This window comes from Vitis riparia, chromosome 19 (genome assembly GCF_004353265.1).
Source record: "Vitis riparia cultivar Riparia Gloire de Montpellier isolate 1030 chromosome 19, EGFV_Vit.rip_1.0, whole genome shotgun sequence".
NCBI lineage: Eukaryota > Viridiplantae > Streptophyta > Magnoliopsida > Vitales > Vitaceae > Vitis > Vitis riparia.
In genome coordinates, this window is record NC_048449.1 from 24,265,731 (window position 1) to 24,409,909 (window position 144,179).

At 34.3% G+C, this 144,179-nt stretch overlaps 7 protein-coding genes and 1 long non-coding RNA gene across 18 annotated transcripts; 5 read left to right on the forward strand and 3 right to left on the reverse strand.

The window, feature by feature from the left end:
* Positions 1 to 10,947: 10,947 nt before the first annotated feature.
* On the forward strand, positions 10,948 to 23,905 carry LOC117908455. Its single transcript, XR_004650197.1, has 4 exons — positions 10,948 to 11,060; positions 14,316 to 14,367; positions 22,868 to 23,380; positions 23,497 to 23,905. It is a non-coding gene; the product is annotated as an uncharacterized LOC117908455 (long non-coding RNA).
* Positions 23,906 to 29,050: 5,145 nt separating this feature from the next.
* On the forward strand, positions 29,051 to 60,651 carry LOC117908865 (ATP-dependent zinc metalloprotease FTSH 12, chloroplastic). Its single transcript, XM_034822661.1, has 19 exons — positions 29,051 to 29,565; positions 34,960 to 35,144; positions 35,496 to 35,719; positions 36,568 to 36,845; positions 38,670 to 38,747; positions 38,836 to 39,078; positions 39,162 to 39,302; positions 39,421 to 39,588; positions 40,321 to 40,433; positions 41,295 to 41,511; positions 54,449 to 54,520; positions 55,071 to 55,190; positions 55,280 to 55,396; positions 55,490 to 55,666; positions 56,687 to 56,806; positions 56,916 to 56,990; positions 57,436 to 57,543; positions 59,183 to 59,263; positions 60,162 to 60,651. Exons 1-19 carry the CDS (start codon positions 29,125 to 29,127, stop codon positions 60,237 to 60,239), a joined length of 3,036 nt encoding a protein of 1,011 aa, XP_034678552.1. The 5' UTR covers positions 29,051 to 29,124; the 3' UTR covers positions 60,240 to 60,651.
* A 631-nt stretch (positions 60,652 to 61,282) lies between these two features.
* LOC117909399 (peroxisomal 2,4-dienoyl-CoA reductase) lies at positions 61,283 to 67,424 on the reverse strand. Its single transcript, XM_034823434.1, has 5 exons — positions 67,178 to 67,424; positions 65,354 to 65,513; positions 63,292 to 63,461; positions 62,991 to 63,213; positions 61,283 to 61,761 (listed from the first exon to the last, which is right to left on the reverse strand). Exons 1-5 carry the CDS (start codon positions 67,361 to 67,363, stop codon positions 61,607 to 61,609), a joined length of 894 nt encoding a protein of 297 aa, XP_034679325.1. The 5' UTR covers positions 67,364 to 67,424; the 3' UTR covers positions 61,283 to 61,606.
* Positions 67,425 to 67,780: 356 nt separating this feature from the next.
* LOC117909624 (DEAD-box ATP-dependent RNA helicase 36) lies at positions 67,781 to 80,730 on the forward strand. Of its 2 annotated transcripts, XM_034823701.1 has the most exons (6): positions 67,782 to 68,542; positions 71,241 to 71,563; positions 71,861 to 72,064; positions 72,150 to 72,231; positions 78,061 to 78,159; positions 80,206 to 80,730. In XM_034823701.1, the coding sequence occupies exons 1-6, from the start codon at positions 67,949 to 67,951 to the stop codon at positions 80,365 to 80,367; spliced, it is 1,464 nt and encodes a 487-aa protein (XP_034679592.1). In that variant the 5' UTR covers positions 67,782 to 67,948; the 3' UTR covers positions 80,368 to 80,730. The 2 variants fall into 2 exon arrangements, with proteins under 2 accessions (XP_034679593.1, XP_034679592.1); XM_034823702.1 differs by lacking the exon at positions 78,061 to 78,159 and having other exon boundaries at positions 67,781 to 68,542.
* Positions 80,731 to 81,050: 320 nt separating this feature from the next.
* On the reverse strand, positions 81,051 to 89,553 carry LOC117909625 (nuclear transcription factor Y subunit C-2). 7 transcript variants are annotated; one of them, XM_034823704.1, is made up of 4 exons: positions 89,448 to 89,544; positions 84,178 to 84,265; positions 83,666 to 83,750; positions 81,051 to 82,283 (listed from the first exon to the last, which is right to left on the reverse strand). In XM_034823704.1, exon 4 carries the CDS (start codon positions 82,226 to 82,228, stop codon positions 81,422 to 81,424), a length of 807 nt encoding a protein of 268 aa, XP_034679595.1. In that variant the 5' UTR covers positions 82,229 to 82,283; positions 83,666 to 83,750; positions 84,178 to 84,265; positions 89,448 to 89,544; the 3' UTR covers positions 81,051 to 81,421. The 7 variants fall into 7 exon arrangements, with proteins under 7 accessions (XP_034679595.1, XP_034679596.1, XP_034679597.1 ...); XM_034823705.1 differs by lacking the exon at positions 83,666 to 83,750; XM_034823706.1 differs by lacking the exons at positions 83,666 to 83,750; positions 84,178 to 84,265 and adding an exon at positions 88,126 to 88,199 and having other exon boundaries at positions 89,448 to 89,523.
* Positions 89,554 to 98,940: 9,387 nt separating this feature from the next.
* On the forward strand, positions 98,941 to 100,745 carry LOC117908742 (GRAS family protein RAM1-like). Its single transcript, XM_034822435.1, has one exon. It carries the CDS (start codon positions 98,941 to 98,943, stop codon positions 100,531 to 100,533), a length of 1,593 nt encoding a protein of 530 aa, XP_034678326.1. The 3' UTR covers positions 100,534 to 100,745.
* Positions 100,746 to 101,575: 830 nt separating this feature from the next.
* LOC117908836 lies at positions 101,576 to 112,677 on the reverse strand. 2 transcript variants are annotated; one of them, XM_034822617.1, is made up of 9 exons: positions 112,412 to 112,677; positions 105,908 to 108,907; positions 105,729 to 105,809; positions 104,715 to 104,867; positions 104,312 to 104,475; positions 103,559 to 103,706; positions 103,262 to 103,384; positions 102,815 to 102,902; positions 101,576 to 102,002 (listed from the first exon to the last, which is right to left on the reverse strand). In XM_034822617.1, the coding sequence occupies exons 2-9, from the start codon at positions 108,581 to 108,583 to the stop codon at positions 101,812 to 101,814; spliced, it is 3,624 nt and encodes a 1,207-aa protein (XP_034678508.1). In that variant the 5' UTR covers positions 108,584 to 108,907; positions 112,412 to 112,677; the 3' UTR covers positions 101,576 to 101,811. The 2 variants fall into 2 exon arrangements, with proteins under 2 accessions (XP_034678508.1, XP_034678507.1); XM_034822616.1 differs by having other exon boundaries at positions 105,908 to 108,928.
* Positions 112,678 to 115,664: 2,987 nt separating this feature from the next.
* LOC117908574 (pentatricopeptide repeat-containing protein At1g20230-like) lies at positions 115,665 to 120,439 on the forward strand. Of its 3 annotated transcripts, XM_034822222.1 has the most exons (4): positions 115,665 to 115,755; positions 115,968 to 118,307; positions 119,008 to 119,181; positions 120,089 to 120,439. In XM_034822222.1, exon 2 carries the CDS (start codon positions 116,156 to 116,158, stop codon positions 118,217 to 118,219), a length of 2,064 nt encoding a protein of 687 aa, XP_034678113.1. In that variant the 5' UTR covers positions 115,665 to 115,755; positions 115,968 to 116,155; the 3' UTR covers positions 118,220 to 118,307; positions 119,008 to 119,181; positions 120,089 to 120,439. The 3 variants fall into 3 exon arrangements, with proteins under 3 accessions (XP_034678113.1, XP_034678112.1, XP_034678114.1); XM_034822221.1 differs by having other exon boundaries at positions 115,714 to 118,307; XM_034822223.1 differs by lacking the exon at positions 119,008 to 119,181 and having other exon boundaries at positions 115,714 to 118,307.
* Positions 120,440 to 144,179: the final 23,740 nt, after the last annotated feature.

Genomic DNA, 144,179 nt, shown 5'->3' on the forward strand with positions numbered 1-144,179 from the left:
AATGTCATAAAACTATTTTTGAAAATTGTTAAAAAAAATGGAAAAGAAATAAATCAATTTTTAAAAAGGTTCTAAAGATGGCCAACATTTCGTGTTATCGGAGTTTTGGGTCAAAATGGCTCATGTGTTAAAAAAAAAATTATATCTAACCACTTTATGAAACTTATGTTCAAACTTACCTTTTTTATGCTACATAGAAGTCATGTCATACAAATATTTTTTTAAAAAAAAATTATTTAAAGCCTCAATTAGCAACTGAAGTTTCATTTTTGAATTGAAACCGCAATTGTCAATTGAGACTTTAGTTTTTGAATTAAAGCTACATTTATCAATTGAGACTTCATTTTTTAATTGAAGCATCAATTGACAACTGAGACTTCATTTTTGAATTAAAACCTTAATTGTCAACTGAGACTTTAATTAATTTTTTTTTTAACTTTAAAATTTAATTAAAAACTATTAAATTATAGTTTATTAGTGAAATTAGAAATATATATTTTAATAATAAATTATTTATATTTAAGCTTAAGAATCTAGTATTCTTTCAACAAACATATATGGATAGATAGAAGATATTATAAATAAATAATATTAAAATAATAATTTATATAATATATAAATAAGATATAAAATTGTGTAATTTATTAATTTAAGATATTTAATTTGTTATTTTTTTAAGATATTAATTTATCTTTATTATGTCAAATTTATCTATAGGTTCTCTCCTTGTGGAGGCATATGGGGTTATATATGTTTTTTTTTTTCTAGCATATAAATGTTTAGTTGGTATTTTTTGCGACTTTGATGAAACTACTAAAAATTATATTTTGTAGTAGACTTTTTCTAACTAATTTTGTCAAAAAAAATCTATATATAGAAACTTAAGAGTATACTATTATTTCAATAAATATAATTTTTTCATAATACAAATAAATTAATATCTTAAAAACAAAAAATTAAATATCTTAAATTATAAAATTTTATATTTTATTTGTATGTCATATAATTTTATTATTTTAAGATTATTAATTTTATTGATAAATAAAATATTCATTTATATTTATTGAAGTAATACTAGATTTTTAAGTTTAAATATAAATAATTTATTATTAAAATATATTTTTTAATTTTAATAATAAGTTGTAATTTAATAGTTTTTAATTAAATTTAAAAGTAATATATATATTAACTGAAGTCTCAGTTAGCAACTATGGCTTAGAAGTAGACTTCAAAAATAAAGTCTCAATTGTCAATTGAGATTTTCATAAAAATTTTGAAAAAAATATGTATTTCTATGACATGACTCCTACGTGGTATCAAAAAAACTAATTTGAACATAAGTTTCATAAAGTAGTTAGATGTAATATTTTTTAATATATGGGCCATTTTGACCCAAAATTCGTCTTATTGTTTTTCTCAACAAATTTGCTTTCAAAAATAATTATATTTAATTCTTTTAAGTTAAAATAGAAGTCCTAACATGATTTAGTTGTATCTTGAGAAGGAAAGTTCGAAATCACTATGTGTAATTTTCAATTATGGAAGTTATTTCTTTCGTCTCTATAAATTAAATATTTCTAAATACAGCTTTATAAATTTAAAAATTAAATTACTTTTGAAATTTGCGAAGCCCAACACCGACTCAAACAGTCAAACCGAACTAAATTCATCATGGAGTGAAAAGTGAAGTGAGTTTGTTCCAGTTCGATAGTTCAAAAATTGGACCGGCCCAATCTCAGCCCACTATCAACCGACTCAACTCATCCCAGTTGTATACCCCCTTTAGGGTTTGCTTGCAGAAGGGCTGCCAATCTGAGTTCACTGACAAGCATTCGGTATTTCCTTCGCCAAATGCTGCGTTTCGTTCGATCTCTGGATTTAAGGCAATCCTCCTATCTTTATTCCCTATTCAATCAATCAACTTCTATATTTGACATAATCGTTTGGATGCTGAGTAAATAACGAGAAAATGAAAGAAAGTTTTGATTTGCAAATTTTCCGTCATCTAGGGCTTTACCTAGATCTCATATGACTCTTGGCTCAATTGATTTGAGTTTTCAAATTTTTAATTATTTTCTGTTTGTTTGTTTCGGATTTTTGGTAACACAAAAAGTAAGAGGAAAAACATAGTAATCAAAATTTTGTTTTCTTTTTTGGTTCTTCATTTTCTTGGTTCCCAAACACAGTCGGATTTCTTGCTTTATAACTCGGGAATGCTATTGCCAGGGTTTCTCTTTGGAAGAAGCTATAGTTTGGTAGACAAAGAAAATGTGAAAAAAAGTATTAATTTTGAATGGTAAAATTTTGGGAATATATTTTGTTTGACGTACAAGAACATTTTTATGATTTTTGGAGATAAGTGATAACATCATTGTGTTAAAACTCTGGGTACCTTGAGGACTAAATATTTATTCTTTCTTTTTCTTTATTTTTTAAATCTAGGTTTGCTCCTTACAAGTGAGAAGTACTATGGCATGAGTGGAGTCGGAAAAAACAACAGGTATGAATAATTATATATTTTTTAGTGTATTTAGTGGAATAATACTCTATAAATTCATATATTGCATACATTATGGTTAGTATTAGTAATAGTAATTAGGTAATAAAATCTAAATTGATATGCACATTTGGCAGATGAACCATAAATTTGTTTGTAGTTGTTCAAACTCTTTTGGTGTTTTGTAATCAAAGTAACTCATGATGGGTACCATTGAATTCTTTGGTCGAATTTCCCAAATATAAGGCTAATTCTTGAATTCTTGATTAGCATGCTATTGCATATGGTGTTAATTAGCCTTTATTGTATTTGGTGGTCTCCTTTTACCATATCTTGGTTTCCACCATAACTTACCTATAGGCTAAATTATCTATAAGTTCAAAGAACAAATGAAATTCAAACTAAACTATCTGTGTAGAATATGATTTTGTGATGGGAGTTGTTTATTTTAGTAGGATAAGTTAATTGAAAGCTATTATCTCCTTAATATGGACATATAGATCATCTTGCACACTTGGTTGATTTAAGGCATGCATCTTCTCATATGAATGTCAATCTAAGTAAAATTTTCTAATTTTCTTAGTGAAAACTTTCTAATTTTCTTTTGGAAACTTTCTGATTTTCTTTTAAATGGGATAAAATCCCAACTTGATCCATGAATAAACTTGCCCTCAACTCATGGATGTCGGTTTAAGTAAAAACTTTATGATTTTCTTAGTAAAAGCTTTCCGATTTTCTTTTGAAAATTTTCTAATTCTCTTTTGAATGGGATAAAATTGCAACTTGAACCATGAATAGACTTGTCTTCATCTTATGGTTGTCTCCTCCATATTAGGTTAGTTAGGCATAGTTTGATGCATTTCTTGTTTTCAATTTTGACTCCTTGATGTTGGTTTACTTAGGCATTTAGTTTTGAAAAAGAGAAAATGATAGTAACTCATATATAAAATGTAAGAACTCTTTGAGAATTACCTTAAAATAATAATGACTCTTAGAAATGATTTTTCCCATATGTTCAACCAGAGGTGTAATGACAATATGGATGGCCTAAACAAAATCATCACTCATAAATCACATCTTGCTTCTTCATCTAACTCAACACTTACATTTAATGCAAATGTTGTGCAAATTGATGAGAGATCTCAACCGTAATTGACATGGTAAACTCTTTAAATTCTTGTTATTCTATAATAACATTTTATTTTTATACTACCATATATAATATATTCCTATCTAATTAATCAATTTTTTTTTTTATGCAACAAACAAGTTTTTGGAACAAAGCATCAATTTCCTTTGAAAATCTACATCAAAAGTTTTGGTACATGGCTTGCAATAAATGCAATAAAAGCATCAATGCTGAATTTGAATAATCATTTACTTGCATCTATTTGCAAACATCACGATGTTATTGCTGTGCCAAGGTTATAAGTCTCACTCATTTTTATATTTTATTAAACAATGAGTAACATTGTTATAAATTACTTAACAAACTCTTTATTATTGAATATTCTAATGTTTTTACTAATTTGGAATTACTTATTATTAATATAGGTGTTGTTCGAAGTTAACCTCTTCGATAACTCTTGATTATTGATTGCAACTCTATTTGGAAAAAAATGTAGAGAGATTTTTATTATGTTCTACAAAAGACTTGATGGAACATATTTCTAATGTAATACTTAATTTTGTTTTTAATTTTTACTTCTTATTATCTATAAAAATTAACATTTAACATTTTATATTCATTTTTTTTTATGACAGAATGGGATTGATAATATAAAAAGTTTAGCTACATTATGTAATGAACAAATCTTTTTGCTCTATCTAAAAAGCTCTAAATCTCAATTTTGTAAAAACATGTTAAGCAGATTCAATATTATTTAATTTCATGTACACATGAAAACAATTGCTCAAGCTATAAACATAGCTAACTAATTGTTGAGTCTCTATTGTGAAACAATGTAAGTCTCTTTTGTGGAACAATGATAGAAAAAAACTATATCCAACATTTTTGTACATATATGTTTTCTAATAGGACTAACTAATATAGTTTGCATGTATATATCTATGCATATTCCTAAAGCAAACTACAATTTGTTTATACTTTTTGCCAAATAATGATCACTTCTATTGCCTTATCGAGGAAATAAATAATTTCATTATTTCTAAATGTTAATAACTTCTAATAACTTGGATAACCCTTCTTAAAACCTTTTCAACTACGTTCACATGAATCCATAAAATTCATGAGCATCCAATTTTTGTTAGATTGTTTTCTTAACCCTTATGAGTTTTTTGTTTTTATTTTTATTTATTTATTTCTCTTCTTTAAGTTTAGTTTGTTTTTCAACATTTATTTCAGATGGCTCGTGATAAAAGGAAAGTTGTTGTTCAAAGTGACGATGAGACTAGGCATTCCCCGAGGCAAAAGTGTGTCCGACCTCTTGTCCAAAGTCGAAGTGGTGTAGTGATTAGTGAGCCTACCGAGAGGCATGTCACTCGTCAAGCCAAGCATGTAGAGACCAGGACGAAGGCTCATTTTGATCACCCAACCACTAAGAAGACTGAAGTCATGCATGTAGAGGCTAGGACAAAGGCCCGTTTTGATCGCTCAACCACTCCTAAGACCACGGGCAGCTTCCCCTACTCCGAGCCCAACATATTCTCCATTTCTAGGAGTTTGGGATGATGCCCCTAGGGTGGACCTATCTCGCCAGGAGTTTGGTCAAGAGTTCTTTTATGACATAAAGGCATTTAGTACTTATGAGCCCACTGCACAATGCATGCGTCTCCTCGACCCGATATTATTTTCTTGCATTAATGGATCATCCCCCATATTTTTATGTCGCTAGTGTACGAGAGTTCTTCTCTACTCTCGAGGATTGGAGAGGGGGGTATCGAAAGCTCCATTTTTCTACCAGAGGACGAGCTTATATTATTTCCACTGAGACCGTTGTTGTAGCCTTTGGTTTACCATCATCCACTTCTCCTAAAGCCCAATTTGTACCTCAGTCACGACCAACTTTTCCGAGGATTGCACGTATACTAGCACCTCGGGGTGCCCATTGTCGTTCAACCATCACTCGCCTTGAGATGCCACAGATCTTATGGTTTGTGGATTAGGTCATTAAGACTAACATTTTTCCATTTGGACACTCTATATAGTGCTCTGGTTTAGTTTTATGGGGGTTATATCACACGTACACAAGCGAGTGGTGGAGTCCAGCTTAACTCATCATGGATACCATCATTTATTTTTTTCAGAAGGTCAAGGAAAAACAGTTAGCTTCAGCTCAAAGCTATCTCATTCTTTTGCCTCGGTTGCTCTCATATTACTTGCTTCGCCGTGGACACCAGTTACTTGATTCTAATCGTCGTATGGCTTCTCACTTATGTTATCAATTAGTGGGTTTGAGCGATTCATTCAGGGTCATAGTTGACTACTTTTGGCACTAGATGAAAGAGAGCTTTGCATGCTATTCCACTTCCATCTACTACAAAGAGCCCGCTCCCGTCTACTCCTACTTTTGACACGAGCTTACCAGTGCTTCCTATTCTTCTTCCACCACCTCTTTCAAGTGCCCCAAAGCCCGCTATTCCTATTTCTACACCAATAGTACCAGTCTCCGATCTTCCTAGACCTTCACAGCCTTAGGTTGTTGATGCTACCCCAAGTACCTTATTGATCATGGCTCGTCTAGACACACTTTAGGAGTTATTTATGTCCATGGACTTCTGCATTGATGCTCACCTAAGTAAGATGGAGATTCAGATGGATGACCTCACTTTTTCTGTACAATAACTCACTTCCTTGGTTACTCCATCTAGATTTGACGGACCATGCCATATTACACTCCTTTAAGTATATTTTTTTTGAGTGAATCATGGTACATTTAGGGTCTAACACATTGTCTTTATTTTGACTTTATTGATTGATTGGGTTGTGAGGTGAGGGTGTTGTTGTTTGTGTAACCGTCCCCTTTTTGGCCTTGTATGCATCATGTATGCTTTAAGCACTTTTAATACAATTGATTTTACATATAAAAAAATAAAAAATAAAAATCAGTGAACATAGAATAAAAAAAAATGAAGAGAAGTTTCCAAGGTTCAAATCTGTGTTATGGCAAAGAGTTCAATAAAAATATATTTCCTTACATTGGTCTATCCCTTCATTCTCAAATTGTTTAAAATATGCAAGTGTTTTCCATTAAAAAAAAAAAAGGGAAAGAAACCTATGTAGAGAATTATACTTTAGAGTTAGGAGAAAAATTTTGTCAACTAAATTGACTACCAAAATTAGATTGAGTTATGAAGTTACGAGAAGGCTAACCATTGAAAGGTGAAATAAGAATCAATGGAAGGCCAAGATAGTCTCTTATTGATTTATGCCTTTGAGCAAACCCATAATTTATGTGATTTATTTCTAATGTAAAATCAGATATATGCTTGGGGCTAAGGTAATCCTTCATCGTCTTGTGAAGTGGTGCAGGCTTAAGCTAGCATTGATGTAATCAGGAATGGCAATGGGGCGGGTTCGGGACGGGTCGCCCCCATCCCAACCCCGCCCCGTTTAGCAAAACCAATTCCCATCCCCGTCCCGTTTAGTTTTTTTTTTTTTTTTTTTTTTTTTTTTTAAATTACTTTAAAAAATTTTAATTACATTAAAATAAATATATTTTATAAATAATAAAATTATTATATTTTTTATAATTTATTTTATTAAAATTTTTTATTATTATCTATATATTAAAAATAGTAAAATTAAATTTTAAATTAAATTAATTTTAAAATTAAATTAAATTAAATTTTAAAATTAATTTTATATGTAAATGGGACGGTGGCAGGGCGGGATGGGGCAATACCCGAACCCGCCTCGAGTTTAAAAAAAAAATCCCATACCCGTCCCAAACCGATTTAATAAATTTTAACCCCGTCCCATTAGGGGCGGGGCGGGGCGGGCACCCGAAAAAACCTGCCCCGTTGCCATCCCTAGATGTAATAACTATTGTTTAGGCATTTTAGTGTAGATTCAAATTTTGGACTTCAACAAAAATCTCAACACAAAATACATGTAATCCAATGAAATAAAATAAAATAAAATAAATAAATAAATAATTTAACCTAATGGAATACAATTCATGTTCTAAATTAAAAACAACTGAACATCGTCAATCCCCCAAAGAAAAAAGTCACTTTCTTGACTACAAATCTCTATTATAATTAAAATATTAAAGTCCAAATATATGATAACTTTGGCCAAGAAAAACTAGAAATAGAGTTACTATAGCTTTGTAATATTTTGGATCGTCGTCCATAATCAACTCTAATGTGTTTAGTTGTTTTTATATTAGAATGATTAATTATTTAATACTTTAATGAAACCCTACTTTAAATAAATAAGAATAAAATATGGATAGAGATTTCCTAAAATAAACCTAGTTAAACTAAAGAGTAATTATTGATTTTTAATTCAATTAACAAGTTGGGGAGTTCCACAATTCAACCTTAAGTGAAACAAGGGCATATATTTTAATTAATCTTATAGTATTTAGAGTGCATGGTTAAATGAGATCTATCGAAGTTCCACATCTCAAAGTTATCTGTTTTAATATTTTATTCCATTTTGTCTTACTTAATAAATAAATGAATATAAAATTTTGGTTTAGGTATAAGATTTTAGGTTTTACTACTCTATGTAAATTTACCTTAGGGAAGATAACAATGATAAAATCCCTAGATCGAGAATTACCAAGAAGCTCTAGTATTAAAGAATGTGTAATTGTACTAATATCTACAATTGTACTAATAATGCAATTGATAACTATGTATTGCATCAAACTAATTTTGAAGGGTATTTTGATCTCAATACTAATATCTTAACCTTTCATTTATTACATTATTATCCAATTTCACCAATTATTTCCTTTCAAATCTAATACTAAGTTTTCATGTGATTGTTAAGGAGAAGGATGTAAGTGATTGAAGCAAAAATATGCGCCTTAATCAAAGATGAAAATATCAGTAATTGTAGATATATCGGTAATTTAATTTTATAGATATGTCGGATATGTAGAAGATATGTTGACAGATATTTTGACCCAAAATATCATGATTAAAAATTAATAAAAATTCTAAAAATATTATAAAAAAAAAAACTATATAAGAAGTAAAAATAGACATTTTAAAATTATTTTTTAAAAAATATAAATTTTATAAGTATACATTTATTATTAAGTTACACTATATTATTTTATAACAATACTATGATAACATGTTTAATTTTAAAATATATTTAATATTAATATTATGATCCATTTTAATTTAAATGTATTTAATGATATCAAATAAATAAGAAAATATGTATAATTTGTTTAATATTTATATTTTTATATTTAATATATATATAGACTATATAAAATAAAAAAAAGGAAAATTATGTTTTTATATTTTTGGTAATAAATTAAATCAAATGTAAAAATAAAATAATGAGAATTAATTTACTTAATAAAATAATCTTTAGTATTCTTATATATACATTTTGGTGCATTTTTTTTCTTTTTATCAGAGAGCAAATGGTTGCTACAAATTCAACTTGACCAGCAACCCACATTGACCAGATTGAAACAAGCCAAAAAATTGGCAAAAAAATATGAAAATATCAATGTATAAAAAAAAAACAAAAAAATCGGGTCATCGATATATCCATTTGAAATTCATATCTACACATCGTGATACTAGATTTATAGACAATTAATTACAATGACAAATTATTGTACATATTTTACCTCCAACCACCTACATCCCCTGCATTACTTAACAATGGCAAATTACAATTACCCTCAATTTGTATAGGCAGTTCCCATCCAAGAACCTCAACACACACATTATAGTTTGTATTATGATAGCACCAGGGGGGAAAATGGATTCTCTCGTGTATTAAAATCATTCAGATTATTGCTGCATTTCCCAAACACTTGACCATGACAAATGAATAAAAACCCTCAACATTTATGTTTAGTCCTCATGCTTGTAACACATTTTGGTCTATTCTATGGTCATGAAGGTGGATTCTCCTATGTACTAGACTCCCCCACAATATGTTTCGAGCCCCCATATTATGCCTATGTCCCCGCATTACTTAACAGAGTCAAATCTTTAAATTATTTGATTGTTTTGTGGTCATAAGTTTCTAATGTTTCATATAATTTTTAAAGAATCCATAAAGGATGCATTGACCGGAAATGATCATGTTTCAATCTTCTCAATTGAATCCTTGTGATTATAAATTTTTATCTTTTCATGAGCTGTTTGTCATCTTTTATTCCCAAAATACCTTGTGAAAACTAAAAACCTAAAAATTATTTAGAAAAAAAAACTTTTCAACCCAACATCCCAAGTCATTACAATTTGTGGTGTAATCTTCAATCTCCTCAATTCAAAATCTATGAATTATTTGACTCTTTTGTGGTTATAAATTCTATCCATTTGATATGATTTTTAAAAAATCTTTAAAGGATGCATTTTACCATTGAAAGCTATATTTCAATCTTTCTCAATTAAATCTACAAATTATTTGATTATTTTTTTATTATAAATTCCTATTGAGGAAAAGTACGAGTTTACTTGTTCAACATACCAATAAATCACATTTGAAATCGTAGGAGCCATGATTAAGAATTTGACTCAAATCATCTTAAAAGTTAAAAGTTACACTTGTTTTTCAAATATTGTTTTTATTATTTGAGAAAATCATTCAAATCAAGCTTAACTAATATGAAAAATAGAAATATTTACTATTATTGAAAAATATAAAGCTCATATTTGAAAATTTTATCCAAATAACCTTTAAATTTACGTATTTTTAACATTTAAAATACTATTAAACAAAAATTTAATTTGAAAATAATGATCATATATTCAAAATGATTAATTCCATTCACTTCTATGAGGTTTGAGCTAAATATATTGAGTTATCGGTAATTGAAATTTCATCAAATACCTTTTATATATTTCTTAAATGAAATCTCAAATTCTTGTTATCTGAGCTATTTAAACCAAATCCTAAAAAAATGTGAGTAAAATCTATTTATGTTCAAAATTGAAGATGCGAATAAAGAGAATACATAAAGACTAAAATGAAAATATTAGTCCAATAAATAAATAATTTAATTTAATTGTATAAATTTGATAGAATATAAATCTAAATCATTTTGGGTATACTTAATTAATTAAATAAAAACTATATAAATTTAAAAAATCAAATTACTTTTGAAATCCAAAACCCTACTTCAACCGAATTAAATTCATCATGGATTGAAAACCATCAAAAGTGGAAGTGGGCTTGTTGCAAAAATTTGATTGAGCCGGCTTACAGCCCAATAATTCATAAATTGGACCGGCCCAGTCTCAGCCCTTTATATCACCCGACTCAACTCACCCCCTCATCGTATGCCCTTTTAGGGTTTGCTTGCGATGAAGAAGCGCCGCCGATCTGATTTCTCACAAAAGCATTCAGATTCCTTCCCCAAATGCTACGTTTCGGTAGATCTCTCAGTATTGGGTACTCTTCCTATCTTTATCCCCAATTCAATCAATCAATTTCTAGTTTCGATGTAATCGTTTGGATGCTGAGAAAATAACGAGAAAATGAAAGAAAGTTTTTGAATCGTTAAATTTTCATCATCTAGGGCTTCACCTAGATCTCACATGACCTTGGCCTAGCTGATTTGAGTTGTTTAATTTTTAATTTGTTTTTTCTGTTTGTTTGTTTTGATTTCTGGTAACAAAGAAATTGCTGAGAGATAACATAGTAATCAATTTTTTTATTTTATTTTATTTATACTTTGTTCTTCATTTTCTAGTTAACCAAACACAGAGTCGGATTTCCTGCTTATTTGAATCGAGTTTCTTCCCTTTTTTTTTTTAACCTCTATTTGAATACTTTCATATTCAAAATATCTTTTCGACTCCATTTCTTAACTATGCTGAGCAACCAACCTAATAGGAATGGATCATGTTTCTGGTATTTTCCTTAGGTTGAAATGATTTAGTCTCTATGTTTTGTCAATTAAAATACCCAAATTGTAATGTTGTTTCTCATTGGATCTTTGATAAATATATTTTCTTTGATGTATGAGAACATTTTTATGAATTGTGGAGACGAGCAGTGGTCTCCAATGGGCGGGGCGGGCTGTAAATAGGAGGCCCGCGACCCAGCTCGGGTCGGGCCTATGGGCCCGTTGACTGGTCAACGGGCGGGGCCATGCTAAAATGCTAGGCCCGGCTGGCGCGCGGGCCGGGCTGGCGGATTTTTTGAATTAAGCCAAAATGGCTTTCAAAAAGCCAAGGGAAGGGAGAGGGGGGATTCGAACCCCTCCCTCATGTTTAAACTTTAAGCTTCTAACCAACTAAATTACATTCTTTTTATGTTTATTAATTAAGTTAGTTATTTATATATATATATATATATATATATAAATAAAGTATATTATTTAAAAAAAAAAAAATTAAAGGCTCCAACGGTCATGTGACCGTTGGAGCTTAGCTCCAACCCATGTGACCGTTAGAGCTAAGCCTCCAACGGTCACATGACCAATTATTTTGAATTTTGAATTTTTTTTAACCTTCCTATAAATACATTTTCTTCCTTTTCATTTTTTCATCAAATACTCTCTATTTCTCTCACATTCTACAATATTTCAAATTCTTTTATTTTTCCCTCAAATTATATAATATTGTTGGTGGTGCAAAATAAGCATTGGTGGCTCCAAGAGTTTAAATTTGCTAGGAATTTCTACCTCGGTTCTCTAATTGAGTAACATACTTCACCTCTACTACTTTATTTTTTTGTTACATTTTTTTTTATATTTATTACTTTATTATTTTTGGCATAATATTTTATCAATAATTATAATATGACAAGTGCTTCTTCATCTAGTTCATGTGATGAAATATCATCAAACAAAAAATTTACTTCAAATATATGAAAATTTTTTGATAGAATAGAAATGATTTTAGAAAAAAAAAAAAAAAGCAAAATGTAAAATGTAAAATTTGTAATAAATTTCTTACTAGTGGCTCAAATGCAGACATAAGTCATTTAAAAAAACATTATGAAAATTGTAAAACTAAAAATAATGTGGATATTAGAAATTATATGCAATTAGGTAAAAATGAAAGTGGAAATTTAAAAACATTTTCTTACGATGAATCTAACTGTCATGAAAAAATGATTGATTATATGATAAGAGCAGAACAACCTTTTAACATGATGGAAATTCATAATTTTGCAGGAACAATTCAACAAGGTATTAATTCTCAATTTAAATGTTGGTCTGGAAATACAGTTAAAAGAGATATTATGAAAAAAATTTATACACAAAAAAAAATTAAAATTTTTTTTTTTGCAAATTTTGAAGGAAATATTTGTTTAACATATGATATTTGAACATCTTTAACTCACACATGTTAAACAAGTATTTCCTTCAAAATTTGCAAAAAAAAATTTTTTTAATTTCTTTTTGTGTATAAATTTTTTTCATAATATCTCTTTTAACTGTATTTCCAGACCAACCTTTAAATTGAGGATTAATACCTCGTTGAATTGTTCCTGCAAAATCATGAGTTTTCATCATGTTGAAAGGTTGTTCTGCTCTTTTATTATATAATCAATCATTTCTTCACGACAGTTAGATTCATCGTAAGAAAATGTTTTTAAATTTCCACTTTCATTTTTACCTAATTGCATATAATTTCTAATATCTACATTATTTTTAGTTTTACAATTTTCATGATGTCTTTTTAAATGACTTGTGCCTGCATTTGAGCCACCAATAAGAAATTTATTACAAATTTTACATTTTGCTTTTATTTTTTTTTTATTATTTTCTAAAATTATTTTTATTCTATCAAAAAAATTTCATATATTTAAAGTAAATTTTTTGTTTGATGATATTTTATCACATGGACTAGATGAAGAAGCACTTGTCATATTATAATTATTGATAAAATATTATGCCAAAAATAATAAAGTAATAAATATAAAAAAAAAATATAGTAGCGGTGAAGTATGTTACTCAATTAGAGAACCGATACAGAAATTCCTAGCAAATTTAAACTCTTGGAGCCACCAATGCTTGTTTTGTACCACCAACAATATTGTATAATTCGAGGGAAAAATAAAAGAATTTGAAATATTATAGAATGAGAGAGAATTTGATGAAAAAATGAAAAAGAAAAAAATGTATTTATAGGAAGGTTAAAAAAAAAAATTCAAAATTCAAAATAATTGGCCATGTGACCGTTGGAGGCTTAGCTCCAACGGTCACATGGGCTGGAGTGACCGTTGGAACCTTTAATTTTTTTTTTAAAATAATATACTTTATTTTTATATATATATAACTAACTCAATTAATAAACATAAAAAGAATGTAATTTAACTGGTTAGAAGCTTAAAGTTTAAACATGAGGGGAGGGGTTCGAATCCCCCCCTCTTCCTTCCTTTGACTTTTTTGAAAGCCATTTTGGCTTAATTCAAAAAGTTCGCCGGCCCGGCCCGCCCGCCAGCCCGCGGGCTCATAGGTCCGGCCTAGCATTTTAGCATGGCCCGGCCCGTTGACTAGTCAACGGGCCCATAGGCCCAGCCCGAGCTAGGCCGCGGGCCTCCTATTTACGACCCAGCTTGGCCCGCCCGTTGGAGACCCCTGATAGCATCATTGTGTTGAAATATTAAGTGATGGCATGTGGCTGGACTTCTCGATATTGTAATTGAAATTAAATATTTATCCTTCTTTTTTCTTTATATTTTTCAATTTAGGTTTGCTTCTTACGAGTGAGAAGTACCATGGCATGAGTGGAGTCGGAAAAAGGTATGAATAATTGTACGTCTTTTACTGTATTAAGTGGAATAATGCTTTATAAGTTCATATAATATATTTTTGTTTGGGAGACATTATATTCCACATTAGCAATAGTAATATACACATTTGGCAAATGTATCATAAATTTGTTTTGTAGTTTTCAAACTTTTTTTTTCCCTCTTATTTTTAGTTTTTCAAAGGAATTATTGCTAGGTATCATTGATTTCTTTGGCCTAATTTCCCAAATATAAGGCTAATTCTTGAAGTCTTGATTAACATGCTACTACTTATGGACATTATTAGCCTTTATTATATTTGGTTTCCTTTTGCCATATTTTGTTATTACCATAAGTCTAGTTATTTATAATCTAAAGAGCAAATGAAATTTGACTAGTTTTGAACTTGAAATTGTCCATGTTGAATATTTTCTCTTAATCTCTGATGTTCGGGTGATAAACCTTGAATGGGATGGCGAGGATAATGGTTAAGAACATTTTCTAATTTTTGCTTGGAAAGCAATTGAACAAAAAACAAAAAAGGAGAAAAGGGAGGGAAATGGAGAATGGTAAGATATATTGACTTTGGAAAATTAAATGAAATTCATTTCTCATCCATTTCAAACTTGGCCTATTATTGTCAAAAATTAAAAGGAAAAGTGTTGTAAGTTATAGTAATGCTAGCACATGTGTTCTTAGGTGTCTACTTTCGACCTCAAGATTCAACCATTTTTTTTTTAATGGGACCATGGTCATCTTTGGCTCTTAATCTTTTTCTCTAATTGGAAAGGGAACTTCATAAGCTGAGCAGTGGCAATTTGCTGATGACCCAAAGAATATGATTTTATGTTGGGAGTTGTTTGTTTTAGTTGGATAAGCTAAACGAAAGTTGTTGTCTCCTTAATATGGACATATAGACTATCTTACACACTTGGTTGATTTAGGGCATTCCCTCCCCTTATAGATTCACAATGTTAGTAAAAACTTTCTGATTGTCTTTTGAAAAATTGCTAATCTTGTTTTGAAAAGTTTCTAATTTTCTTTTGAATTGAATAAAACTCCAACTTGATCCATGAATAAACTTGATCTCATCTTAGGCATCATTTGACGCATTTCTTGTTTTTAGTTGTGACCAATTTGCCTTTTCATGTTAAATTGGCCCATTTATTTAACTGTATCAAACTAACCCATTTATTTAGTCATGTCAAAATGACCTATTTACTAAATCATGTGAAAACAATTTGTTTACTCAATCACATCAAAACGACCCATTTATATAATTGCTTCAAAATAATCCATTTACTTAATATTGTTAATTATCCGATTACTTAATCATGTCAAAATGATTCATTTACTTGATCATGTCAAAATAATCCGTATACTTGATCATGTCAAAATGACCCATTTACCTGATCATGTCAAAATGACCTCTTTACTTAAATCATGTTAAAAAGATCCATTTAGTTATTTGTGTCTAAATGATCCATTTATTATCAAATCCATTTAGGACCAATTTAACCCATATAAATTTAGTAATTTTATATATTTAAAAATTATCAATATTTATTTATTTATTTATTTATTGCTAGTTTTTGTTTATCTAGAAGACTTCCCTCGAAGTCTTTACTTATAAAAAAAAATTAAATAAATAAAGGCATCGGGATACTAACTTCCCTTCCCGATGGCTCTAATACTAATATGTTTCTCATAGCCCTTGGAAATCAAGTCAACAGAGTTGAGGAGATTATTGAAACTCAAGATCACCTTAAGAAGCCTTTTGTTAAGAATGATAATAAGCATTTGTTTAAGCCTTTTGAATTATCTAAGAAATTCCAGGAAAATCCTCAAATTGATCAAGCTTTCATTGATAGAATAAGCCAAAAGGTTAAAGATAATCTTGTTATCCCTGAAACACCTCAAACTTTTGCTATCCATGAAACACCTCTACCTTCCCATAGGAGAATCCTTTTGGTTAAAAGGAATATTAGTCCAAAAGCAAAAGATAATGGACTAATTAGGTTAACCAAAGAACCTTCTATCCAAAACCCTTTTAAGGATCATAGTGATAAACAAGAGATTATCCTTAAAACCCTGACTATTAAAGATCTTCAAGAAGAAATAGGGCAGTATAAGAAGGATATTAAGAACCTAAGACAACCTACAAGCTCATAATTCCCTATCCCTCATGATTATATCAACAGGGCAGGTTTTAACCACAGTAGTCCTAAAAAGGAAGACTTTGAAGAAGTTCTTGAATCTTCACAAGACAATAGTGATAAGATAAATGCATACTTAAATACTATTAGTAAAGTTATCTTCCAAAGGTGGGAAGTCTCCCTTACTATAGTAATTAAGAATAAATTTATTCTTAATATTATTGCTATAATTGATTCAGGAGCAACTTTGAATTGTCTACAAGAAGGTCTTGTACCTACCCAACTTTATGAGAAAACCAGGCAAGCCCTTTTTGGTGTTAATGGTAAAAAGCTTATTATCAAGTACAAGCTTTCGAATGCCCATATTTGTAACCAAGGCATTTGCATTAAGCAAACCTTCATTCTTGTTAAAGATCTCAAGGAGAAAGCTCTCCTTGGAGTCCCTTTCTTAAGCTCCATCTTTCCCATGAGGGTAGATGATCAAGGTATAAGAACTAAGCTTTTAGATAAGGAAATTCTGTTTGAATTTGCCAATCCACCTGGAGAAAGAAGTATAAACACCATAAAAGGTCAGGTGATTAAGGCTAAACAAAATCATGTTAATCTCTTAAAGCAAGAGATTGCTTTGGTTAGAACAGAAGATCAATTGAAGGTTAAGAAAACTCAAGATACCATAGAAAATTTTAAGAATAAAATTATTAAGGAAGTGTGTTCTAACATTCCTAATGCTTTTTGGCACAGGAAGCAGCATGAGGTAGAATTACCTTATGAGCTTGATTTTAGTGAGAAAAATATTCCCACTAAAGCAAGACCAATCCAAATGAACAAGGATTTGTTAAACTATTGTGAAAAAGAAATCCAGGATCTCATAAATAAGAAGTTTATAAGGAAGTCTAAATCCCCTTGGAGTTGTTCAACCTTTTATGTTTAGAAACAAGCTGAACTAGAAAGAGGAACACCTAGACTAGTCATCAACTATAAGCCACTCAATGATGTTTTAAGATGGATCAGATATCCTATCCCAAATAAAAAAGACCTCCTTCAAAGATTGGTGAAGTCCAAAGTTTTCTCTAAGTTTGACATGAAATCAGGATTTTGGCAAATCCAGATTGCGGAAAAAGATAAGTACAAAACAGCCTTTGTGGTCCCATTTGGTCATTATGAGTGGAATGTAATGCCCTTTGGCCTTAAGCATGCACCTTCTGAGTTTCAAAACATAATGAATGAAATCTTTAACCAGTTTTTTGATTTCATTATTGTTTACATTGATGATGTTTTGATTTACTCAGATTCTGTTGAACAACATTGGAAACATCTCAATAAGTTTGTTGAGACTGTTAAAAGCAATGGTTTAAGCTTGTCAGCCACTAAGATTAACCTCTTTCAAACTAAAGTAAGATTCCTAGGTCATCATATTCACCAAGGAACATTCACTCCCATTCAAAGATCAATTGAGTTTGCTGATAAGTTCCCTGATGAGATTAAGGATAAGAAACAATTGCAATGTTTCTTAGGAAGCCTTAATTATGTGTCAGATTTCATACAAGATTTAAGCCAATTATGTGCCCCTTTAAGACAAAGACTTAAGAAAAATCCAGTTCCTTGGAATGAGGATCATACCAAGATTGTCAAGATAGTCAAATCTAGAGTTAAGACCTTATCGTGTCTTGCCCTAGCTGATACTACAGCCTTTAAAATTGTTGAGACTGATGCCTCAGATATAGGATATGGTGGTATTCTTAAACAGAAAATCGACACTCAAGAAAAGTTGGTTAGGTATACTTCAGGAACTTGGAATAATGCCCAACTCAACTATAGCACCATTAAAAAAGAAATTTTAAACATTGTTTTATGCATTTCAAAATTTCAAGATGATCTTTTAAATTAAGAATTTTTATTAAGAGTTGATTGTTTATCGGCAAAATCAGTCTTACAAAAAGATGTTAAAAATATAGCTTCTAAGCATATTTTTGCTAGATGGCAAGCCATTTTAAGCAATTTTGATTTTCAAATTGAATATATTAAAGGAGAAAATAACTCAATTCCTGATTTCTTAACTCGTGAATTTTTGCAGGATTCACAAGATCATGGTTCCCAAAAAGCAATCCTTTAAGAAATCATCATCTTACATGAAACCTCATTCAGTCTTATCAGAAAAATTCAAACCTTTGTATTATGATTTTGCTTCGGGATCTCAAGGATCTACTTCTGATTCTATTCCTCCAGTTCTTAAGCATCCTTCCTCCCCTGTTGTGGAAGAAGGAAATATTTTTGGTTCTCTACCTTTGGTGGAAGAACCCATCCCCTTAGATTTCTACTTTTGATACTAACCCCTTATCTGTTCATAAGAGTATTTGTGATTTGCGGGCTAGGTGCAGGACCCTTGAAAAAAGGCTAGAAATAGCTAAACTTCCTAAAGAAGATATAAGCCAAGCCCCTTTTTCCCCACTGGAAATTGGTGAGAAAAAACCATTCACCCCACTGGTGAATGAGAAATTAAGTAAGGAAGAGCAGGAGTGCATTATCTTTAGAATGCTTCACCGTAGGAATGAGATCATGTCCACTCTTAAGCCAGATGATATTTATCAGCTAATTTGTGAAAAAGCCAAGTCCAGTGCAGAAGAAAAGCAAGTTTTTATTTCGGCTTATCTTCAGGATCTGCACATTTATCTTTCAGCCATTCCTGGTCTCAGTGTTCCAGGATTAAATTCAACTAAGGAAATGGAATTTGATGGCTCAAAACTTTGCAGAAGTTGTACTGAACCGCTTCTTCATCAACATGACAACAAGCAAACTTGCAACTGCAATAGAAATTTCACTATCAACAGAGCTTGCATTGATCTGCAGTATTACTAGCCAATTAACCTTGTTTTCAAAGGAGAAGTTTTAATCCTAACTACTGAATTGCTTCTTGATTATGGATTGGTTTACCAACTTATCTCTCTGATCCAAGTCAAGCTAGCAATTTTGGCAGAAAGGTTAACCTAAGCTTAACCCAAGGTTTTAAGCTAAACAAGAAGTTTGCTGACGCCATTTTTATTAGCAAAGCTCCTGAATGGATTTCTAGAGGCAACATTCTTCCAACCCAACACTATGTTAATCTTCATTACCAGAATAGAAGACCTACTCTTCTGTCCAGTCCCTTAGTTCAAACCGATATTTGCGCAGAGCCAATTATTAAGCAAATCAAGCATTGGAGAGCCAGAGTCATCAACAGAGACTTTGAAGCCTACCCAAAAAACATGGGGCATCTCATTGCTGCGGATTCCCTACATCAGATATTTTGCAGTAAAAAGATTGACCATTTACCGTTCAAATTCATTATTCAAGATACTCAGCTCCTGCGGATTCCTAATTCATTTCAGCCGAAAGCAAGATTCTGGGTCAAAAGTCAAAAGTGCTACAGTTCCCTTTTTACTGTTCACTATTCAAGCACTATTCAAGCACGGGTCTACTGTTCATTATTACTATTCAAGATTCCTTTTTGCCTATTTAAGGAGGCTCGATCCTCATTTGTAAGCACGCATAATTTTAATAGACACCCAAGAGAAGGTCATATGTAATGAAAACAGGAATTATGTCATGATTCAAAACAAAGAAGAGGAGTTAGAAAATACAAAAGATATCCAACAAGAAATTTAAAGAGAAGGAACCAAAAAACTTGTTAGTTCATAATAAGCTTAAAACCAGCCATGATAGGCGGTACAAGAATGAAAAACATAAGATTAAAAACAAAGCTTAATTAAAACCATCCATATAGGAGGTACAAGAACATAAAATGAAATAAAAACAAAACTTAATTAAAAACCATCCATGTAGGAGGTAATCAAAACATATTTATATTATACATAAGGAGAAATATCTTACAATAGACAAGGGTAGGAAAGCTTGAAGAAAGCTTGAAAGCTTGAAGGGCTTACATGATGAGAGAGAAAGAAGAGAGAAGGGAGAGCATAAGCTTGGGAGAGGTTTCAGATCTAAAATTATGCGTGCTTACAAATGAGGACCGAGCCTCCTTAAATAGGCAAAAAGGAATCTTGAATAGTAATAATGAACAGTAGACCCATGCTTGAATAGTGAACAGTAAAGAGGGAACTGTAGCACTTTTGACTTTTGATCCGGAATCTTGCTTTCGGCTAAAATGACTGCTGATCAATTAATCAGGGAGGAATATATTCTGAGCGATGATCCATTAGGAGCTGAGTATCTTGAATAGTGAATTTGAACGGTAAATGGTCAATCTTTTTACTGCAAAACATCTGATGTAGGGAATCCGCAGCAATGAGATGCCCCATGTTTTTTGGGTAGGCTTCAAAGTCTCTGTTGATGACTCTGGCTCTCCAATGCTTGATTTGCTTAATAATTGGCTCTGCGCAAATATCGGTTTGAACTAAGGGACTGGACAGAAGAGTAGGTCTTCTATTCTGGTAATGAAGATTAACATAGTGTTGGGTTGGAAGAATGTTGCCTCTAGAAATCCATTCAGGAGCTTTGCTAATAAAAATGACGTCAACAAACTTCTTGTTTAGCTTAAAACCTTGGGTTAAGCTTAGGTTAACCTTTCTGCCAAAATTGCTAGCTTGACTTGGATCAGAAGAGATAAGTTGGTAAACCAATCCATAATCTAGAAGCAATTCAGGAGTTAGGATTAAAACTTCTCCTTTGAAAGCAAGGTTAATTGGCTGGTAATACTGCAGATCAATGCAGGCTCTGTTGATAGTGAAATTTCTATTGCAGTTGCAAGTTTGTTTGTTGTCATGTTGATGAAGAAGCGGTTTAGTACAATTTCTGCAAAGTTTTGAGCCATCAAATTCCATTTCCTTAGTTAAATTTAATCCTGGAACACTGAGACCAGGAATGGCTGAAAGATAAATGTGCAGATCCTGAAGATAAGCCGAAATAAAAACTTGCTTTTCTTCTGCACTGGACTTGGCTTTTTCACAAATTAGCTGATAAATATCATCTGGCTTAAGAGTGGACAGGATCTCATTCCTACGGTGAAGCATTCTAAAGATAATGCACCCCTGCTCTTCCTTACTTAATTTCTCATTCACCAGTGGGGTGAATGGTTTTTTCTCACCAATTTTCAGTGGGGAAAAAGGGGCTTGGCTTATATCTTCTTTAGGAAGTTTAGCTATTTCTAGCCTTTTTTCAAGGGTTCTGCACCTAGCCTGCAAATCACAAATACTCTTATGAACAGATAAGGAGTTAATATCAAATGCAATGAAAACCTAGCTCTATTTAAATATTTAATTTTTTTAATTATAAATATCATGTTATTTAAAAGATCAAATAAATAATTAGGTAAGATTTTATATATTTCATTATAAAAATTAAAATTATTTTATAATTAAAACATTAAACAAGCGTAGAATTAAATTTTAATTTATTTTTATATCATAAATATGTTGGAATCAGGTTAAAAGGGTTACAATCATCTTAATAGGTTGAACAAGTTAAAATCGTGTTAATAGGCTAGAATCGTGTTAGTTGGTTATTTGTGTCAATTCTTACATAGGTCAATTTAACTCATTCATTAAATGGGTGGTGTCATGTTACAATCGGGTTGGGTTCACGTCAAGTCATCTTGATATGATTATAAAACGAGTTGCATTGATGTTGAGCAAATTGTCATTACTCATTCATTAAACAAGTCGTGCTTATGTCAAGTCATTTTGATATTATTGTTAAACGATGTGTATTTAGGTTGAGCAAATTTTCATTATTTCTTATAAAAATACAAACTCGACACAACACCACCTATTGCCACCACTAACCAAAAACGTGATAGAATATGTTATTCTACCTCTTAACCTATCCCATGATATATGTATGTAGTGGATCAAAGATATATCTCTAGTTTCAAAAAAGTAATACAAGAAAAAAAAAAAAAGGTAAGGAAAATTATTGGAGAATACAAAAGAGATCAAATATAATTAAAATTAATTAAAAACTTAAATAGTTTCAAATTATTTAATATTTATATAGAACAATAAGTGAAATAAATTCAAAGTAGCAACATAAAAAAATTGTTAATTTTAAATTTATTTTTTATTTTCCCTTAAGTTTTCCCTCGAGAATCAAGCATAGCCTACTCTTTAATTTATTTTTTTTTAGATTTTTTTTCTCAAAATTTTAAAGGATAAATGTTAAAAAAAATTACAGTGTGGTAAAATATTGGAAGGAAAAAAGTGGTATTAACCTAATTATACAAAGAGACTTGACCTAGCAATTGAGTTTTTTTGCATTTGGCAATTTGCTACTTATGCTTGAGAAAGTTACCTTGAAAGCCACTAGACTTTGATTAACTAATGCAGTGATTGGGCTAATTCCATAATTGTCCTTATTGAATTTCAGATGGAAGAGTCTAGTTTTACCCAGCTTGCAGCTTCAAAAATGTGCATCCGAATTCAGTTGATCCCAATGAAGAACACAGTCCTCCATATTACAACTTGGATTAACCAAATTAATGATATGGAATAGATTTTACAATTTCATTGGTGTTCACCCTTACTGCAACAACCTAATCTGAAAGGTAACGCGCCTTTACAGATTATAGTAAGGATTTGAATGAATATATGGAAAATGGGGTTGGAGCAGATAAGGTGATGCTGAGGATGACAAATTTGGAGAAAGAAACAACATTACACCAAGTAGTGTAATATCATCATCTCCAAGGAATGAAGTTTGTTATCGAAGAAGACCCCGAATTTACCTATGGTGCTAATGATACGAGGTTGATTCTTCTTTACATGGTTGCCGAGAGGAAGTTTGAAGACATTAAATATGATCATTTACTTGCATTTCACCAACTTAGTGTTATCATGGGTAGAACGGCCTTGCATGATACCATAGTTTTCAATGATAAAGGTAATATATATGTGATTTTTTTTTTTTTTAACTTGAAATCCTCATATGACCAGATGTCTTAGTATTGTAATCAAAATTAAATATTTATCCTCCATTTTTTATATTTTTTAATATAGGTTTGCTTCCTACACGTGAGAAATATCATGGCATAAGTGGAGTCGGAAAAAGGTATGAATAATGTATTTACTATATTAAGTGAAATAATGTTTTATAAAGTTCTATAATGTATTTGTGTTTAGTAGACATTATGTTTAATATTAGCAATAGTAATAATATTAAAATTTGAGTTTGTACGCACGTTTGGTTGATGAACCATAAATTTGCTTTGTAGTGGTTCAAACTCTTTTGGTGTTTTGTAGAAATTTTTTTCTTAATCTTTGATGTGTGATAAACCTTGAATGGGGATAAGAATGTAAATAAGATCATACTTTAGAAGAAATAAATCAAAATCCCAGCGTAAGGTTTTGGTTTCCATAACAAATGATCTTTTTATTCCTTTTTTAATTTGAAAAAAAATGAACCCTACACATTAATGAATTGAAATGAAATTGATTTCTCACTCGTTTCAAACTTTGCCTAAAAGTTATATTTCTAATCTTATTGTCGAGATGAAAAGGAAAAGTGTCAGAAGAAGTTATAGTGATGTTGGACCCTTAGATTCAGCCTCTCTCTCTCTCTCTTTTATTTTATTTTTTCTTTTTTTATGGGATCATGGCCATCTTTGGCTCTTAAATCTTAGTTGCGAATTGGCAAGAGAATATTTGTTGATGACCCAAAGAATATGAATGTAGTTGTTTATTTTAGGTATGGTAAAAGCTAAATGAAATTTGTTCCCTCCTTTTGAGATAGAGAATAACTAGGGTATTCTTTGAATGCATTTGACAGTAATTTTAAAGGAAGTATTTCTAGTTTTTTTTAATATTTAAATGATAAAAATTTTCAAGTATTAGAAAGATTGTTTTTTTATAAATGGGATAAAATATCCAACTTGATCCATGAATAAACTTGCCTTCATCTTGAGATTTGTCTTCTCTTTTTTTCTTTTTTCAAAACAAAAAAGAAAATGATAGAGAATGTAAAATGCTAAAATGATATTGGCTTTTAAAAAATTAAGGTATTAAAAAAATTAATTTATACTACCTTAAAATGCCATCTTCATTTTGTTAATATTTTTACTACCTTAAAATTTAGAATACTTAAAAATTATTTTTAAATATAAGTTTATAATTTTATATAAGAGTAAGTATATTTTATATAGAAATTATTATGAAAAGATGAAGAATATCTAAACCAAGTTTTGAAATATTTTAATCCATTTCAAGTATTCTTCTTGTTCATTACTTGAAAATACACTATGTTTCAATATTTAAATCTAAAGAATTTAAATTTGACAAAAAAAAAATTATATTGAAAGACCTGACCTAAAAATATTTTTTTTTTATTATTGTTTTAGATAGTTTAGTTGTTTGTAATTTCAAGACAACTTTTATATTTTTATTACATAAATTATTATATCTTATATAAAAGTTAGTGCTATTTTTATTTCTACAAAAAATTTAAAATATCCAAATCAGCACTTAGTTTTAATTTTATAAATTTTGAATTTTAATCCAATTTATTTGAGTTTTGTATATAGAACGTTTGGTAAGCAAAACCCATGACAGAATGATTCCATATTTTAAATTAATTAACTTGATATAATCCATTATTTTAAATCTAAAAAATAATTTCATAAAATGATAAATAGCCATGTTTTCTAAATTTATAAAACTTATCCATGATTTTTTTAAATGAATATTAGATGGTGGAATTTAAATTTAAAAATGGAAAATTTGTGAAGAAAATAAATAAAATAAAGTAATTTTCAAAATTTTAAGAATTAAGAATTGCTTGATCAAGCAAACTCGGTATGTTCAAATAATTAGCCGCCCTGAGCAAATCATATAGAATTGCTTGATCCAAGGCCACGAACATTTCTCATCCTGTTCTCTCAAATCAACGACAACTTTCTCATCTTCTTCATTCAGTTCCTTTGCATGCTTGCTGCAGTAGCTCACAGTTTTAGCCAGAGTTTTTCCATTCACTTCTAATACCGGAATGACCATATTCTCATCTGTCACAACCTCAACCATATGCTTGATAGTTTGGATTGAACGGCCACCGCCTTTGCCACCACAGAGACCTTGCCATCCGAGCTTCTAAGAAAAATGGTGTAGCAGGAAGGAAACGTGAATTTTTTTATAACTAAGGTTTTCTATTTATAATAGATTTTTTTGTTGAGGAAACTGTCCTTATTATATTTCTAAATTAAGAGTGCGTTGGACTTAAAATATTTTTAATGAAAATGTTTTATCTGAAGTGTTTTTTGGAAAATTACAAGTGTTTTTTGAGAAAATGGTGATTTTTCATCAAGTAAGTTTTTCAAATTTTTAAAAGTGTTTTGCTAAATTTAGTCATTCATTTAATGGGTGTTTGATAAACCAAATTAATAACTTAAAATGATTTAATAACTTAATTTAAGTTATTAAGTAAATTAAGTATATTTGATAAAAATAACTTAATTGTATGATTTAAAGTTAAAAACAATTTTAACTAATAAATAAAAATAATTAACTTATTTTTAAGTTTACATCTTTTACCTTCATTTATCCTAATTATCTTAATAATTCCTTTTGCTATTTTACGACTTTCATTATTACTTTACCTCGTTTACTATAATTATAATTTATAAGGATAAATATATTAATTTAATGATTTAGAATAAATTTTAAATCAACAATTTCAATATAATTTAACTTAAAATCAACTTAAATAATTAAGTAATAAGTATTAAATTTTACCAAATGCCTTTTTTGATGCTTTTCCAAAAACAATTTTATATTAAAAGTGTTTCCTAAAATCACTACCAAATGGACTCTTAAGTGTTTCTAGTATTTTTAAGTTAACACTTAAATTTTTTTATCTTTCAAGTATTAAAAGTATTATAAACAATTCTTAAAATAACTGCCAAACGCACTTTAAGTACGGTTTATTTTATAAAGGATTCTAATGATGATTGTCTATTTTTAAAAATATTTCTAAAATGTTTATTAATAATTTATATTACTTTTCTATTATTTAGAGAATAGTTAGATAAAAAAATGAGAAAGGCATTTATCTTTTCTTTTATTTTTAGAAACCAAAATCAAATTTAAAAATGGGAAAAATATTAGGAATCTTTATGAAATTTAAAGATATAATTCAAAATATTTTTATTTTATTTTGAAACTTACCTTAAAAATATAATAGTTTTTTTAAAAACAATTGAGGATTTAAAAAAAATTATTACTTCAATTTAAAAAAAAAAAATAGATGTGTTTTTTTAGAAAAATAAGGTAAGTTCATGCCTTTTAGGGAAAGAAAAAGGGAAAATAGGGAAAATTAGTAAAAAAATAGTTTAATTTTTTTTAAAAAAAATTGTATTTCACATGAGAAAAATATCTGGATTAGGAATCATGGATTAATGACATGCATTTCCTCAAAATTTATTTTTAAATTTTTTTCTTAAAAAAGGAAGATTAGTAAAAATTAGTATAAATATTTAAAAAAAAAAAAATTGTATTTCACATGAGGAAATTTCCTGGAACATGAATCCAAGGATTGGTGCAACTCTCTTTGTAAAAAATATTTAGTTTCTAAAAAAATTTAAATTAAATTTCATAATAAAAAATTATTAAAAATAGGGAAATTTAGTGAAAATTAGTTTAAATGTTTTAAAAAAATGGATTCATCAGGGGAAAAATAACTATAACATTAATTCATGGTTCTTAAAATTATATGAAACAAAATTTTTTTCAAATTAATAATATTAAATAACATAAAACATAAAAAATTGGACAATAGCATTTGGGTTAGAGTATGTTATAAACTTATAATTGGATGACAATCAAGCCATGTATAACATAGCATAATTAGAAATAATGACATGACATCATTCTAAATCTTGTCAAGGCATCGGAGTTGAAAGCTAATTAGCATGGTTTGTGATATCATGGTACGAGTCTTGGTACATGTCATGACATGAATAATGACATGCCTCATGTATCATGGTAGGAGCTCTAACATCATGACACGAGTTGTGACACGATACTAAAATTATTATACAACATATAAAAAAATAGGATCAAGATATTGAAATGACATGTGAAATTTTTCCTTAAAAGATTATATTATTTTTGAAAAATAGAAAACCTTAATTTTAAGTTATATCTTAAAAAATATTTCAAAATTTTCAAATTTTGATTGATTAATTAATAAAAAGGAGAATTAATAATTTAATTTTCTATATTTAATGTTCTTTTTTATTTAAAACCTTTACAAATCAATTGATCAATTCAAAATATAAAATAAAAATTTTTATTTAGAAAAAAAATGATTTAGAGGATTCAATTTCCATAGTATAATCTTTAATAAAATTGAAGAAATTAACACTTAGCACTCTTTTATTTCTCAGTTTTTATTTATTTTATCGAATTAATGGTAAATAATTAAATATAATATTTAGATTTAGAAAATTTGGATCTTATTTTTATTTTTATTCGAAAATGTAGATGTTAGAATATTTTTTTTTCTATTTGGTTCTAATGGAAAAAATATATATGGAAAAACAAATAAAATATTCAAAATTTATTTATTTCATATTTGGATTTAAAAAATTTGAAGGAGATCATTGGGAAAGAAAATGGAAAGGAAATATAAAAACAAACAAAAAGTGAACATTTAAACTTCATTAATTTCTTTGTTTTCTCATTTATATAAAAATAAATAAATAAATAAATAAATAAAGATTTAAAAACTGCATGCATTTTATAATTATTCTCATTAAATTTCCTTTTCCATTTTTATGCTTTGTATCAAAATCAAATGAGAGGATTTTGCTTCCTTCACCTCCCACCCAACCCCTTTCCCTTGGTCTCTTTGGAGTGGAAAGCAAATGAGCCACCCCAAGCAATCCTATTTCATTTAAATCAATTTCCATCTTGCTAAATAAAAAACCTTAAAACGAGATAGGTTCGATGTATAGGAAATTCTCACATCCATCCTACCCAATTTAAATTTAATTTTTTCTAATTTATTTTTCTTACTTTAAAAATATTAAGTTCTATTAAAAATAAAAGCAATTTATAACTAAATAAATATTATACATATTTATAATTTATTTTTATGAAAAATACTATATATATATATTAAAAAAATCAATTAAAATAAATTTTTATCATTGGGAGACGTAAGGATTGTTTCAACTTAAAAAATTTTAAAATTGATTTATTGATTTGAATTTTTGATTTCTTGTCTCTTAGCTAATAAAACTCAACCAATCCAATATTCTAAGACTTCTATATCTTATTTATAATTATTATTTAATATTTATTATATATTAAAATTAATTTTTAATGCATTCATTTATGTTTTGGTTTTAAATTTTTAATATATATTTTGAACTTCAAAATCAAATTAATTTTAATTACTTTTAAAAGAAAATTATAATCTAAATAAATTCACCTTTGATAAGTTTGGTTTGGTTGTTTATTATTATTATTTTCAAAAGCATGAACAATTTTTTTTCTTTGCCAAACGGCATTTATGCAAGTACAATATACGATGATATAAAGATAAACCCAAAACCCCTTGGAAGCTCATGGCGATTCTCATAGCCTCCGAAACAGGCAGCAGCTGAGACTGAGAAAAACCCAATCCTCTGTGCAATGGACCTCTCAATCCCTCACACGACACCATACCCATTTCACCTTTCTTCTTCGAAGCCACTGTTATTTAATCAAAACTCCTCAAATCTCATTCTCTTCAAGCCACTCTCTTTACCTTCTTCTAATCGCAGAAGATCGCGTCAGTACCACAAAAGACCAGTTTTTGTTGCTGCTTCGTCTGCAAACCCAAGTGGGCCAAATGGGTTTTCTTGGCTCGGTCTGGCTTATTCGATTCAGCGTGGGTCAGAGCGGTTCTGGGTGCAATTTGGGGGTCTGGTGAAGAGGGAAACTGGGTTTGACTTGGAAGATGCTAATTCGAAGGTGAACGAGTTTGTGGGCCGAGTTCGTGGTGCGGGGAAGAGAGGTGAGGATGGGTTGGATCGGTTTAGGACTGAGTTGCTTCCAGAGTTTGTGAATTGGAATCGGTGGGAGCGTTGGAAGGTACTGTTATCATGTATTTCATCCCCTGTTTGGTTGTTCAGAAAGTTTGGGAAAAGTAAAACAAGAAATGTGGTCTAGTCGTCTTAAGCTCTGTTTGATTGCGGAGAAAACAGAGGAAAATGAAAATTTTGAACTGTATATGTTCTGTTTATGGAAAAAAGAGAGTATATTTTTCACTTTCTTTTTCCCCTTCTTATATAGCAACCAAATGGACACGATTTGCTGTTTTTTTAAGCTTCTTTTGATTATTCATTTGATTTTCCAATGAAAATGACATGCTTTTCCTTTAAGAATTTGAAGGCATAAAACTTATCATCCTCATGATTTTGCCCTGCAGGAGGGAAATTGAATCCTCCTAGTGTAATAATAAATACCTCCTCCCAGTTCTAATTAATATCCAAAGGGATTTCACCAGTCTGTTAGGTTGATGCCAACCAATGAAGCCTATGCAGAGTCATCAGTATGTGTAACGGTTAATACTGCTATTCGTGCTGGTGACCTTCTGATGATGAATTGAAATACGACTACATTGTATGCAAGTGAGGGTTTTTTAGAGTATGTGTATTTTGGATAAAAGGTTCTTTTTGGATAGTGCAGGCTTAATTCCCACAATATTGTTTTTGCCTTGTGGATAGAAGCTTCTTTAGATTGTCCATCTCTTCGACACCATTAGACAGGTGAACTGAGGTTTTAACCAAGCTTTCATTGAATATGCTCAAGAAAAAAATGAAGTTTTCTTTGTGCACATGGTAGGAAAATCACTAAGGAAGTTTTGAGAGGATTATCGAGTAGAGTTAAGAGGGGTGCCTGATTGATGGCTTTTTTGGATGATTGGAAGCATCCAAGGCTCTCCATTTACAGTTTTCAGATAATGTACCTTTTCTGTGACGCCCTGTTATGATCAAGTTAGGTTTTCATTATCACATGATGTATTCTTAGAGGTTTTGGAGCAGTATGGGGTGTCAGAATAGATCTAGGCAAGTCTTGAGCTAATTTCTGGTGAGTGATGTGCATAATTTGGTTTTGGCAGGAAACTTTGGCTGTAAGGATGAAAACCTTATTTGTCTCTGGTTAAACTTTGGTGCCACATTTAAGTCAAAAATCAGTTTAGGAACCATACTATTGTCAAAAGAAGATAAAATGGTTCTATTAAGGAGTTCATGGACCAACTTTCCTGCATAAAATGGTTCTTCTCCTTTTCCTCATTGTAATTTTAGTAATGGGAAAAAGGGAGAAAAATTTCGCTGTGAGATTTCTCATGGTAGGAAAACTGTAGGAGTTCAAGGATCATTTGTTTGGTTGGTCCAGGCTAGTGAGCTTAGGGAAGGTGGGGATCTTGAAATCAGGTTCATCAGTTCCTGGAATGTAGCACTTTCACTTAAGAGGTTGTGGTGATGTTGTAGAACAGAAGAGGTGGTGAAATGTTATCGTAATGAGAACATTACCAATAAAAATGGGTGTGTGTCATGACATACAATTGTGGTCCATAGAAAGCAAGTATTAAATCTAGTTCTCCAATTAATAAAGGAGTTTCATTGGTGGTTTCGGAATGGTGGTTTCTTATGATATTTTTGGATAATGTATGATACAGCTGAACTCCCATTATGACTGGAACCTGTCCTGGTGAATGATTATTATTACTACTTTTTTTCGATAGGCAATGAAAGTGAATATATTAATTGTGCCTCAAGACAGGCACAACAAAATATACATGATGTATATAATATAGGCCAAAAGGCAAAACAAGAACAGAGAAAACAAAAAACAAGCTCCTTCTCCTTATTTCAACCACTGCCAATCTACAAAGCCTATCATGAATATTGATTGATGGTCTGTGTATAGCTAGCTTAACCCATTCCAAAAAGGTCATGATCATGGGTGGCAGTGGACAAGGAATATTAGTGAATGACTATGGATGGCCATTTTTCATATGATATCTCAAGACAACTTATACCTGTCATGAAGTTGGCAGGCTTTGCTTGGTCCCAATTTTGTTAATATCATAATTGTGCACCATGAGAACCTGGTTAGTAAGCACCCTGTGTTGGGTTTAAGGCACATCCCAGTTTACTTGTTTTGAGTCTTTTGACCCACTTAACAACTGTGTGTGTTAAGTTGTTTACCACATGAATGCTTATGACTGTTTTAAGCCTTTGACTTTGGATTTTATGTAAATGTTTGTAAAAATTGAGAATAATACAATTGTATATTCAATCGTGTATATTTTACATAATCGGGTCCCTATTTAACATATACACAGAGAGCAAAATATGGAAATATAAAAATCAAACCAAACATTTAGCCTAAATATTAGATCTAATTGGGGCATCAATCTTCTACCACAATATCCTCCAAATCACCCCTCAAATCATACGGGATTTCCACAATGTTACCTGAGAAGAGTTACTGCAAGAATTAAATCACAATACATATATAGGTTGATAGCTTATACAAGTTATTTGAGACTACTCATGTTGTTTAGTTGTGCATCCAACTATGAGCTATTTATTTAACAGGTTGTTAGTGATTTGCATTCAGATAGGCACTTTTTTTCCCCTATAGCTGTCTCTCCAAATGACATAAGGATGAGAATTGTTTCTTTTTAATTTTTTTTTTTTTTTTTGATTTCCTACTCTTGTAGCAAGTAGCTTCCGATTCAATTAATATCATGCTCAATAGGTGCCTGACTCTCCCTTCCCTTATTGTAGCCACTGTAGTCTCTGTGCAATCTTCATTGCCATCATTCCATCTTACATGCTTCAATGCTGCTGTCCTTCTTACAATATTCACCTCTTGCTCTCTCTCTCTCTCTCTCTGCTTTCATTTTGCAAAGCTTTGGGTCAATTGTCAAAAACCCATTTTGAGATCAGCTTTGTTTGTTTGGCTTTGTTTTCGCTTGTTTCAGTTTTTGTTGTAAGATTGGGTTGACTGGGCTTACATTAGAGTCTGAAAAATGAGTTTGTTTTTATGTTAATAGAGTGAAAGATTGATTTTTTTTTTCTTCCCCTTTTTGAGATTGGGTTAATCAGATTACAATATTGGAGTCTAAGATAGAGGTTTTTGTTTAGATATCTCTCTTTGTTAATTAGAGTCAAGGATTGACTTCTTTTGTTTGAGAGAAAATGAGATCATAGCTGTTTTAATCTTCTTTGGTGAAGAAAATGGAACAATAAAAGTTTTCTGAATTTAAGTATTTCATTGTTGAGAACTTATGAAAAATTGAGAGCTTGTGAAAAAAATAATTAATGGAAAAAAGAACAGTAGTATAAACTCAAAATTTTTTCATTTTCTTTCATATATTGGAAAAGAACACAAAGGTTTCATTTGTTTGGTTGACTGACTGTCCTAACCTGCCTTATGTTGACCTGGGGATAAGAATATGGTTTTGCCACACCGGGGTTTTACTTGGAAATGGGTTAGATGAGTCACTTTAGGGGGCAGGGCCAGGAAAGGCATGGCCCATCCCAAATCTGCCCCATTGCTATCCCTACATGACAAGAACGTGTAGTGTAGGCCATGTGGTTGCATTCATTCTTAAAAACCTTTAGAATTGGATGACCCCAGGGTATAGTTCAGCAGCAATGCCCTTTGGCAATGAACCAAAGGTTTTGAGTTTGAAGGTCCACAGTATTTAAGTGGTACGGTGTAGAGGGGTCGTCTATATGGCCTGGGTTTTGTTCCACCTGTAGTTGGATTACCCGCCTCACTATCAGGAAAGGAAAAAAAAAAGAACAAGAATTGGATATTGGAAAATTTGGAGATGTTCCTGGGAAGTTTTTGTGGTTTGTAATTGGGCCTAATGCATGAAAATTATAATAGCTTGGTGTGGGATTACTCTAGAATTATTACACTAAAGTTCTCTCCATTGTTGGAAGGCATCCTCAAGCTAACTACTAGCAATAGCCATGCTACTTTTAGGGCTCCTAAAGTTCTTGAATTGCTCTATTCCTAAGCTATTACATGAAGCCATCTAGGATCCACAATTCTTTTATTGTAAATACCTCCCTAAGCAAGATGGTAGCTCCTCTCCTAAAGCTATTGCTCCTAAAGCACTAGCCAGAGCTAAAAGCAAAAGCAAATCTAGTAGCCTGCCACTGCTATCTCTTCCTATATGGCATAGCTTCCAAATAGCCCAAAAGCTATTGTCCTTTAGAGCTTCCACCCACTCTATGGTGAATCAAAGGACCTATTAGAACAGCTAAGGTAGTAGCCTTAGAGTTAGCTGGTAGCAGCTAGGAATTGAGCTTTCAAGCTTATTCTTTTGGTTTCATTCAGCTGTAGCTGATCTGGATTAAAAGCCTGTAGCAACTTGGAGCACATTCAATTGAACTCGCTAAGGGAGCTGTCTTACCCAACAATGTTACAGGATCTCAACATTGGCCAATGAGGAGATTAGGCAGCAGTTGAAATTGCTGCTTGAAAAGGGTCATGGTTGGACCAGTACTTCCTCTTGTGCCTTGCCCCGATCTCTAAATGGTCTTGGTGCCAAAGAACGCTGGGACCTACATTTAGCAGTGCAGTGCCTAGTTGACATTCATGCATTGCATGGTTACAGGGACCTTTGGTACTGGGTTTTATGAGCGTGGCCTTCTCTATATATGGCTTTACACTTGCAGATACTTTAAGAGCCTAGTTTTTTGTATTCTTTGTGCACCTTTTACATGGATTCTTTTAGATGTAATGAATCAGCTTAAGTTTTGCTTTCAGAAAAGAAAAACAAAAGGAAAGAAGGAAAAAGGAAGTGCTCTGTTAGATGCAGACATGCAAACAACCATGAAAGGGCTAAACATATGCTAGGCAGGGTAATGGATGACAGGTTTATATGTAGGCAAAACTAAGAAAATTAAATGAACTGTCATGCTGTATGGGACAAAAACTCATCCTTTTGAAATGATTAATATAAATCTATTGAAAAAATGTATTTGTGCTGACAAAACTCTGCATTTTGTCCGTTTCTCTAAATTTTAAGCAGACTTTTGTGCTTTTTTATTTTTATGTTATATGGAAAAGGGCAGGGGGTGGGGTGGGTTATAATGTGGTTTCCTTTTAAATCGTGCTTGCTCTGGATCTTGTTATTCCTTATCTTTTCTATAATTAATATTGTTATTTCATAATCATTGTGTGAATGAATTCTACTTTAGACTTAATCCCTACTTACAGATATGCCTGTATCTTCTGTTAGTGTTAGGTTAATGATCATGTTTTGTGTACTGTCCTCTTCCCATGCCCTTTTTGGCCTATATATTGTCCTGTGGGGGCGCCTTCAATTTGAAAAGCTCATACACACAATTTAATTAAATGCTTTACTGAGTTGACTTTAGCTGTTCCTTAGTCATTCCTTATGCATCTTTTATTGATAAGCTGAAGAACAATGTAGTTGTTTGTTGTTTTCAGGATCTCAAGAATTGGGAAGCTAAACGAATTGGCGCCCTGATTCTCTATACATTTGTTGTGATAATATCTTTTCGAGGTATATATTTGGCATTTCAAGCCCCTCGTCTAGATCGTCAAAGAAAAGAGGTCACAGAGGCTTATATGGAGGCACTGATTCCTGAGCCATCTCCAAGTAATATTAGAAAGTATGTGTTCTCTCATTCCATCTGCGAATACAAATCTACAATGATATTCATATGGCATAACAAGGTGTTAACATCAAATTTTTATTTGAAACATTTGAGAGTGCAGTTCTCATTTCAATATATGATCAATCTACAGTGATAAACCATTAATTATCTTATAGCATATCAAGGTGTTAATATTTGGTTTGTACATGAGGTGTTTGGTTTTGGGGTTGCATTGATATTGTTTTTTCCTCTTTTTCTTCTTTTCTTTGGCTCACTTTTATTTTCTTGTGGTCGAAAGATGGCTCATCCTTCTTCGTATACTCTCTATTCTATTGTGGATAATATTTCCTTTTTCTTATATTGCAGGTTTAAAAAGGGCATGTGGAGGAAGACAATACCTAAAGGTCTGAAAATGAAGAAATTCATTGAAAGACCTGATGGAACCTTAATTCATGATAGTTCTTATGTTGGGGAAGATGCATGGAGTGATGATCCAGAGCCTCAGGACAATGTGAATCAAATTATTGACAGTAATGTAAAATTAAATGCAGAAGTAAAGAAAGAACTGAAGGAGGACTTGGGCATTTCAGGTTGGTTTATCTCTTTCTCTTTCTCTGGGCATATATAAGTTTTTACCCATGACAAAGAACTTTTTAACTTTTTAATGGGGCCTATGTTTTTTAAGCTTTATATCCTTTTATGCTTGCCTCTCCTGCCAAAATCAATCTGATTTGAGTTTAAGAGCTGCCTAATCCATAAAACACTCTAGATTGGAGGTTTTCCTCAATGATGTCTTTCTGGATTGGACTGCTATTGATTTATGATCAATAATTTCATACTTGGGATTTGGTATGCATGACATGAAAGGGAAGGATGGAGCATTGTGAAACATGGTACCAGCAAAAAATTTCTGGACTTTTTCTTGCTATCTTAAATTTTAAACACTTACAGATTCCTAGGACATGTGTGTTTGGCAGATTTTTCTCATATATAAACTACATCTGATCTTTGTGAAATTTGTTCTCCAAGTAATAAAGACCTTCATTTCCCTGGTATTGGCAAAAATGTGAAGTTATTTGTAACTGACATGATGTAAAAAATAAACTGATCGGTCTAGTAAATTGATTGTTTCTTTGGGATAACGTAATTATTATTGGATTTTTTTTCACATCTCTAATTAGAACTTCCTTCAATTGAGCAAGAGATAGGAAGAAGAAATAAAGAAAATACAAAATAGTGTTGTGATTCATTCCCCAAGGGGGTAGCTTTGGAGTACATGGCTTTTCAGGGCCTTGTCCAACTGCTGCTTTGATTGAATACAACGTAACTGTAAGCTGTTCCAGAAATATTATACTGTTGTAAAATTAAGTTAATTCTATAATAATATTGTATATATTGTTTAACTCCTTATGACTATCTTTTCATGTTTCCTTGATAGGTAAAGATCAACAAAATAGTGGAACATGGCGTGAAAGGCTTAATACATGGAAGGAAATTCTCAAGAAGGATAAGTTAAAGGAGGATTTAGAATCCTTAAATGCCAAATATGCAGTTGAATTTGACATGAAAGAAGTGGAAAACAGCCTTCGCAAGGATGTGGTAGAAAAGGTACCAGAGTCAAATGGGACTAGAGCACTGTGGATTTCCAAGAGATGGTGGCGCTATCGTCCTAAACTTCCCTATACTTACTTTCTTCAGAAACTTGATAGCTCTGAGGTAAAATTGTTCTTCTCCATTCCCATCCATATATTTTCTCTCTTCATGAGTAGTCACTAATGTGTTGTTGCTTGGTCTTCCAAGAATTTCCAGCCCTTTTAATGGTCCCACTGGGTTCAGAATTTACCATATTTAGCTTTCCTTAGTTTCTAAATGGTAGTGCATGTTGCGCTCTGGTATTCAAAGGGCATGTGACGATCTAATTAAGCCAATGTGAAATTTCTTATTTTTGCACAGCTCCACAACTTTATTTTTTTTTTATAGGTAAGCAAAAGATGCATTAAAAGTGCCAAGAAGAGCGCACCAAAGTACACAGGACATATGCAATGATTACTTGGAGATGGCTAAAAAATAAAGGGATAACAAAAAACTACTCCCTCCCTTAGTGAGAACCCAATGAATCAATAAAGTCACATAAGGACATAGGGTCTATAGCTATGTACAACTTGGTCCAAGAAAACAAGTTACAAAAGAACAAGTTTTTTAGTCTTAGGACAGAGAGCTCCTTGTTTTCAAACGATCTTTTATTTCTCTCATTCCAAATTATCCAAAAAAGACATAAAGGAGTTACCCCCCACACTTTTTTCCATTTTCTTCTAACACAGGGTTCATTCCAGCCTAACAAAGTCTCTCTTACTGAGAAAGACAACACTCAACAAGCACTGAAGAGAGAGAACAAAAGCTGCCACAAAGCCATTGCTATACCACAATGAAGCAAGATATGGTCAATTGACTCCTCTTGAATAAGGCAAAGGAAGCATCTGTTAGCCAGGGACCACTCTCTCCTTTGTAGGCAATCTAAAGTCAAAACTTTACCCCACGAAGCCTTCCAAGTAAAGAAACTTGCCCGAGTTGGAACCCAAGAGTTCCAAACAACAGCCTTTGGGAAAGGGGTAGAACTCCCAGGCTCTGGACAGGCATAAAGGGACTTCATAGAGAAGGAACTACTCTTTGTATCCAGCCATAAAACCCTTATCTTCTACTCCCCCATTCACCTTCTTATCCTGAAGCCTCAAAAGAAAACGCTCCACAGCATCAATCTCCCAATCGTTTAGGTTCCTAGAGAAACTAGGAGTCCAACAACCACTAAAATTAGATTGATTCCACAGATCTGCCACCCACGCCTCCTTTAAGCTAGCTAAGGCAAATAAGGAGGGGAAAAAAGTGCACATCGGCATCAGCTCATCACCACACCACCTATTTGCCCAAAACTCAACTCTCCTTTGAGTTCTTCATGTTTCATTGATCAGATATTTTTAGATGTGAAATTCATTCACACATTCTTTTTGCAAATGGGTGACTGCATGTTTTGCTCAGGTATTGTAGTATGTGCATAAAGATCAAATTAACCTATTGTAAAACTTTTATCTTAAACTTCTCAATAATTTCACGTGGAATTCTCGTTTTCCAAACTCATCTTTAGATCTGATATTCCATTTGTCCATTATCTTAAACTTCTCAATAACTTTATGTGGAACTCTTGTTTGCCAAACTCATCTTTGGATTTGATACTCCAACTGTCCATTTCATGCTTATGTGTCCCCTTGATCAGATATTGGCAGGTATTCAGTCCAAAAAATTCACATTTCTTTCATAAAAAATTAAAACCAAACCATGATTTAAATCATGGGTGGACAGGTCTTTATCCCTGATCAACTTGATTTATGGCATGTATGATAGGATGACTGGTAGGCTTTAGGAAATGTACACCTGATGCAGAGAGTTATTGGACAGTGTAAGAAAAGAGCCACAAGGGTTTATCCTTATCATGCATCCGAAGGATTTGGCAGGCAATTACTGATGGTTTAGATTCCTTGTGAACAGGTTGCTGCAATTGTCTTCACTGAGGATCTGAAAAAATTGTATGTAACAATGAGAGAAGGATTTCCCTTAGAATACATCGTAAGTGTGATATCTCAATATTAACGCCAAAACTTTACCAGATGTCTCTTTGGCAGCAGATCTCTTTGATATAATTTTTATTTTGTAGGTTGATATTCCCCTTGACCCACACTTGTTTGAGATGATCTCAAGCTCTGGAGTTGAAGTAGATCTCCTTCAGAGGCGACAAATCCATTACATTTTTAAAGTTGTGATTGCATTGGTACCTGGAATATTGATCTTGTGGTGTATAAGAGAGTCTGTGATGCTTCTTCATGTTACTTCAAAGCGCTTTCTATATAAAAAGTATAATCAACTATTTGATATGGCTTATGCAGAAAACTTTATCCTGGTAAAACTGTGGCTCTTTGGAGTTTTTCCTTCCAACAATTTGAATTCCTGAAACGATCTTTCTGACAATTAGCTTTCATGCAGCCAGTTGGAGATGTTGGTGAAACAAAATCAATGTACAAAGAAGTAGTATTAGGGGGTGATGTTTGGGACCTTCTGGACGAGTTAATGATTTATATGGGAAACCCCATGCAGTACTATGAAAGAGGTGTACCATTTGTCCGGGTAATTATTTTCTACTTTCTTTTTAAAACAATAAAGTTATAATAGAAATGCTTGTGAAAGATAGATTTAAATTTTATTTCATAGAAATAAACTGTTTAATGAATAATGTGAATGACAGGGGGTTCTTCTCTCTGGTCCTCCGGGCACAGGAAAAACTCTTTTTGCACGGACGCTTGCAAAGGAAAGTGGGATGCCCTTTGTCTTTGCATCTGGTGCAGAGTTCACAGATAGTGAAAAAAGTGGTGCAGCAAGGATTAATGAAATGTTTTCAATTGCAAGGAGAAACGTAAGCACCCTTTCTTTAATTCAAACGTGCAATATCAAAACTGAGTAAAATTTGTATTTCATCAAAAGATTCTTTAGTAGATGTTGTATTTCTTGGTAAGAGTTAGACTTAGTGCTCGTAAAGGAGGAAGCACACTGCTATTGTGCTCATTTAATCATGCAAAATTATTAGATACAAATACTACATATAGGGTACTAGCATCTTCAAATTAGTATGAATTGTTTCGGGTGTATGGTTGGTTTACATGAGTGCTGCTAGTTAATTTTATATTGAAGCATTAGGAATTCTTAGGTCTGAGAGCTGCAAGTGCACTTTTGGTCAACACTTAATTACTAAAAGAAAAAATTATAAAGGTTGTATTAATCAAAACCACTGCTGCTTCTCCATTCTTTCCTTTGGTTATTTGAATCTTAAAAAACTTTCCTTCTCACTTTTCTCCCATGTAGTGGACCAAGAGGGCTACAGTATGAATGGGGATGTGTTGTGTAAAATAAGATTAGAAACCAAGGGTAGGCCAACCAGTCCATCCAAAACTGATATAACTTTTTAATTTGATCTAATATGATCATTACCATTGTAATGCTGGGTAAAAACAAAATGAAAGCACTTATTGAATCTACTCTTAAAACTCATCTTCACCATCCATGCTTTTTTATTTTATTCTCTCCTTTAGTGCTGTTCTTTAACTTTAAGAAAAGAAAGATTGCCATCATTGATATATTGGCTTTGCAGGCTCCTTGTTTTGTATTTGTGGATGAAATTGATGCTATTGCTGGAAGGCATGCAAGGAAAGATCCACGAAGAAAGGCAACATTTGAGGCTTTGATAGCACAGCTTGAGGGAGAGTAAGTGAATTTGTTTTATCCTGTGAGGTGTGTGTGACACACCAAACATAAATTTGTGAAGGCCCAATCTTCTGAAGGCCCTTCATTGTGTTGGAGAACAACCTACAGAGTGAAGTTCATATATAGCTTCAAATCAGGTCAATCTGAAATCATGCATGTGATGTTTTTGGGGTTGATGACTGTTAGATATTGTTATTTTTGTTCTCAACTGGTTTTGTGGGGAAAACAAACCTTTTGGGAGATAGAGCACCATGGCATGACCATATCTTTTCCTTGAACCCTTCCCTTAATTAATAGGGTTCAATATTTGCTTGTAAAGAACTGGAAAAAACACATAAAAAATCCTAAAAAGATGAAAAATGAAAGATCTTAGACCATCTCATGCTTAATATCTGTAAAACAAATATGAATTGAATCTGTACTTTTTTCTATATGATTTGAAGAATACAATCTGATATTTATAGCCTATACAAGATGCATTCAAAAGGAAACTATACAATTGTCAACCTAATCTAGAATAAGAATTAAATCAGAATTGCAAGTCACAATCCCAGATTTTGCTCCTAAAATAACGAGATTGAGTGAATCAAATCTCCTAAAATAATGCAATTCTCAACAATATCAAATGAAATGGATATGTTAATATTTTTCACATACAAATGTAACTAATTGCTAAAACACGTTTTATGCCTGAATGTTTTATTTTCATGGTACCTTGGGAGGTTAATTAACTTTGAATATAAAGACAGCTTACTAGTTGATCTTTCAGTTCTATCTTTTGAAGTAAAGCCACTGTATTATGCTTTCTTGCACTCATCATCTTCTAAATGGATTCTTATAAGATTTTATGACCAAATATAGGAAGGAAAAAACTGGTGTTGATCGGTTTTCACTTAGACAAGCTGTGATATTCATCTGTGCTACCAATCGACCAGATGAATTGGACCTAGAATTTGTTCGTTCTGGACGCATTGACCGTCGGCTGTACATTGGTTTACCTGATGCAAAGCAGCGGGTACAAATTTTTGGTGTGCACAGTGCAGGAAAACAGCTTGCTGAAGATGTGGACTTTGGAAAAGTAAGTGATTGGTATTATTTGTTTTTGATATCTCTATTATGGTTGCACTTTAGAGGCATCACAGCAACTTGATCAGATTGGCAATTCAAAGCCTTACCACCGCAGTTAGAAACACAGAGCACAATCATGAGTGCACGAGATAGGAGCATATTTTAACAAGAATGAAGGACATTCTTAGTGTTGAAGCTGTGTCTCAAATCAACATTAGATACATTGTTTGCCCTTACTTGGAAACTTAAGCTTTTAGGTTAAATTGGTGGTTTAATACAATATCAGAGCCCTATTTTACAAAAGGTCATGAGTTCAAAACTGATTGCTGTTTATCTTGCCTCATTTTATTGAATCCAAGTGCAAGCATAAAAAAGTTGCTAGCCCTAATCAGCTTGATATATTTTGTTGACTCACTACCTAATAACTTAAAACTTTTTGATCAAATTGGAAGCTCAACACTTTTACAAATATGCCTCATAAACTTATTTCATAGAAAGTTGTATACTTTTGATAATATGAAAATTTTGACCAAATTGGGTGCCAAGCCAGCTTGCATTGGTCATTTGAACCTTTACTGATCCAATAGGACAAGTCCTAACTAAAGGCATGTTTCTAACTAAGGAACTTAAGCTAAAAGTGCAGGTGGGGTGTATCCATACCACTTCACAGCTACACATTTTTTTTTGATATCTAAAAGAAGCTTAGCAAAGTGTAATCTCATTCCCCTTCACATTTCCACAACACCACTTCTTTTTTGTCTAAAGTAAGCTTCACAAAGTGCACTCTCTGTCCTCTTCATGGGTCAGAGATCTCCACAATTATCATCATCATCAACAGCAGCATTATCTATTAGTATTCTCAAAAGAGGAGAGCAATCTCTCTCTCTCCTTGGTCTCTGACCCACATGAAATGACCAATATGATCCTTTCTTACTATTATTGATAACTCTAATGATAAAAATAACAATTTACAAAAACAAGTAACTTCATCAAAGTGGATCCCACAAAAGGTCTTTTTTCTATAGGCATATTAACTTATATTGATAGATATCTAACAAAAAAGGGATGCAACCTAGGTACACTGAACAATTGGAACTATAACTTAATATGCATGTCTAGAAAGGAGGAAGAAGAGGAGAATGGGAACATGGAAGAGGTTTAGATTTGTCTAACAGGCACCTTTCTCAGCTTATGTGCATATATATATATGCATAACCATTCTCTAAATCTAACAAAGAATGTGGACCTGTTTGACCATTAACTAGAAAATACCCATGAGATCACATATACAAATTAGCAATGAGGGAATCCTTAAAAGATTGGATAGTGCATTGCTCCCCTTCAAAGGTTCTTTGGTTTCATTTTTTCCAAATTGTCCAAATGTGGAAATATGGGATTATGATTTGTAATTAAGTGCCAAGATTAGAAGGATTATGTTAGGATACTTTCTATTTTTATGGATGAGAGAATCTCTCCTTGTGTTAGGATACTTTCTATTTTTATGGATGAGAGAATCTCTCCTAATTAGTTATTGTTTCCTTAGAGATAGTGATTGTGCATATTATATGGCTTAGATTAGGAATCCCACTTGTATATATATAGGTCACTTTGTATTCAATTTTGACACAGAAAAAAGAAGAATATTTTCTTCATGGTATCAGAGCATTCAGATCTGAACCACGTATAAAAAAAAAAAATCATCTTTTTCCATGGAGAGCAGAACGGAAGGATCAAACTCGGAGGTGACGTCCAGACCTGAAGCAGTTCACTCCGGCAGTGCCAGCACCACAGACATCATCATTCTTCTCATAACAGGTCATAAACTCAATGGGCAGAGTTTTATTCAATGGGCTCAGTCTGTTCGGATCTTCATCTGCGGGAAAGGTAAGGAAGAATACCTTACGGGAGCCATTGTTCAGCCGAAGGAAGATGATCCAGGATACCGAACCTGGAAGTTGGAAAATAGTATGGTGATGTCTTGGTTAATTAACTCTATGATCAATGACATAGGAGAAAACTTCATGTATTATGGCACAGTAAAGGAGATATGGGATGCAGCTAGAGAGACCTACTCCAACATCGATAATACCTCGGCGATTTTCGAAATCAAGAGTATTCTCCAGGATCTTCGACAAGGAGATTCAACTGTTACCGAATATTTTAATATCCTTACACGATATTGGCAACAACTCGATATTTATGAAGAATTGGTTTGGAAGTGTCCCGAAGATGGACTCCTATACAAGAAGGTCATTGAAAAGGAACACATCTACAAATTTTTACTTGGCCTTAATAAGAATTTAGATGAGGTACGTGGAAGAGTTCTAAGTATTAAGCCATTACCTAGTGTTAGAGAAGTTTTTTCTGAAATTCGCAGAGAGGAAAGCAGACAAAAAGTGATGTTGGGAACCCAAAATTCCTCCAAAAATCTTGAGAACTCAGCCCTAGTTGCACGAGGAACCCAATCCAACAACAACAACCACCAAACGAAGAAGACTCGTCCATGGTGTGACCATTGTAGAAAACCTGGACACACGAAAGAGACTTGCTGGCATTTACACGGTAAACCTGCTGATTGGAAACCTTCTCGGCCACAACAAAACAGAGAAGGCCGGGATTACACCGCTACAGCCGAAGAAGACACATCTGGCACTAGCTCAAATCCTGGACTGTTTAGCAAAGAGCAATTGGAGGCACTACAGAAAATGTTCTAACAGACTCTTCAATCAACTGGAACAACTATTGGTACCGCATCTGTAGCCCAGAAAGGTATTTTTTCCCATGCCCTAAATGTTAGACAGGAAAATCACACTACATGGATAGTGGACTCAGGAGCTTCAGATCACATGATTGGGAATCTCATGGTTTTTCATGAATATACTCCTTGCCATAACAATTCCTCTGTTCGAATTGCCGATGGAACCCTTTCTAGGGTATTCGGCACAGGTTCAGTTATTATTTCCAAGGATATTACTCTTCACTCCGTGCTCTATGTTTCGAAATTGGATTGCAACCTATTGTCTATAAGTAGACTAACACAGGATCTTAATTGTGTTACTAAATTCCTTCCTCACATGTGTGAATTTCAGGCCTTGAACTCTGGGAAGAGGATTGGCAATGCTGAGGTGCGTGCTGGACTTTACCTTCTGAGAGCTGAGGAAATTCGAAGGCTACCAATGAAGACTGCTTGTGTAGTTTCCAACCCTAGTACCAAGACGGATAGTGTTGTTATGTTATGGCACTACCGATTAGGTCACCCAAAATTTTCCTATCTTGAAAAACTATATCCATCATTATTCAATAAAAATTCCAAAAAATTTCAATGCGAAATATGTCAATTGTCCAAACATACTCGCAACTCCTATTCCATTCAACCATACAAACCATCTCATCCTTTTTCCTTGATTCACAGTGATGTTTGGGGGGCCTCTAGAATCAACAACATTACAGGTTCTAGATGGTTTGTCACCTTTGTTGATGACCACACTCGAGTGACTTGGGTATTCCTTATGAAGAAGAAATCAGAAGTGAGGGAAATATTTGAAAACTTCAACAACATGGTTCAGACGCAGTTTCAGGCAAAAATTCAAGTCCTTCGGACAGATAATGCTCGAGAATACTATCACAACACTCTTGGGTCATATCTTCTGGAGAATGGCATTGTACATCAAAGCTCGTGCATTGATACTCCACAGCAAAATGGAGTTGCAGAAAGGAAAAATAGACATTTGATGGAGGTTGCACGATCCCTCATGATAGCTTCAAACGTGCCTAAACAATTATGGGGTGAAGCTGTACTCACAGCAACCTACTTGATCAACCGAATGCCTTCTAGGATTCTTCAATTTAAAACCCCGTGTCAAATCCTCCTCGCTGCATATCCATCCGCTCGAATAATCTCGTTTATCCCAATCAAAGTCTTTGGTTGTATTGCTTTCGTTCACATCCATAAGTCCCTACGTAGTAAACTTGATCCGACAGCCACTAAATGCATCTTTCTCGGGTACTCACCAAACCAAAAAGGATACAAGTGCTACTCTCCAACAACCAAGAAATTCTACACTTCCATGGATGTCACTTTCTTCGAAAATCAACCCTTCTACCCCAAAATTGCAATTCAGGGGGAGAACTGGTCCACAGATGAATTCCAATTCTGGGAAACTGAAATCAGCACTACTTCTCCTTTGAGTTCATCACTGCCTCCTCAAACAGATACTACTCTTTCTGTCCCCGAAAATAATTCCTTGGATGTCCCTTCTGTCATACCTGAGTCAACTACACAAGGCAGTAAAGAGGTAATAGTTTATTCTAGAAAAAATTTAAAGGAAAAGCCCGAGAAACCTCCTCAAAAGGAGCCCGAGGACAGCACTCCACCTGAGCAGAACCAAGAATTGGACCAGGATCCAAGCAACCCAAACTCACAACCAGGTAACACAATTTATGATCTAAATTCCAATAATGACCTTGATGATCTTGATCAACCCATTGCTTTAAGGAAAGGTGTAAGATCCTGCACTCAGCATCCAATCAGTAATCATGTGTCCTATGGAAAGCTTTCACAGAATTTCCAAGCGTTCATCACTTCTCTTGAAGATGATCGTATCCCATCCAACATCCAAGAAGCACTTCAACAACCTGAATGGAAGACTGCTGTTCAGGAAGAAATACAAGCATTGGAGAAAAATGGGACATGGGAAATCTCAGAATTACCAGAGGGTAAGAGGCCTATTGGATGCAAGTGGATATTTACCGTGAAGCACAATCCAGATGGAAGTATAAACAGGTTCAAGGCTCGACTAGTAGCTAAAGGATTTACTCAATCCTATGGCATTGATTATGAAGAGACATTTGCACCAGTAGCAAAGCTCAACTCCATCAGAGTGTTATTGTCAGTTGCAGTAAATTTGGACTGGAATCTGCACCAACTTGATGTCAAAAATGCATTTCTCAACGGAGAACTAGAAGAGGAAGTCTACATGAAGATTCCACCTAGTATGGAAACTCCAGAAAATTCAGGAAAAGTGTGTAAACTGAGAAAGTCCCTATACGGTCTAAAACAGTCACCTAGGGCCTGGTTTGATCGACTGACTAGAGTTGTGAAAAAACATGGGTTCATCCAATGTCAAGCAGATCACACACTGTTTATGAAGCACTCTAAGGAAGGTGAAATGACTTTGTTCATTGTCTATGTTGATGATATTATAATTACTGGAGACGATGAAGAAGGGATAGGGAATCTCAAGAAGCTGCTAGCAAGAGAATTTGAAATCAAAGATCTTGGACAACTCAGATACTTTCTTGGCATGGAAATTGGCAGAACTAAGGAGGGAATTGTGGTCACGCAAAGGAAGTATGTCCTTGATCTACTTCAGGAGACTGGAATGCTAGGTTGTAAGCCAGTGGACACGCCTATGGATCCTATTGGTAAGATTGATAAAGATAATGACAGTCATCCAACTGACAAAGACAGGTACCAAAGGTTAGTAGGAAAGTTGATCTACTTAACTCACACAAGGCCCGATATTGGTTTCGCTGTGAGCATGGTAAGCCGCTACATGAACAATCCTACTGAAAGATACATGAAAGCCGTATACAGAATTTTACAGTACCTTAAAAAGAGCCCGGGTAGAGGACTCTACTTCAAGAAAACCTCAAGTAGGGAAGTTGAGGTATTCACAGATGCTGATTGGGCAGGATCCTTGACAGATCGGAGGTCAACTACTGGGTATTGTTCCTATGTGTGGGGAAACTTGGTGACTTGGAGAAGCAAGAAGCAGTCCGTAGTGGCGAGAAGCAGTGCAGAGGCAGAATTCAGGGCAATGGCTCATGGGATATGTGAAGGAATGTGGCTCCAAAGAATACTCAAGGAACTTGGAATTATATCAAACTCCACTATTACAGTTTTGTGTGATAACAAGGCTACCATAAGTATTGCAAAGAATCCAGTTCAACACGACAGAACCAAGCACGTGGAGATAGACCGTCACTTCATCAAGGAGAAACTTGAAGGGGGAACAATCAGACTTATGTATATTCCTTCAAGTCGTCAAACAGCAGACATTCTGACAAAGGCACTTCCAAAGGCCACCTACGAAAACATGAAAAGCAAGTTGGGAATGCTAGACATCTACTACCCAACTTGAGGGGGAGTGTGGAAATATGGGATTATGATTTGTAATTAAGTGCTAAGATTAGAAGGATTGTGTTAGGATACTTTCTATTTTTATGGATGAGAGAATCTCTCCTTGTGTTAGGATACTTTCTATTTTTATGGATGAGAGAATCTCTCCTAATTAGTTATTGTTTCCTTAGAGATAGTGATTGTGCATATTATATGGCTTAGATTAGGAATCCCACTTGTATATATATAGGTCACCTTGTATTCAGTTTTGACACAGAAAAAAGAAGAATATTTTCTTCAATATGCATAACCATTCTCTAAATCTAACAAAGAATGTGGACCTGTTTGACCATTAACTAGAAAATACCCATGAGATCACATATACAAATTAGCAATGAGGGAATCCTTAAAAGATTGGATAGTGCATTGCTCCCCGTCAAAGGTTCTTTGGTTTCATTTCTTCCAAATTGTCCAAAAAAGGCAAAGAGGAGTTCTTCTCCAAACCTTCTTTCTCTTCTTGCCCACAAAGCTCCCATGTCAACCAATTAACAAGTCTTTCTCCGAAAATGAGAGAACCCACAAGATGCCAAAAAAGGAGATGAAAAAGTGTCATAATTCTCTAGCTTTCCCACAGGGGATGAGACGATTATCTATTTATTCTTCTGCATTTTTTCACATACAACAATAACCTGCTAAAACCCATCCTCTCCTTTTAAGTTGGTCCAAAGTTAGAATCCTTCCCTAAGTTGCTTCCTAAGCAAAAAAAAAACTCACTTTGGTGGGAGCCTAAGAACCCTATACTATTTTTAAGGTGAAAGGCATTTCACCCTCCGCTTTCAATGCAAAGTAGAAGGACTTCATTGAGAATACCCCACCTTTGCTAGCCTTCCAAACCATTTTATTTTCCCCTCCTCTATTTCTTCCCAACTCATAAAGTTTTAGAAAAAAATTCCTCAATGGTGTTCATCGCCCAATCATGAAAATTTCTTGACAAGCATAAGTTCCATGTGACCATCTCACCCTCAACGTACTGAACATCTCCCACCCATTCCTCCTTGGAAGTTGCAATGGTTAATAGTGATGAAAAAGAATCCTTTAAAGATATATCATCACACCATACATCATGCCAAAATTTAATTTTTCTCTCATTGCCCACCTCAAATCTTGTTTTGGTTTTAAAAATTCCCCTTTTTTTTTCTAATTGACTTCCACAAGCCAACACCATAACCTTTCTCCCTACCCAAGAGCACCAACCTCTTGGTTTTTCTCCAAACTTTCCATCTATAAGCTTTTTCCAAAGCATATCTCTTTACAAGGTAAATCTCCAACACCATTTACCGATAAGTGCCTTATTGAGAGTGGGTAAATCCTTAATGCCAATGCCTCCTTTCTTTTTATTTTATAGATCATCGACATATTCAGTAGATGTGCTCTTCTCAAAGGCCCCTTCTCCTCATAAGGAATCCCTTTGGAGTTTCTCGGGTTGCTTAGCCACCAATTTAGGAATAACAAAAAGGGACATGAAGTAAATTGGTAAGTTGCACAAAATACCCTTTGGCAAAGTGATTCTTCCCTCTTTTGAGAGGTATTGCCTTTTCCAAAGGGGCAATCTTTTGAAGAACCTCTTCTCCACCACATCCCAATCAACTTTAGACTTAAAGGGAGCACCAAGGGGTAGGTCCAAGTCAGTAGCGGGAAATTTTCCTACTTCACAACCTAATATTGAATCCAACTCCTCCACATTAGAGACGTCCCTTATTGGAATTAGTTCACTCTTGATCGAGTTAATTCTTAGCCTTGAGGTAGCCTCAAACCAAAGCAAAACCCAAGCCATGTATGTAAAGCTAATCTAGACAAGGATCTCCAAAAAGAAGGGCATTACTTGCATACAAGGGGTGAGAAATCTCTACTCTTTCTCTACCTTCCTCTCCTACCCTAAAACGTGAAATAAAACCACCCTCCATTGTCATTCTCAAGAGAAAGCTAAGAGCCTCCATGACCAATACAAAAGGATAAGGGATCCCCTTTGTCTTAAACCCTTTGTACCCTAGAAAAATCCCTAAGGAACCTCGTTATGAAAATTGATAATCTTGCTGTTGAAATGCAAACCCGGATCCACTCAATCCATTTCTAACCAAAGTCGATTTTTCGAATCACCTCCATTGTTGTTCTCAAGAGAAAGCTAAGAGCCTCCATGACCAATACAAAAGGATAAGGGATTCCCTTTGTCTTAAACCCTTTGTACCCTAGAAAAATCCTTAAGGAACCTCGTTATGAAAATTGATAATCTTGCTGTTGAAATGCAAGCTCGGATCCACTCAATCCATTTCTAACCAAAGTCAATTTTTCGAATCACCTCCAAAAGAGAAGTCCAATTTACATAATCATAGGCTTTCTCTATGTCTAATTTACACACAACTCCCCCTCTATGACTCCTCAATCTCAAATCAATGGCTTAATTAGCAATAAGGATTGCATCTAAAATTTGTCTCCCTTCCACAAACACATTCTAAGAACCTGACACTACTTCCCCAATCATTTTTTCAACCTATTAGCCAAAGCTTTGACTAAAATTTTGTTTAGACTGCCTAAGAGGCTAATGGGTCTAAACTCCTTTAAATCTTCAGCTCCACCTTTTTTTAGAATCAACACCAGAAAGGTAGAATTTAAACTTTTCTCTAAGTTGCCCCTTTAAAAAAAAATTTTGAATAAGCCCAATATCTTCTCCTTCACAAACTCCCAACAATGTTGCCAAAAAGCCAAGGAGAAGCCGTCATGACCCAAGGCTTTGTCCTCATTCAAGTCCATTAGAACATCAAAGACCTCTTTCTTTGTGAACGCCCCTTCCAGCTCAACATAATTCTTAATGCTCAATGATTTGTGAGACATGCCATTTATATTCAGTCTCTACACTCCCACTGATTTTAACAATAGCAACTTGAAGTAGTTTACCGTCTTTGTTAAAACCTCTGTTTCCTCCATTACCCATTCTCCATTTATTTTGATTCTCCCAATGACATTTCTTCTATGCCTAGCATTAACCATTTTGTGAAAAAAAAATTGTATTTTGCCCCCTTCCTTTAGCCATGCCTCCTAAGATTTTTGTCTCAAGAGGTTTCTGTTGAAAGAGAGGGAGAAAAAACTTTAATTCTCATTCATATAATTAACTTCTTACAATAGAGAAATATATATACAAGGCTAGGTTGAACTAACTACCATATATGTGACCTATATTAAGAAAGGAAAGAAAGATTGTACACTATAAATACATTATATTCAATACTCCCGTTCAAGCTGGAGCATATATGTCATATGCACCAAGCTTGTTACAAATGTATTTAATCCTAGGACTTCTGAGAGATTTAGTGAAGATGTCTGCTAGTTGATCATTTGAATTAACAAAACTTGTAGCAACACACCTGATGCGATCTTCTCTCTAATGAAGTGACAGTCAACTTCAATATGCTTGGTCCTTTCATGAAAGACTGGATGAGATGCAATATGTAATGCGGCCTGATTGTCACAAACTAGCTTTATTTGTTCATCTTTTCCAAATCTCAATTTCTGAAGGAGTTGCCTCAACCATATGAGTTCACATGTTGCCAAAGCCATAGCTCGATACTCAGCTTCGGCGCTTGATCTGGCCACTACATCTTGTTTCTTACTCTTCCAGGATATTAAGTTACCTCCAATAAAAACACAATATCCTGAGGTGGAACGCCTATCTGAGGGTGAACTAGCTCAGTCTGCATCTGTGTAACCAACAATTTGGGTATGACCCCTGTCTTCATACAACATACCTTGGCCTGATGTTTCTTTAATATATCGAAGAATGCGGATCACAACATCCCAATGGTTGTCACATGATGACTGTAGAAATTGACTAACCACACTCACAGGAAAAGAGATGTTTGACCGAGTGATGGTGAGGTAGTTCAGTTTGCCTACAAGTCGTTGATATCTCCTAGGATCTCTTAGAGGCTCCCCCTGTCCTGGTACAAGTTTGACATTTGGATCCATAGGAGTGTCAGCAGGTTTACATTCTAACATACCTGTTTCTTCCAAGATGTCTAAGGCATACTTCCTTTGTGACATAACCACGCCTGAACTGGATTGAGCTATTTCAAGTCCCGGAAAGTACTTGAGTTTGCCCAAGTCTTTGGTTTGAAAGTGGTTGAAAAGGTGTTTATTACCAGAGATATGATCAGATGCTTCAGAATCTAGAATCCACGGGCTAAGAGAAGGAGACTGAGTAAAGCAGATAGAGGCATTACTGGTCTGGGCAACAGAAGCAACATAAGCTGATGTGGCTGCCTGATATCGGAGATAGGCATCATAATCACTACTAGTAAGGGTGATACTCTGAGATGTGGAGCTCGTAACGGAGTCAGGTCGAGATAGCAGAGGATCAGATGACTGAGCAATGTGGCCAGTGCGAGGAGGCCGTCCATGTAACTGATAGCAACGATCTCGAGTGTGACCAAGCTTATTACAATAGGTGCACTGAGGACGTTGTCCTCGACCCTGATTGCCACTACGTCCTCCTCGAGAGTTAGTCTGAGAGGCTAACATAGATGAATCTGAAGGACCATCAGTTGACAAGGTCTGAGTAGAGGAGAGGCGTAAGAGACGAGCGAACACATCATCCAATGATGGTATTGATGGACTTGCAAGAATCTGATCTCGGACAAACTCAAGATCTAGACGGAGGCCAATGAGGGTTAACACCATAAAGAACTTGTCAGTCTGTATTTGTTGAGCTTCAACACCATTAGTGAAGGGCATCAAAGTTAAGAACTCCTCCTTAAGAGACGCAATCCGGCCAATATAAGTAGATAGATCCATGTCCTGCTGTCTCACATGAACAATATCAGAAACCACCTTATAAAATCGTTGAATATCATTCGTGTATAATCCTTTAGCCTGAGTCCAAAATTTAAAGCATGTTTTATAGGCACGAAGATGATGTAAAATTTTGGGATCAACAGATTGCCATAATACGCTGCATAATTGTGCATCGATTTTCTTCCATTGCACTTTGTTAACATCAGGTATAGCATCCTCAGGTGTAACAAGATAATCCTCATAACCTTGTCCCATAAACCAGAGTTCCACAGACGCTGACCAGGAGAGATAATTCTCAGTACCAATCAATTTTTCCGATGTGATAGTAGGAGATCCAGGGATGACGGATGTAAAAATAGGATTTTTAGTTGCCATATCCACTTCACCTGAGATTGAATCACATTTGGATTGAAGAGAGCCCTAAAGGGAGGTCGGATCACAGTTGTGGAAGAAGAACCTGGTATGTCGGGACCCAAACAAAGGAGAAAAGTGACTGGAGATGAAGAAGAGGCCTTCCCAAGGCACACATAGGGCTCGGCCAAGGAAGGGAGCTGCCGTCGGAGGCTGAAAGAAGACCCGCGGAGGCTGAAATGCCAAAAAAATGCAGAAGCAGGGTTCGGAGAGGACTGATGGAGGCTTAGAAGTGCAAGACGGTGTCGGATGAGCCTGTTGGAAGAAGCTCGGCACCAAAAAGTGGGCCACGTGCCCTCACGCGTGGGCGTGTGGGATTTAGGCCGCTAGAGAAAAATGGCGCGTGGGTGGGTTTTTGGCTCCGGTGCTTTGAGAAAAGTTGCAGATCTCCTCTTTGCGCTTTTGATGATGATGTGGTCGGTGTCGAAAAATATCGTCGGAAAAGTCGCCGGAAAAACGTTGACGGTGATGAGGGTTTTCTGACCACGATATGGCTGACCAGAAAGCTTTGGGAGATGGAAAAGGTGACCGGAATGAAACACGGTCACTGGACGGATTCCCGGAATTAATTACACGAGTAAACCAGAAAGAATAAAGTTTTCTCCCTTGGCTTTGATACCATGTTGAAAGAGAGGGAGAGAAAACCTTAATTCTCATTCATATAATTAACTTCTTACAATAGAGAAATATATATACAAGGCTAGGTTGAACTAACTACTATACATGTGACCTATATTAAGAAAGGAAGGAAAGATTGTACACTATAAATACATTATATTCAACAGTTTCCTCTAGGCCAGCCCAATAAAACTCTTCTACCGCCAATCTTCCAGCTTCCATGTCTTCTAACAAAAGTTGACCTTCCCTCTCTTCACCATCCCAGTAGCTGATCTGATCCAATGCACAGCCCTTGCAGGCTGCATCTAAAGACTCCTTTATTCCAGGCTTTAAGGTATTCCTTTAACACCTTCAGCTTTGAAGCCAAGGCAAAGCTCTAAGACCTACCAAACTGATAACCTTCCCACCCTCCATATCTTTGAACCCATCCACCTTGAGCCACATGTTCTCGAATTTGAAAGGGATTTTACCCCTTCTTACCTCACCTCCCTCCAGTAAAATGGGGGAATGATCAGATAGGGGCCTTGTTAAAAGAGTTTGCGATGTGTTAGAAAAATGATCCTCCCAGTTGCTCTTTAAAAGGAATTGATCGAATTTTGACATTGATTGCCTGTTCAGTCCCCCCCCACCCTGTGAAAAAGCCCCTTGTTAAGGGGAGATCAACCAAAGAGAACTCTTTTATGAAGTTGGAAAAACGTCTCATAGAAGAGCTGCATATTCACCAATGCTGCAATTGCATTGGCTGCAGTTTAATAATTTTTATCTGATACTGTATTCTCTTTGACATAACCTCGTTCAAATTTGAGGACATTTTTTATCAAATGTTTGATTGAGGTGCTGAATGTTCAGTCCTTTACATTGGTGCTTATTTTTGAGCCTTTAAACATAGGAGGTGAATGTTCCATTTAATTTTGTGCTTATTGTTTATCTTTTCTTTCTTCAACTTCTACAGCTTGTTTTCCGCACTGTTGGTTATTCTGGGGCAGATATTCGAAATCTTGTCAATGAAGCAGCAATAATGTCTGTAAGTTCATTCTTGTATTTTTATCCAAAAAAATGTACTTGTCTTTTTTTCTCATATATATATATATGTGTGTGTGTGTGTGTGTGTGTGTGTGTCTAGGTTTTAATGAGCTTCATGATCTGAGAGTTGCTTAACATGCTTAGAACTTGCTATAGGATTACAAATAAAGCAAACAGTAACATGCTTAGAACTTGCTGTAAATAAGAGCATGTAGAATTGTACTGCACATGATCTGAGAGTTGAGGTGATCTGCTAGGAAACCAAGAAAATGAGTGATTTCTTTGTCATATATGATTTTGAAGGAATGCTTGTGATGAACTTGAAATTACTCATTAATCTCCAAACAGTAAGTAATTTTATGATTACTTGTAAGAGCTTCATGGCAAACAAAAAAATCCAGTGCTATTGATGTCTCCAAATGAGAGCTTATTATAAGCTCCAAACAACTTGTACATATGTCTCAAAACAAGCTGTTACTGGCTTATGATGCTGTCTCATGCATTTAAGCCACTTGCACTGTCAATAAATATCATTTTATCATTGATTGCAGGTCAGAAAAGGTCATTCCAAGATATACCAGCAGGATATTGTTGATGTGTTAGATAAACAATTGCTTGAGGGAATGGGCGTGCTCCTTACGGAGGAAGAGCAACAGAAATGTGAAGAAAGTGTATGTTCTTCATCTGTGTTGTTTTTAGTGGTGCTTATGAAATTGACATGTAGTTATATAATCTTATTTTGATCATTGTGTTGATATAGGTGAGTTTTGAAAAGAAAAGACTGCTGGCTGTACATGAAGCTGGTCACATAGTGTTAGCTCACTTGTTTCCTCGATTTGACTGGCATGCATTTTCTCAGCTCCTGCCTGGTGGCAAGGTACCACTTTTGGTCATTGAGATGGAAATTAAATGGCTGCACTAAATTTGGTTGAAGTTGCTTCTAACAGAAGTTCCTTTTCATCTGGAACAGGAAACTGCAATATCTGTTTTTTACCCCAGAGAAGATATGTTAGACCAGGGTTACACGACCTTTGGCTATATGAAAATGCAAATGGTGGTTGCTCATGGTGGCCGATGTGCTGAACGTGTTGTGTTTGGCGATGAGATAACTGATGGAGGAAGGGATGACCTAGAAAAGATTACGAAGGTAATTGTACTTAACATCAACTTGTTATAAGTTCAAACTGATCCTTCAAGGACATGCTCCATTGATTAAAAAAAATTATATTTAGAAGACACAAGACTATTTGAGGCAGCACTTAAGGAGTTGCATGCTTTGGTGCATGATTATTTGCATTTCTTATGTGTTTGCTTTAAAATGAAAAAATGGGGAAAAAAAGCTTCACTCAGGAAAACAAAATTCATCAGGATAAAAAGACAAAGTACAAATAAAAGGAGGAAATTTATAATAGAAGTGAAGACAGTTGCATTTTGAACTTGGCTGTCTGTCAGTAGACTTAAGGCTCCTAAACCTCACCCTTGAGATGAGCTGGAAGCAAGGCTTAGGAAAATTCTCTGGGACATGGAATTCAAATCTAGTAATGCTCATCCCATGAGACTTGTTTTACCTTTATGATTTGCACTTTATTTAGACACATTCTATTTATGATTTTCAAAGCCCTGTTAAGGATCTGTAGTATCATTGTTACTTCAAGAGCAGGTATTAAAGTGACCCAGAGCAACTAACCCATTACATAGTTTTTCTTAATGCCTTTTTCATTACATGTCAGTGTGGTTGATGATGGGAAACGGATTTCCACAATCCTCAAGGACCATATGGGAAGGATTATGTTGGGTCTTTTTCTATTTATAAATCAAGTGTTTATATTCAAGAGAAAAGGCTTTCATACTTGGTATGTACCCATAAGTATCACTGAAAATGCAACTTCTCTTTCTATCTAGGTTGATTACAGAAGCAGGCTAGGTTTTTTTTCTAATAGGATCACAATGTAAATTAATCATGAATGCACTTTATAATTTGATGTGTTTAGATTTATGTAGAAAATGGATTTTTATGCTCCTAGTAACTTCTGTTGGTGTTTAAAACAAACATGGAATTAACCAAAATGTTCTCTGTGCCCTTCGCAAGATACTGGTATATTGAGTTGTGGATGATCTTATTTGGTTTATATGCCTTTCCAATCCCTCATGCTAGTTGTTTGTTCAGATTGCTAGAGAGATGGTAATCAGCCCAGCAAATTCAAGGTTGGGGCTTACTGCTTTGACAAAACGAGTGGGGTTAATGGATAGACCTGATAGTCCAGATGGCGAGTTGATAAAGTACAGGGTATATTCTACTTTTATTCCATGCCTATCATTTTCCCCAAGTTGCTTAGTAGATTATTTTCTGCATATATCTTTGTTATTAACTCATTACATAACATTCTTCATCTTAGTGGGATGACCCTTTTGTGATTCCTGCCAACATGACACTTGAAGTATCTGAGCTGTTCAGTCGAGAATTAACAAGGGTATGTATAATTTCTTCCATTCATATATGGGCGTGTTCAATATGACAGACAATCATGGGTCTCAATGCCTGCTGACTTGTTCGATGCTGTGACCTAAAGAAACCTGCAACCATGCGTGATTATGGACATATGCCTAATCCCTATATCTATAACATGTGTCAGCATGGAAAAGGAAGGATAAATGCTTTGTCTTTGTACATAAAAGCCCAGCAAATTGGGTCATTTTGCCAGGTTTTCATTGAACAAATGAACAGAATGACATCCATTATTTTAGTCTGAATGATCATCTAAATCAAACCATAAAAATTATTCCAGTTGCAACCAATTGTAAGTTGTAACAAAAAGGAAAATGTAAAATGATACATAAGGAGGCTTACATTACAGTCCCTTTGGCATTGCTTTTTCCATTGTAATATGCAAGTAGTGACATTTGGTATTGATGCAGTACATTGAAGAGACAGAAGAAATTGCAATGAGTGGCTTGAAGGTGAACAGGCACATACTGGATATGATTACAAACGAACTGTTGGAAAATTCAAGGATAACTGGATTGGTAAATGAATACGTTTTCTTTTCTCATTCACCCTTCTTGTTTATATAATCAAATTACAACCTTTGATAATTGAATGAACTAGACCTTTACTATAAAAATTTTCTTCTATTTGTTGTTGATATATTTCCACAATTGCTAGATTCCCCTGTCAAATTGAATCATATTCACTTCACTGCCTTAATCCATTTTGCCTTTCAGTCTGCTTAATCCTTCTCCAATTGTTTCCATCTTGTTGTTGACCTCAAGTTAATCTTTCCTCAAGTTCAAGATTTATGCTATGGATAAGGGAATTGTCAATATCTTCCATTCCACTGGTTTATTTGTCATGTTATGCAGTGTCTACTGTTGTTTACCAATCAATGAGAACCACATGAATATCAACTTCCTGTGTGTGATAAGTGCTAATTGTCAAACTACACACAGGTGTCTAACACTGACCTCTATAGCAATGAATGAGAAATTCAAAAAATAATAATAAGAAGATAATTTTGACTGAAGCATATCATACAAAAATCAAGGTGTTGACACATTAGTATTTGTGCCTGTTTTTTGTCTCACTTTGTTGAGTATTATCTAGTGTTAGACACACTTATCTTACAATTGTCTGTTGCATCATCAGCGTGATGTAGGAGTATAGTTGCAAGCATCCCATGGCTATAGGAACTTCTAGGTGTAAATGAAATCCTATTTTAAAATGTCCTCTTATAAGCACAAAGCGGGAGTAAGGAAAAGCAAGGAACCAAGTTCAGACTAAGAATGAGAAAACATTTAGCATGGAAGGTTCTAGGTTTTAGGGCTTCACAAAATTTGGTTAGATAATTTCTTTTGTCCTAAAATATGGAAGTTGGAGCAGGGAAGCATTTAATATTTTATTTACAGTCATTTTTTTCTTGTTAAGTTTAATAACCAGATGCTTATCCTTCATTTCCCCGAACTAGTCTCAAGTGAATTTGGGGTTCTCTTGAAAGTGAGGTTTACTGGTTTTTTGAGTAAGTAGCACAGTAATCTGGCTGGGTAGTCTGGTGTAGAAAATGTATCCTTGCTTAATTATGGATTACCTGGCTAGAGAGGAATGCTAAAAAATTTTCAGGACAACTGAAGAATGATGGAAAATACTTGAAGGACCTTATTACCACTAAGTCTTTGAATAGGTGTCATCAAAAAGTTCTTACATAGCTCCTTTCAGCATTTAAATGCTGGATAGAGATTCCATTTTTAGCATTCCCCATTTTATTTCTTGTAATTGGAAGTACCTCTCATCCTTTGTTGTGTATTCTCTAAATACATACAAGATCATTCTTTCAACAGACAATGTCATGACGATTTTGTCCTTGAACATTGAATGCATGTTGTTGAGTTAAATTTTGGAAACAGAAGATCAGAATGCATATTAGCTTTATATAAGGTTTTATGTTTACTCTTGTGCTACATGGGTCTTAAATCTTCATAAGGCCAGATGATGGATAATCTGTTGAGGCATAAGATTGTTATTTATGCCGCTTATTAATAAAGAGTCTATGCAGTTATAATCTGTTCCCGTTTTAATTAATTAGAATTTTTACCTAAAGGAAATTTCATTACTGAAATTTGGATTATATTATGTGCGTTCTAACCATCTTCTTTTGTTTCTATTCTCTAGGAAGTTGATGAGAAAATGAAGGGACTCTCTCCAATAATGTTCGAGGATTTTGTGAAACCATTCCAAATAAACTTAGAAGAGGTACTCTTCTTATCCATTTTTTTATTTTATTAGAAACTATCATCCATTTTTTTGCTGAAAGTATATCTTCATGGATATATGTGAAGTATTTACCTGAAATATTGGCACGCACGTGTAGAGTTCCCACACACGAACCATTGATGATTAAAACACTGAAATCATTTGGTGGGAACAACAGAATCCTAATCTTTATGGTTTCAAGGGCTTCATCATCAAATCCTTTGTTGGTTGCTCTTCCATTGATTTGGTAGATTTGTTTCACTTTGTTAACTTTGTATCATTTCATAGACTTCGGCATTGAGCCTTGCATTCTTTTTCTACAACTGTACTCAATTTAAAAAGAAAAGGAAATTAGTAATAGCCTTTCATGGGGGCTGGAGAAGAGTTAAAATCTGCATTACACAGAAGCCATTTTCGAAGGAGAACCATTGGGTTGTGAGAAACTTAGTATGTGCTCATATCACTGCAGGATGCCCATGTTGTTAAGATCCAACTAGGGTACAGGGTAGCACACCTGACTCCTGTATCTGATTCTAAATGTCGATTTCCATTTTCATTTAGGAATGATACATACTTTGGAATTGTCAGTGTTATGAATAGTATATGCCCATCCTTCACCAATTTCCATTTAGTACCTCTCAACATCAGTGTTTGGAAAATCCACATTTTCTTTAAAAGTTATACAGAAACCATCCCTGCCTGATTGGATGACTTATATAGTGTCTCCAAGCCTGTTATTCTTGCTATATTTTCATCAATTCCTGATGTGGAATCAAGTTTTTACTGAAATCAGGATCCTGTATGTTTTCTCACTTTGCATGGTGCTTGTTTCTGTTTCTGAAACCTCTATTGTTGGTAGTGATGGTAATAAACTTCTATTTCCTTGCAATTTCTTCAGGAGGGACCCTTGCCTCACAACGATCGGGTGAGATATCAGCCACTGGACATATATCCTGCTCCACTCCACAGATGTTAAAAGTGTTAACGGAACGCTGCAGGGTTCTCAGTTCCTAGCATGTTGTCTTTGATCCTAGTTTGGTTGCCCTCTATCTGAGTCCAAGCTAGACATTGATTCGGGCTCCTGGGAGAAGAAAGAAACCCGGCTGTTGACACCAATGCTCTGGTTCTTAGATGCTGAAGCTATTGAATATTGTCAGCTGACTCTTGAGTAGAAGTGTGAAATGCAGCAGGATTGTATCTTGAGATGAGGTTTAGGAATGTGCTTTACAACAGTTTTGTTGGCTTATTTATTACTGTTTTGATGTTTCTGTACAATGAAATTGAAGTTATAAGAAGGGTCGATCTGTCTTCGTGTACAGAGAAATCTGTAATGAAAATAATTTTTCCCATTAATGTATTAATGTGCAGAACATATAAAAATTGTGAAATCTCGAGTTCTGTGGAACCCATCCCTGTTGAAGTGATCAATACAGAAGTCCAAAGAGGAAACACCAGGAGTTTTTGAAAATGATGTTTTAATGTTTTGTAAAACAGTTTGTTTGAGAACTTGAAATGTTTTTAACTTTTTTTTTTTAAAATTTTAAATATATTTTAAAAATAAATTTTATATGTAATGTTTAATTTTTAATATTTTTTATATTTATATAATAATATTTTAAAAACAAGTAAAAAAAATTAAAATATATTATTTATAAATACTTTATTTTCTATCTTTAAAAATCTAAGAGTAGAAAATTATTTATTGATTGTCAAAATTTTTTTTCTAGAAAATAAAAAATTGGTTTTGAAAACAATTAACAAATAGGGTTTTGGAGTCAATTTGAAAACTGTTTTTAAAAACAAATTTCTAAAAAATAGAAAATAGTGTTTCAACTTCAAAAACAACTTTGTCAATTTTTTAATTGAAAACTGTTTTTTGAAAATATGGTTATTTCCTTTCATGTTGGATTTTTTTTTTCCCTTAAATTTTCAAAGAAAACATAAGGTAAATAATTAAAAAATGAATATATTTTCACTAATTTTAATTATATTTAAACTTTTAAAAAAATATATAATACATCAAGTAATAAGATGTTTAGGTTATATAGAACATAATACATCAAGTAACAAGATGTTTAGGCTAGGACAATAGCAAGTCTATTAAAGATCTGAAAATGCATGAATACATTACCGAATTCAGTTATCCGTAAGGTGATCAAACCCCTTTTGAAATCATTGTACATTATTAATTGTAGGACTGGGTAGAAAGTCTCAGACCCAGAAAAATACCTTCATTAAGCTTGGTTATTAACCGAGCTTAATGTGTAGAAGTCTGAATGGTTGAATGATATCGGTTGTAGGTTCATCATTGGATCCAGGGATATCATACCTTGATTGAACATGCTATAGCTTGCTCTTTGGAACCCCAACAGGAACACCTCTGGACCTCTTTTCCACTGCTCTAGAGAGCTGCTTCACTGCCTCTTTTGGTAAATGGCGAGGTCGACTCAGCCAAAGTCCTCCATCAACTGCAAGAGTGGTTCCATTGATGTATTTACCAGCTTCAAAAGTAACAGGCATAGATTAGATTCCAAGTAAAACCAAAAATATACATTTAAGAAGTAATCAGTCATCCATCAATTGCAACTTGTCAAGTCATTTAGAGGTGTTTCTTAAGCATGAATGTGTGGATTCAGTGCTGAGTGGGTGCGGTAACTTTTAATTCCTGAGATGTAAGATTCCTAGAACACGTTTGGATCTTGAGAAAAGGAAGAGAAAATCAATTTTGAAATTATTTCCCTTTTCCTCCATCTTATCAAGAGACAATAATACAAGGATTGGTATGAAAAGGCTAAAATGTATACATGATGAGAGGTGAACCAAAAAGAAACAAAAAAATGCATCCAAAAGTTTGGAACATCTATTGCCTTACCAACTAAAGAAAAAACCAAAACAAACACATCAACGGACAAACCAAAAAGGGGGATACTTGTAGATCCACATGCCGATAGCCTTCCCTAGAGCAATCACCAAATGGATAAACTGATTTATTTATTTATTCATGCTAAGATGTTCTATCAGTTTGGTTAGGTGCCTCTTAGTCCTTTTTTTTTTCTTTTACAAGGATGAAAATCAACGACGTGTTTAATTAATCCTTCAAACAGCCAGTACCAAGGCCCACAAACCTTTATGACCGTGTTTCATGAAGTGAAAAAAGAATACAGAGTCAACTGCAAGTAGCTAGGAAAAGCTTAGTTGAGTTGTACGAGTACCAAAGGAAACCAGCGAACATTATACAGGGTTATTCTAGAGGGAGCCCAAGAAACCCCAGAGACTAAATGCTCCAAAACAAAAGGGGGATATCTAGGCACTTAGAATTCAGCAGTAGAAGGCTGTGAAAACCCAATATACAAGCAATATGGGCACCATTTTTTAATATTTGACACTTTCAAGTGATGTAACAATTCAACAAAATGTGACAAATTTAAGCTACCAACTTTTGCAAAAACTTAAGCAGTTGTTTACTCAAACTTGAGATCTTCAATTAATCATAGTTCTAATACCATGTTAAGCCACTAAATTTCCTAAAAACGTGAACTGCTAGGATATGGGCACACAATGTATATCAGGGTAACAGCAAACTACACTTGTTTATCGGTTTAAGCATTAAGAAGTTACTACCAAGGTTTTCAACAATGAAGATACATTTGCTCATCAATCTAACAACAATGAGATAAAGTACAAATGCTAATAGTTGATAATTGCATGAACACATAATGTTACCAACCAGCATCAGAAGCCAGGTAGAGAGCAGCCATGGCGATATCCCATTTCTCCCCAAGTTTATACAGAGGCATAATCTCTCTAGCTTTATTGCTGATCTCTTCAGGTGCAAGTTTACTCATGCCAGCAGTATCACCGATGGGGCCTGGTGCAATCCCGTTAACTCTGATATCATAGTCGGTCCCCCATTCCAGTGCCAAGTTTCTAGTTGTGGCATCAACCGCTGCCTGTTGGAGGAGAAATATTTTGAAGGAACTTGATACAAACATCAAAGTAAATTCATAACTAGCATGAATTTGACAAACCTTGGCTGCAGATACATGGATTTGATACCAAGCTGCTGTATAATGCAAAGTAGCACTTATATTCAATATTGATCCACCACTAGAAAAGCTCCTTCCTGGTCCTCCTTTCTTAAGATACTTGAGTGCTTCGTGGCACATAGTAAATGTACCAACAGAATCAATATCCATAACTGCAGGATTTTCGTCCCCAAAAGAGGGTTTAGAAGATATTAGGACTTTGTATCCTCACATATCAATGACTTAAGGGTTCAAATACACGTACGTATATATCCCAGTTTAGTATGAATGTAGTATTTTTAGACCACACCATCTCCATCCCCAATCTGATTTGTTTGCATTAAATAAAAAGGTTCGGAAGTTTGAGACATCTTTCGAAGTATACAAAATTTGGTAAAAAAAAGAAGGAAAAAATGGAAAAAGAGCTCCACAAAGAAGCAATGCAAGCTTTTCAAATCTCCCCCAACTGCCCCACCCACTCCCACACAACCCCCCTTCTTTTTCCCTCATCTTTAAGATAGCTCCTACGATCTTTGTAAAGGCTTGGCTTCAATCCAACAGAATCTCATCAAGAACCAAGCACAATGCTTTTAAGCATTGAGCTACCAAAAAAAATAACCTGATTTCATGCCAAAAGTTAATGGCATGTTTACTAAGCTTTTCGGGAAATGGAATGAACGGAAATAGAATCATAATGGGAAGAAAAGTGAATAAAAGGAATTGGAATCAGGATCAGAAACTCCATTTAAGTGTTTACAAAACTATTAGGCAAGGGAATGAGAATAAAACTGATTCCTTTGAATTGTTTACTAGCAACGAAGGGAACAAAATGAAATATAAAGTTTTACTATAATGCCTTTATAAAAAATTTCCACATTTATCATTGTGGAGATAAAACTTATTTCTTAAATTAATTGCATTTTTCTTTTATTATGTTGTTTAATTAAATAGAATTTGGTTAAGAAAAACTTTTTATTTATTTATGATATATATATATATATAAATGTATATTTTAGCTTTATAAGTATATCTATTTATTTTAGATTTATGATTGTTAAGCAAAAACATGTTCAATGATAGAGCATAGGAATGAAACTTATTTCTTGAATTTATTATAATTTTTTTGGATAAAAAAAGTATACTCCTATTTATAAAATTGACATTTAATTAATTTACTCTCTCTTTTATTAATAAAAATCATTAATCACATAATAAATAACTATAGTATGTTTTTCAGCAAGATACAGAATGTATTGTGAAATATTCAATATGATTCCACAAGATCTAGTTTTGTTCAAGGAACAGATTCTAACCAATTGAAAGGATCTTTTGATCAATCCAGAGATCATTTCGGATAATGTACTATTATATTGGAGGCATAATAATTATTATAAATTAGAGGCACAAGAGCAAGTTAGGCAATCTATTGAGCTGTAAATAAAATAGGAGAATTATTTTTCTATTATGTTAGTTTCCTATTTCTATAAATAAATAGTTTTGTTAGTTTCCTATTTCTGTAAATAAATAGTTTTATTAGTTTTCTATTTCTATAAATAAATAGTTTTATGATTTAGGAATAAATTAGTTTCCTATTATGTCTCTTGTTTCCTATTTCTTCTCTTGTAATCTCCTATATAAACTGTGCGTATAATCAATCTAATAAGACATAATTTATTATTTTTCATCCCATATTTCGTGTCACAATCCATTCCCAAAATTTGATTCCTCAAATTTTGATATATCCCATTCATAAGAAGGGTGGGAGAATGGGATTCCTTTAACTTGAGGAATGGGTTTCCCCAAATTGTGGTGGGTCCCACATTTTTCATTCCAAATGCAAGTAAACATAGGAATGGGCAGGAAAGGGAATCACTCTCTTTCTTTTGATTTTAGTGGAATCTATTGAACATGCCATAAAAGTTAAGGCGGAATATACATGAGGCATAAATAGCAGCAAAATTAGCTCAATAGATCTTATTAAATTCAAAATAGTGATGACCATGTCTATGAAAACAAAATCAAATGCAAAACATGCCCACCATATTAATTTAGAAAGAAATTGAACCTGTTCGAAACCCATTTGGGGACAAATCCTCAGATGAGACAAGAAAATTGCCAGCTGCAGCATTCACAAGAATGTCAAGCCTGCCAAAATGCTTGACAGTTGATTCCACAACTCTTTTTGCATCTTCCTGCTTGCGAACATCACCCACAAATCCAACAGCCTGCAAAGTTAACAGCAAAAGGAACACAACTGTGAGAATTATTGTTTCTTTTAAAATCCCAAATCGTATTACTAAATCAACGAAATTGAGACCAATATTTTAAGATGGGTCAACCAAATCTAGTTGAAGAAGTTGAGCATCAGGTCAATCCTCAACAGGTTTATTCAAGCTTTAAATTTAATTATCCAAGAAGCAGGTGCAACCAGAGCAAACCAAACAACCCAACCAATTTGATGGGTTGGTCAACTCTAAACCTCCACTGTCACGTTTCAGATATCATTTAAAAAAGAAAATAAAAATAACTACAAATGTCATTCAGTCAACTTAAACTAACCCACTAATAGAACTGAGCTCAACAAACCTGCCTCCCTGGCTAGGTTGTTGACAGATTCTTCTTCTATATAGAATGCAAACTGCATGGTTCAATATTTTATCAGTAGTACCAGGTCTGACTACCTATTAACTAAAAAAACCTTATGACTTGCAAGAAGGCATCCCTAGCAAAAACAAGAAATATCTTACGAAAAGGACCAACAAGCATAATCCACTGTTATATACAATTCATAACTCAAAAGCCACCAATCAAACAAATCTAAATCCACCTGCATTGAACAATACTTATGGAATGCGCCCTAAAAATGGGCTTTAAGATTTGCTTAATCGTATAAAATGGTGTGCTTGGTCAAACAACCAACACAATCAAGGGCAGTAACATTGCTCGTTTACTTAGTCATGTTACATAGGTTTATTCTTGTCAAAGTAGTAGCAAATACCTGCAACAACACCAAGTACGCATATAATCATATAATCATATAATCACAGAGTGGAGAAACCCCCCAAAAAACAAATAAAGTAATGGAAACATAATCGCCCAAAAAGTGTGTTCATTCCAACTGCAAACCAATTGTCTGAAAGTGGCACCAATGAGCCAAGGCATCTCAGTTCAACTCAAACACGATACTCTTGTTAGTTGATTATGTGCTACAACCTCTAATGTATATGAAAGTCGATGATCCAAATGTCAACCCACTACCAAAAAGTGGCATCCATGGGCTGAGGTATCTAAGAGTCAGCTTAAATTCTAAGATTCTCATGAGCTGGTTTCACATGAAACAGCACAAAACAGAGAAGATATTTTATGGGCAACCAAAAAGAGGAGGAAAATGGAAAAATGACATGCATCAGAATCAACAAACTTATATATATGATAGGTTGTATAATGAGCGGATCCATCTCAAATTTTGCACTCCCGTTGTCTGATTTCACTTGACACTTGAAGCAAACACCATATTAGTTTCCAGTCATATGAACTTGAAACCGAAATAAAAAAAATAAACAGGGAAGAGATTTTCTGGGCGAACAAACCGAGGAGGGAAATTGAAATAAAGAAATAAATAAAATAAGACAACCAGGATTCCATTTTCATTTTGTCGCCTCTTTACGCCATAACCTCTAATGTACACGATTCATGAAGTTTGATGATTCTAATGTCAACCCACTTTACCAAAAGCAGTATCAATGAACAGACCCATCTCAATTCAGCTTGAAACAAGCACCATATTAGTTTCTATTAACAAGAAACGAAATTAAAACATCATAGAAGAAAAAAAAAAGGGGATTTTCTGGTAAACCAAACAGAGGTAGGAAACATGAAAGAAAATGACCGGAATTCCTTGGGAACAGAGGCCTGAAACGGCGGAGTCAAGGACTTGCTTGCGGCGACCCATGATGGCGATGGAGGCTCCATGGAGCCCAAATTGGGTGGATATCTCGAACCCAATTCCCGATCCTCCTCCTGTGAGAAGGGCCACTTTCCCTTTCAGTACATCTGCTTTGAACGGTGACTCCATTGAAGCAGCTCGGCACCACCCCCCCTTCTCCCTCTTCCTCTATTTCTTTCTGTTTTGCATACACCCGCCAATCCCGAAATTGTTAAAATTGAAAGCAACAGGTCAAACTTAGGTGGGTCCGACACCACATAAATATCAGACTTTTTAGGAAAAATCACATGTTCCAAAAAAAAAAATCTACCTTTTTCTTTTTCTCATCTTTTTAATTACAAAACCGACCATAATAAGGAAATTAAAATTTATTTTGATTTTGATTTTTTTTCTATATATTAATACGATTCATCTCAATTTTCATGGAATTTCATTTTTATTATAATAGTTTATATAAGATTTATAAGTTTTTTATTTTATATATGAAATAAAAATAAATTATATTTTTATTTTTTTAAATCCTGTTCTCACCTTTCCTAGTAGAGAGTTTCTGTGCTACGTCACTGCTACCACTTCTAGGGTTTTCATCTGGTTGACGTATCAACTGCTAGTCTGCTACCCAACTCAACTAGAAAAACACGGCAGAAAACTCGCTTGAAGTTTCCTTTAATCCAAACACCCTTTTTCGGTACCAGGAAGAAGGGAAAAAAAAAAATGGACGAAGAAACCCTGGTTGATGAAAACTTCCCCCTATTTTCCAAAAGGAAACCCACCCCTAAACCCTCCAAAAACTCCACCACCACCGCTCAAAACCCTAATCCAGAGCAACGGCTCACAAGAACCACCAACCCCACTTCACCATCTTCCACGTTCGCCGACCTCGGCCTCGCTGAATGGGCAGTGCAGACCTGCAAAGAGCTGGGAATGCGACGGCCGACGCCGGTCCAGCACCACTGCATACCCCGAATCCTCGCCGGTGACGACGTGCTAGGGCTCGCCCAGACTGGGAGCGGCAAAACGGCGGCGTTTGCTCTGCCGATACTCCACCGCCTAGCGGAGGACCCTTTTGGGGTTTTCGCGCTGGTGGTGACGCCCACGCGGGAGCTGGCGTATCAGTTGGCCGAGCAGTTTCGGGCTCTCGGGTCGTGCTTGCATCTGCGGTGTGCGGTGGTGGTGGGTGGGATGGATATGATCAATCAGGCGCAGACTCTGATGCAACGGCCGCATGTGGTTATTGCCACTCCGGGGAGGGTTAAGGTTCTTCTTGAGCAGAATCCTGATATTCCTGCTGTTTTCGCCAGAACTAAGGTAACGTCTTTGGTTTTTTTTCTCTATCGATTTCATGCTTGACAATTGTAGTTAGGCATGAGAATATGCAGTTTGTTCATAATACTTAGGTTATTCGGAAGTCGGGTTTTGTGGAGGAAAGTAGTGTGAAAGTTTTCCAAAGAAACCAAGAATGAATTGTAGTGTAGGAAAATGATGCGTATGAAAAAAAAAGAAGGATTTATCATAAAATCTAAGCTGGATTATTTGGGATTTGAGATTATTAGGAAAACTTTTGAAAAATCAAGAGTAAGTTTGATGGTAGGGAAAGGGTGTGTTTTGAGAAATAAGGATTAATCACAATGTTTAAGAAAGATGGTTTGGAATTTGGGACTAGTGAAAATATTTTGAAAATTTCTTGAAAATGAATTGAGAATGAATTTGATGGTGGAAAAGGATGCATGTTAGGAAATAAGGAGTAACTTTGGGGTTTTTGGCCTTTTTTTTGAATGATTGGAAATTGTTTGAGAATTGTTAAAATTGGTGGGGTATATTTGGCTTCCTTTGTTTTATGAGAAAATTGGATGCACTTGGGAAGTGGAGAGGTGATCCATGGACTTTGATACAATGAGATGAACCCAATCATGGATAGTAAATTCATATTGCTGACCTGTTGCAGATACCCATCAAAAAAAAAAAAATTGCTGACCCGATGTTGATGGGGTGAGCATGAAAAGTTATGCAATAACATGTTTTGCCAACATAAGAACAATCCGAGGATCTGTTGTTGTGATAAATGAACAATGGAGAAAAAGAAAGCACACATTCCCACTATCACAAATTCATTTTACACTATCTCCGGCAATGGGACTACATCCTGTTGTGAGTTGATGAGAACTTTCCTGAATGTGGAGGAAACAAAAGGATTTGTAGTGATTGAAGAATGAAAGCAAAGTGCTCAAGCTTTGTGGTATACATCTAGGGCTTCTATCGGAGTTGGAGGCAAGTGAAAACAAAGTGGTGGATGGTTTATTTAATTCCTTTCTTGACCTTTTATGATGGCAAAAATGACTTCTAGGTGAAGGAATTAGAATTTGTCCCATGAAGAAGAAAAGAAGGGAAAGACCATAGGGATTCCTAGATCATTTGCTTTATTGTCTATTGATTTGTTTGTTTATTTATTTATTTATTTTTTGGATGAGAAACAACTATATAATATATCAAGCGAAGTAAGAATAAGCACAATAGAAGGATGATGAATCCTCCAAAAAAAAAAAAACACAAAAATGTATGTATGACCTCCATATTGCTAAGTAAATGTATACAATTATGAGGTGCCACAACCCACATGGGAATATTCAAAAAGAAATTAGTTCTTGCTAGCCCACACCTTTAGATCTACACACCAACATCCAATCAAGTTGAATCATATTAAGAGGAATACCCTTAAAAGTTGTGGTACAAGAGACCCAAAAGGAAGCTAAGAAATGAATAATATCCCAAAGACCCTTTGAAGTTTTCACCTTGTCCTTGAAAATCCGAACATTTCTTTTCTGCCACACAACTCACATCAAAGCAAGACAAGCAAAGTGCCACAACACCTTGCCTCCAATGATACTTTCCAACCCTTTATATGAGATGTTCATTATATCACATATACTTCTAAAAGGAACCCGGTCCAAATGAGCCAATCTGAATAGTTTATGTCATAGCCCCAAAGTCAAAGGACAATGTAGGAAAAAGATGATCTATTGTTTTACCTATCTCCATACACAACAAACAAACAACAGGTCTGAGGGCTTTGTAGGGTCTTCTTATTTGTAGCATGTCATTGGTGTTTGCCTTGTTTGCTATTAACCAAGTGAAGGACTTGATCTTAAATGGGGCTTGTGATTTCCAAACAAAATTAGTAGGGAAAAATGGAATTGGATTGGTGTGGTTGGACAAGACTAAAAGGAACAACTTTACTGTCAGTAAACCTAAAGAAGATAAGGACTAAGTTCCCACATTAGGAATAAATGGGGGTAAGTGCAAACAAGAGAGAGAGGACATGAGCATTTCAAGATCCCCTATCTCAAAAGCAGAAAGATTGTGACAGAAATTTATATTCTAAAAGAAAGGACAAGTGGATTCAAGAACCGATGAAATAGTACTATTTTTAGATGTGACAATTTTGAATAGACTTGGGAATTGAGAACATAGAGGTTGATCCCCCCACCACAAGTCTTCCTAAAAACGAATTCTTGCCCCATCTCCCACCACCATTCAAGTGTTTCTAGAAAAAACCTGAAAGACGTATGCAATGGCCTTCCAAGGCAACGATGCGACCTCCTAATCATAGTGTTGACATCCCACCTATTAGCATGTGTCTCATATATGCTTAGAATAACCTGATGCTAAAGAGCAAAACTTTCCTTAGGAAACCCCCAAAGCCATTTCCCTAATAGAGCACGTTTCCTTACAAAAATCTTCTCAAACCTAGTCCTCCTTCCCCTTTAGGCTTACACACAAAGGTTTATTTGTTTTTTTGTTCTTATTTTACATACCAGAAACTATGTCTCTCTATTTCCAGTCTCTCTATTTCCATAGGTCTCAAGTGTTTTGCTTGCAACAGGCTGCAATTGTACATTATATGGGTCTTCAGTATGTATTATCCCTTAGGTTAGACCTTGGAGATTTTCCCTGTTTAAATTGTCCTGAACTTATGATGGTCTCAATCATTCTTTTTATTTTGTTTCAGTTTCTGGTTTTGGATGAAGCTGATAGAGTTTTGGATGTGGGCTTTGAAGAGGAACTGAGAGTGGTGTTTCAGTGCTTGCCAAAAAATCGGCAGACTTTATTATTTTCTGCAACAATGACAAGTGACCTACAGACACTGCTTGAGCTTTCGTCAAATAAGGCATACTTCTATGAGGCATATGAAGGCTTCAAGACAGTTGAATCTCTTAAACAGCAGTATATTTTTGTCCCCAAAAATGTGAAGGATGTTTATCTTTTGCACATTTTATCCAAAATGGAAGAGATGGGTATTCGCTCTGCAATTATATTTGTTTCCACCTGCAGGTATCTTTCCAAAACTGTTTTTAGACTTGTATATTATTTTTATTTTGCCTTTTTTGTTGTTATCTTCTTCCCCATCCTTTGTCCAAGATGCTGCTGTAGCTGGCATGACAAACCTAAATGCCATAAGAGTTTAATCGATTATAATCTCAATTCATAATTCTATTTTCAAATTAATCGATTAGAATTGTTCGTGTATGGAGCAGTTATTTCAGTAAAGCCTTTTAGATTATAGATGCCAAAGTCTGCATTGGTTTTCTGGTAGGACATTGACCATTCATCTCTTTTATGTGGAAGCAGGAGTTGTCACCTTCTAAGTTTATTACTGGAAGAGCTTGATCTGGACGTCGCAGCGCTGCATTCATTCAAATCCCAGTCTTTGAGGCTTGCTGCAGTACATCGATTCAAATCTGGACAGGTTCCAATATTGCTTGCAACTGATGTTGCAAGTCGTGGTTTGGACATTCCTACAGTTGATCTTGTTGTCAATTATGATATTCCAAGGTTTATTTCTAAAAATATCATTGTTTGTTGCATATTTCTGTAAAAATTTTCTTTTGAATAAAATGTAATTGCTAGCTGATTGCAGGTACCCAAGGGACTATGTTCATCGTGTGGGAAGAACTGCGAGAGCAGGCAGAGGAGGCCTGTCTTTGAGCATTGTTACCCAGGTATTTCGCAGAAATAATTTTATTTATGCTTTTGGAAGCGCCATTTGGTACCGTGAACATAGTACCTCTCTATGCATTTGAAAGATACTTCAATGACTGAATTTGCCAAATCTAACCTTCTCTTGTAGGATAGTTTTTGATCCACCATTGGACTTTTAAAACTCTGGTCTAGCCCATATATAGTATTCTGTTTAGGTAGAAAAGAAAAAGGAAAATGAATTTATTTTTTTTCCAATTTTTTCTTTGATTAGCTCTTTTGATAAACTCAATGCTATGAGAAAAAAATATGAAAAAAAATAAATAAATACTATAAAAATTATGCAAAAGAAATTCATATATTTAGATACCAGAACTTTGGTTCACTAAAAGGGAAGAAACAGCAAAATGTAACTTGGGATTTTTATTGTTATAAATGGTTTCCTTTACATATCTGGAATGGGTGAGTGGTTTCTTATATATATATATATATATTTAAATGAGGCCTATGGGTACATTGTTATTGATACTTATACCAGCAAGGTCTTATTAATAAGATAAAGTGGAGAATATGCTTTACATCTTCATGTTTATATATGCCTTAAAGAGAAGTGGATATCGCTATGATTGTATTCTCGTTATGGCTTCACCGTGGAAAATGCACAAGCCTTTTTTTCAGTCCTCGAACCAGCAAACGAACTTAGCCTGCATGCTTCTTCCATTTTTTGAGGATACTTGGGTTACTTGAAGCTAAACCTGTTGTTGAGCTCAACCACAAGTCCACAACAATGACAAAGTCTATTATGTTAGTTATTTTGGTTAAGCTGCATGAATCCTTGTCTTCCATTCAATTCTAATTAGGAACTGTCCTCAATTAAATTGTAGATCATTATGTGAGATCTTTATGTCAAAATATTGTGTAAATGACCGAATACCTTGGCCTTGAGTTTTGTATATTATATATAGACTTTATAAGGATGCTTTACATGGAAAGCAAATAAAAGGAAATAAATTCCAGTATGATTCTAGCCCTATACATGTAAACTATAATCTGTCAAATAATATATGCTAACTGTACAGAATAATTAATGGAGAAATAAGGAAACAATTGTGGGCTAAAATAAGGAAAGAAGGGTGGGCTAAATTAAGGAAAGAAGTGTGGACAGCAAGTGTGGGCTAAAATAAGGAAGGAAGTGTGGACAGCAAAGCTGTCCTTTGACAGCCCCCCTCAAATTGATGCAGGTTGATCAACAAGCATCAATTTGCTACTTAGCAAGCAATGTCGATGACGAGGGAGAGCCTTGGTGAAGATATCAACAATTTGTAAGTCGGTGGAAATATGTGGAAGAGTGATAACACGAGCTTCAAAGGCTTCACGGATAGAGTGACAGTCCACTTCAATATGCTTTGTGCGCTCATGATAGACAGGATTGACCGTGATCTGAATAGCGCTTGTATTATCAGCATGTAGAGGTGTAGGATCGGTCTCAGAAAAATCTAACTCCGCAAGCAAACCTCGAAGCCAAATGATTTCAGAACAAGCAAGAGACATCGCTCGGTACTCAAATTTCGTAGATGATTTAGAGACTCTGTCTTGCTTCTTACTTTTCCAAGATATCAATGCATCACCTAAGAACACACACCAACCAGTGATGGAGCGACGGGTATCCGCGCAACCAGCCCAATCAGCATCACTATAAGCAGCAAGGCGAGTAGAATTGCCTGCAGGGAAGAACAAGCCACGAGTAGAAGTGCCTTGAACATAGCGTATGATCCTACGAACAACAGCCAAATGAAGATGATGAGGAGTCTGAAGGAACTGGCTGACTTGCTGTACAGCAAAAGAAATGTTCGGTCTAGTAATGGTGAGATAAACAAGGCTACCCACCAACTTCCTGTATAAACTGGGATCAACAAGTAAGTCGCCCTCCTCTTTGCGAAGCTTGACATTTAATTCCATGGGAGTATCAACAGAAGTAGCCCCTTGTAGACCAGCTGTAGCCACCAAGTCACTCGCATACTTATGTTGATTGAGGGAAATACCAAAGGGACTATGATGCACCTCAAGACCAAGAAAATATGTGAGAGACCCAAGATCTTTCATATGAAAGGACTCGGAGAGATGAGTTTTGAGCTGACCAAGTAAAGCAGAATCGGAACCAGTGATCACAATATCATCAACATAAACCAAAAGAACAACAATACCTATGTCTGATTTCCGAAGAAACAAGGAAGTGTCATACTTGCTCTGCCTGAATGAAAATTGTAATAAAGTGGTGCGGAATTTATCAAACCAGGCCCTTGGAGCCTGTTTAAGACCATAAAGAGAGCGACGAAACTTACACACATGTGAAGTCGGAGAGGGAAACAATCCCGGGGGTGGCTTCATATAAATACACTCTTTAAGATCCCCATGAAGAAAAGCATTTTTTACATCCATCTAATGTAGTGGCCAATCACTGGAAGCAGCAAGAGCTAGAATCGTACGAACATTAGTCATTTTAGCCACAGGAGCAAAGGTCTCTTCATAATTGACACCATATTCCTGATTATTCCCAAGTGCAACAAGCCGAGCTTTGTAACGATCCAAACTTCCATCAGATCGGACCTTGACTGAGTAAACCCATTTGCAACCCAGAGGAACAATAGTGGGAGGACAGGGCTCAATGTCCCAAGTGTGATTGGCCTCTAGAGCGACAATTTCTTCCTGCATAGCTATTCGGAGGTACAGACACTCGAGAAGAGCGACGTACTGAAGGTGCTGCAACTGACTGCATCTGGAGCATGGTAGGATCAGATATCGGGTGAGCCACCGAAAGAGACTGTGGGCGGGAGCGTCTCGTATACACAATACCTGGTTGAAAGCGAGAACTGACTAGATGAAGATCTGAGAACTGTTGCTCAAAGGAGGGAAGGACCACAGTAGAAGAGGATACAGGAAAGAAATGTTGATTCTCAAAGAAAATAACATTCCTAGAAATACGTGTACAATGTAATGTAGGATCATAGCAAACAAATCCTTTTTGACACATATTATATCCCAAGAAAGCACATCGAACGGATTGAACAGATAATTTATGTCGCTCATGAGGAGATAAATGAACAAAGCATACACAACCAAAAATACGAAGGTGATCGTAACTAGGTTGCTTAGCAAATAAGCGGAAATAGGGAGACTCCATATGTAGGACTTGAGAAGGTAAACGATTAATCAAGTGAGTAGCAGTTTTTAGAGCCTCTACCCAAAACATGGATGGAACAGAAGATTCTAACAAGAGAGTACGTACCACATCTAAAATATGACGATTTTTGCGTTCGGCAACTCCATTTTGTTGAGGAATAGAGGGACATGAACGTTGATGAATAATACCCTTAGAAGCCAAGAATGCTTGAAACTCAGTAGACAAATACTCACCACCGGAATCTGTGCGTAATGTCTTAATAGAAGTAGAAAATTGATTGTCAACATACGCTAAAAACTCAGTGAAAGTACGAAAGACCTCAGATTTAGAGTGAAGAAAGTAGACCTAAGTAAATCTGCTATGATCATCAATGAAAGTCACATAATATTTAAATTTCTCATGTGAACTAACCGGGGAAGGTCCCCAAACATCACTATGGATAAGATCAAAGCAGTGAGATGCTCTACTTGCATGCAAAGGGAAGGGAAGAGTTTTACTTTTACCAAGTTTGCAAGAATCACACTCAAGAGATAAAGAATAACGAGCCTTATTACTAGGTAAATCAGAGTTCAATACATGAGATAAGATTTGAGTATTGGGATGACCTAAACGACAATGCCACACCATACTAAGATCTGAAACATTATTACAAGCAAAAGACTTAATAGAAGAAAGTGGAGAAAAATCTGGAACAGGTAAAAATAGTGGAAACAAGCGCCCCACTTTAGGTCCCTTCGCGATCGGCTTCCCCGTTACCTGGTCCTGCACAACACAACCATTACCAGAAAAATTAACAGCACAATTGTTATCAACTAATTGGCCAACAGAAATAAGATTCGTGGAAAGCTAAGGAGCAAGAAACACATTAGTGAACTAAGAAGAGGCATCGCCTATAGCAGTTATGGGCAAAGAGCTGCCATTGGCAGTCTGAATGGAAGATTGACCAGCGTAGGGCCGAACATGACACAAAGCGGTGGGATTATTAGTCTTGTGATTAGAGGCCCCCGAGTCCACGTACCAAAGTTTAGTAGAATTGTTGCCTTGAAACCCCATTGCTGATAATGCTGAAATTAACATCCGTTGCACCATTTCTGGGGTGCAGTAATCTGGTGCAGGAGATGCAGGAACAGAGCACGCAGCTGAAGGAGAGTCGTGTGTTGCAGAATTTGCTACAGGAGGGACAATAACCGAAGTCTGAAATGCTTGGGCTTGACGATTCTAGGGGCGAATACGACATTCTTTGATAATGTGACCCTTCTTCTTGCAATAAGAACAAAACTTCTTAGGGCAAGTGGCAGCAATATGCCCATATTCCTTGCAGCAAAAACACTGCAAGTTTTAGAATGCATAGGTGGTCCGCGTCCTTGGGCAGCATAAGCTATAGTTGTCGTCCTGGAACTGCTATGAGATTGCTCCAAAATAGCTTGAGTACTAAGGTGTTGCTCTTCGCGAAGTAACTCACCAAAACAAATATCAAGAAAGGGAACAGGAGATCTATTTAGTAAAGAGGAGCGGACAGATTCATATTCCGGACGTAGTTTCATAAGAAACTGATCATGCCGGGTAGTCGCATGAATAGTTTGAATAGTTGAGAGAGCGGCAATAGGAACATCCGCTGTAACCAAATCAGCCTATTCATGCCAAAGAGTCAGAAATGCTGAGTAGTAGTCCTGGATGGAAAGACTACCATGTTGAAACATGGCAATCGCATGTTCTAATTGAAAGCGACGAGCATCGTTATCCTGATGATAAACTTTCTTCAAATAAGCCCACATAGATTGAGGGAAGCGATGGGGCCGCAAGTGGGTGACAATATGAGGCTCCACTGAACCAAGAAGCCAAGACATGATGCGTGCATCAAGCACAACCCATGAAGGAGAAGACCCAACATCCTGAGATTTGTCAAAAGTGGATGGTTATTCAACATCCGTGCTATCAATATGACCCCAAAGGTCTTTTCCCTTGAGAAAAAGTTCAAACTGAAATGCCCAGGTAGAATAATTTGTGCCTGTAAACTTAACACACAGAGGTGCGAAATCCATAGAAAATAAATAGAACCCGAGACAAAAGGATGGACCAAAAAAAATCCCAGAAGAAAACTGACCCACGACAGCTACAGAAATACTGAGAAAAATGGTTGTGGTTGGGTGCAACACGGATCAACACAGACTTGACCGAAAGACACGAGAGGCACCTCCGAAACCGAAAAGATAGAAAATAATTTGAGGGAAGAAAAATTAGCAACCTTGCTCTGATACCATGTCAAAATATTGTGTAAATGACCGAATACCTTGGCCTTGAGTTTTGTATATTATATATAGACTTTACAAGGATGCTTTACATGGAAAGCAAATAAAAGGAAATAAATTCCAGCATGATTCTAGCCCTATACATGTAAACTATAATTTGTCAAATAATATATGCTAACTGTACAGAATAATTAATGGAGAAATAAGGAAACAATTGTGGGCTAAAATAAGAAAAGAAGGGTGGGCTAAATTAAGGAAAGAAGTGTGGACAGCAAGTGTGGGCTAAAATAAGGAAGGAAGTGTGGACAGCAAAGCTGTCCTTTGACACTTTAGCTAAGAGGAATCCTGATAAAAATATTGTTTCTGTAACTTTTTCCCCCTTTTTCTCACTCATTTATCTAATGGGGCATTGGCTTTTGCAGAATGATGTAGACCTCATTCATGAAATAGAAGCTGTTCTTGGAAAGCAATTGGACAAGTTTGACTGTAAAGAGAAAGAAGTACTTGATAATATCACTAAGGTGAGATCTTTATTAAATTCTTGTTTGGTGATTTTCACTAGTTTTGCTAGGAAAAATTAGGGTGTGTTTATACTTTCTTTGAAAAAATGAAAATAGTGGTTTAATGTTGATCATGGATTGCTCATTTTTCTAATTGATCTTCAGAGCCATTTATAACTTTGGCACTTGTGCCATGAGCAAAAATGGTGGTCTGCTGGGTTCCATCGATTTCTTTGGTATAATACTTAAGAGTCTGCATTATAGTGTGTCGACATTTCCCTTACTTGGGTCTGTATTAGCCTAGCTTGTGTCCTTGGCTTCTACCCTTCTAAGGGAACTATCTCCATTAGTTAATTTCTGAATGTGTTCAATCACTCCTTACTGCTAGACAATGAGATATATGTCAGAAGATCATATTTTTTAGTTAACAATTTTCCTGACCTGCATTGTAGTTTGAGAGCAAAAATACATATAGATTATTATAAAAGAAAGGATAATTCTATTTGATTTTCCATATTAACTCTTCTACATTGCTATGTGCTTATAATTTTATTCTAACTAAAGCTTAAGAAAGGGAATTATACCTGTCCCTGCCATATTTTACATTGTTGTACATTTAGCATCTTGGGTGTCGGTGTAGACCCCCTACACTTTGTTCTCAGGATAGAATATCTATGTCAAAATGCTAACTAGCTAAATATGTGGATTCTCATAATGTGGATTCTCATAATAATATAATCACATTCTAATTTGGTTAACTTTTTAGCCTATAAGCGGTGGTTATACTGAGTGCTTGGTAATTGTTTCTGCTTGTGTTCCACATCCTGGGTGGTGTTCCTGAAAGTGAAGGCTTGATTCGCTGTTGAAACCTTTCATGTGGTGCCTTACTCCTCAAGGTAGGGCTGCAAGTCAGTGGGCTTGAACTTGATCCAAATTGAACCTTGGGGGCCTTAGGTTGGAACAATTCTACTAATCGGTTTGTATTGTGCTTAGTTTCCATGCTTGATAACTTGACCCTAACCTGAGCCTAGACTCTGATTTTTGTAAACATATTTCTCCTCTTATATATGCATGTTTAGTATTCAAGGCAGGCTGTAACATAATTTTGAAATAGGTGCATGGAGTCATCCCCAGTATGAACTCAAATAAAAGAAACCTAATTTGCTAACCTGAACTCCTAGTTTGCCTCTGTTGATCTCTCCGTCTCCTAGTAATTCTTCTTCCAGTGGCTCAGGCAGGTTGGTTTTCTTTTAATACAATCCTTACTCGCTGCCTTAAAGAATGTGTGGTTTTTTGGTATGGGTTTGGGAGGTAGAGGGAAGTGGGTGTTCTAACCAGCTTATGAAAGAAAACCTTGAGCATGAAAATACAGTCCCACACCAAACCCCAGGAGCTCCATCTGGCAAATATTAGACAATTATCTGTCTGGAGATATTTCTATGGTTGTGTTTCCCTTAACTCCAATTATGAGAACCCTTGGAATTATGATTTCATGCAATCCCAGGTTGCTACCATATCCATTTGCATTTCAGCAATTTTTTATTCATAAACAGGAATGAAGAGGTGATTCCCTTTTGAGATATTTGATTCCTTGGAAGGTAGCGTGTAGTGCGCTCTTAATACTGATAACTTGTGGCTTTAACTTGTTTTGACCAAAATTCCTAATTTGAAGCCAAAAGTCCAGTGTGTTACTAAGTTTGTTGTCAGTTGCATGCATCATGTAAGTCTATCTAATTTACTAATTCCTCAATTTGATGCAGCACAAATTCTGAATGATTCTATAACATACATGTTGCCATAGAAAGAAAAGCCTGCATTTTTTTCCCACTCTAATTTGCTGTTGAATTCTGCCAAAAATTTTCTAACCTTTCCCAATTATTTCCTGAATAGTGGAGTACTCTTTAATACTCCATTCTTGAATCATTGAATCCAAAAATTGTCCAATGTGGTTGTGTGAGATGGTAGCGTCTTGAATGTATAGAGGTTTCTCAGTTTGGTTGCTTGTTGAAAGGGGACGAGTGGAGTTCATTCTCTAGTTTGTTTATGTAGTTCCGTTCTAATTTGCAGGTCTACAAAGCCAGACGTGTTGCAACAATGAAGATGATGGATGATGGCTTTGAGGAGAAAGCAAAAGCACGAAAAGCACAAAAACTCAAGACATTGGCAGAGAAAGGATTATTAAAGAAAAAGACCAGAAAGAGAAAAAGAGAAAAGGCAAGCAAAATATGAGATTAAGATTATTTTTATCCATGGAGTGAGAAGAGGAGCTGCATTTACTGGCAGTTCACGGGAAGTCAGTCCAGTTATGAGGTAAAGAAAAAGACCAGAAAGAGAGAGAGAAAAGGCAAGCTAAATAGGAGATTAAGATTATTTGTATCCATGGAGTGAGAAGAGGAGCTGCTTTTACTGGCAGTTCACGGGAAATCAGTCCAGTTATGAGGTTATAATTAATGTCCTCATCGAGAAGAGGCCAATTTTGGTTGCCTTTTGTAGAATATCATATATGTAAGCTCTGTTTATAACTGGAAAATTTTGATTAATCAATACAGTTTATCGGTCATTAATTTGAATACATTTCTGATTTGTTTTTTCCCTGCAGAACCCTTTTTCTGTATATAGATTCAGACTTCAGATTAGAAGCAACTTAAATAGTAATTGACATCAAGATCACAGTATACATTCTAATACTCAAACAGAATATGCAGCATTTTAAACAAATAATGCCTTGAATTGAATCATTGAAATCTTCCATAAACTATCTACCCAACTGTTAGACATTCCACAAAACAAATGGGAAGTTTTTCTCTTTGCCAAAACATGGCAACTTCTTCAGCTTCTCTGAGGTACGCCTAAATGAATCAGCCTCCCAACCTCCAAGGGTAGCTGCTTCTTCAGTGATGAAAGGTAAGTACTGCTTCTAAATTATGAATTAGTATCTGATAAATGATGTATAACAAGCGAAACTACTGCAACTGAGAAAGTGATAATCCATGCAAACCAGAATTGATGTTTTGCTCATACAGATTGATTCAAGGACAAAAGGGGTAACATCCTCTTCTTCCACAAAACAACACTTCTCCTGAGGACACCTCAAATTAAGAGCAACACAAAGTCTATTACAGGATGCTGAGTGCCTCACATTTGATTTGGTATCATCTACTAGTTTCAGCTCTGTAATTGTCTACTAACACTACTACTACAAAGCAACTACACTATGACTAAAGACACGATAAGGGTTTGTCTCTAACAGGGCCCCAGAAGGCACACACCTTGGCCCGAGTCATCAAGTATCTGTTTGCTGCTGTTGGGGTTGCTGGGGCTGAGACTGCGCCTGTGGCCATGGCATGAAAGGCACAGGAGGTCGAGGCTGTTGGGCAGCATAGATCGATGATTGATCAACTGCCTTCCCCATGATCATGCCTGTAGGTCCTACTGGTGGGGGAGGAACGTAGTAATATGGAATAGCATCAGCTGGGGAACCCACCACTGGAATACTAGCCTTAGTGACCCCAAGACCCTCCTCTTTCAGCTCATCTCTAGGAATGATATCAACCAAGAAGTCAAAAACATCAGTCCTTGAAATGGCAGCAGCAATATCGTTCTTCTGAAGTGTTCTCCTTTTGTTCTCTTCTGTATGGATCCAAGAGCGCAAAGTCAGCTCCAGGATAAACATCTCACAAGCCTTTGCAAATACTACTGGAGCCTCAGCTGAAATCATCCTCACATCTTCATCAGCTTTCATTATTTTCTTGATCCGAGCAAGAGGGAGGCTGTGGTTCTTGAAATCAGTTGTTTGCTCAATTTCCTGCATTTGATTCGACCAGAACATTTGAAGCTGCTGCTGCTGTTGATGCTGCTGTTGGTGGTGGAACTGCTGGGCTTGTTGAAAGGCAAGCTGATGTGGAGGAGCAGGGAAAGTACCGGGAGGCTGAGTTGGAGAAGGAACAGCCACTGCAGGACTACCAGAAGCCACCATTGGAGCAGTTTGGTAGGGAGAAGTACCATACGCCATTTGACCAGCACCAGCTACAACCCCCACTACTTGATGCTGCTGCTGCTGCTGTGGCTGTGTCTGTTCTGGCTGATCCATGGCTAACTGTAGGAGTATCTGTTTCACTTGTTTCGATTACCCCCTCATCAAAATGCTGAAAAGGAAAACATTATACATGAGAGTTGAAATCACCCTGAATTTGAAATCATATGCGATTTCCATAAGGCAACTACAAACCATTGGTCCAAATTAAATTACAAAAAGGCAACCCGGTTCAGTTCAATTTTGTAAGAGTAATCCCAATCTAGCATTCTATATGATTCTAATGTCATTTCTAAATTTTGTAAGTTCTTGTGCAAAGTGTTTGTCATTAAAAGAAATAGAAAGAAAGAGAAACGAGAGAGAAATGGAGAAAAGGAACATAATCTTTAATGTCGTCTTATGACCATATTTCTAGTTTTTCTTGGCACTTAGTCAAAAGTGGAAGGCGATATAAAGTTGATAGAACCTAACTTTGTCGTCAAGCGGAATGGCAATAAATATCACAAAAATATCAGATCAAGAAACAGATATCACAAAAATATCAGATCAAGAAACAGATGTCACAAAATATAATTCTGTCTACCGATTACCCAATTAAAACAATATAAACATCATAATGACAGTATTATTAAGGGCATTAATAACTTAACATTTCCATAATAAGTTGAGTGGAATCACCAAAATAATCACAATTACATTAGTTGTTCAAAGCATCAAACATCATACATATACAACATCATACAAATCATCTAATTTATGCACATAAAAAAGTTATTATGTTCATAATCCACGTAGACAGGATGTAAGGTGCTTTCTTAATTTCAGTTGGATTTGAATTCACAATTGGGGCAAACATCATAGTCGTACAAGGCCTGAAAGAGGCAAAATGGATCGGTCTCTATGATATCTTGGTAGAGGGAGATTCAGCTATTATTTATTTATTTTCATTTTTGGATGACTTATGGGAGGGGAGGACCTCGGGGATATCACCATTGGATGGTAACACCGACTAGGAAAGTAGACTGTTTGTTTTGCTTGGAAGTATAGAGGAGCAAATTGGTAAACTTATATGTTGGTCAAGAAAGGAGCCTCTTTTGTTTGGGGTTTTGTGGGAGACCATATTTCCACTCAAGACATTTTATTTGTGATCAATTATTGGAGATTTTTCATGATTTTATTCAGTCTCCTTTCATTTTGTTTGTCTTGCATCTTGGAAGGATTCATCCTTCTATATTTATAATATTATTTTTGTTCTTTTATCAGGAAAACATCCTTTAAAAAAATGGTTGAGAGACAGAAGCAGGATAGAACCAGGAAAGAAACACGAGAAATAAGATAGAAAGATATGATACAGAGGACTTAAGGAAAAAGAGGTGCAAGATTATAAGCAAGGAAAATAAGAGGGAAAAAAAACAGACAACAGAAAAAGAAAGAGAGAGAGAAGGACATAAGAGAAAGATTTGACAGAGAAACAGAGACAAAGAGAGAGCACACCTGAGAAGCTAATTGGAAGAAACAGGGAGAGAAACATTGCAACTCTGCCTTCTTCTCGCTTCCCAATCCAAGCCCTAACGTCTCACTAGAAATATAGAGGAAACGAAGAGAGAACCTCCCCTTATATCAAACCCTAGACTCATTGAGATGGCGACAAAAACTGAAAGAGACTGAGAAATACACATCATTATTTTGTCTTTAGCGACTGTAAATCGACAAATGGCTGGCCCCCTCTTACCATATATCACACAGAAAAGGGGCCTTTGACCAAACTGAAATGCCTTCGCAAGAGGGGTTACAGGCCCAATGCATCATCGACGCGGCTGAGATGTTGCCTCTGTTAAGGTGCTCTTGCTGGCTCTTCAAGAGCCAAACAACCTTTGCCTCGCCTAACTTTGCCTGGTCACCTAGGTGATCTACTTAAACATCAAATTTTTATTTTTATTTTTTTATAGGCAAGTAAGAGTATGCCTGCAAGTTTCAAAATTTCTGCCTTCTTATAGGAACCATACCTGCAAGTTCTGTAGGCACAAATCTGGTTGTCAAATGCACTTTTGGAACTTGTAATCAGACCACCACTTCAATCCACTTGACTGAAACCTAAATGTTTCAACCATCAGCAATTTTAGTCTCTCACTTCTGAGTACAACTGTATGCCCTAATTAAGTATATCAACATAAATGCAGCCTCATGCCTCTAAACTTAGCATGTACCAATCCATTCATGCCAAAATGGGCAGGAAAAACAACATGACTATTTATTAACACTAAATTGTCCCTACTTTGTTACATAGTGGGGTGTTTTTTAATCTGGTAAACTGCACCCTAGACACTTTGCAATAATACCATACATTTTCTTGAGACCACTTAAACCAAGGTCTTCAGCTATCCAGAGGGAAGAATTACAAGTCCAGCATACCATAATGGGAAAGAAGCAATATAGATTTGAAACAAATATTCAAAACATGCTTGTTATGTTGGAAGGCAATAACCATCTACAGGTAATTGTTATGGATTCAACACCTGCCCACAACCATGCATAGGACCATAATAAATTTGGGGATATCAGGAAACTGATCTTTCAGAAAACTTGACTGGCAGGAGGGAGAAGTAAATCATTTCCATTGTATCTTCCACATCTAATGGGATTGAGATAACAACCAAGTCTTAAGGTGAAGAAGCAAGCATAAGAGCTTCAAGCTAAACTATAACATGGAGGAGACCTCATCATTTGACATTCCAGCATTCTGTGTCTCCACAAGGTTACTAGTCTTAATATACATCCATTTTCAAATTTTCATTAAATTCAAAAGTGGAATAATTCCATCAGTAAGGATGAAATATCCTTCAAGTAAAGAGAACAGTAGGAAAAAAAAACCTAAAAAGCTACTAAATAAAATAATCAACCATCCTAGACAGACAGTGGAGGAACTCCAACAAGGCAACCCCTGACTTGAGCCAACCAATATTTTTCCTGCTTCATTTTTCTTACATCTACAAAGTCAAGAAGTCCTGCATTATGAATTATACTTCCAAAGCCCTTACTAAGACACCTAAGAGAGAACAATTGTCAAAAAACCAGCTACTTACAGAAAACTGCAAATCTTAAACACTCTTTCACTATAGTCTCTAGACAGTCAATCAATTGCATCTGTCTGGACTACCCAAAGAATAGGGATCAAAGTTAAGTTTCAGGCTCCCTGCAAGGAGAAGGGTGCCCTCAGCCTTGACCATAGCTTTCCTCCTATAGTACAAAATTCCCTCCAGTACAATAAGATCGTGCTTATGGAAATACTAAAGAGTTCTTCAGTAACATTCACCCAGAAAGTGGTGTAATAGCAATTTTTTTTATTTTATAGGTAAGTGCAAATTGCATTAAAATGCCAAAAGAGGCACACCAAAGTACACATGTTGTATACAACGGCCACCAAAAAGGATAGGGAAAACAAAAATACTCCCTCCCTCAATCTGGCCCTGATCAATCAATGAAATCTAAGGACATAGAATAATGTTCTATAAACAAGTTTGTCTAAGATAATAAGTGGCACAAAAACAAAAACTTCAGCCTTTGAACAAAAAAGTTCCACATTCTCAAAAGATCTTCTATTTCTCTCTTTCCAAATTGTCTAGAAGAGGCATAAAGGCGTTGCTCTCCACACTTTCTTCCTCTTTCTTCCAATAAACAAGCCATGCCATCTTAACAGGGTCTTTCGAACCATAGAATGAATCACCCAACACACCCTAAACAAAGAGAATAAGAGCTCCCATAACAGCCTCACCTTTCCACAATGCAAAAGAATGTGGTCAAATATGATCCTTAGATAATTCATGGACTTCCTCTTATCTCAATTTCCACAATTATGTGCAATTGAGAAAGGCCTAGATGCCCAACCAAGGGTTGGACATCCATGATGGATACCACTGTCATTAGGCATGAGGGAATCTTCCTCATGAGAGACTCCATGAAGACAAGAAAACTTGTAGTGGAACAATGATATCAGTTGCCATCCCCAATGTTTTGATTTTCTGTTTTTCCATCAAGTGTGACTTCCCTATCCCAAGGCAGTACTTCTTTCCCAAATAAGACCCAATTGGTAATTATCCAAGCAGCAGCCATGGTTTTCCTTTTATGCTCTGTTGCGTTGCTATGAAATATAAGGATATGAGACTTCAAATTTCCTATTCTTCTCCACTAGCAACCACATGAAGCCTTTTAGTTTATTTTTAGTTTATTCTCTTATTCAAAGCTCTATCTCAAGGAAAACACCTTCTCTAAAACCTACAAGTTGTTCCATTTATTAGATTAAGGGAAGGCAGAATAACCTTTTTTACCCTTGATGAGAAACTCATGATCTAATACGACCCTAAAGATTCATGCAAAGCTGATCTCAAATGATACAGCAAGGCCTTGTGCAAAGTACAAATACAATACCAAGAAACCATTCATTCTCTAGCTAATCAGTCTCTCATATAGCCCAAAAACAAGCAAAAGATCTTTCATCAAATAAGCACTATTACAAACCCTAATGCTTTATTTAGTTGCTGACAGATTGCAGAAGAAACAAAGTGAAACCAAATACAAGAACTAGGAAAAAGGAACCTTAAACAGCCAGTTCAAATTCAACTTATTAGAAGATTCCAAGTTAATATTTATTTCTTTAGAAATTTTGTGGCAATCAACAGTCTATGTCGAGTTAATGGCAGCAGTCTTGATGAATCTTTAGACCATTATTTACTAAAAAAAGATAGGAAGAGTTATAAAAAAACAACCAATTAAAGGAAGAACAAAGACCACAGAAACATTTCATCAATCATGTTTTTAATAATGAGGTATACACCTGGACAACGAGGCATTTATCCCAACTTCTAGCCAAGTAAAAACCCCAAGCTATGTAAGGCCACCCTTCACCTTGCAATACTTAAATACCGAGAGCCTCAAACTCAAGACCTCCGGTTCATTGCCAAAGGTCACTCCTGGTGAACTACATCCCAAGGGCATCAAATTCTGACCTAAACCTCTGTTTGATTCCTGAGAAAACAGTGAAATTATAATTTAGGCTTCTTTAACTCCTAGGACTAATGTCTCAAATCTCTGGATTCCTGACTACAGATCCCTTTCATTTTCACCATATTTTCTCAGATAACATACCAAAAACACAATCAACAAACAAGTTCAATAAAAAAATCAAAAGAGAAACCAATTACCCATGAATAAAATAAAATAAAGAAAAAAGAAACATTTACAAGAACAGATCCCAGAGGAACGTATTTCATCAAAACATAAACCTAACCCTCTGTTTGGTTCTACAGGAAACAGAGGGAAGGTAAAAGGAAGCTTCTCTTGCTCCCAGCTGAGGTTAGAAGTTCCTATTCTCTGACTTCCCATTTAAGTTTCTTTTCTTTTTCCCATATTTCTCATTAAACAACCAGAAAATGACAATTAAACCAACCTACAAAAGAAAAAAGAACCCCATTTAAGTGAAGGACAGATACCAAATTTTATTAAACCATAACTCACACCCAGTTGCCTGAAAGTTCTTGTACTTCAAAAGTCCCACTTTAAGCTCCTTTCCTTCTCCTATATTTTCTCAAGAAACAAACAGAGAGAAACAAAAATTCTAAAAACACATCACAAGATAGAACCAATTACCCAACAATATCATAAGAAAAAAGCCAATTTAATAGAAGAACAGATGCCACTGAAACATTTTATCAAACTATAACCATAACTCTCAGTTGCATGAAAGCTCCTATTCTCCAAACACCCAATTTAGGTTCCTTTCACTTGTCATATTTTCTCAAGAAACAAAAAGAACACCAAGCAGCCAAACGACCAAAGATGAAAGAAATAAAATAAAGAACAAAACAAAACAAAATCAAGACATAGAACCAGTTACCCAAAAATTTAATTAAGAAAGGGGGCACCCATTTAAGAAATGAAGAGAGACAAGTGAAACATACCCTAAACCCAAGTTGCAGAAAGGTTCCTGTTCTCCAAAGTCCCAATTTAAGTTCCAACTATTTTCCCATATTTTCTAAAGAAATAAACAGAAAGGAAAAAGAAAAGAAGATAGAACCAATTATCCAACACCTTAATAATAATGATCATAATATTTTTTTGATAGGCAAATGACAAAATTATATAAAAAGCACCCAGAAATCAGCACACCAAAGTACACAGGCTTAATAATAATAAAAGTACTTAAGAGAAGAAGAGATACCAGAGATACCACTGAAACATTTCATCAAACTCCAACCCCAACCCCAGTTGCATTAAATTTTCTCGAGTTCTTTTTTTTTTTCCATGTTTTCTCATGGAGAAAACATAAAGCAATAACTAAACAGCCACAACATCTAAAAACAGATGAAAAGATAGAATCAATTACCCAAAAATTTATTTATAGAGAAGGAAAAAAAAAAAAACTTTAGAGAAGAACGGATATCACTGAAACATTTCAGCAAACCCCCAGTTACATGAAACTTCCTACTCGCCAAAATCCCAATAAAGTGCCTTCCTTCTTCCCATTTTTTTTTCAAACAAACGTAAAGCAAGAAACAACCAACCAACCAAAACATCTAAAAATTATCAAAAGATTGAACAAACTGCCCAACAATTTAAATATTCAAAAAAAGAAAAAATTGCCAAACCCATTTAAGAGAAGCGCAGACACCACTGAAACATTTCATCAAACCCCAGTTGCATGAAAGCTCCTACTCTCTAAACTCCCAATTAAGGTCCTTTCCTGTCCCAGATTTTCTCAAGAAACAGAGATAGAGCAACAACCAACCAACCAAAACATCTAATAGAATATCAACAGGAAAAACCAATTACCCAACAATTTAATAGAAAAAACTAACGTATTTAAGGGAAAAGGAGAGACCACTGAAACATTACATCAGACCCCAGTTGCAAGAAAGTTCCAATGCCCAAAACTCCCAATTAAGTTCCTTCCTTTTCCTATATTTTCTCAAGAAACAAACATAAAGCAACAACAACCAACCAAAACATCTAAAAAGAACTTCAAAAGACAACCACTTACCAAATACTTCAGTAAAAAGAAAAAGAAAAAGAAAAAGAAACAAACAAAGCCATTTTAGAGGTGCAGAAACCACCGAAGCATTTCATCAGACCACAGTTGCATGAAAGTTCCAACTCTCCAAACTCCCAATTAAGTTCTTTCCTTTTCCATATTTTCTCAAGAAACAAACAGACCCACCAACCAAAACATCCATAAATAATAATAAAAAAAATGGAATACCCAAGAGGGAAACCAATTACCTACCAAATTTGTGCTGAGACTGTTGCAAAGCTGAAAAAAACCCTAGGAGAGAGAAAGTGGGTGTAGGTGTCTGATTTTAGGGAGAGAAAATTAGGGGTTAAAGGGAGGGACAAGAGAGCTTTTGAATATGTATGGAGTTGGAGTTTCACAGAGAATCTATGCCTCCACCACGTGTCGCTTTCTGAGGCATCAGAAAGATCGGACGTGGGGCTGATTTGGTTAATAGAGTGAAGGGTAAGGGCATTTTAGTAATATCGGTTGACCGTGCTGGTCTGAGTGGGCACGTGGAGAGCGCGTGTGGTGAGACACAGTGGGCTAGGACTGTCACGTGACTGTATGTCATGAGCGTGGCCCCCACAGCGACCTCACGTGATCAACGTGAGCACTTACAAGGGTTGGTGGACGGTTGGTTGTGGGCCTTTGCGTATGGCTTCTTTTAGTTTCAGCTCACAAATCCTTAAAATTGAAAATAATAATAATAATATTATTATTAAAAAGTTTAATAATCGTCATATTTGACTTTTAATAATTGGAGTGCTTGTATGAGAATTTTTCATATCCATCTTATTTATTTTTTTAAAATTTTAAATACATTAAAAATAAATATATTTTATAAATAAAATAAAATAAAATATTACAATTTTTATCACTTATACTATTGAAAATTAATTTTTAAATTATCTTTTATATCTTAAAAATAAAAATTTTAAGTTAAATTATTTTTTAAAATTATTATTATTATTATTATATAATACAAGGCAATACCCAAAATACTTACCTTATTACCATGAAGTTGGGATTTTGAATTCTGGCCAAAGCATCTTGAGTTTAAAAAACAATTCCAAACTCGCCCAAAATACTTTCTTTTAACCTATTTATTTTAATTCCAAACATGTTTCATTAAGGGTAGGGTAACTACCTCAAACTAGTCTCTGTTTTTTTTAAAAAAAAAAAATCTTAAACTCGCTCTTAATTCGTTTCTTTTAATTCTAAACTCATCCCATTACAAGTAGAAACTCGAGACCTCGTGGGCATAGAGTCTTCCTCTCTTGTTGTTGTTCGGGCTCAATTATTAAAAGACTACCCAAATAATTGAAGTTGCTATAAAAAGATTAAAAATGTTGTTGGGTGATAGTAGATCAATTGCTTTTATTTCCCATGTAAGAAGCACTAAGTTACTTAAGGAAGAAAATATCTTTCTCGACGTCTTGAACCAAGCTTTTGTTGCAACTTTGAATATTCGAAAAAATCAATCTCATTGTCATCCCTAAATAACATCATCGAAACTTTTGTCATTAGCATAAAACTTCTTAAGCTAAGTTGTATTTGATTATTATTTAAAAAGAAAAAGAAGAAAAAAACTTGTTTATTAATTACACATTTCTTATCAAGCAAAACGGGGTTTTAACTCATCTTAAGTGAAAAAACAACAATCAAAAATCCAATTTGGAACTTTCTGAGAAGTGATCAAACTAATTCTAGGTTGGGTTCCAAAATTACTTTCTTTCCACAATCCAAAGCTACTAGAATAAGTGAATTTACGATTAGTAAACCAATTGGTTATATGATGGATTATACCTAAAATTATTTATTCTTCATTGATTATACCTTGGAACTAGACCTTTTCCTTTTCCTTTACTTTAAAACACTTAGAAGGGTAGCTTCCTCCTCTTAATTTTTCAAACTTGTAAGAACTCTATAAAACTTGAAAAAGAGTGGGGTGAAGACACCTGCATTTGGAAGAGGTTGATAGATACCCAAATCTAAATATAAGTTGGAGTGTTGCTTAGAGCTTGATATGTTTGGAAGTGGAAAAGAAAATTCAAGAGAGGAAAAGAAAACAAAAATGAAAGGTAGACGAAAAAAGAATAAATTATTTTTATATGTTATTTTAAATTGAATTTAATTATTTTAATTTTTATGTATAAGAATTAAATAATTTAAATATATATAAATTTTTAACTAATTTTAATAATATTTGATTTTTTTTACATTTTTATGATAAGATTAAATATGAAAAAATCATTTTCCTTGATTTTTTTTTCTCCTTACAAGATTTTAATTCCAATATTATAAGTTGTACAAGATAAGAAAGTGCTAGTTGTTACAACCATCGAAATAACAACCAATTTTTTTTGTCTAGGCGTGTGGTGCTAAGAACCATTCTTAGCCAACCTTCCTAAATGCCCTAACAAAAGTGTGAAACCAAGGTTTAGTTAATCTTGATTTTGATAATAACAAAATAAGGTTTAGAACTAATGATTATATTTCAAGTGTGATTAGGCAAGACGATTTCCAAAGTGACTATCACAAAGACAAATCAAGCAAAGGAGAAATCATGAAGAAGAAGACCACCTCAAAGAGAAGTGTTTTTCAAGACCCAAGCTTCATAAGATTTCTTTGTAAGGTTGTTGGTGCACTAGGATTTTCATGCATTACATTCTTTACTTATGCACCAAAATCATCCAAAAGTTATTTTGTTTTAAATATTTTAAGAATTGGATGATTTCATGTTTTCAACTAAAATCTTGTGTTAAATGTCTTTCAAACTTGTTTTAAAAGGTTTTAAGTTGAAAAAGTTGGTTGTTGAGCCAAAAAACGACTCAATCGGTTGAATCGGGTGAGGAACCGGTCGACTGCAAGCTCAACCGGTCGAGGTCCGGGTCGACCCATAGCTCAACCGGTCGAGGCCCAGGTAGACCTCCAGCTCAACCGGTCGAAGGTGCAAAAAATTTCTCTTTCTTCCAGAACGGTTGTTCAACCGGTCAAGGTTGAACCTCAACCGGTTGAGGTCCAACGGTCACCTGTCAAGCATTAAATGCTAACGGCTAGTCAACCGGTCGACCCCTAACTCGACCGGACGAACCCCCAAACGGCTAGTTTGACTTTTCTCTTTTATAAAAAGGCTCTAATCTTCATTGTTTAAAAAAACTTAACTTTCCTAAACCTTTCTTGATTATATTTGAGCCTTTGAAGAATGTTTTTTAGTGCACCATTGTTCTAAAACTTGTATATCCTTAGTGCACCTTTCAATCTTAGTTTTCTTGTATTATTTAAGCTTAAAGTTCTTGTGCTAAGATTTTTGTGAGATCATTTATTTGTAAACCTTTGAGAGAAAGTTTCTCAAGAGTGTGGTATCTCTTGAGAAGTGTAAAGGGTGCTTGGAGCTAAAAGTCTAAGAGAGTGAATTGGAACCATAATCCAATTGTATTGCTTGAAGGCTTGGTTTGGAAGCCTTGAATTAGTGGAACCTCAAGCTTGGGATTGAAGCTAGGGGAGAGTGGATGTAGGCCGGGTTGCGTTGAACCACTATAAACTCTTGTGTTTGCATTCTCTCTTCCCTACTCTTTAATTTATATGCAATTGTCTTTATATTGCTTATTATATAATTGAATATAATTGTCTTTTACATTCACTTAGTTTAAATTTGCAAAAAGAGACTATCACCCTATTCACACCCCCCCCCCCTCTCTAGGGTGATTACCATAGGTTGAATTAGCCTAATTTTCCTAACAAAAAGCATTGTAAAAAGGCACAACCAAATATGGGAATCCTTCCCAACCTGTGTTATTGCTCAACAAGGATAACAAAATTGTTCTTTACAAGTGCTCCAACACTTAGTAAATTTTCGTAAGTCAAAGAACCAAAATCTCCAACACTAATTCTTTCTCTATCTGAAATATTCACCCTCAGTTTCTTTGCCCTGCAAAGGCTTTTATAGATAAGCCTTTCATTTGAATTTTGAATTCAAAATAAGAATTGAAGACACCTCTTCCTAACAATGGTGTTGCTTCACGCTTGCATGTTGCTAGAGCCATCTGATGTTCCTTTATGATGCTTAACCAAGTCATGCCTCCCTCTAGTGTCTCTTACCAACAAGTACCTTGTGCCAATAGGTGCCTTTGTAACCGTCTTATGCCACTTAACTGCCTAAGCCCTTCTCTAATCCCATCAGCTAAGGGTCGTCTTCGGTCCTTAGGCGAGCCTAGCCTTTGCCTCAACACCAAATGTGCATATCTCTTAGCCTACGTCAAACATCATGCCTTGGTCTCATGCTTGTGTTCCACTATTTTTCTGATGCTTCAATGCACACCGACGCATTGATGTTTATCTTTATGCCATGTATAAGCACCCATGACACCAAGGTGATGTTATTGTCCATGCCTTAAGTAACCAATTACTTGCAAGGCCTTCCCATGCCTCGTTCAAGTCAACCATGCACCACCATGTCTACATCAATCTAATCATTGTTGTGGCTTCTTGTGCCATCTCCAAGTCTCCCTTGGTTGCAACGATAAGCCATGGCATTGCGCCCATAGCTTGTTTTCATGTGCACAGGGCATTGCACCCCAATGCCAAGCATGCATTTGAGACTTCTCTTCTTGTTGCAATAGTACCATACTCGTGTCTAAGACCTATCTTGGTGCAACATCGAGCCATGGCATTGCACCCATGGCTCGTCCATCTCATGCACAAGGCATTGTGCCACTATGCAAAATACAAGTCGTCTATCTAAGGTTTTCTTGTTGTTGTGATGGTGTCAAGTCATGTCCAAGGTCCACCATGGTTATGCAGCAGCATACCATGGCATTGCGCCCATGACCTATTGATCTACCTCAATACACAAGGCATTGTGTCCCTATGTCATGCATATCCATCCGATCTGAATCCCATTTGTGTTTTACTGCCCCATTGAGCCATATCATTTCACTCATGGCTTCATGAACCGCCTCAGTGCATGAGGTTGAGTGCTCTCATGCCAACATTGGGAAAAGAGAGGCTCACACTATGCCCCATGCTATTACGACCATAGGTTGCACACCACACATGTCATAGAGCCCATGTATACGTGCTAGTTGGCTCATTTGAATGTCATGGCCCTTCCCAAGGCCATGCCTTGATGCCCCCTTGGTGTTTTGCCTAGGTTTTCCCCTTTAGTCACCTAACCCCCACCCTTCCTCCCCCTCCCATTTTTAAAAAGCATTACAAACCATTTTGGAAATGTTTGGAAGAGACATCATATAGGCTTAAAGAGGCATAATGGATTTATTAAATATTACAAAAATCTAAAAATAGTAATTCCATCACCAAACCTCCTCTTACATGTTCCCCTTCAAAGGAAAAATACAAGGAAGTTAAAATTCCAACCTTGAATTTTGGCCAACTTAGCTCGAGCCATTTGTTGCCATGTTGTGCACGTAGGCATGGGGTTGGGTGCGTGCGTGGGCACAAGATTGTGCACATTCGACATGCGAGAGTGAGCGACCTATGAGTATATGGCTTGGTGCGTGTGCAGCCTGATGCGTACCCAGCCCGATGTGTGTACTTGTGATGTTTCTACCACCAAACCTCCAGGTTCTCCTTATTTTCCTCCTAGGGTCCCCATAGGTGCAAGGCCTATCCATGAGATCATTTATTCTATTATCCGAGTCAAGGGTCTAAGAGGTTGACACTAATTCATAATAGGGTTGCTGGGAACTATTGTTAAAAATAATTTTTTTAAATTAAAATATAAGTTTGCCAAAGTTTTTCTCAAAAAGCTTTTTAAATTTGTTTAGAAAATATGTTTTTTTTTTTTTAAAAAAAAGGTTTTTATAAGCAATTTTTTAAAAATAATTTTATATTTTCTCGAACCATAAAAACAAAAAAACATATTTGACAATAAAAAAATAGAAAATAGTTTTTTTATTCTTAAAAACAGAAAACATGATATTTTTAAAGAATATCTTTTAATTATGTGTTATTTAATTAAAAGGATCATTGAAAACCCAATTTTGGAAATCTAATCTTTCATTTTTTTTTTACCTTATTTTGACAAAAATGTCATTATTTTATTCTTATATAAATAATCATTCATTTTAAAACATACAATAGTTAAGGTTATTTATGTCAAAAATGAGTTACTTTTAAATAAAACAAAAACATGAGAGAAGATAAATTTACAAATATGGAGATTATATCATCAATTTTAATCAATTAATTCTTTAAATATTTTCAATTTTTAAAAATTTTTAAAGTTATTTTAAAAAGTAATTATCTAAATATGAAAAATGATTAAAATAAGGAAAAAGTATGTTTCTACACACTCATGTAAAAATAATCACAAAATAGAACCCCCTAAAAATAATTCAAGTTTAATGCACTCACCAATCAAAAGGTAATATCTAAAATAGTCAAATGTAATAATTATATTATTAAAATGTATTATCTGAATTGCCAAAAGTAGCACCTTTAACCAAAAAGTGCATGAAATACTAATCATTTTTAGATAGTGATTTAAAATTTGTATTTAATAAACTTGATTCCTAAAAGTAAAGCACTATATATAAAAGTTATTTTAAAAAAATAAAATAACAACATTTAAAGTTTACAAATTTTATTTTACAAAACATGAAAAAGTTTTTGAGAATTATTTTCAAAAGCAATTCTCAAAGGAAAAGTGCTCTCCAAAATGTTGGTCCACATATTTGGATAATTGGATCTGCCATCATCGTAGGATTTCTTCACCAAGCTGAAATGTGAACAGACGGAGAAGGTGCTCCAAAGTCCAACATTGTGAATGAAAATATGTTTTGAAATATATAAAATAAATAAATAAATTTAGTATTAAAAGAACTATTTAGTTTTAAAGAATACATCATGTTACAAGTTACAACCCCAACTTACTTGGCTTCGAATTTCAAATTTTCATGAGCATAGCTTCTTTCAATTTTATTAAACTGAATAGTGCTTTTTTGTGTTGAAAAATATAAAATGTCTATTAAAAGATAAGACAAATCACGTAACTATGCTTTTTTTTTTAGTGTAATTAAATATTAAATTTGTTTATTTTTACATTGTAAAATAAATATAAAAACTAGAGATTATGGGTTTGTTTTATAATTGTTTTCTAGACAATTTTCTGTTTTTCAAAACAAAAAAACAATAAATATATTTGATAATAAAAAACTATTTTATGTTTTCGAAGAGCATTTTTAATTATTTTTTATTGTTTTTACTTATTTTTTAAGGACTGTGTTGAAAAATAATTATGTAAACATGTAGAATGATTAAAAATAAAACACTGGACATAAATATTTTTAAAACCTATTGAATAATGTTAAAAATATGTTAAAAAAATTTTAGGTTTTCTAACAAACTTTTGTTTTATATATAAAACATTAAAGAATAATTTTTAAAAATTATTCTTAAAAACTATTTTTCAAAACTGTTTTCGAAAACAGTTAACAATTTATGTGTGTTACCTTATAAAAAATCATGATTATATATTTTTTATTTTATACAAGCATTTTTACAAAAAAAAAAAAAAAAATCAAATTTCTTACAAAAATTAGTTTTGAGATTTTACTTTATATAGTATTAATAACAAGATTAAAAAAAAATTAAATCATTTTAAAAATAATTTTTCTCTCAAAAAGGGGATTCTAGAGTGTAAACCGTGATAATTACAATTTTTCTCACAAATATATTTTTTGAGGAATAAGCATATAATAAACACATACTAAATTTTGTCCTTCATTATTTAGGATTATTCGATTAATGATAATAAACCTTGTTTAAACCTTTAAAAAGGCTCACATATATTTTCTTAATTTCCATCCAATTTTTTTGAATTGAGATTCCCATAGACTCAAATATGTAATGAAGTATATGCTATCGAATCCTAGAGATTAGAAGTCATCATTTGACTTGTAGACTATGTAGCTAATTGGTTTTAAGGTTTCGATTAACTTATATTAATATCATAAAATTTTTATTAAATATGAAATTGCTTTCTGTATAGATAGAATAGAGCTTCTATAAGAAGTAACAGTTATAAGAAGAATAGAACATCATTAATTGAGTGGAAAAATGAGGGGATTGTTTATCATCATTAGCTTTTTTCAATTAAATTATAAAAAGGAATCCTAGTATTTTCATAAATTTAAAAAAATATGCAAAGTTAAATAAACCAAATAATCATTACTTGAGTTAGGTCATAACTATTATATTAACTTAGCTTGATAATTGAGTGAATTATAATACACTAAACAAAATAATTTCTCTACCTAAACCCAACCCATTTAACAAACAAATCATGAATGTAAACATACTTACACATCCAAATGCAACTCTTTCTTATTATTCAAAAGTGGCATTTACCTAAAATCCTCCAACTTACTTGGTACTACGATCATTGGAGGAACAATACCTAATTCTAAGAATGCTCTAGAATTTTTTTCGATTGCTTGTTGGAGAACTCTGACCTTTGGTTCTATAATTGAATAATTTCTTTGTATCTGAGAAGAACTTCCAAATTATTAGGAAGGAAGGTTAATTGAGTCGTACTAAAATATGTCATACATATACTAGATTACAAAAAAGATATCATAAAAAAGAAAAGTTTTATAATACTGATCTTGTATTATACTGAATTTTAAATATCAAACTTTGATATATATGATTAAATTTAGACTATTGGACATAAATATAAAGAGACATAAATATAAAGAAACGAGATTTAAGTAGGAACAAATAGAATTAGGAATGAAAGAAAAGAACTTTAAATAGTAATAAATAACACTTCAAAAGAAATTATTTTTTAATACAATATCAAGAAATTGTTTTTTGATATCATAGAAAACCTTAATTAGAAGTAAGAAATTATGTTATTAATTAAGAAAGCTACAACCAACACCTTAATTTCAAAGCCTAGGCCACCCAATATGTCCCATTTCTTGTTGGCCGACCAAGGGGCATTTGACTTATGACAAACACATCACAACATATAATTAATGGGTCCTACAATATTGGTTGAGTAGCCCTTAAGCTTCAACCGGCCCTAAGTTTTTTTGTCTCCTCTAAGTGCCGGCCATCGCTGTTACTTTCTTAAACAACTCCTTTAAAGCTTTGTAGTCTAAGGAATTTCACCTAATTTTAGCGGATTTCTCCTCATTTTTCCACCAAATTGATGCCTAATGTTGCCGGGGAAACTTAAATTCTACATTGACTTATGCCCTTTTTTTTTTAATTTTTTTAATTTTTTTTTCTAATACTATTGATTTGATGGATAATAACCGTATGTAAAAAATGAGTTATAGAAATGATAAGAATATACCAAAACGTTATTAATCATGCCTCTTTATTAAGTTTCAATTCAAAATATTCCTAAGTGTCAAACATATTTATAGGAAAACACTAAAGGGAATTTATAATATAAAAATATTTTATTTTTTTCCTATTATTTTATTTTATTTTCAAAAGAAATAAAAGAAAAATGAGTGGGGAAATATATATGTGAGAAGCATCAAAGAATAGCCACTTTGGAATTACCTATTTGCTTCAAACAAAAAATTTTCCCAAGAATATACTAAACTTTTCTTGGAATAGTTTAACTCACAATGAGGTAAGCCCTCTCATTTCAAAACACAGAATATTCCTACTCACCACTGTTAAAAAGAAGCAGCATAACCTAAGAAAACCATCCTGTCTTCTCACCAAGAAGCCACCTATACCGATGGCAGCCATGAATGCTTGGCTCTCCTTCCCCTCCCATACTGAGAGTTTCAACCATGAACTCGCCATTCGGAGGTTTTGCCCGGCTCGAATCGAGCAAGAACAAGGAGGAGGAGAGTGGGAAGATGGTATGAATGAGATTGATCAGCCTTGGTCTCCTTACAATGCTGTCAGCCCCCCTTGCTTGGCTGCCTCTGAGGAAGATGAATTCGTCGATAGCTTCATTAATATGGATGGCTACAACGACTACGGCAATGATGATAACAAGGCCCTCGAAAGCCAACAAGGGTTTGATCATAATTTTCAAGGGGATGAAGCCATTGAAATGTTTGAGATGGCGGATGAAGGCTATGAAGATGCAGGGATGGTGGTTGAGGGGGAGGATCTTGGAGGTGGCACAGACCTGATGCCAAGCATGGAAGAGGTGAGCCATGGGGTGGACCAAGGGCTCCAGCTGGTGCACTCATTGCTGGCATGTGCTGAGGCGGTAGGCTGCCGGGACACCCAGCTTGCAGACTCCATGCTCAGCCGGATATGGAGGTCTGCTAATTGTTATGGTGATTCCTTGCAGAGAGTCTCCTACTGCTTCGCCATGGGGCTGAAGTCCCGGCTTTCGCATCTCCGGAATGTGAATGCAAATGGGACATTCGCCAATGGCAGAATGGCAGTGTCCTCCATCAACAAAGAGGAGAAAATGGAAGCCTTTCATCTCCTTCACCAGACCACTCCCTACATTGCTTTCGGTTTCATGGCTGCGAATGAAGCTATACTTAAAACTGGAAAAGGGAATGACTCACTTCATATCATTGATCTGGGAATGGAGCATTGCCTTCAATGGCCTTCCCTGATAAGGACTCTAGCTCAAGAACCAGAAGGGCCCCCAAAGCTCCGAATCACCGGACTGGTTAAAGATGGTGACAGCCTCTCAGGGCTCAAAGCCAGCTTGAAAGAACTGGCGGAGTATGCCGCCACAATGGGGGTTCCCTTGCAGCTTAACACGGTATCAGATCCTGCAACCCCGGCCTTTCTAACGAAAGAAAGCCTTGATGTAAGGGAAGGAGAGGTTTTATTTGTGAACAGCATAATGCACCTTCACAAGTATGTGAAAGAGAGCAGAGGCTCCCTCAAGGCGGTCCTCCAAGCGATAAAGAAGCTCGGGCCGACGCTGGTGACGGTGGTGGAGCAGGACGCCAACCACAACGGGCCCTTCTTCCTGGGGAGATTCCTGGAGTCATTACACTACTATTCAGCCATATTCGACTCCCTAGAGGCCAGTCTTCCGAGGAGCAGCCCACAGAGGATGAAGATAGAGAGGGGTCACTTTGGGGAGGAGATAAGAAACATAGTTGCATTTGAGGGATCAGAGAGGATTGAGAGGCATGAGAGGGCAGACCAGTGGAGAAGGCAACTGGGGCGAGCTGGGTTTCAAGTGGTGGGGATGAAGTCGATGAGTCAGGCCCGGATGATGCTGTCTGTTTATGGGTGTGATGGCTACAGTCTGGCTTGTGAGAAGGGATGCCTCCTTCTTGGGTGGAAAGGGAAGCCGATCATGCTCGCTTCTGCATGGCAAGTAGCTAAAGCTTCATCGTCATAACCTCTTTCTGGATCAGTCATGGACATAACTATATATATTCAGATTTCCATTTTTTTTCACTCAGAGAAATGGTGGTGTATTCTTTACATTCTATGGCATCTTCAGGGCTTAAGTTCACAGAATGGTGTAAAGCATTCATATGTTTGTTATTGGTACTCTTGAGGTGCCGTTTCGACATTATTTTTTCTAAGATGTTTTTAGAGTGTTTTCCATAGTATTTTTATTTATTAATAAAATTATTATTTTTAAATATTTTTTAAAAAATTATTTATCAAATATTTTGATAAAAAACGTTATAAATAATTTTTTTAATATTAAAAATAATTTTCAAATTTTTAAATACGTTTCCTAGATTTTGCCAAACTCATAATTTTTTTTTTTTTTTGGTTTCAAAAAGACTATAAACGAAAAACAATTTCTAAAATTACTACCAGACTCTTAATCCTAAAAACACATTCTAAAATCATTATCACTTTTGACAGTTTATAACTTTATAAAGGACTCTCCAAAATCACTACCAAACTCTTAAAAATCACTAACAGACTTTTGAAGATTAAAAACACTTTCTAAAATCATGATCCATTTTGGTCGTTTATAACTTTATAGAGGCTTAACTCTCCGGCTATTAATTCCCCTATATCTAATTCAGAACAAAACAGCCGGTTGATTAATGTTATGTTTTAACGCCCTGCATAGTTAGATCACTCCAATTTTAATTTTGAGCATTAAAATCAAATCGTATCAATTTTTAATTAGTTTTTATGCATTGAGAATTGAAGTAAATGAACTCAAGAAAGACGGTGATTGATTCGCTCTGTGTCATTATAATAATCAAATTAAGTTAGTTGACATCGTTTCAGTTTGTTTCGATTTAACTTAACAATAAAAATCAATTTTTTGCCAATGTGAATCAAAACCAAAGTGCCCATAATCTATTATTGTGGACCAAAAAGCTCAAAGCTGGGATAAGAACTGCCTTACGAACCGTTGAAATCACATCCGTACAACTCAATTCAAATCATATCATTATAATCTAAAGACATGAAAAATATGTACTAAATTAATAATAAAACCAATAGATATTGTAAATTAAACATGCATATATATGTACGTTTTAGTTTTTAAATAGGAAACCTATTTAGACCTCACATTTCAAAAACAATTGTGGGAGCCAATTTTCCCAAACACTAAAATGAATATATATGACACATTATCTTATAGAGAGTGTACAATTGAATGAATAAATATGCTAACTCACGGCAGAATCCAAGTGAACCATTATTTAGAAGCCTTATGACCTGGTGTTTTAGTTTGGGCTGCTGCAGACATCACCCTTAGGCGACCGGTGATTTCCGTGAAAGATGGCCGGACTGCAGGGTTAGGAGCCCAGCACTGCTCCATTAGGGTTCTCCATTCGGGATCACAGGAGCTTGGAATGGTTGGCCTCAATGTGTTGCTCACAATGCCTCCTGTACACAGACAAGTTTTAGCAACTGAAGGTGTAACCATTTCTGAATGTATGACGAGAAATATAGCTCCAGGAGAGCAAGTCTATTACTGTTTTATAGGCATGAAGGCCCTGAACTATATTGATAAATGGGATGGGATTCCTAGAGGTTGGGGTAAATTTTGATATGAAGACTGAGCTATATGACTATCTGAAAACTGTGTTTAACTAAGGCTGACCAACTACTTTAGCACAATTGAGGTTATCAGAACCAAAATTTTCTCGGTTGGATGGCACTGTCCCTTTGTTTGCCATCTCTCCTTATTTCCATCTCAGGGGTAGAAGAGGTGAGAATTAGACATCACTCCTTTCCTTGGAAGTTCGATGAACCATCCCAAATATCACTTTTATCGAAGCTAACTAGAGAAGAGGATCTGATGATGAAGAACAACTAGGAACTAGGCAGCTGGAGGGGCTTTGGATAGAGGAATGAGATGGAGGTTCAGGGTTTTGCTGCTTTGACAGATGAAAGGTTTCTGAATAATTCCATTTCCAGGCCAGATCCATCTTTGATAAACAGAACTTTATTCCCTATAGGTAGATTTTTTTATCAAAAGTAGCTTCTTCTTTCCTTTCTCCTCCATTCAGATTCAGTAATCTCTTGACTCGTGACAAATATGTAATTGAACATTTCACACTTTCAGACTTTGTCCTAAAATGGTGTTAATTTATTATCCGTGTTGTAACATGCAACATTGAAATTTTTTGCAATAACAGGATTGACACACACAAACAAAAAAAAAAAAACACTTGGAAAGTTTAATAAAACTGCACCTATGATTGCACCATAGTGCATGTTGGCATATGGTTCCTCGCCAGTGAGAATCTCCCATAACACGATACCAAAGGAGAACACATCAACCTGTGGGTCAGCAGAAAAGGTTAATTGATACTAGAAACTGGTGTAAAGTTCAAGATCTCTGTACTAGATGAAATACAAGAAATGACAGCCTGATTACCCACAAGGATTATTCTTTCAATATGAAACCCAGATATGTAGAATGTTCAGAGCCAACTAGTCTTAATAATTTTTTTTTCCCTTTTTAATGCTTTTGGATTCTCAATATATTGGTAGAAACAGTAGAAAGCAATTCAAAAATTTTCTCCACCAGTTAGGGAGGTTTCACATAGAAGCTTGCCATCAGGTTGGGTGTAAGCTTCCTTTCTGTAATTAACTTCTTTGCCATGTCAGAGAAGGAAAATTGTCGAGGTCACACTTACCTTTTCAGAAACTTTATTGCTGCTACCATTAAGCAGCTCTGGTGCCATCCATGGTAAGGTCCCCCTTACGCCACCAGAAACCAAAGTATTTCGCTTTATTTTTGACAGGCCAAAGTCACCAACCTGAGAAAAGAAGCAGTTACAATGTTTTAGGCATCAGCTAGACTCTGAAGCCTCTAGGTTCCTTGACAAAAGTTAATCGACAATGAAACTATCACATTAGCAACAAGCATGATATGAAACCAAACTTTTGACAGTGTAAGTCTTTTTCCTAAAATGTTAGAAACAAATAATTACCTTGCAAATGGGTCGTAGGGGATCTTTCAAGTTCACAAGCAAGTTGTCACATTTCAAATCAAAATGCACAATATTCTTTGAGTGCAAATATTCCATTCCAAATGCAGCATCCATAGCAATTAAGAGCCGCTTGCGGCGATCAAGATACCTGAAAAAATAAGATCACATAATCAAGAGGAAGAAGGAGAATATATGTGGATTTCTTCCACATGGAAACACTGAACCAGCAATAGATTCATCAAGGCTTATGTTATGAGAAAATAATAAAAGGATCTAGGGCTAGCTTGACAACATTTTTCAAAAAAGTCCCAAAAATTGGTTTTTAAGATTAGTTCTTAGAGACATTTCTCAGTTGTTTTCAAAAACAAAATTATGTTTCTGAGCCCAAATACGAAAAACAGTTATCTCAGCCCATTCTTCATGAAGGCACTGCTTATTAATGTACGATGCAAAAGTTTCCGACCTATTCTCTGTGTTTCTAATTATTTCTCAAAACATTCTATAACAAGGATATTTGAAAAGAACTCAAAATTTTCTCAAAAATTACTCTGTTTTTAAACAAATTCTCAAAAAAAATTGTTTTCAGTCCAAAATTTTCCAAACATGTTTTTCAAATTATAAAACTATTTTCTGTTCTAAAGAATAGAAAACAATTAAGACTAGTTCCCAAGCATGCCCTTAATTTCTCTTTTCATGTACAAGTCATTTTGAAATTTTGAATTTTTTCACTGCAAAAAACCACGTAGAACTTACCTATCTTTGCGAAGTAAAACATGCCTAAGAGAACCATCAACCATGTACTCAGTGACAGTGGCTAATGTTGCTCCCGGTCCATCATGCACTACACCGTAAAATGCCACCACATTTGGATGGTGAAGCTTTGAGAGAATATCAGCTTCTCGCCAGAATTCTATGGTCTGAAAATGGCAGAAAGTGAAAAAATAAAAAGTTGTATTAATAATAAAAGAAACACATTGGAAAGAAAAATAGAAATATCAGTAAAGTAGTAGTGAGCAATAAAAGGAGTGAAAAGTCAAAACTTCAATTTGCTTGTTATCAAATGGTGCACATTAGTCAATATAGTCACATAATAAGTGGATACGACATCACATAAACAAGGGGAAATACACTTGAACAGGAGTTAAAGAAATGCTACCAATCTTTCTTGCTCCGATGAACGACTTGTGAAGCAGATCTTCTTTATTCGCTTAATGGCAACATCTGATCCCCTCCATTTTCCATGATAGACGGTCCCAAAAGTACCAGAACCCAGTTCCTTCAGCTCTTCAAGATCTTCATTCTTTATGATCTACTATGAGCGTCCCAGCAGAAATCATATGTTGATAATGAGCAAACACCAACATTGGCATAAATACATCAAAGAGTCTTAGACAGACAGATTCAAAAATGAAGACAAGCATAATGTCCGATGCATGTATATCTAAATCCTGTCCTCGTCTAATGCTCATAGAAGCACAAAGCGGAAAAGGGAGTAGTGAAGCACACATTTTTAGGACATTCGAAGAGTGGCAGCATGTAGAAGATTCCTATGAATAGAAGGTAAAATTTTTAAGCAATATGTCCAAATTGAAGTCATCAGTAGAAAGGTAAAATTTTATATCTGAATAAACTTGATACCACTTATCTTTTAGATAACCAAGGAAATGACAAGTTCAAATTTCCTTTCTAATTTCAGAGCTAATATGCAGAACTTGTTTAATCTTCCCATTGACAGAAAAGTGAGTGAAAAAAATAATAATATATAATAAAAACCACGTTTATTGAGGATTGAAAATAGCCTCCACAATGTCTATTCCCATCAGGAACAATGGAATCATGATTACCCAACAAAAGTAGTTCCTATGGTTAAAGAACCATTCATTTGGAAAATGGAAGAATCATTATCTAAATTTCGAATCACGGTCACACTAGAACCATGAATGAATGGAAGAATTTTAATTCCATAAATTTGGCACAGTGACAGAATCATCCATTTGGAGAAACCCATTTGCTGGTTGGACTTTCCTTATTCAGGAGAAAGGATTACTGATAGAATCAAATTACTTATTCTCTTTCTATATCAACTGATTTTTTTATTTTTTTTTAATACAAGAAGAAAAAGTCCATGTGTCATCATATGGACATGTAAATGCTGATACAAGCATCATACCTGCAAAGTATTGATATCAAAATCTCCAATAGAAGGATCTAGAGGAGGTCGACCAATATTCTTGGTTTCCATTTTCCCATCCTAAAAGCATCAAAGTCATCAGAAAATCTAAAGGCAGAGAAGAATAACGGTCGAGGAAAAGTTCTTAAACCAAATCACCATTAAAAGAAGAAATATACCTCGCCCTCTGAATCTGGTGTTCTGAGGTTCTCAATCATACGATCAAATTGTACACTGTCACTCTCCTTTATTTCAGAAGGACTGTAATCTGAATGCAAATCAGTACTGTCAGCAGCAATCCTACCAGGTGGTGATTCTTTCTGATTTTCTTCACCAAAACTTATTCGTGAGTCCAACTGGCCTATCAAAACCTCATCTGCCATTAAAGGCGTAAATTGATAAGGTTTAGACACTTCTTCTTCGACCTTTGTAAGGACCGATGAAAATCCAAGATGATCTTGATCCATAAGAGAAACATCATTTTGAACAAATCCACCCTGTGCTAGCTTCTGAAAGTATGACCAATGCTTAGGTTCACGATTTTCCATGTTTAAGCTCAAGCCAGCTCCATCTTTTTGTGGTTTGCTAATGTCAGGGGAATCTGCAAAATGTACAGCTTTGGAGAATATATCGGAAAGGAAATCACGAGGGAACCGGTCATTGATATCAATAAGGATATCTCCCTGCTCAGGCGTGGAAACACCAACAGAGCTTCCTGTCCAAGCAAAAGTTTGAGCATCCCCCACTCCCAGAGTGTTATTACTAGTGAAATCCTTTCCAGACATCTCACCCTGATCAAGCTCCGGTGGAGTAGATAGAGGATCCTGACAGTGCTTAACAGAAGCAACTTGATTCATTGCAGGCAGTTCTGATCCAGGTTCAGTTGTTCCATCAACCAGGAGTTTCCTAGGAATATCTTTGGTGCCGGTTGTTCCATGGTCAGCCTTAACAGCCATATCCTCAACCATAGCTTCTCCAGTTGAGACGGACTGTTCAGTTTGAGGAGCCAGATTTCCATTCCGCAGTTTGTCAGTGGATTCGGCGACTGAATCCTGCTTTTCAATATCAGATCGTGAGTGGGATATAAGAAACTGAGAACCAAGTGAATCGTCAGACTTTGATAACCGATTGAGCAGCTCTGCCTGCTCCCGGGGAACTCTTTCAGAATAATAGACCCTCTGAGGAAGCACAGGTGGCTCCAGGTAGCTCAAATCCATTAGACCAGACCCAGGGTCAGCATATACAGGAGCAAATGGACTACTTGATGCGGGATGATGATCATAATCAGATTTAGGAACCTGTGCCTGATTCATAGCATCAACAGAAGAAGAGATCTCCACAGGTTTGTGGTGCTTTCCCTTATTTCCTGAAGGAAATTGATCCAGTGAAGAAATGGAGACTAATGCTTCTTCAACTGGAATGCGATCCATCACCTCACCATCAGATGGCTGTGATGGTATGAGACAATCATTTTTTGAAGGAGAGATATTTTCAGGAATATTCTCTTGCTGAATTGAAGCATCATTTTTTAGAGTTACCTCCTTCACTAGCACACTTGGATCCTGAACTTGCAAGCCAATGTATGGCTGCCCTTCAGCATAGCCTTCTTGTTGAGTCATCAGCCCATGAACTGGCATCAGATTAGTACTTTCTTGATATGGTGTGCAATTAGATTGATGAGAAGGATAACCATAATGCAGCATGTGCTGACTAGTTTCTCCATGATAGATCATCTGGCCATGGTAAAACGGTGGGTCAGCTTCATAAGCACTGGAAGAATTTGGTAGAATTGGTTGAGAAGATTGAATTGTGGATGGTGGGACGATAGTGCCTGTCAAAGGCAGAGTGCTGATGCCAACAGAGTCCGTTGCAACTCTAGTGGCATTCCTCTCAATATTTTGCCCATCTAAATCAGCCAAATTATTTGAGGAAGAGCCTACCAAACCATGCAGAGTTGAGTTTTTTCTCGATCCCATGTCCATGCCATTGACAGCAACAACATACTGAATCTCTGAATCACCATCTGTGCTGTCCAGGCCAAAATAAGCATCATCCAAGTCACTTGTAGAAAACAGAAACATCCTCAGTTTCTTTGATCCTTCTCCATCTTCTAGTTCATTACATTCCTCCATCATGTTCTGCAAATCCTCGTCACAAGAAACAGAAACTAAGGCATCAAGGTCCTCCCCAGGAAGCTGATACTTAATAATATGAGCTTGGTTAAAGACCATTAACGTTTTCTGCACAAGCTCCTGCCAAGAAATGTCCTTTCTTATTCGAATAATACGTGTTTCACCTCCAACATATCTGAGTTTTCCATCACTAGGCCGGGGAAGGATTTTACCACCAAAGCTGCATAGAACTTTCATCTTTGTAGATGAGCTATCAGATGCTCCAGAAGAGGCATACCCATGAATTACTCCTCGACTGCTATCATGCCCTGATGAAGTCCGTGGCACCAATTGCACAGAACCATAGTAACTTCTGTCTTCATATAAAGCAGAGTTCTTTCTCTCAAACTCTTTTGGGCCTCTTTCTACAATTGTAAGCATTGAGATATCTGACCCACTTTCAGACCCTGTATGATTGATGCCTAAAATCCCTTTCAATTCTGTATACTTTGGTACATAGTGGGGATCACCAGCAGTATCTGGAATGAATTGATTCCTTGGATTCACCCGATCAAGCATAAATTCCAGGGCAAACTCCTCACCTGTCTGTATGGAGTAATTACGCACAGGTTTAACTTCCAAATTGTTAAACTCTGGAGGTCTTGTATCAGTATTTATGGCAGTTGTTGGGTCCAGCATAAAGCTCTGAGATTCAGGGTAAAATTTCCCATTTCCAGGTTCCATGGAATTATATTGAAATTGTTTATATGTTTTTGGTTTCCTCCATCTAATTAAACTTCAATGGGCATAAGACTTGGATGTAAACACCATCAGGATCGTGTATAACACAAATTAGTCAATCCCAAACTGACCGAAGCACATTCTTCACTTGCAGACAAAGTTTATCAGCCAATATAAAAATGAAATGGAATAAAACCTACAGTAGGTGCTCAAACAGGCAACAATCCAGCAAATTTCCAGCTTCAGTTATCGTTACCAAGAATTCTTATGGCTTCAACAATATACGATGTTCTCCAATGAGCCAAAGCACCTCCAAAGCATATCACACTGGCCACATAAGTTTATAACCTTAAGGAAAGTCAAGAGAAAAGTTTAAGCAACAAGATTATCGAATAATAAAAACATAAGAAGATCCCAGAATCAAACTATCAATTTTGAGTCAAATAAAGAGAAACATGAAACAAATGCTTGTAAAAGAAAACGAAATAGTAAGTCTAGCAAATGCCTCAAGTTTTGTTTTTTCTTTCCCCATTTGTACACCTTAATATTAACTCCTGCAGATTTAAAGTAAGATCATATGAGTAAACTCGAAGCTTAAATTTCTTCATAATTTTGATAGCTGGAATTGAATATTGGCAAAAAATTAAATGAACTGAACACCAAAATCTAGTTGCTCTCGTTTTTCCTTTTTGGAAGGCCACAAGACCATGGACCGATCACCTCCAGTGAAACTTTACATAATCATGACATTTTACATAGCATTAGTTGCAGTAGGGGATCTAAAACCTTCTCAACAAGAATATAATCACCTTTTTGCATTTGAGGAATAACCATCATTCCCTAAGTAAATCTTGCTAAATAATATTATCAGATTGTTACCAAGCTAAAAGGCAAAGAAAAGAAAGAAATTTAAGATGCAGAAAAGCAATTAAGAACCAATCCAAAAAAAATGCAAATTCTAAAACAATATTGTTTCTACCCGGCAGGCAACAGCAAGGCTATAAAATATGGACAAGTTATCTGGCAATTCAGCTTAAATTTATCATTAAAGAAAAGTCCAGAATAGTGCATCCTATTTGAGCACCATATATTAAGTACAGTGATTGTGGTGTAAGACCCAACCACTGATGGGTTCCATGACTCCAATATAAGAAATCTATCTTGTAGCTTGTAAGATTTTTTACCATCAGTTTCAACTTGGTTCCAGGGAATGGAGATATTTTTAAGGAAGTCACTAGTAAAAAATTCTAAAAAGCAATGGTCTACTAAGCTCAAAAATGTCATTTGGGGACCATAAACAGTAGTCAATATCTTCTCTTTGCAAGAACACGTCCAAACAGTACAAGATCTATCATAACAAGTGTACACAAATAGTCATACATCAAATCTAGGCCCTTCTGCTGTATAGCTGAATGCATGGTGCATTATAGTAGTATAAGATTTATAAATATAGGCCCCCATGAGTGTTGAGTCGGTTTTCCTGGTATAGTCTCATGCGGTACTATATCAATGTATAAGTCTCCTTAGCACACTGGAGAAAGTTTATCCACTTCTTTTGATTAGATTTTGTAAATTTGAGAATGATTTACAAAATCAATGAATATTTTGTACTATACTTTCAAATATATATAAATGAATATTCTGTTTTTGATAAGAAAAAAAGACTAATGAAATAAAGGTGCCTGACTTAAGGGCAAGAACTAAAATCAAACAGTATAAAACTCACCTCTTATTTCACTACTGTACCATGTAGACAGTCAGCTCATTAATTACTGGATTAAAATTTTGTCAATTTTTTTCATGAATGTCATGCTAAGCTAACCAGTTACTAGTTTTAGAGAAAATGGACCCAGATGTAGTTCATGGTCTAATACAGTCATACGGTTAGAAGCAGCATCACCTATGCCTGCTACATTTTAAGAGTCATATGCAGTCATCCTCAATTATGCATTAATACGGCCAAGGCATTCTGAAAGACTTCAGTTTTGCGAATGAATAAAATGTTTCAATTTATTATGCATAGAATACTTCAGGTTGTTTGGCAAAAGGATGTCACAAATGATACTGAAATATTCAGTCAATTAAACCTTTTTTTTGGGATAATGGACTGAAACAAAAAGGTGACTCAATGAGGAAGTCCTAACTTATCACAGTTTCAAAAAGTATTTTGCTTAAATGCTCCAGACTCAATTTTCACAACCATATATGTTCCAGTCAGAAGTCTCAAAATTGAAAGGGGTTTCCATTCCCCTTTTGTCTCCTTTTTCAACCTCTTTTACCCATTAAGACCACTAATGTGTAGAAAACTCTTTTTGTTTGAGAAAAGGATCAAAAAGCAGAAAAGGATTTGATAATAAAAGATTTTTCCTTAAAGTAAGAAAAATTAAGAAGCCCAAAATGTATTGAACCCCTAAAGTCATACTACAATTAATTTTGGGTTTCTTTAAATTTCTCAGCACAATCAGCTAAAAAGTTTTCTAAATAAGCAAGTTTCCTCACTGTTATTTACATTTTTATACTTATGTAATAAGGCTAGAGTAAATTCTTCCATAACTAATTTATGAAAATCATCAATACACTACTTAGAATTAGACTTGTTTCAATCTTCTATATCCTAAAAAGATATGGTTTTCAAGTTGTGTATCATATCAATTACCAAAAGATGCATTTTAAGTTTAAAAAGGTCAAAAATAAAAATAAAAATTGTCAACAAAGTAATGTCCATTCAGTTCATAGATTAAGTGTCACATACTCATTGACTTTTTTATAACACTGTAATCATGGCTTACATAAATCAAGTTTCAAATGCAACAGCTCAGTGCATTGCCTTAAGGAATAACTTGCATAGAAAACTCTATAATATCTTAATAGTAATGAACTTTCCAATATCTCACCTACACAACTGAAACAAAATAAAGCATGTAGATACCCGGATTCAACTCTGCCCTGCCCCCCCCCCCCGCCTTTTTGTGGCATTACTGTGTGATGTATCATTTGTACATCCTTCAAGTTTGAAGTCCCAACTTATAAAATTCAAATCATTTTAAAAAAAATCACTTTTGAGCACTGGTTTAAACTTCAAAACACATTTTAAAAAGCCAGCACAACAGTTCTTCCAACAAACCCATTAATATATCTAAGGAGGGGCTTGCTTGGGATATCTTTCTATTTTTGGCTTTGACAAGAAGGTAAAGTCAAAGCTAGAGTCATAAATTTTAAACAGTAAATATTAATATTATAAATTTTTATTAAGTATAAAATAGATATTTGCATAAATTAACACGGAGCTTCTATAAATCATTTTTCCAGCTTCTATATTAAGTTCTTTTTAAGCCATAAACTCTTTTAACAATGTTAGTCAACCTGTAATACGATCTCTTGTTGAGCTAAGAACAGAGCTTTTGGCTTATTTAAATTCAATCCAAACAAGGCCTAAAAAAGTTACAGATTGATTATTAATTAATTAATATGCTACAGTCAATTATATTTCCTGTTATTATTATTCTAATAATAATAATTCATCATCAAAAAAATAATTATACTCATTATTTATTAAGTGAAATCCATCAATAGTAATCTGAATTTCTAAAGATCAATCAAAGCTTTCCATTTTCCACTTCTTCTCATAACTACAACTCCGAATTCAACGAACAAGAGCTTTAGACTTGCCATCCACCATTACCACTAAAATTAACGACAATAATACCACAAGAAGAACCCTGACTTGATACAAAAACTCATATTCATCAGAGATCAAAGACAAATCAGTAGAAACATCCACAACGGAAGCGAGATCAGAAAAAGCACAAACTCGGAAATCCAAATCTGTACCTGAAAACAGCAATGCTCCTGCGAAACTCACTCCAGAACACAGGCATAGCTTCGCAGAAGAAATTTTCTGTGAATCAGCAAGTCACTGCAACTCAAGAAGAAGAGAAAAAAAGCTGTTCGGATACCGAGAAAAATCCGTATTTTCCCTTATTTTCCCTCGGTTTCCCTCATTTTCTCCCTCTGGCGATTTTTTCTACTTCTTCCTCGTGTGCAAATTTCAAAGCTTTCGGACAAAATATTTAAAAAAAAAAAAAAAAAAAAAAAAAAAAAAAACGGCTCCCTTTCTTTCTCTCTCTAGAAAATTTTCCGACTTTCTCTATCTAAAATTCTCACTTTTTTTTTTTCTCTATCGATTTGTCAATTGTGAATTTGTCGCTGTCTGCTGCACCGATATATTCGGCGATCCTAGTCAAATAAAAAAGTATTGGCCGGACTATGAATTTGCCCCTATTCTTTCACATTTTTACATGAATGCCACTATCATTTTTTCCTGACAGAAATTCCTTTATTGCACAATAGGGATTTTTGGGCACGGATAGGGTGTGCTTCCGTGGTCTAGCATCCCATTACCGTTCGATCCTATGGAAGACGAACATCATGATGATTCTAGAATAATGATATGGTATTTAAAAATTATTTTCATTAACATAAGGGTGATTAATATTTTTAAAATTTTAATTAAAATCTGCCTTCTAATACATGTGGTTTGAGGAAAAGCAGAAATAATAATAGATATATTTGATCTTGAAATAATGGGTTGATTTGGGAAGATGGATGGTGTGGAAGTGAGGGTGTAGGGATGGATGAGTGGGTGCGTGAGTAGGGGAAGATAGTGGTCGGTTTAATGCCTCACATTTAAAGCTACATGGTTGCCCACTACTCTCGACTTGGAATGATAAATGAAGAAAGAGGAGGACACGTTGAATCCAAGATTGGATCTTGGGAGAATTTCTAGCCAAATTCCATGGATGGGATTCTTATATAATATAGTTTTTTTTTTTTTTTTGTAATTTTTATGAAGCTAAAATAATTTATATTCAATCTTTTCCATGAAGCTTGAATTTATACGAAATAAATTAATATTTCTTGAGATATGTTTGGATATTAAAAAAGAAAAAATGTGGGAAAAAATACTTTTTTATTTAGTTGTTATCAAGAAGATGAAGAAAAAAAAGTGAGAAAGTTCAAAAATGATAATAAGACTGAGTTTTTTTTATTGTGTTTATCCTATCTTCAATAAAACGGATTTGAGAAAATCATAAACCAATAAAAAATAGAAAACATATATCGATTATAAGTAGATTTTAGAATTTTTTTTTAGAATTTTTTTTTTAAGTACGATATTGAATATTGCCTTATATATATAATTAAATAAAAATAATTTAATTTGTTGATTTTTTTTTTTTCAGAATATATTAGAAAATATTTTTTAATAAAAAAGTATAATATTTATTTTTAACATAATTTAGAATTAGAAAAAATACCCTTTTTAAATGAGAATGAAAATAAGTCTAAATAATTTGAATGAATTATGATTAAGGTAATTCGTTTCAAATTTACATGTTCCATTTGTAAGAAAATTTGATCAAACTGTATTTTTCAATGTTTTTTTCTTCCAAATTTTTCATTCACAATTAAACAGGAAAATGATTTTACGAATTTTTATTTTCTTACATTTTACTCTCAATTTTATTTTCCTCAAACTTTTTCAAGCATCAAATATAACCTAAAATCATTATACTATAGCATAGAAAAATGGCATTAATTCACCAATAAGTTAAGAATACCAAATAATGGCACATAGCAATTAAAAGCATACTCCTTGGTAGCATACTTTGAACCTTACTCATATGTCGTATTCATTCATATGTTATACTCATTCATTGAGTGCAAATGACTTCAAAAAAGAAAAGAATATTTACCTTCAAAGCTAAGTAATTGAATAGTTGAAATTAATATATGGGTGGTCCATGTGGGGAATGATCCATGAAGATATTTGTACATAAACAAAATGATTTGACCTTCTTTAATAAATTTTATTAATTAATAATATTGTTAATATATTTTTATTTAATAATAAAATTTAATCTTATCTAATGAGAGATTTGGACGGCTTTACCACTAATTTTGTGCATTATTGAAGGAAGAATGGGCCTTTTCTATGGGCGGTTAGGGTGGTTTTTTTATTTATTTAATTTTTATATAGTTGTCAATGAAATATGGACGGTCCAAAAAAAATGAAAACCGGTACCGACAATCTCCTTTGGGCCGTTGGTCTTAACTTATCTTTGTCTTCTTTATGTATTAAAAAAACAATTAGACTATGTTTGTTTCTAAAATATATTAAAAAAATATTAAAAGCATCTTAAAAATACTTCAAATTTCAAAATAAAATTTTATTTTATTAAAAATTAGAGAGTTACCATTGAAAAATACCACATAAAGTTTAACTAACACTTAGAATTTAATGTGAGGATCTACCCTATTTAGATTACGCGTTTTACGGAAGGTCCCTTCTTGGGTATCTTCCTCGACATCTCATGGTGCATTGGTTTCAATAAAATTACTAATGACAAAAATGTGTCTTATCCATCATTTTAAGGTAATTACTAGTCTTAGTTATAATTGTAGGAATGCGATTTTTACCTTATCCAGATCTATTTATAATTATAACTAAGGTTAGTAATTACCTCAAAAGGATGGATAAGACACATTTTTGTCATTAGTAATTTTATTGAGACCAGTGCACCATGAGGTGTGGAGGAAGATACCCAAGAAGGGACCTTCCATAAAACGCGTAATCTAAATAAGTTGCAGAACAATTTTCACAAATTATTTTTTACCACCATTTACCAAAGAGACCCTTCATCTTTATCCTACCATTACTAGCATTAAACAAAAGAAAAAAAAAAAAAAAAAAAAAAAGAACAATCAACCCAATTTCAAGGACAACGAGGTTCCAAACAATGCCTCAAAAGTCCTTGTTTCTATACCCTTGATTTAGTCAAAAATTTGTGTCAAGTCACGATCCCACTTGCCTTATACAATTCCAAAATGTGTTACAATTTGTTTCTCTTCCCTTTTTAGGTCGGTCTTTGTTTTCTAATTGGCTACTTGATGTATGCACACCACCGCCTTCATTTATCGCCCATCCAAATCAAGGATCCCTTAGCCCAATCATTTTATGTGGCCTTGCCCAGTTGGCCCCATCACTTCATTTAGATTTGCCTCTCGCTTCAAGGTCACATTCAAGTGGACCACTTGAAGTGAAATCTTATTCAATGACTTTCATTTTGCCAATGCTGTGGTATCAATTTGATATCATCTTGATCATTAAATAAAAGGTATGAAGAAAATATGGGATTGTTTCGCTTTTAATTGACCATCTTATTCTTGCCGACTTCAGTCAATTGTATTTCATTTTTCAAAAATAAATACGTACGTCACCAAAGTTGACGCTTTTTTTTCTACCGTGAGGAATATTTTTTAATACCACAAGATGATCTTGGTGAATCGGTTTAATAACCCAGTTGTAACTTATTTTGTTGAAAAATAGATAAAAGCTGTTTTCCGAAACGTTGAGGCACAAAAACGGTTCTCCAAAAACGTCGACAAAGATGATATATTCCGACTTTCCGAGTATGATGTTTGATTCAAACTCTGTAACGTATTTTTCATAGCTGCGCTTGAAAGGCTTTGCTGCCCTCTGATATTTTCCAAACCAGAGACGAACTACGTGCTCACATGCTTTCCAAGTTGCCCACCAGCCTTCCACCCCACCTGGCTCTCAAATTCATTAAAGTCTATTCCAATTCTGGCGATCTTCAACGTGCACGCCAATTGTTCGATAAAATTCCCCAACCAGACCTCCCTACATGGACTATTCTGATTTCAGCTCTCACTAAACATGGTCGCTCATTGGAAGCCATACAATATTACAATGATTTTAGGCACAAGAACTGCGTTGAACCCGATAAATTGTTACTGTTATCTGTGGCCAAGGCTTGTGCCAGCTTGAGGGATGTTATGAATGCCAAAAGGGTCCATGAGGATGCAATCCGTTTCGGGTTTTGTTCGGATGTTTTGTTGGGTAATGCATTGATTGATATGTATGGGAAGTGCAGGTGTTCTGAAGGTGCTAGGCTGGTTTTTGATGGTATGCCTTTCAGGGATGTGATTAGCTGGACCTCGATGGCTTCTTGTTATGTGAATTGTGGACTTCTGAGAGAGGCTTTGGGAGCTTTTCGCAAAATGGGATTGAATGGGGAAAGACCCAATTCGGTTACAGTGTCCTCAATTCTTCCTGCTTGTACGGATTTGAAAGATTTGAAATCAGGAAGAGAGGTTCATGGTTTTGTTGTGAGAAATGGAATGGGAGGAAATGTGTTTGTGAGTAGTGCTCTTGTAAACATGTATGCTAGTTGTTTAAGCATTAGGCAAGCTCAGTTGGTGTTTGATAGCATGTCTCGTAGAGACACTGTTTCATGGAATGTACTTATAACGGCATATTTCTTGAACAAAGAATGTGAGAAGGGTCTTAGTGTTTTTGGTAGGATGATGAGTGAAGGGGTTGAATTGAATTATGCTTCGTGGAATGCTGTAATTGGGGGATGCATGCAAAATGGACGAACTGAAAAAGCACTAGAGGTCCTCAGTCGAATGCAAAATTCAGGATTCAAACCTAACCAAATCACAATCACTAGTGTCTTGCCTGCTTGCACAAATTTAGAGAGCTTAAGGGGAGGCAAACAGATTCATGGATATATCTTTAGGCATTGGTTTTTTCAGGACTTAACAACTACCACTGCTTTGGTTTTCATGTATGCTAAGTGTGGTGACTTGGAACTTTCTCGTAGGGTTTTCAGTATGATGACGAAAAGGGATACTGTTTCTTGGAACACGATGATCATTGCCAACTCAATGCATGGGAATGGAGAGGAGGCTTTGTTGCTCTTCCGAGAAATGGTGGATTCTGGGGTCAGGCCTAATTCTGTTACTTTTACTGGTGTTTTATCTGGCTGCAGTCATTCACGTCTTGTTGATGAAGGTCTCTTGATTTTTGATTCGATGAGCAGAGATCACTCAGTTGAACCTGATGCAGATCATCACTCGTGTATGGTAGATGTACTAAGTCGAGCTGGTCGCCTAGAAGAGGCATATGAGTTCATAAAAAAAATGCCTATTGAACCAACTGCTGGTGCTTGGGGAGCACTGCTCGGTGGCTGTAGAGTATATAAGAATGTAGAGTTGGGGCGAATTGCAGCAAACCGGTTGTTTGAGATTGAACCAGATAACCCTGGAAACTACGTACTTTTATCCAACATACTTGTTTCTGCCAAACTATGGAGTGAAGCATCAGAAACTAGAAAATTGATGAGAGACAAAGGAGTTACTAAAAATCCAGGTTGTAGTTGGATTCAGGTGAGAAACAGAGTCCATACTTTTGTTGTTGGTGATAAAAGTAATGATCAGAGTGATGAGATCTACAGATTTTTGGATTATATGGGGGAGAAGATGAGAATTGCAGGGTATTTGCCCAACACTGATTTTGTGCTGCAAGATGTTGATCAAGAAGAGAAAGAGGAGGTTTTATGCAACCATAGTGAGAAACTTGCTGTTGCTTTTGGTATACTTAATCTGAATGGGGAGTCATCGATTCGGGTATTTAAGAATCTGAGAATATGTGGAGATTGCCATAATGCGATCAAGTTCATGGCCAAGATTGTTGGGGTGAAGATCATTGTGAGAGATTCCTTGAGGTTTCATCATTTCAGGGATGGATTATGCTCCTGTCAGGATTTTTGGTGATAACTAAGTCTGAGTTGCAGGCTGAATTGCATCAGCCTCATGCTTTAAAACCAGCTTCTGCTCCTGTTTTCAACTTTTTGGTTCTAAGGTTGGTAGATTTCTGTATTTTGGACATTTTTGAGTCTCGTACAAAATTCAAAATACCTACATGCATTCTCTCTACTAGAAATATTCTAGGTGCGTTAATTTCTCTGAAACAAAGAAATAATAAGGGTTACATGAAACCTGGAACACAGTGCTTTTGATCTTGTCTGAAATCTATAAAAAAATAAAATAAAATAAAATAAAATCTGGAGTTATAAAATACCATAGCATGTTAAAAGCCCTCTAACTTACATAGATATAAATCTATTTTGATAATTGGTACGAATAACTTGGAATTTGGTTTAAGTTTCTTCAATATGATGGATATGGATATAGATGATGCACTTCCCCTTTTCTACTTTATTTGCCTCACAAGAAAATCTGCCCCTATAGATTGAGATTGACAAAGATAGAAAATCTGAATCAATATGCCGTAGGTGAATTGCATTCCATTTCCCGAATTACCAGGTATTTTTCTTTTGTTGATAATCCTTATAGGAATGGATGTAGGTATGAGGATGGTTATAAACTATATATCTACTACGTTAAACTCTTTTTTGAAGGAAGTTGGCAGTTTTGTAGGTGATTGGTACGCATGTAATGAATCGTTTCAATGGCAAAACTTACCTATTTTGTTATCATTTGTGTGCAAATGTAATTGTTTCCTTCTCTCTGAAGTTGCTACTTTGTTTTGAATAACATAGACCATGGCTTGCTGCGAGTCTCTACTGGTAAAAGATTTCTAGGAAAAGAAGCACTGGGATATTGAAAATCTCCATTGGCAGATCAATGACTTAATGGATCACTGGATTTTTAATGTTTGAAGTTCCCTGATAAGCTCAGATCATTTGTATCATCCAGATGTGGCTTGGAGCTGAGTAAGGCAATCTCTTTTCTTTCTTGGTTTAAACCTTGTGTTTAATTGACTTTGCATTTGAACTGCTCCTTAAATCTGTAAAACTGCGAAGCCTTAGAGCAGTGATGTAGTACCGTTACCCTGCGGCGTCTCGAAATTTTGGGACTGGCTATTAGTGATGATGGACTCATCGAAAAGAATAGGTGAAAACTTCTCTTTAATCTTGATTAGATGGATTCCAACCTATGTAGATATTGTCAGTTCTAGGGCAAATTAGCTCTTGCGGCTTTAATAAACATCCTTATAGCACAGAGGAGCTCATTACATATTTAGTGTTATGAGTTTTTTTTCCCTTACTAATGTGAAATATCACAATTACTATCCATGTAGTCATGACGTCCTCGTCATGTTTTATGGGATTGAGGGGTCAGACAGACACATGCCTCAAGGGACCAACTAGTGTTTTTCATTAGGGTTAGTAATCGACTTCAATGCCATTTGTAACAACTTGCCCCCTCTTATAAAAATATAATTCGTGTTGGAGTCAATGAATTTTCACAGTTTTAAAATGCATTTATAAAGTTAATGGCATGAACTTTTCCTCTAACCGATGTAGAATCACATACTGTTTTTGTTATATCACTGAAAATTATGTCAAAAACTAGCTTGGTGGGCTGTGGTATGGAACTCGCTAAAACATTTTGAACCCAAAAATCCTGACCATAACAGCTTTCACAGAAATGACACCAAACATCGTAGTCAACTATACCAAGCTTCATGCTAAACAAGTGGAAATTTCTCAGCAGAAAACAATTCCTAAAATCTGTTTAACCTGGCTTTCTCATTCTGCACTTGAGCCTCATACATTATACAAATGATCTGCAGCTGTATGATCTCTTTAACCAGAGAGTCAGCTGATTCTGTTGCAGGTTTTGGAGGACTTGAGCGTGCAATTGGAGATGACTCAGTTATGGTTATATTAATGGCAGCAAAGATCTCAGAAAACCCTGCGAAGTCTACAATGAAGAACAGCATGTTGCATGTTCTGCATTTTGGAACATTCTCTCTTGATTGGTAGCTACAGTCTGCAGGCTCCTCTACCCGGAAACACAACTGAGAAGCTGAATCTGGTATGTTATGGAACAAGTAAGTTTTCCTGGGACCATTTGTTTGGCAAGCAGGAAACAGAGCAAACAATCAAGAAGAAAAAGTTTCAACAGTGTCTGACTCTTTGAGAACAATCTCTTTGAAGCAATGAGATAACTTTTAGCAACTCCTAATATAAATTGCTGGTCTATTACCTTTTTGCATATGAATATAATATATTGATGAGTGAACATATTAAGATTCCCAAATCTAGTTGGCATTCAAGAACTTTTTTCCCATGAGTTCTATAGGATCTTTTTTGGTGATTTTGGATTGTTTTCTAATGCTTATTGGTGGTGTTGTTTTGGTAAAGTGAAATATATCCTATGGGTTGAGTGATAATTGTTTATTTTAAAATTTATTTGAAATTTTTTTAATTTCTACTATCAAATTTTAAAAACAAAAAAATTAAAACAAGTTCATGGAGAGTTTTGAAGATCAATTGTCATGAAGCTGCTAGCACAAAGAGATTGTGGGAGACAAGTGAACTAGAGATATATTTGAGATTCAAATCCTAAAAATACCAACAATGATACAAAGAACCCTAAGATTGTCACATCCATGAACGTATAGACTCATGAACATATATGGACTCTTGTTCGAAAAAGCTTCCCCAACCTTAAAAGTAGTTGTAAGGACCTCCCCTGGGCAGACATGTGGCAGACTGCCTTGACCTCGCAAGGCACCCTTCTACTGGACACGTGGCATCCTTTCGCCTCTGTCCGGACGTGTTCCATCAGCTAGGAACATCCAATCCGGATCCAATAGTTAATGACCAGTTGCCCCGTGCTCTTCCAAGACTGCATGACGCGTTCCAAATAGGATCCCTGACTGTATTCCGCGGACAATCATTCTTCCTCCCACCAAAAGCACGCTCGATGGGACATCCCCATGTCTTTTCAGGCGACCTACTACGTTCTACACTGCGCCGCTTGCAGAGTAAAGTGACAAGTGAGACGCCAGGTCACCCCACCAACAATCTCTATCAATTGCCTAAAGAATAATGATTGCGTTGCCACCATCTGAACAACCATCATGACTGTGAAAGTCAAAGGACCTCCCCAGCCTAGATGTGACAAGGCTCCAGACACTGTAAAAGCCTTCCCATAACTCAATGGAGGGGGAGGTAAGATAGCCACTTCTGGAATTCTCGAGAGGAGATATTCTCTATAATTGTCAATCTAACTAGAGCTTCAGAGGGTGTGTCCGAACAACTTGTTCGGACATCTTTTGCAGGAGAGTAGAAGGAAGCATCACTCCTAGTTGATTGGGCGTCGACATCAGGAAGATACAACACTTCCAACGGGTCGCGACATCAACAGCAGTGTTTAAAGGTCAAATGCAATTTTTAACTTTCAATAGTGTTTAGATAGAATTCTCTACACCATCCATGCTTTTCTTCAAACACAGGGTTTTAAATAACAACACAATTCTAGGAAACCTCTTGAGAAGGTTTTGATATCTTTAACAAGCAGGGTCAGAGGGTGTTGTTGCAGGTTTTGCCTAACTTGAGTAGAAAATCCTTGAGGTTGCACTTCCTGTGCCCTAGAAGCAAAGATTTGGATCAGTTGTGAAGGCCTTTCATTTGGCTTTGGGACTTGTCCCTAGTCCAGTAGTTTGATGAGGTAATCCTTGGAATTGAATTGCCTGAGGCTTGCACACAAAAGCAAATGCCAAACATGTCAGTGAAAGGTAATTTTTCTAATATATTTCTACTTTCAATGAAGGTTGAAACTTGAGCGGATTGCGTCAAGTGTTCCATCAATCCTACCTCATAAAACTCAACCTCAATCAAATCAAGTACGAATTTTAACCTGAGATACTTAAACCAAGCATGAGTTGATTTCAGGTTTGATTAGAGTTTGTGCGCTTAATGTGGTGTTTGTATTTTTACTTAATTGTAATCCAAGCACAAGTCGATTTTGGGTTTGATTAGAGTTTGTCCACTTTTAAGGTAGTGTTTGTTTGTTTTACTTTATTTTAAATAGAACTTAAAATTAAATAGCGTTTAATAGGGTTAAGTAATGGATTGATTGTTTTTATAATATTTTATTTTATTAAATATTAAAAAAATTAAAAAAAAACTATTACTTTTTTTTATTTAAAAATGTTAAATATTTTAATTTTTTCTATTCGATTAAAAATTTATAATAAGTCATGAAAAAAAAGTGAAAAAGTAAACAACTTAAAGTCTGTAAACAAATTACTTTCAACAAAAAACTAAAAAAACAAACGTCTCTTAGACTCGAGTTGATTGAGTTGTTGGATCAAGTTCGGGTTTGTAAGTTTGAGTTACATTTAACCTCTCTATAATTATTTCTTGTAATTTTATGGATTCATGTAAGAATCTATAATTTAATATTTAAATACACAATATTTCTAATATATTTCTACTTATGTTTGATTATAAAAAATATAAAAGAAAATCAAATTAATTTAAAATTTATATATTTTTAAATTATTTCATCTTGCTATAATATAAAAAAATAAGTAAAATGAGTTTGAAGAAACTTACAAATTTTTTATTTATTAAATTTAAATCTATTCTTTTTTTTTTTTTTCTATTTTTCCTCTTTATTATCTTTTTTTTTTGCATTTTCCCTTAAATTTCCCGGTAGCCAAACTGAGCATAAAACACAATTTTTTTAACCATCTTTGCCTTGTAAGAAATTGGTATTTTTTTTCTCAAAAAAAAAAAAACTTAACAATTTTACCTTTTTTGGGTAGCCTTGAGAAGCCATATCATCAAGACCTGCAACTGCATATGATGAGATCATATGATTAGAATCAATAGGAAAATCAATATGTAATAATTCATTAAAAAATTGAAAATAATACCTGAATAATATGGTAAATCACTGAACCAATGTCGATAGAAATTCAAATTGTCTTCTATCATTCTTTAATTTACTTAAAAATAAAACTCAAAAGAGACTAAAAAAATTCAATTGTTTGATAGAGATGGGAGGCTTGAAAAACATTTAAACAATAATATCTATTTATAAAAGAAAAAAAAAGTCTAGATTATTCTAGTATTTTTTTCCTTAAAAATAGACTTATCTTTTAAGACCGCGGTTGGTGCTGATTTTAGGAAATATTTATGACATTTTTAATATTTTTATTTTTTAATTATTAATGAGACGAGAAAGATTTTCTAAAATCACTGTCAAACGTATTCTAAATATAATTAAAAGTATTATTATATAGGTAATATATTTTAATAATTTTAATATAATAATTGTTTTGACATTATTATATTAACTATTATAATAATTATCTACTTAATTTTTATTTTAAATTATTGTTTTCTATACATTATTTACAAAAATGCTATTTACGAATTAAAATTTGAAAATAAAATATTTATTATGGAAGGTAAAATATCCCTGATGACACACCTCATAATAATTATTGTCACTATGTTGATGATTGCATTAATTGTCTCTCAAAAACGTTTCCTCTTACTAAGAAAATGACAATTTAAGGCTCATAATTTTAATTTAGTTCATGGGTATTTTGGAAGAATTGAGTGAGTTTTGGCTTGGTTCCAATCTCGTGCTTGGGCTATATTTGGTTTCCAAAAAATCTGAGGGAAAATACAAGAGAAAGAAAATTGAAAGATAAAATAAAAGGAAAGAAAAGGTGATGGAAAATAAAAAATAAATTTAAAATCAATAAATTATTTTTAAGTGATTTTTCAAACTCATTTAACTTACTTTTCTCTATTATATAAAGATTAATTAATTTTAAAATATATAAATTTTTAATAATTTTAATTATATTTTATTTTCTTTTATATTTTTCATAATGAAATCAAACATAAAAAAACCATTTTCTTTAGCATTTTTTTTTTCTTTCCTTAGCACTTTTCAGGTTAAGTTTTGAAGATTTCAAAAGTTGACTTGAGTTTTATCTTTGACTCCATTCATTATTTATTTATTTATTTATGAAATATCAATTAATGGTTTAAATAACTAAATTTTACATGAAAATGCCTTATAGACTTTAAGTTCTTGAATTTTTGAAACCTTGAGAAGCCATGGAGACTTGTGGAAGCAAATCATAAAAACTTTACTAGGTTTAGGCAAACTTTAATCAAATAGGTCTTATTTAATTAATTAGTCTAATGACTCTAATTAATTAAATAACTTAAGAATGTTGTGAATGCAAGGGTGGATGTCACCTGTTAAAGTTCCCTTTGCATTAAACTTGTATTAAAACATTATAAAGTATTCCATTAATGCCTCAATTTATTGATATTAATAGAGAGCATTAATGGAACACTTTTGTGAGGCCTATAAAAGGCTTTTCATCCTTTGTATAAAAGTATCCTGTAGAAAGATATTTATCTCCTTCTCTCATTCTCATTCTCTCTCTTGTTCTCTCTTTCTCTTATTTTCTAAACTCTTTCACTTCTACTTTCTAATCCCTTCCTCCCCATTATATATTATTGTCAAGTAATATATATAGTTGTTTTCTACTTTTATTAGTATTGCATTTATCCTCGTTTTACAACATGTTATCAACACGAATTGCTCTAAAGGTAATTCTCGTATCTTAAACTTGAAGTTATTTATATAGAATAAAATTTTACATATTTATATTATTGTTGATTTTGTTTCGTTATATATTGTTAAAAGTTATAAGCAAATTATTTGATTTTGTTTATAATCAAAGTTATACCAATGCTATCAATTTATTATAACTAATTTTAATAATATTGTTTTGTCAAATATATGAAGTTATTTGACAATGTTGAATCTCATAAAACTTGAATTTGTGGCACTTGAAATTTTGAGAAAGAACTATCTATCTTGGATCCTTGATGCTAAAATACATCTTGATTCAATAAATCTTGGAGCTACGATTAAAGAAGGAAATCAAACATCCTTACAAGATCGTGCAAAAACATTGATTTTCTTTCGCCATCACCTCTATGAAGGTTTAAAAAATGAGTATCTTACGGTAAAGATATGACCACTAGAAAACTGTGATTCTCCCAAAAGCTCGATATGATTGGATGCACTTGAGGTTGTAGGATTTTAAAACTGTTATTGAATATAGCTCTGCATTTTTCAAAATCAGCTCTCAATTAAAGCCGTGTGGAGAAAAAAATCATAGAAGAAAATATGTTGGATAAAAGTTTTACTACATTTTATGCCTCGAATGTGCTATTGTAGTAGCAATATCGAGAGCGTAGATTTACAAAATATTTTGAATTAATATCATGTTTTCTTGTTGTTGAACAAAATAATGAGCTTTTGATGAGAAATTATCAGTCTCGTCCTACTGGATCTGAACCATTCCCTAAAGTGAATGCAATATCGTTCCAAAGTCGTGGATGTGGACAAGGACGAGGACGTGGTTGTGGTTGTGGAAGAAATCCCTGATACCATGGTTCTTATGGTAATAATTCATCAAATTCTCATAAAAGGAAAGCCTCATTACACCACCAAAAGTGGAATAATATTAAGGCAAAACATGAAAATGGGAAGTGTTTATAAGATAAACCTCTTAAGAACCATGAAAATAATTGTTATAGATGTGGTATGAAGGGGCATTGGTCGCATACTTGTCGTATGCCCAAACATTTAGTCAACCTTTGCCAAACATCAATAAAAGCAAAAGGAAAAAAGATAGAGATGAATTTTACCGATGGTGATGGATTGAACCTAACCTACTATGACATTGATTTCTTTGGAGGTCCTAGTAAAAAAACAGACCATTTAATAAATGATGAGAATATTAACATTGATTGATGTTACTTTATATATCAAATAATATATTATTATGTCTTATATTCACATATGATTTTCTTTTGTTATTTACATTATGACTTGGTTTTATTTTTTATATTTTATATATATTTTTTATATTTTTTTATATTAGTTATAACTAAAATCCATGTGTTATTTGGTCTCAAAATGAATGAGAATAATGTATGTCTTGTAGACTATGACCACACACACAATTCTTTTAGATAAAAAATATTTCCTCAAATTGATATTAATAAAAGCTAATGTAAGTACCCTGTTTGGTACTAAAAACTTAGTTGAAGGCTCTAGAAGAGCAAACATAATGCTACCAAATGGAACTAGATTCCATATAAATGATGCTTTATATTCTAGCAAATCTAGAAGAAATTTGCTCAGTTTTAAAGATATCCGCAAAAATGGATTTCATATTTAAACTGCGAATGAAGATAGTAGAAAAAACTTTACATTACTTCCATTATATTTGACCAAAAGCTTATAATGGAAAAACTCTCGGCTTTCTCATCTAGGTTGTATCATACAATTATAAAGCCTATTGAATCATATGTTATCGTGAATAAAAAATTCAATGACCCAAATTTTTTTGTCCTTTGGCATGATAGACTAGGTCACCCAAGGTCTTCAATGATGCATCGAATAATCGAACACTCACATAGGCATCCACTAAAGAACTAGAAGATTCTTTTGCCCAATGAATACTCATTTGCTGCCTGCTCACAATGTAAATTAATAGTTAGACCATCTTTTACTAAAGTCATATCTGAGTCACCAATCTTTTTAAAAAGAATACATGGGGACATGTGTGGGCCTATTCATCCACCATGTGGACTATTAAGTTATTTTATGATCTTAATAGATGCTTCTATTAAGTGATCACATGTTTGTCTCCTTTCTATACATATCTTTACCTTTGCTAGACTCCTTGCACAAATAATCAAATTACGAGTACAATTTCCAGATTATCTAATTAAGACAATACGTCTTGATAATACTGACGAATTTACTTTTCAAACATTCATTGAATATTGTATGTCAGTAGAGATATATATTGAGCATCCTGTTGCTCATACTCATACCTAAAATAGTTTAGCAGAATTCTTCATCAAATGTCTCCAATTCATAGCTCTACCATTACTAATGAAAACCAAATTATCTACTTCCACCTGAGGACATGCTATTATGCATGATGCAACTTTAGTTTGTATTCGACTTACAACTTACCATGAATACTCCCCTTCACAACTTGTGCTTGGAAAACAACCAAATATATCTCACTTACGAATCTTTGGTTGTGCAGTATATGTATCGATTGCACCTATACAACGAACAAAAATGGGTCCCCAACGAAGAGTTGGGATTTATGTAGGTTTTGATTCTTCATTTATCATAAGATATCTTGAACCTTTGACATACAATGTTTTTACAACTTGTTTTGCATATTGTCATTTTAAGGAGTGTTTTCTTGTCATCAGGGGGAGAAAAGTCGATTCCTGAAGAATGGTAAGAAATTAGTTGGAAGACATCTACTATGACCCATCTTGATCCTTGTACAAATCAATGTGAACTAGAAGTTCAAAGGATCATTCATTTTCAAAATCTTGCAAATCAATTACCAGATGCATTCAGTGATACAAAGAAAGTGACAAAGTCACACATCTCTGTAGGACAGTTAACAAATGAATCTAAGATACGCTTAAAGCGCGGTAGACCTGTCAACTCAGTAGCTCCCCGGAAGAAGAGAACGCAAGAAAAACTTGGCACTCTAAAAAAGGTCATCAAAATGACTGATTAGTTTAAAATTGATAAATCTATAGTTCCAAAAGAGGCACAAATAATGCAGAAAGCCCTTAAAGAGGCACATATTGAACAAGAAGCCCTTAAAGAGGCACATGTACCTAAAAATTGTGAGATCTCAATAAGTTATGTACACATGGGATAAAAAAGAGATTGAAATAACATTGTTATTAACAATATTTTCATTTTTCAAGTGAATATCATAAAAAATGATGAAGATCACGAACCATGAAATGTGGAAAAATATCGACATAGAAATGATTGGTCAAATGGAAAGAAGTTATGCAAACAAAGTTAAACTCATTAATAAAACGGGAAGTTTTTAGACCTGTAGTCCAAACACCTAAAGATATAAAACGTGTTGTGTACAAATGAGTATTTGTACAAAAACACAATGAGAATAATGAGATCATAAAATATAAAGCACGATTAGTAGCACAAGGTTTCTCGTAGAGACCTAGTATTGACTACGAGGAAACATACTCTCTCGTCATGGTCGCAATCACATTTCATTTCTTAATTAGTTTGGTAGTTTCAAAAGGACTAGATATGCGTATCATGGATGTTATTAAAATACATTTAGATAGATCCATGGATAATGATATATACATTAAAACCCCTAACAAATTTAAATTGCCTAAAGGAAATAGTACAAAGCCTCACAACATGTACTCAATCAAGTTACAATGATCTTTGTATGGATTAAAGCAATCTGGACACATGTGGTACAACTGCCTTAGCGAATACTTGCTAAAAGAAAGATACGTGAATAACCCTATATACCCATACATCTTCATTAAGAAATTGGAAATCGGATTTGCAATTATTGTAGTGTATGTTGATGACTTAAATATTGTTGGAACTCCTAAAGAGCTCACAAGAATAACAAATTACTTGAAAAATGAATTTGAGATGAAAGATCTTGGAAAAACAAAATTTTGTCTCAGCCTGTAGATAGAACATTTTCCAAATGGAGTTTTAGTACATCAATCAATATATATTAAGAAAGTTTTGAAGCGTTTTTATATGGATGAAGTGCATCCTTTAAGTTCTTCAATGGTTGTCCAATCACTTGATGTGAAAAATGACTTATTTCGTCCTTGCAAAAAAGATGAAGAATTACTTGGTCCTGAAGTACCATATCTTAGAGCAATTGGTGCACTAATATATCTTGCCACTTGTACACATCTAGACATTGTTTTTTCTGTCAATTTATTAGCAAGATACGGTTCTGCTAGAACTCAAAGACATTGAAATGGTATCAAACATTTATTGCATTATCTTTGTGGAACTAATGATATGAGTTTATTTTACTCAAGGGAATCAAAGTAACAATTGCTTGGATATGCGGATGTAGGACATTTTTTAGATCCACATAAAGGTAGGTCACAAATAGGGTATGTGTTTAATTGCAGTGGTACTGCTATTTCATGGAGATCTATCAAACAAACAATGGTGACCACATCATTAAATCATTCAAAAATACTTGCAATTCATAAAACAAGTCATGAATGTATATGGCTAAGATCTATGATTCAACATATTCGGGAGTCATATAGACTCTCTTCTATCAAAGGTGAGCCCACAATATTATTTGAAGATAATGCTGCATGCATTGCACAAATAACAAGGGGTTATATTAAAGAAGATAGACCTAAACACATTTCACCAAAATTCTTTTATACACATGAACTCTAGAAGAATGGTGAAATTGATGTTCAACAAATACGCTCAATTGATAATCTAGCAAATTTATTCACAAAGTTATTGCTAACCTCAACATTTATTAGTTCAAGATATTAAAATGTGTTAACTCAAGGATATCGACATGAGAGGGAGTATGCTTATAAAAGGGTGTTAATGTACTATACTTTTTTTTTTTTTTTCCTTCGTCCAGGTTTTGTCCCACTGGGTTTTATTGGTAACATTTTTAACGAGACAGTCCTAACATAACAAGAGCAACTTAAAGAATTATAAGAATATTGTATTTTTTTTTTTCCTTTGTTAGGTTTTTCCGATAGGGTTTTTTACTAGCAAGGTTTTAATGAGGCATATTCTTTAGTGTGATGTACATCCAAGGGGGAGTGTTGTGAATGCAAGGGTGGATGTCACCAGTTAAAGTCCCCTTTACATTAAAACTTGTATTAAAACATTATAAAGTCTTCCATTAATGTCTCTATTTATTGATATTAATGGAACACTTTTGTGAGGCCTATAAAAGGCCTTCCATCCTTAGTACAAAAGTATCTCGGAGAAAGATATTTATCTCTTTCTCTCATTCTCATTCTCTCTTTATCTTATCCGTTAAACTCTTTCACTTCTCCTTTTTGATCCTTTTGTCCCCATTATATATTATTATCAAGTAATATTTAGTTGTTCTCTACTTTTATTAGCGTTGCATTTATCCTCATTTTACAACAAAGAAAATATTATAAACACTTGATTATAAACTCTTGTACTTATGCAAAAACACTTATGTGCTTATGTTTGCACACTTATGATTAAATAAAATTTTTCCACGAATCATGTGCGAATGTAAGCTCAAGTAGGACTCCTCATATCAATAGGAAAATACTAACTCTCTCATAATCAACATTTAAAATTGATTTAAAATTCCACTAAAAAGAGTTAATTATATTCCAATATCTTATAACATTAACTTAAGATACAAATTAATTAATTCTTGGGTTTATGATCTATTATTCAATGCATGCAAGTTTTCCATGAACTAATGTTCGTAATCCAATGAGGTGGTAGCTATCGACTTCTCAAGATTATATCTTTAATTCTTAAGTATCATATCCAATTATATTATGCTCAACTAACAATCTTCCATCCACCATGTATGAATGTCAAATTTCGCTTAGGGAAATTACTGTGATTATAAATTTCATTCTTCAAAGTCCTTAGGATCTATATTATTTCAAATCCATAAGATATCATGGTTTTCTGTTGAAAATATTTGTTATGACCTACTTAAACAACTGATAACCCAATTTGATAAGAAATATGTAATCACTCTAGGATCTCACTCATAAATTAAAAGTCATTGATGAACTCAATACTAATATAATCTTCTTTCAAGGTTGAGAATCCATATAACATAGTAAATTGGAGAATTCATTACAACTCAATAGTCATTCAGACTTTCTGTAGGTCTTATTTAATATGTAGGCGATACACATTAGTGTAATCATTATGGGAAAACTATCCCGATCATAAAAACAAATAATTTTATCAATGAAATGAAAACTAGTCATAAGGAATCATTCCTTCTCACTGGTAGACATGAAAAGATATATTCTTTTAACTTTTTATTTATATTTTTGCTATCATTATTATTCATTGTAATTTTATTGTTATAGACTATCTATTCCATTTTCTCTTTAATTTCCTCTTGATTCTATGCTAAAACTAAGTATATTTACATGATTATTGATTCAAAACAAATATTTTAAAGTCTAGCCTAAAAATTGGTGGATAAAAAAAAAGAATAAAAGCTTAGTCTTAAAATTGACTAAGATAGGTCTAAAAAAATAATTTCTCCTAAAGAATATATAAAAAAAATTGATTAAATAAATTAAATTCATTTTTTAGGGTACTCCGCATTACTCCATTACTAGACCCAATATTTTTTATGGGTCATTGTGGTCCCTGTTCAAGTTCTTGATTCATGGTGACACCTTTGTTTGAGGGATTTGTAGGTTTCTAATTCATAAGTATGCATAAGGTGTTTTGATAAAAATGAAAGGTTTTACTGAATCTTATGAGTGATCTTTTTGAATTGAGTTGATTAATTAATTGAAGTATAATAAGATTGATTAATTAATTAATTAATTAAAACCTAAGAAAGTTGGTTTAGGTGACCCAATCTTCAGTTTGACTCAAGTCACTTAAGCTTATATGGAAGTCTATATAGACCTCCTTAGAGATATATAGCTTCATTTTTTGATATTGTCTTCTAGACTCCAAAAAAAAAAACCCTAGCCACCCCCGAGAGAGAGAGAGAGAGATAGAGAATACCATCTTTCTCTTATGCCAAGGTTTGTGAAATGAAAGATTGCATGGAAAATCATTGGGTCTACAAGATCTATGCTACCTTCAGATTATTTTCATCGGATTGGATTTGATATGAGAACATCTAAATTGCAAGTATGAGTCTTCTATCTGTACATCTATGTTATATTATGGTGGTTTTGTTACCATATGTTTAAAACTTAAGATAAGTTTGCATGCATTTTATGAGATCTAGAGTTAGAGAATAGAGTAATCTAGGTTCCTAATAGTGAAAACCTCCTCATTTTAACATCACTTCCTCAGTCTTGCTTACAAAACATCTTTCATTTTTGCTTCAATCTTGGTGGTTGGAGTTAAAAATCTTTGTAATATTTTTATCTTTTTCAAACAAAAATCATAGTTTTTGAGAATTATTTTTTAAAATGTATTGTCTAATGCTTTGTATATATAGAGCAAAAGTCTATTTGAAAACTTGAAATGTTTGTAAATTGTTTTTGTTTTAATTTTTTTTTAAATAAGTGATTTATTTTCAATTATTCTATAGATTTATATAATCATTTTTAAAACTACTTTCAAAGAACAAGTAAAAACAACTAAAACATGTTATATATATATATATATATAAAACACACAATGACACAATATATATATATATATATATATATATATATATATATATATATATATATATATATATATAAAACACACAATGACACAATGTTTTATGTTTTTTTTTTAAGTGAGACAATTGTTTTATTTTTGTGTTATCAAATATTTTTTCCTAATTTTATTTTCTTAAAAATTTAAAATTATTTCTCAAAATAGCTTCTAAGCATACCTCTAAAATCTTTGTTGAGATCTCAAAGAGATCCCTAAAAGCTTTTTAGCCTATTAACATATTTAAAGTGAGTTTGGTAGTAATTCTTGGAAGTGTTTTAAAATTTTCTAATATTTGAAAAATAAAAATTTTTAAATGTTAAAAATGTTGGAAGGGGCACATGCCCCTTGAAAAATGAAAAAAATTATAATGCACTATAAGGTTTTGATCCCATGACCCCTCTAATCCTATTTCTAGCTCCGTCCTGGTATGGTACAAACATTGGCAGATTTAGTTATGGCTTGGAGGAGGTATATGCCCCCGAAATAATAATAATAATAAAAAAAATCATGCAATGTGAGGTTTTGACCCTATAATCCCTCTAATCTTATTTCTAGCTCCGAACCTGAACATGATACAAAAAAGAGATGGGTTGTTCTTTGGTACCCACTCTTTAGGCATTTTCGAACAATGTGTCCTACTTTCTTACATTTCCCATAATGCCTTGGTTTCTTAAATTTGTCTTTTAAGGTACCTGGATTACCTTTGGTCTTTACAATGTTAGGATCTCGAACATAGTGTTTTGTAGCTTTCAAATCTCTCGTTCACCTTCTTCTGCTTAATTTTTACAAAGTTCTTCCATTTGACAAGTGAGTCTTTGTATTTCACATCAGCCTTTTTAAAAGTTTTTTCCGATTGAGATGTAAAATAAGACATCCGTGAGCACATAGAGCTGAGTGCACCATATCGTATGATGTTAGTTGCATCGCCTTGACTTTCATTATCATGATGAACTTGGACCGTTTCTTTTGTTAACTTAGACCATCTTTTCATAATAGAACTCTCAAGTATTTCTTCAAGGTGTTCTATTTTCATTACAACAATTATATGGGGACATGGAAAACCACCTAACTCAAACATCATACAAGTACATTTCATAAACTGATCACTATTACCATAACATACTTTCCAGAACTTGTTAGGGCTTCTAAACTTGGTCAATGTATGGACATGATAACCTCCATGATCTTTTGTACTGACAGAGAAAAACAATTCCGCATTCTTCATCTCATCCCTAAATTTGAGAAAAGATTGTCTTGTGAAAATAGTATTTGCATGTTTCTCAGGTGCATAGAGTTTGGTTGTTAGAACAGCTAAAGAATGGTGTATCTCAAACTTTGCATTTGCATCATTATGACGAATACGTGAGAGTGCTCTATCAAAATGTTTCATACACTCAAACAGTTTAAAACTAGTTTCAAGGAAACGATTCAAGTATGCATTCATGCTCTCACACCTTTGTGTGCTTCTCATACCTGCAAACAAATGTCCCCTTAAATAAGCCTCTGCCCATCTAGAACGCTTAGCATATATATCTATCACTCACTTATGTCCATGAAGATTAAACATTTCCAACATGTCATTCTATGCACCTTCAAACTCTTCAATGGTGCCTTCCATGAACATGCACTTAGAAAAATGATTAGTAAAATCTTTGACATGGACATTAGTGATTGCATTACGCTGAATATGCCAAGCACATAATTGATGATAAGAGTTTGGAAATATCCTCTTAATGGCTTTACGCATTGTTTTATCCCCATCAGTAATAACATAAATAGGTTTCTTGTTATTCATTGCATCTAGAAAAGTCTCTAAGACCCATGTATAAGTGCTAACACTCTCATCTACCAATAATGCACATCCAAACACTATAGTTTGATGGTGATGGTTAATGCTAACTAGTATGACTCGGTTTTTTTATAAGCATTAGTCCGATAAGTTGTATCAAATGCTAACACATCTCCAAAAACAAGTGTAATCCACTTTACTTGTAGAATCTGCCCAAAACAGGTTTGCTAGACGATTGTCTTCATCAACATTGTACTTGTAATAAAATGATGGATCCATTTCAGACTTTCCACACAAGTAAGCTAAAGTACCATCTGTATCACCATTTCTCATCTGAACTCTACGATCAGCATCAACATGGTTATATAGATATTTTTTTGTGAAGTCAACATTGTTATATCCACCTGATTGTTGCACCATGTAATCCATAATTTGGCTAGTTCCCATGCCAACACCTCACATTGTATTCAATTTAGCCTTTTTGCATTTTTTCATGACCTTATAGGATTGAAGGAATTGGATATTTTTTGTTCCACCAAATGATGATTATGATCGGTCATAAACTCTTTCACAATCCACTTGTTCATTTGTTTGTTAAACCCAATTCGAAATGTTGCCTCACAACCAACTCGAGTTACTGCTTTAGGTTCTCGTTTTCAATTTTCATTCTCCAAACACACTCTTTGTCGATATCCTTCTTTCGAGCAAACCCACTTACGAGATACTATATTTTGATTCTTATCTCGTTTCATATCATCCTTTCTAACACTGAATCCGACAACTTTGGCAAATAAATTATAAAATTCTTTTGTCTTCTCTATTGAGTGGAACTCCATCTTTCATACATTTTCAAGAGTTAAACCATTCAAAATCTTATCTGAAACTAGTATGGCCTCTTCATCAGACTCAGTTTTCACATTGCTATCATATTGGTAATCAAAGTCTTCAGCGTTCAAATCAATGATGAATTACTTTCCTTTGCCTTTGTCCATCGTATCCATGAAGGAACTAAAATATAAAAGAAAGAGTAGTAAGAATATTACATTATCTAGTCATACTTGTCATCAATTTGGTTCAAAAATATATATTTTTATATCATTTTATACCTTGTTTCAAATGTTTTATATGATTTCTCAAAAAAATTTATTTTGTTTTCACATTTTTTTTATAATAAAGATATGAGTAATATTTTATAATCCCTAAATATGTTCGTACTACCTCTCACAATGTTCTTACCTCTTCTCACAAAGTTTGTACCCCTTCTCACTATGTCCATACCCATTTTCACAATATTCGTACTATTTCTCACAAAGTCCATACCATTTCTCACAATGTTCGTACCTCATCTCACATTGTTCATACATCATCTACTGCCAATTTCAGTTTGAACATAACACATCTTCTTGTATAAGGTTCTCTTTCCATTCTCTTATTTTTCAGAGTAATAGCAACTGGTTCCTTTGCTGGTTGCAACTGCCATCTGAGTTTGTAAAGGGTTGTCTAGATCATGAGACATGGTAAGGAAAAGTGGCAGATTTCAATGCCAGAGGTAGAAACAGAAGTGGTAGCAGCAACAAAGAGCTTATTTCTCCTGAATTTAGCTCCATCAATTGAAACAGTAATGCCTACTTCTGATCAGGTGGTGCATTTTCTAGGGTAGTAGCCATGTGTTGAATTATTTGTTCTTCGAGTTCAGAATCATTTGGGCCAACTGATCGGCAGAGAATTTATTTTGAGATGTCCACTTCCAGCCATATCATAATTTTCAATTCTAGCATTCTCAAGATCACCAAAACTTTTTCATTGTTTGCCTGCTCTTTTCTAGATTTATCTACTCTTACAAATTCATAAAACTCTATTGCTTCTTTCCTTTTTTTTATTTTTTTATTTTAGTTTTGGATCATTTTGGAACCAGTTGAAAGGAAATGAGTCATGTCTGCATGAGCCCCATGGCTTGCCAGCTCTGTTCTCAATGGCTACCGAAACAATCCAGCCTTGAGCTTGACTTGTTAGCTTGGTTGTGACTATGATTTGCGACCACCAATCATAATGGGGCATGCTGTATAGTAAAAATTATCAACTTTTATGAAAGAAATAGTTGCACAGACAGTAATCCAATCTGGCTTTTTAGAAGTCCCTAGCCTCTCATATTTGATTTGAGAAATAGTCTTTCTAACATCTGTTTTGCCCATACTTGTTACTTCCTTGGAAACAGAGATAGAAGGGGTGTTCTCAGACCATTCTTTAAGATTGTGAGCCTTTGGAAAATCTGGCTCTATGAACAGCTAGCTGGTAGAAATAGTCCCCATTGCTTTCCCATTGAAATCATTAACCCCGACAGATTTCACAGCCAGAATAGGAAATACCCACACAGTTTGCAGTCTTTGCATTGCAGAAATTTCTCCATAGAGTTAATTCAACACTTCGGCCATACATATCCTTCAAATGGAGGGCTCTCTTCTGAATTTCAGTACCCTTTTTTTCCACATTATGGAAGCAAAGGGACTGATAAAAGAGACCATATCAATTACATCCACAACACTGTTATTCTCCATGCTTTCAACATCATTGATGGGCCGGAAGTGAACTTGTTGCCTCAGGATTGAGTTGTCATCATCAAAGCAATTTCAGGCTCCCATTGGAAATTAAATACACTTTACCATTTTCAATCTGATTGTAGAATTGATCAGCCACAACCTTGAAACATGTTATCCTAATTTCTCCACCATTGGAGTCTAAAAGATCAAAAGAGAATACTTTGCCATCATTAGTATATGTAGTCCTCCTTTCTCCTATAATGACTTTAGTGGCAAATAGGAAAAAGAATGCTCTGCTGTACAAGACTACCGTCATTAGATAATCAATTTCAACTGCGATTCAATGACGAAAAGAGTTTGAGTATTGCACTTGTCACTCCAAAACTTTGGATACCCAACGAAATGCCTTCTAGACCTTGACCTGTAGCTGCAGTACATATTGCCTTGCATATGTTCCTGTGATCGTAGAACTCTGACCAGATGCTAGCAAAGCAATAGAAAAAAAGTTTGAGCTCCATTTACCTATCACGTTTCTAAGTAAAAATGAGGCTTTGTTCAGGTCCAAATCTTTGCAACTCTCCTAATAATTTGGGTTCAAATATGAGGAACTGCAAACTGCATCGCTTATAGATATAACAGACATTAATGAGAAATGTCACCATAAGAGCAAAGCCACTTTCTATCACATAAAATCTGCAAGCCTCTTTGATCAGATTCTCAGCAGACCGGGCACTAAACTTGCATTTTTTATATCATTTTCATAATTATGATTTGTGAAAAACTTGACAGTATTCAACTCATTCTCTGACTTCTCCAATGAGTCTCCAGGATAAAAATTCCCGATTTCTGCCATTCCCAAACCTCAACAAAAATTAGACAAATGTAGCTCTTTGATTCTGATTGGATACCGATATTATGAATGATCTACTTTCACCTTTCATGAGAGGGAATGGTTCCATATTGTCTTCTCGAGTTCTCTTTTTGCAAGGCTATCTCCCAAATAGAAGTCCAGCTAATGTTATTTCACTATCAATCAACTCAGCCTTACAGTTCTCTCTATTGGACACACCAAACTCCATTTCACCCTGACAAGTGTCATGAACTTCTAACTGAGTTCCTAATTCTAAGAAATTTAGTATAGTTCCATTAGGAATCTGATCTTCTGAAGAAGGCGAATTCATAGAGACTAAGTTATCAAGACCATTACTAGAATTGCATGATGCGTTACGCTACTCAAATTCGATAACTAATGCTTTCTCTGCAGCTTCGGTAGTTGACACACCATCCCTATCACTGAGATTTATTGGAAGAATTAGAAATTCAATGAGAGGAAAGTTTGAGACTGATCTATTGAGAGTATTTTCATGAATTCCAAATTGTCCCTTGTTGCTGTGATAGAACGAAATGCTGTAGCACTCAATTTGGCACCTCCAAGGTAAACTTCATCAAGAGTAACCCACTTTTTGGTCCATTACTAATTTAGACTGCCTCTTTAACCACCGCTTATATTTTTTTTGCTAATTCATGGGAAGTTTGTCTTCGTCAGACCTCTTCAGATCTTTGAGCTTAACTCTGAAGTATAAGTGAGAAACCCATGAAAATAATAGCATAAACATAACCCAGCTACCTCTTGACATGCTTCACATTTCTCCTAGTTAACCCGTGAACTACCTTTTGGTTTTCAAACCAAGTAGTCTTCTTGTTTTTACATGCGTTGGCCTATAAGTTAAATTTTGTACCCATTAAGCACAACACAGGAACAAGTTTTGGGCCTCAAGCCACTGGTGCATTATATTGCCATCATTGTTTCATGCATGAAAAACCGACTCCAAGTCTCCATCCACGGCATACCGTTTCATGGGCTCTTTAAAGCTGATACAAATGCTCCAAAACTTGCCAACATTGGTGCCAATCAACCAAGCTAATGAGTGTAGCAATTTGTCTTTCGTGACCAAATCAAACCGATAATAAGTCTTGAATCTAAGCTGGTCATTTCACATAAAGGACCAGTTTAGAAGTAGTAATAGAGACTGTTAGTATTCTGTTCATTAGGCAAGGGGTCATACTCTGTGCCATGATGATTCAAAAGACTGTTATTAGACAATAACCTTCATTAAGTCCTGGATTATATTGAGGCTACTTAATGAATTATTCGCTCACAGGTTTGCAGTGCTTAAGCGCACGATAAAACTAGTCAAACAAGGCATGAAACTAAATTCCATCTCTCTTATTCTTGTGACAATTTGCGAAGTTTTTTGAATCAATGCAGTCCCACCAGGCTTCAAAAACTCGAGATTCCTTTGAACTTTGTGTTCAAAACAAAGTATCGAATTTGGCAGTCATGGGAAGTTCTTTAATTTCCATCCTGAAGTCTCTTACTGATTTGGAATGCTTTTTGGAATTAGGAACGTCTTAAAAATGCCACTCACGACTGCTTCAGTTTCAGAATCAGTTTCTAGTTGTTATAAGGACCTTTCTGAATTGATTTCTAATTCTTGCCCTCACAAACAATGCACCAGGACTGGATCATAGGAGTCTGGCTTATCCAATAGAATACCATCAATGAAATCAATAACTTTGCCACACTAGCGTCATTCTGCCAGAATGTATGTCTTTGGTCTAGATTGAATATGATTCTCAAAACGAAATGGGCAATGTGACAATAAAAAGATGATCACGTCACGACATAAAAAAAACGATTTATGCTCCTCATCTTCCTTTTTACTAATGACTCTAGTAGAAACAGAAGAACCTGAGGGATGCAATTGGTGACTTGCTCAGAGCCGCAAGTTTGAAGGATCGTCAGCACTTAATCAATGAAGGTCAGTAACATGCCAAGGTCACGATATAAATTCAAAAGATCAGAGAATTGGGATTCAACACTGTATCCAAACATTCCAATTTTTCTTTTACTCCCCAAGACAATCTCAATTCTCCCATTCCAAGAATTCCAGAAATTGTTGCCTAACGTAGAAAGGGTACTCGAAAAAAAAGAAAGAAAAAAAAACAAGAAAAGAGGAACTCCAAAAAACAGAGTAGAGACAAGAAAAGAGTGAATAACCAAGCCAAACCATATTCCATTGTTTTGTCAATGAGCTTGAAAAACAGGTGGGAATATTAGAGAAAAAGAGTACGATTCTTAGATACCAATATCCGTGACAATTCCATGCATCAACCATTAACAGTAGAGATTAAAAGAGACCAAAATAAAAGCCAAAACAGAGCATGCTCATGTTTAAACACATTCAGCAAGAGAAACGATCAACACTAAATGTCCACAACAATCAACAAGATAACGTCGGGACTTGCAAAAAAAAAAAAAAAAACAATGTAGAATCATATAGAAATGAGAAGATGCGGATTTCATGTGACCGTACTAGGAAGAACCTGCTTTTGAGAAGTATTGCTCGGCTTCAAGTGAGATTGGTCTCTTTCTTCCGAAACCCCCCAAAGACATTTCTTTTTCTTCTTACCAAGGCAATCCAAAATTCTTCCTTTCTCTCCTCTGTTCTCAATGTGTGTTGCCAGTCCCCATTTGAAAACCTCTTTGTTTTTTTTTTTTCAATCATTTTTTTTTATCTCTGTTTTTCTAAAAGTAAACTTTCATTTATCCTCTAAAAAAAAAAATTTGCCACTTTCATTTCTCCAAAATTCTAGTAATCCTCATTCCAAATAGATGGCAGCTCGTTTCCTCATGCCCAAAAAGCCAAGAAATATGATTTAGAAAACTTATAATAAAATAAACTAAAATAAAATGAAAATAATAAAGAAAGCCATACAAGCCACACAAGTCATACATGTCATGCAAGTCATATAAAAAGTGAGTCTAAAAGTGACTAAGTGACCTAGAGAGAACTAAAGTAGTGGGCGTAATGTGGCGCCTAATGAGCCAAGAGTGCCTAAGTGTGCTATCTGAAAGTGCACCTAAAAGCTATCCTAAAAAGGAAGGAAAAAACCTAAGTCTAAATTAGGGCTGCCAATAGCACAATGAGGGGTCAGATAAATCCTTCAACTAAAGTCTCTGAGGTGGCTCAAAAAAAAGTAAGTAGTATGAGTAGTAATGGGCCACCAAGGAACTACTATGGAGCACTGGAAGTGAACTTAAAGACATGTGCTAAAGAGACAAAATTGAGGGTCTACAGTTAATTATGTAATAAAATTAATAAGAAGTGGGTTTATCCTTGTATTACTCATCACATCTAGTAATTCTTGTCTAGGCCCTAAAGTCATGAAGTCTTCTCGATTTGCATGCTCATATTGAAAATTAACAAGAAGTTCACTACAAAATATAAGGTATTTAATAAGTATAACTTTTAAAACATGACATACATAAAGTATATTCAAAATAATTAGTTTACACACCTTTTGTCCAATGAAACATCAAACGCATAAGCAACAACTAGAGACTCAAGTGTACTCAAGGAATGTGAATCCTCCATGTTCAGCAAAATGGACATGGGGATTGTCTATATTGAAAACATCTCTAACAAGCATTAGTTATTTTTCACTATATTATTAAGTATTTAAAAAAAACTACATCAATGAAATACATTTTACCTCCACTATCTTTTTTGATCCAACAACTTGCTTTGGAATCTCTTAGACTTTCTTATCTTATTGGATTGATGAATGTAGGGTGACACCTTGAATTTACTAGGCTTACGTTCCATTCTTGTTCGTTTTTTCTTCAATTGACTTGGGAGCACCACCATTGAACTTAGTTGTTCTTCTTGTTTTTCAACATATGAAACATCAACATTAACCTATCACGTATTTGAACATTAGTATATGTATATATATATATATATATATATAGAACTTTGTAAAAAACTAGGTCTTAATATGCAAATACCTTTTCATCTTTACATTGATTGTTCCCAATAGGAGAAACATGTAACTCCATGCCACCACATGAGTCATTCTCATTCAATCTCTCTTCTACCGCAATATTGCTCATAGGAAAAAAAAAAACGTTTCAATTCCATATATTTTTCTTCAAATTTGCTAAAAGTTGATTCTTTATAATTTTCATCCATATGAGAAACATTTTTTTGTTGAACAAATTTTTTCAACTTCTCAAAAGCTTTCTCCATACCCATCAAAATTTTTTCTTCAACCTAGTAACAATAAAAATGTCAGATATCATGACAAAAAAAAAAGGTTTGAGATGAATAAACTAATGTAAATAAATATAGTATAAAAAAGTATCTTATGCCCTTCTTGTTGTTGTTCATGAACTTTTACATCTTGTTTATCACCACCTTCTACATTTCTCATATCATCATCTTTATGATAAATTGTTCTCTCATATTTCTCAACCACCTTCATTTTTTCATCATTTTCATTTTCTGTACCATTATTTTGCTCCATATCAACACTTTTCCCTTTCTTTATAATCCATATCATGGCCTATAATTTATCCATACTTTATTATAATTGCAACATCACATAAACAAATAAGCTTTTGAGTTAGTAAATGTATCTTACCTTTGGATCATCATAGCCTCCAAGTTTTTTGATTTGACATTTCATCCTAGAAACCTCATCATCTTCTCACTCATTTATGCGAGGGCCATATGCATTACAACATAAGTTCATACCCTTCTTTGTGGAAATGTGGTCTAGGTAGAATATCTGTAAGAAATAAATTCCAAAATAATTATTGAGTTGAATATATCACAAACTCTATTATTGTTAAAAATATCATAATATCTCAAATTTGTTAAAAGTGTATTACCATTAAAAAAAATAAACATTCGGAAATCCTACTGCTTCGTTTCTTAGATTTAAACTTGTTTATGCCTCGTACAAGAAAGAAGAATACCATTTGAGCCCAATTTATCTTCGTTATTGATATGGTGTCTTCAAGAAGATGGAAGAACGCTTGACACTAACTTTCATCGTTGGACATAACAAGGCACCCAAAACAAATAATACAAAACAAATTTTAAATTCATCTCCACAATCATTTTCTTGTTGTATTTGGTTTTCTAACATCAACAATGACAATTTTTCCTTCCCATCACAATACATGTTGTATAAATCAATTCATTTACTTGTGCATCTCTCTATATCTACCTCCTTTCCCTTAGCCTTCAAGCCCAAAATTAACTTAACATCCATTGGGGATAATTTAATGGAAGTGTTATGCACGCTTAATGCACATGAAAGAGTGTCAAAATTCTCTACCAACCAATGACATAAACTATGATCAATTTTAGTACATCGCAATCCTAAAATACCTCCAAACCCTATTTCTTGTATAACCGCCTTTTGATTAGGTTGCAAGTGTTGAAGTACTTTATACACTTGATCAGGTGAACAACGAGAGTGAAGATATGACTGCAAGTCATACATATACATATGTATTTAAAATTGAAAGAAAATATTATGAAATTTTAAAAACATAAATTTCAAATTTCTTACCTTTGATGCATTTTTTGAGCTACTACCCTTTTGTTTTACATATTCATTAAGGCATTTTTTCAACTTCTCTAAGAACTTTTTTTTTCTCCATTTGAAAGGGATTGTCACTTTTTTCCAATTTCTTTTTGTAACTGTATTATCAAATTAGTTAGTTATCATATAGAGTATAAAAGTTGACTAAAAAAAACATATTATGCAAATATCCATTTCTTTTCTTACATCATGATTTATTATCAATTCCTTCTTATCTCATTTTCTTGTGAGTACTTGTTCTTGACTGCATAAAAAATCACATAAAAATGATTATATTTTCAACATATGAACAAATATCCAAAATGAATTAACATATATTTATATATATTACAAATAATAAAGCCATGAACCCATATGACATTTTGGGTTTGAAGGGGGGTCATTCTCCTCAATTGATTGTTTGCTCCTGTTTAAAATACAACATTATGAATTTAATTTACAACTAATTAAAACTATGTACTACATTCAAATAATTAAGTGATAAATATAAAATCTTACATATTTGGCTTTATAAGTCAAGATTCAGCAGGATTATTCAAAATAAGATAAACTCCTCTTACACTAAGCAATTGTCTAGCCTGCAACATAGTGAGCATACTGATAAGAAATTAAGTTTTGAATTTTACAGCGATGAGTTTGAAAATTTTTGTAACAAAATGAAGCATTTTTCTGAGAATAATGCATTGATATAAAAAGTATGGCATGCTAAGAAATTAGTATTTAGTACAAATAAAGAACGTCTTTTATATTATAGATGTAAGCCTAGCCATCCAAAATAAGTTCTAGCTACACCTGATTTCAATGCACATTTCAGTTTTGAGAGGGAGAGAGGAAGGGAGAGAGG

Bases quoted from the DNA above. Each gene is read 5' to 3' on its own strand.
- LOC117908865 (XM_034822661.1), top strand. From the start codon at position 29,125: ATGGACCTCTCAATCCCTCACACGACACCATACCCATTTCACCTTTCT. The intron at 41,512-54,448 runs GTAAGTGATTGG...CAACTTCTACAG, and splicing joins AAGATGTGGACTTTGGAAAA to CTTGTTTTCCGCACTGTTGG. The intron at 59,264-60,161 runs GTACTCTTCTTA...CAATTTCTTCAG, and splicing joins TCCAAATAAACTTAGAAGAG to GAGGGACCCTTGCCTCACAA.
- LOC117909399 (XM_034823434.1), bottom strand. From the start codon at position 67,363: ATGGAGTCACCGTTCAAAGCAGATGTACTGAAAGGGAAAGTGGCCCTT. The intron at 63,462-65,353 runs GTTCAATTTCTT...AAAATCCTGCAG, and splicing joins CCCAAATGGGTTTCGAACAG to TTATGGATATTGATTCTGTT. The intron at 63,214-63,291 runs GTTTGTCAAATT...CTCCTCCAACAG, and splicing joins TCCATGTATCTGCAGCCAAG to GCAGCGGTTGATGCCACAAC.
- LOC117909624 (XM_034823701.1), top strand. From the start codon at position 67,949: ATGGACGAAGAAACCCTGGTTGATGAAAACTTCCCCCTATTTTCCAAA. The intron at 72,232-78,060 runs GTATTTCGCAGA...TGGCTTTTGCAG, and splicing joins CTTTGAGCATTGTTACCCAG to AATGATGTAGACCTCATTCA. The intron at 78,160-80,205 runs GTGAGATCTTTA...TCTAATTTGCAG, and splicing joins TACTTGATAATATCACTAAG to GTCTACAAAGCCAGACGTGT.
- LOC117909625 (XM_034823703.1), bottom strand. From the start codon at position 82,228: ATGGATCAGCCAGAACAGACACAGCCACAGCAGCAGCAGCAGCATCAA.
- LOC117908742 (XM_034822435.1), top strand. From the start codon at position 98,941: ATGGCAGCCATGAATGCTTGGCTCTCCTTCCCCTCCCATACTGAGAGT.
- LOC117908836 (XM_034822617.1), bottom strand. From the start codon at position 108,583: ATGGAACCTGGAAATGGGAAATTTTACCCTGAATCTCAGAGCTTTATG. The intron at 103,707-104,311 runs GTAAGTTCTACG...TTATTTTTTCAG, and splicing joins GTTTTACTTCGCAAAGATAG to GTATCTTGATCGCCGCAAGC. The intron at 103,385-103,558 runs GTAATTATTTGT...TTCTTTTCTCAG, and splicing joins CCCTACGACCCATTTGCAAG to GTTGGTGACTTTGGCCTGTC.
- LOC117908574 (XM_034822222.1), top strand. From the start codon at position 116,156: ATGCTTTCCAAGTTGCCCACCAGCCTTCCACCCCACCTGGCTCTCAAA.